Here is a 139,608-nt window from a genome sequence, read left to right as displayed (position 1 = left end):
CAAAAAATTATAGTTTGTGAAAAAAGAAAAAGAAATTTGTTCTATTATATTCACTTCCAGTTTATCCTAGCTATGGTAATATGGGATGTTGTAAATGCTAAATTATAAATAAGAAACAGTTTTATGTATTTTTGTCAAATAAGACCATCAACATGTAAATTGAGAAATTTTGTGAAAAGACAATTTTAACACATCAATTACCGATATAAAATGGCATTTGATTTTTTAAAACTGAATACAAAATAGCTTCTCTTCATCAGTAGGAATATGAGCTATAAATGAACAAAATGAATCCTACTTATAAAAACAGGATTTACAATTACACCAGTTAATCGAAGCAATAAAATGATGGGTTGCCATCTTTGTCTGAATAAAGGTATCTGCACAGAATTGAAAGAAACGAGGAAAGTATTTAGAAAACACTATAACAAGATGAAAGATACTCCAAGGCAGAAGCCGTTTTCTTACGCGTAGATTTGTGCAGCCATTAAATGAAATGTACAACTGTTTTTGTACTTATATCATGTGTATTGCATTTTAGCTCATCACAGAACCAAAAACAATTTAGAAGTGAAATGATGTGTACATATTTGTACAGAGCTCTTCTTATTCATGTTCTTTTTTTGTCATGTAAATAGTCTTTAAGTTAACCTCATTTAATAATTTTCAAGGAAATACTCTACATATACCTGAAAATTGGCTAAATCAACATTCATTCCATTGTGAGTCCTGCACGATGTTGGTAATATAACCTGTTGGATATTAAAATTAACACTATCCCAATAAATATTTGTACATATTTTATTTTGACAGTTACTTTACAGTAATTTTAGCTGCGTTTTTATCCGATATGGAATAATTGTCCCATTTCTTTTCGGGATCGTATGGCTCCCAGCGACTGGCAGGGAAAATATGTTTGTTTCTCTCGTACCAGCTTCGCAAGCACACTTTACCAGCATGGCTTTCGTCCTTCTCAATCCGAGCGTCACTGACAACACGAATGTCTTCATGGGCATCAAAGTTAAACAGTGGCCCACTTTTCCCTCTGGCCTTCGTGACAATGAAGTCGTAAAACAAGTAGTGGTGAGGAATAATGAGATCTTCCTTGACGTACATCAGCTGGTCGACGGTCACAGATTTGAGATCATTGAACTCTCGTCTGAGTGCCTCTAAACACTTGTGCAGGAACTGCTGGATACTGTTGCCCTTCTTCATGCGAGCCTGTCGCCGGTGGCCAGACCCATCCCAGTAGCTGTATGTGATTTCAATCTCTTCGTTTTTAATACTGGCTTGTCGAGACTCCCACTCCATCTGAATACGTTCCCTGTAATTAACCAATGTCTAATTAGTAAAAAAAAAAAAAAAAAATTTGTTTTGTTAACAACACCACTAGAGCACATTGATTTACTATTGGATGTCAAACGTAGTTATTTTGACAGTCATAGAGAGAAAACCCGCTACATTTTTCCATTAGTAGCAAGGGATCTTTTATATGCACCATCCCAAAGACAGGATAGCATATAGCACATACCACAGCCTTTAACCCTTATCCTGCCGCATTCTTTTTGCTAAATTTAAAGAATTTTCACCTGTTCTACATTTCTAGTAATTTTATTAAAATCCATGGGCATTTTAACATGAAATTACACCCATATATACCATAATGATCCAACTACGTAATGATAGCATTTTGTAGATGGTTATTTTATTTATGTTACCATGGCAACAGCTGCAAATTTCAATATACAATTTTTTCATTAATAATTAAGAAAACATGAATAAAACACTACTATTTTTCTTTTAATTTAAGTGTATGCTGTGATTTATTAAGCATAGTGATTGATTTAAAGAATAAATTAAGCAGACTGCCATTTTTTTCAGAATAATAGGGTGCAATGCACATACTGTCATCAACGCCTTTTAGTAAATTATGAACAATGTCCAACATTAACTATTATACATTTTTAGTAATATTATTAAAATCAGTTGACATTTCAGCATGAAATTACACACATATATACTAAGAATATCCATCTACGTAACGCTAACATTTTATAGTCAGTTATATTATTTATGTTACCATGGCAACAGTTGCAAATTTCAATATACCATATTTTCATTAATAATTATGAAAACTTTAATTAAAAATTAATATTTTTCTTTTAATTTAAGTCTATGCTGTGATTTATTAACCATACTGCTTGATGTAAAGAAAAAATTAAGTTGACAACCGCGTTTTTTCTGAAAAATAGGGTCAGATGCGCATTCGGCTATCAACACATTTTGGTAAATTATGAACATAATTTCCAACATTAACTATTATACATTTCTGGTAATATTATTAAAATCAGTTGACATTTCAGCATGAAATTATACACATATATATACTAAGAATATCCACCTACATAACACTAACATTTTATAGTCAGTTATATTATTTGTTACCATGGCAACAGCTGCAACTTTCAATATACCATTTTTTATTAATAATTATGAAAACTTTAATTTAAAATTAATATTTTGCTTTTAATTTAAGTCTATGGTGTGATCTATTAACCATACTACTAGATTTAGAAAAAGAATTAAGTAGACAGCCAATTTTGTTTTTGAATAATAGGGTCAAATGCACATACTACCATCAACGCATATTTGTAACTTGTGGACATTGTGTCCAACATTACATAGACACTAAAAATATGTATACTATCTCTATTACTCCCCCCCCCCCCCCCCCGGTCCCTGCTTGAGCAGATTAAAAAACCAAAACCAAATTCAATACATATCCCCTATAAAGTTCGCTCTCCAGATGCCCCTACCTAAAATCCCAGCACACATGCCTGATTTTTTAAAAATTGTCATCCACCATACAAACATAATTACAAAACATTCACTGCTTATATACGCTAACTTATTCATAAAAAGCCATGCACACACACACAATCCTTGGATCCGCGACTGGTACAGTATAGTACATGCTTTAATCTATTTCAATAATAAAACAAAAAACCGGTGGCGCCACATAATTATGTGTGACACGCAACGAGAATGTTTTGTGATTGGTTATTGAAAATAATGTAGGTCAAGGTATTCCCCAGACTAGTTCAGAAGATATTCTTAACCTATCGTTTGTAATTCATTTTTAAAAAATGAAAACAAATATATATCCACTCAGTAGTGATTAATACCAATGTGAATGTAATATGTCATGTTAAAAAGCAAAAAGGAAAAACTGGCAGAAAAACAACACACAACAAAACAACGACGAACACCGAGCACATGTACGTATTCGATCATATAGTCGACGTAACTGTTCAAGCAAACATACACGTAGCTAGTTAGAATATCGTCTGCTGTAGTATAAGTAACCACGTTGTAATTATTAATGAAAACAGTTAGCAGCACATGCAAGCAATGTATACTACTGCTGTCAAATTGTATGGCGGGAAATGTGCTGTCACATAACCTGTTGTTTATAAATAGAAATAGGGAAATGGCGCTTTTCGATGACTGTTTATGCCATCGGATTACAACTATTTGATTGTGTTTGCAACTTTTTTTAGGCATTAAAAGTGATACTTGTTCTATTTTAATGCAACTGTCATAATGTAGTTCATATATAATAGTATATTATGACAACTTTGTAGAGATAAAAGAAACCACTACCAAAAAACAAGAAACAATAACAAACAATAGCACGCGCCATTTGACGGGTATTTTTTGTTTTAAAAAAAAACATAAGATGTACAACAATTTAGCAAATATTTGGATATGTCATTCTAAGACTATTTATTGACATTTTCTTACTTTGTTTTTGACAAAAATGTCAACAATTAATTTAGAAAACGATTTTTAAATGAAAATAATGCAAAGTGACGTCATTGTGATGACGCTTGGCGTGTATACACGTAAACGGCAGGAAACGGGTTAATATACCTAATTAATCAAATGCAAGTGTTATTAAACAGAAAAGATATCTACAATAATATATTACAGATGAATTTACTTTCTCCAAGTAAAAAATTTTTAATTTGTAAAATGTAAGAGCTATTAAATAAATATTTATAATAGTAAACTGAAGCAGAATGTGTTATTTGTAACTAAACAAAATTGTTTTATTAATACTACCTCGTATAATTTTATCAGATAAAAAAACAAAACATTTCCAACAATAAGAGAGCAAATGTTGATGTTGCTCTTTCTATTGCCCAACAGTTTAATTAGGAAACTGTGATCATGTCAGTAAAAAGAGTAAGCATTCTGAAATTACTGCTAAAGCAAAACATGTCCCCTATCGGCCCAACAAATTTTCATATCTCCTAAATTCAACAGCCATAACTCTGTAAAAAATGGGTAAATCCCCATGAAAACTTCATCTGTAACAGTATGTGATAAACCTATATAAAACATTTCATCTCAATATCTTCAGGCATTGCAGAACAAATGTCCGGAAAACTAATTTTCATATCTCCTGAGTTCAAGGGCAATAACTGTGAAAAGTGAGTAAATCTCCATGAAAGTCAATCCTGATTTGTAACAGTCTTAAATATTTTATATAACAACACACTCAACACATTTTATTGACGGTTATATGGTGTCGGTCATATGGTTACGGACCACACAGATGTTGCGAGAGAAAACCTGTCACCACTTCATAGGTCACTCTTTTTGATTAGCAGCAAGGGATCTTTTATATGCACCATCCCACAGACAGGATAGAACATACCATGGCCTTTGTTACACCAATTGTGGAGCACTGGCTGGAACAAGAAATAGCCCACAGGGCCCACCAATGGGAATCGATCCTAGATCAATAGCGCATCAGGCAAGCACTGTACCACTGAGCTACGTCCTGCCCGATTTGTAACAGAAAATGATAAAGCTATACACAAAATTTCAGCTCAATATATCACGGCATTGTGGGAAAAAACATACAGAAACTATATGTGGGACAGACGGACAGAGATGAAACCTACATTCCCCTCTGGCATATGTTGTTTTACTATGTGACACTACCTCAAACGATTCTCTTCTTCATCACGATCTCTGTCTGGCAAAAAACTTGTGTCCACCTCAGGGTTCATACCTAGAAAAGAAAACAAATAGTGCAATAAGCACGAGAGCAAAATATTTCACGGTGACCATATGCACACTGCAAACCTACTTTCTTATAGCTCAGGATGTAAGTATGGAATTCAGCTCTAGCAGAATGGTTGAATAAATGAACACTTTGAAATCCTGGCTTTGCAGTAAAACATTCATTTAAAAAAAAAAAAAAAATAATAATAAAACTAAACTAACTGCTTGTATATATTTCCTCATAGGCAAGAGGTGATAATATTCTATCAAATTGTGACTTGCAGCCAAAAAAAGAGAGTAAAACATTGCTTGTGTAATAAGCAACTTTGGACTAATAAACTACAAACCAAATCTTTTTTTCTTTTTCTGTAGTCTGTTGGCTAGTTGTATTCTCCAGTCTTCCTCTTCATCACTGGACAGTTTCTCGTCGGATCCTTCTGTTGGTTTAGTGTCAGATCCTTCTGTCGGTATACTGTCAGATCCTTCTGTCGGTTTACTGTCAGATCCTTCTGTCTGTTTACTGTCAGATCCTTCTGTCAGTTTACTGTTCTGTGTGGCACTCTCTTCTATCACAAGTTCTTTTTTCTCTCCAGTAGTCTCCTTCACTTCCGTGTTGATGTCATCGTCATCATCATCATCTTCTTCACTATCCTCGACATCTTCTTCCAGGTCAAATGACAGCATCGTAATCTAAACAAAAGCACTGCAGTTGAAAATGTCATTCCTGCCACTTTATAGCCATAAGATAATTAAATGAATAATGTGGACTAAACTACAAATGACCTTAACTTCAGACAAAATGATCAAAACGTTGCTTGGTGAGTTTTCTACATGAGGTGTGATAAGATTATTGCCCATACCAGCCAGTGATGTACAACTACCAGCCTTCCCCTTCTATCTTAAAGTGTATTTTAAAAGCCCATTCAAGGCCCTTGCTACTGGTTAAAAAGAGCTTATGTGGCCAAAGTGGATTTTACTTATTCAGCAACTTCTGACATCATCATGGACTTCTATGGTTGCAGAATTACTTATCCTAGAAAGAATGTTACTTTCCATTGTAGGCTATGGAAGGAAAGAAGGAAATGTTTTATTTAACGACGCACTCAACACATTTTATTTACAGTTATATGGCATCAGACATATGTTTAAGAACCTCACAGGTACCTGAGATAGGAAACCTGCTGTTGTCACTTCATGGGCTACTCTTTTCGATTAGCAGCAAGGGATCTTTTATATGCACCATCCCACAGACAGGATAGTACATACCAGCCTTTGTTACACCAGTTGTGGAGCACTGGATGGAACGAGAAATAGCCCAATGGGTCCAACGACAGAGATCGATTCTAGACGGACCACGCATCAAGTGAACGATTTACCACTGGGCTACGTCCCGCCCCTGTAGGCTATGGCGTCACTACAGTATATGCCATAGTAAAATCATAGCCTACAAAAGTTTTACAATTTCATAGCACTAAGATAGCTTCAAAAATATATGGGCCCTGAATCCAAAACTAGGGTATATGTGTTTTAAACATACATGTAAGTGTATCCATTACTTTTTCACTTTTAAAGATTAGACTGAGGTTTTGCCTCTGCTATAATTAAAGGGACATTCCCGAGTTTGCTGCATTGTAAGATGTTACCGAAAAATAAAATATTTCTACGATTAAACTTACATATTAAATATATTTTCTTGTTTAGAATATCAGTGTCTGTAGATTCAATGTGTTTCTGGACGTCTTAATATTTGTAAGAAGCCCAAACTGGATTTTGTCTTCAAATAATTTTGTACGTACGAACAAATATAGTTTAAGAAATAAAATGAAATTAACCTAGTACAAATATTAGAACGATCAGAAACACGTTTAATATACAGCCACTAATATTTTATGCAGAACAGTATAATTGATATATATTTACAATCGTTAAAAAGTGTGTTAGTCGATAACATCTTAGAAATTGCAGCAAACTCAGGAATGTTCCTTTAAATATTAAGTTTAAATTAAAACTATGAATTTAAAACTATGATAAACCCAATAACTAACTTTTCTCTGTTCTTTTCTTTTTTTGTCTTCCTTCTGTTGTTCCATGAGTCTTGCTTCTGCATTCTTTTTTGCCAGTTGCTTCTCTCTCTCCTTTACAACACTCTCCTGTTTTGCTCGCATCTCTGTCAGTGTAACCAAGCCTAGCAACAGAAAACAGGTCAGCATAAGAAATATTACTTTTAAAGCAAAAAACAACAACAACCTACCAATAACAAAACAACTGTCCATACAATTTCTGCTCAAATGTGTTTTTTTAAAAATGCAGAATGAATGAAAAATATATTTCAACCTATTTTTTAATATACTCTTCAAAAAAAGAAACGCAAAAGGGTACAAATGGGTTATAACTCCGATTTTATGTTTCCTACCGGTTCATGCTTTGTGAATACAAGGTCATTGCATGTCCCAAACACATTCCCACGGTTACATTCGATAAAACGCAGCTACTGTACAATAAAGTTCCAAAATGTGAATATTCGCAAAACGCAGCCACGTGCAAACTATGTCACCACTGCACGTGCGTTGTCTGCACGTGCAACATGAACACCGACAGTATAAAAGTGCAGGGTGTTCGCTTGCCTGGCCTCTGTATCTGGCCGGCAGTTGACAATCCAGGACATGCCACGTCTCAGTGAACCGCAGAGAAACAATGCCATCGGCCGACTAGACGCAGGCGAATCCAGAACGGCCGTTGCCAGGGCATTCCATGTGTCCCCAAGCACCATCTCCAGACTGTGGGACCGTTACCAGCAACATGGATCAACACGTGACCTCCCTAGATCCGGTCGACCACGGGTCACTACCCCCGGGCAGGACCGCTACATCCGGGTACGCCACCTTCGGGAACGATTGACTACTGCCACCTCCACAGCCGCAGCAATACCAGGTTTGCGCAGGATATCCGACCAGACCGTACGGAACCGCCTACGTGAGGTAGGAATTCGTGCCAGACGTCCAGTTCGAGGTGTCATCTTAACACCACAACACACGTCGACTCCGACTGCAGTGGTGCCAGATTCATCGACAATGGCCTCAACTGCGATGGAGACAGGTGTGGTTCAGTGACGAGTCCCGATTTCTGCTCCGACGTCATGATAGAAGATGTCGCGTGTATAGGCGTCGTGGTGAACGTTATGCGGAAAAAACTGCGTGCAGGAAGTGGACAGATTCGGCGGGGGTAGTGTCATGGTGTGGGCAGCCATCTCACACACTGGCAGAACTGACCTGGTCCACGTGCAGGGCAACCTGAATGCACAGGGCTACATTGACCAGATCCTCCGGCCACACATCGTTCCAGTTATGGCCAACGCCAACGCAGTGTTCCAACATGACAACGCCAGGCCTCACACAGCACGTCTCACAACGGCTTTCCTACAGAACAACAACATTAATGTCCTTCCTTGGCCATCGATATCACCGGATTTGAACCCAACTGAGCATCTATGGGACGAGTTGGACCGACGCCTCCGACAGCGACAACCACAGCCCCAGACTCTGCCCGAGCTGGCAGCAGCCTTGCAGGCCGAGTGGGCCACCATCCCCCGGGACGTCATCCGTACTCTGGTTGCTTCAATGGGCAGGCGGTGCCAGGCAGTTGTCAACACACGCGGAGGCCACACCCGGTATTGACTCCAGATGACCTTGACCTTGGTGGTGTGTCCTATCACTTACTCACAATGGACTATAGTGAATTGTGAACAATCCTGCAACATTTGGTAATTATCGGACTCACCATTCAATAATTAAATCAATTCTCCAAATGTTACGACAATGTGGTTTTGCGTTTCTTCTTTTGAAGAGTATATATATGTTCATCCAGTACTGAAAATACTTAAAATAGTGAAAAAGACCAATTTCAAACTTCATTAAAAAAAAATTCAGATCCTTCTGTCCAAATTTACCTTTTTTCAACCTTTATCAAGACCTGGAAAATTAACTTGTCATGCTGTTGGTTAATGGTAAAGTTGTTAGCATTTTTTGCATGGGGTCACAGGCCTTAATCTTGCCGGCGAAATTAGCGTTTTCTTCACCGAAAGTCGACTCAAATCGCCGAGTTATTAGCAGTAGTGAGAAGTCAAAGTCGCCATAATATTTTGGACCTATAATCAGATTTCAAAAACGAAATCATACAACAGATGTCAAGATCCAAACTTGTTAAGTTGTTTATTGTCATAGCTCACTTGGCACCTTGTCGCCGTATTATATATCGGACAGTGTTTCCTCGACTCACTCGAGTAATTGCGAACCTGCCTATTAACAGGAAATGGTTTCTGTGCATGCGCATTGTAATGACCAATTGATATGATTAAATAATGTTTTACCGTGTTCAATTTATTTTCAAAATCAACCAAGAAATGTTAAAGGGACACACCCTAGTTACGGCTAGTTGTTAACCATTATGGCGTTGTTTTTCGCTATTAAACCCATTTTTTCACAAATAAAATTGCACTTTACTTACCGTTTATTATTTAGAATATACATTTCCATTCACCTGAAGTATTGTTTGGTAATCCTGGTGTTTGTAATACCACAAAATGCATTTTTCGTATTTCTGAAAAACGGACGCACTTTTGAGAAAAAAACGTTGAGCAGACAAGGTCTAATCTATTTTTAGACGGGATATTTCCATTTCAATGTCACAGACGTTGGTATACCACGTGGCCGTTATCATTTTGGTTCGGTTTGTTTTCTCGTGCACGGTTCGCGCAATCAACATCCGATTTGTTGGTCATTTGTGAGATTTTTCTTCACAGTTCGTGAACATTTTCAGTAACAATAAAGTTCAGACAAGTAAGTATCTCAATACAAAACGTTACAAACCCTTAAAAGCAATAATTTTGCTAAGTCCTACGATATCTGGAGAGGGGATACAACCAGGACAGAACAGTTGGAACATGTCCAGGAGAGGTGAAAAGAACGCACCCCAAGTCTGTGAAATTTGTCGTAACGTAGGCGGTAGACCGGTCAAAACCCCCTCCGGTCAAAACTCCCTCGGTCAAAACCCCCTCAGTCAAAAACCCCTCCAGTCAAAACCCCCTTATTTAGGAAATAATTATAAGAAATGACAAAATAATTAATACCCAAAATATTTATTCACACTTGCATATTATAACATTTGATTGCATAGACTTTTGTATAAGTCATAATCCATTAGATCGCATTTAGATCTATTTCCATCTGATGCAGTGTCCGATGCCTTTGAGAGTATCCTCCATTGACTTAGAACCATCTCGGCGGGCTGTGCACAAATTCAAGAGCTTAGACTGCAATTTGACTGTTTTAGGGCGAACATGTTTTGCTGGGGGCTCACCCCTGTTGTCTCGCAGTAACAGTGTGGATGCCATTGCGTGGTCTTTTCGCAGACTGTCTATGGCACGCCAGATGGTTGGGTGAGCATGTCCGATAAGCTTGGCAAAGGCATTATTCCAGCCTTCACACACGTTGTTGGTTCGAGATCCATTAATTAGTGTGATGTCATGGACATTCCAGAGTTCTGGAGAAAATGTTGGAGGCGATCGACGCATCCTGATGGGTGGAACAATGCCGTTTGGTTGTGTTGGTAGCTGGATACGGCGAAACTGACCAGAGACGTATGTGTTATCGAAGTAGTCGATTAGTGGTTCAAGTCCTTCTGGTGTGTTTTCCCTCAAGTATTGGATACCGGACACAACATCACCTGTTGGCAAAAATGCCAAACCATCCAACATGCCACAGAAAAGTTTTACGTCACTGTTCTCCCGATACAAATGTACAAGTCCCAGACTCTGAATCCTCAATGATTAAGTCTTGAAGTGATTGTGGATTTTTAGGAAGATGCTTGGCACGCTCCCGACGTAGTGTACGTTTCACAACTTCTGGGTTGCCTAGAGCAGTATGAATATCAGTTGTAGCAGTTGCTGTAGTATCCACGACTATCTGAGTTGGCATACCCCGCGATGTACCACTTACGTTCTTCATGGTGTTTTTCAGCCTACTAGCTGCAACAGAGTCGGGATTGGGATCATGAGTGTGTTGGACAGTGTGTATCACTGTCTGGATCTCAATATCTGTGATCACTGCTCCTTTGCAAGAAAAGGAAGCCCTGTTGGAGCATTCCCATCGCACTGTAGACTTAGACTTGTTCTTTTTGGTATACATATATCCTTCATGCAGAAGCTTTTGACCACCCTTGTGATTTTGTATCACTTCCATGGTTGTTCACAGAATGAATGATTAATAGACCAGACCCTAACCATTTTCTTGTAGCATCCCATGTGACATTTGCTGCATGTACTCTACTTTCATGTTCAAAAATAACTGCTCAATCATTAATCCCATCAATAGCTAAGATCCCTTCAATAGCTAAGATCACATAAGTAACAGAGATTGCTAATTACTATCAAATTCTTTCATTATATTATTTAAAAGATTTCTCAAGGCTTCCCAATTACATTAATCCCTGCAGCAGCTAGCCAAGATCAAGCTGTTGTTGTTGTTGTTGTTGCTAATTACTATCATGTTCTTTCCTTATATTGCAAATTACTATCAAGTTCTTTCATTATACTATTATATTATATAAGTAGTTTTCCTAGGCTTCCCAATTACATCTATCTCTAAGATCAAACATTTTGTAAAAACTACAATTCTAAGTCTATGAGTAGCTTCACTGAAAGCCTAAAGTCTATGTAGTGTAACATACACTAAATAACAACATAAATAAATATATTTCAGATAATTATTCAAAAGAGATTAAAACAATTATTCATCTATGTTAATATTATACCAACTTTACCACTATAAATACCAAACAATAATAATAAGAGGGGGTTTTGACCGTCTGACTATTTATTGCAGGGGGTTTAGACTGGAGGGGGTTTTGACCGAGGGGGTTTTGACCGAGGGGGTTTTGACCGAAGGGGGTTTTCACCTGGATTCACGTAGGCATTGTTGTGCTTCGAGCGACATCTACCGGTGACATCAGAATACAAACTTTCAAAATGATTTCAAGCAATTGGGACATGGGGATTCCCATGGTATTTATCGATATAAAACCTGCTTTTTCACTCCATTTGATAAAAACGTGATCTAAATGTGTTACAGGTTTGTAGATTAACCAAATTATAATTTATTTTCGCTGGATGGAACTAGGGTGTGCGGCTTTAATACTCATGCCACTTTCTGCTGTGAAGAGATTAAATACATGTCGTTGTGTAATGTTGACATTCTTCAAATACACACGTAACCGGGACATTGTTTCTAAGTGAAGCGTGTCGCACAGTGTGCTGTGACAAGTCAAGCGTTGTTAATACTCGGCAATGTTCACTTCAGTAATGCCAGAAGATACTAATTAATACTTAATTTTAGCATAAAGGCACATTATCAACTACTTAATAATATCACATTTTTTAATGAAATATATAACTGTTCTGCTTTAAAAACTTTATTACCAGAAGTAGTATTTGAGGGATGCAGTCGATTCGTCCACTGGACAATTCGTCCACAGATGATTCGTCCACTGAAAATTCGTCCACTGAGGAACTCGAGACGATTCGTCCACTACACAAAATCAGTTCCGGACGATTCGTCCACTGGGTTTTTATTTCCCCAGTACATTTCGTCCATGGCCTAAATAATGTGTACTACATGTACGTGGGGGCTAAATAAATTATTAGATATATTTTACCCCGATTTTTTTTTTGCTGTCATAAATTTACAAAGGTGAAAATAAATGATATTGCATTAGATTATGCTTGGTAGATGTTTTTGTAACAATGCTCTGCAGACATAATTATTTGGTGTTTCTATTTATTTGGTTATTATTTGTTTCTATAATGTACGCCTTTCTTTTAAACTTTTATTTCGATTCACTCAGGCTGTCAAACGACAGCATATAAGGACATATTTTACAATAGTTATTTACAGTGCCAAGATGACAACAGGAGTTCTTCATAGAATATATACAGACATAATTCAAAATAGCTATATACACATGTCGTAGGATGTTTTTAGTACAATATGCCCAGTAAAAATAATCTTTAGCCCTTCCCTTTCAACTTGTTTGGTTTCTGTTTGCTTTACCAATTAAGTGTACAGGTGTACTCTATTGTGATATTGTGATATCGTGAAGTAATTAGCAATGCCGGCTCATTACTGCTTAAGCTTGTTTCACCAAGTTGGATCCAGTAGCGTCTAAAACAACACGCCTTATTTCAAAGCGGCACCGCTAACTACCTGTATGGACGGAATGAATGAATGAATGAATGAATGAATGAATGAATGTTTAACGACACCCCAGCACGAAAAATACATCGGCTATTGGGTGTCAAACTATGGCAATGCAAACAAATAAGGTGATGATCAACATCAATATAAAAATTCAAGATTTAAGTAAAAACACTGTAAAGAATTGTGCAAAAATACAAATATCACAGATAGATACTGACTTTTACTCAAAATTTCAATGTGTGCTGTATTGGCCATTCTCAAAGAGAATGTTACACCCCTGTACCACAGTGAGGTTACAGCACGCTCAGGGGTGTATGGACGGAGGGGTAATAAAGTCTTCCGACGCGGAGGCTTGCATTACCTATTTACCACATCGTGTACGAGCGATAATCCGCATGATAATGAATACAAACAGTTAATAAAAACTGGATAGTAATGTTGAATTCTAACTCTATTTTACTTTTTTGGTTATAGTATACCACAAAATAATGTTAAGAAACGATTACAATGTCAAAGAAATAACTATTAATATGTTTGAAAAAAATGCAGTCGAGTGGACGAATTGTCCGAGGTGAGTGGACGAATCGTCCGGTGGACGAATTGTCTGTGGACGAATTGTCTGTGGACGAATTGTCCAGTGGACGAACCGTCTGGAAAGCGTATTTGATATCTAAATATTATGATCAGAACCGAGTGTAAAATTCTGAATCTTTCCGACTGAACGTGGAAATTGGCGAAACATTACGAAATGTACTGATAAATGTTCATTTTGTTTATTTTTATCAAACTTCGCCCCTTTCTTCTGGGAAGGGAGAAGTAACTTCTCCTACTTTTTCAATTCTAGATTAGGGCCTGGGGTTGTGAACACTTAAAATTGTAATTGCTAGTCAATGAATGTACGTATACTAAACAAATATATAGATATAATCTGTTTAATTTTCTAAACAATAAGATTGTAATAAAATTAAACCAAACAAACTTATGGTGTTACAAACAGATAGAAGATTACCAATTGTGTTGGACTTGAGGGTCTGTTCAATGGCATCGTAGTGAGCAGCAAACTTATTACTGATAGCCCCAATCTTCAACTCTTCTTCAATCTTTTTCTTCTTTGCTTCTATCTCTTCTTGCTCCTTCTGTCTCTTCTTTATGAGGTTTATTGCTCTGCCCGCTTCAGAGGCAGCTCCTTTGTAAGTTGCCATATTTCAAAACCTGAATGAATATTTAAACAAGAGCACCGGTGAGGTACATGATAATATTTGTTGATATGCCCATCAGGCTTCCATGTATATCGCCTCGGGTTAATGAGTTGCTGAGGTTATATAAACATCAATCTTAAATGTTGAGAAAATTATTACTCTTTTAAGTTTAAAAAGATAATTTTAAGTAAATAAAAAAATTACTGGAAAGATATCAGACTGTTACTACCTCCCCCACACCATTATATAGAAGAACCTCACCCTAACTCTAAACGGTATGGCGATAAGGAGTAACGGTAGGATTTTTGCCAAATATAGCATAAAACAATTGCCATTAAATGTTATATATTTAATATGCACAAAGCCAAAATGTCCTGTCTTACAATTAATTTAGTGGATTCAGTTTAGTTTATTGTGGTCGTTTGCGGTATTTGATTCAATCAAGATTGCTAATTTCTTTGCGACCGGACCCCTAAAGGCTAAAGTTAACACTTTTTCAACAATATTAATGATTGTACATAAATTTTAAATATTATATAGTGTCAGGCTGAAAAAGCACTTACGATTAATAAACGTCTTTTTCACACAATGAAATGAATTTTGCCTAACGTAGTAGAAACGAATAGTTCATCACATTTACTATAAGGGCTGAATAAATATCAATATGTGCCGAAATGGACTGATGTTTACTAGTGTTTAACATTAAAATGGATTAATCGTTCGTTATTTTTAATTTGATATTAATTTTGGTTAGCACATTTTGTTCCCCAAAATTACAAATGTTAGTTTTATTGTGACATAAGTTTACTTAGACATTTATATAAATTATGCATCGAATTAGTAAGCTTAGTCAAAAGTGTATTTTGATTCATAGCCTAACGGTTTTTAGTGAGACCTGTGGTCTAGTTCTACTCAGAGACCTCTGAACCAGTAAATTGGTAAAATTATTGATTTTAATATTTATTTTTGATGTAGCCGCATAATAGTTTCAGCAGAAAGTATCTTTATCTAGAGTCCAAACATTTTTGTTTCTAAATAATGCTTCTACTTCGTTCTAGACGGTAATTAACTGGTCCCCTCATAAGAGTCTGTGTTGATCGAGAACAAAATTTAGCGTCATAGATACAAAATGGCTTCGCTGTCAACGAGATTGAACTCGAAAGCAAAAGAACTGCCTGATATCACGTTAAATCTAGAAAGTTTACAGTTTGAAAGTGCATTAACATCTGAACAAAAGAAACTTTTATACCTGAGAGTGAGATCGCATGCCATTTCCGTCACGTTATGCGCGCAAGCCTCATTTTTTATTGACGTTTACAACGAAGGAAGGTTTGTAGGCAACATTAAATGCAATCTAATTAAAATTATCTCCACTATTGCATGTGGATCTAACACCAGCCAGTTGGAGCTCATGTCCACCAATCAAAACCTTACTTGCAGAATCCTGCCAGTGATTTAAAAATAATTTGAAAACATTCCGAATTATCCTGAGGGTATACGACATGTTTCGTTAGCCCGAGTACTCTGACTGTAAGAGAGCTAGACGGACATTTGGACATAAACACGGTCTCATTACAGTCAGAGACCAACCTATTTCTTTTTTTGGCAATTCCTGACTACCAAACGGTAGGCAACGAGTCCCGCTCTAATACCACAACAATCCTATGTTTGACGTCAAATACCTTTACATCAATCATTTTCGAGTTAAGTGATACAAAAAAATCCACATATTAATCACTAATACACTTACTACAGAAAGAAACCCGACAGCACCCACATTCAGCTACGCTTCGTGACACTCCGTCGCAACAATTACAAAGCTCGGCGATCTATTTCGAGACTGGGCGATTCCGCCTTGTGCAGCAGTTACAGGGGTCGTCTCATAAGAGGAGGCAGTACGTAGCACATACTTTTGCCATATCCTGTCGATAACACCCCAAATGTATCCTTCAAATTCAAAATGGAATCAATAATGTGTAATTGTTTTGGTTTAATGACGTAATGAAATCCAAATTCATCCAAAACGGCATTAGCCAACTCTTCCATGTTGTAACTTTGCTTGATATGAGACGGCCCCTGTAACTGCTGCACAAGGCGGAATCGCCCAGTGCGCGATCACGTGGTCTACGTCTCGAAATAGATCGCTGAGCTTTGCAATTGTTGCGACGGAGTGTCACGAAGCGTAGCTGAATGTGGGTGCTGTCGGGTTTCTTTCTGTAGTAAGTGTATTAGTGATTAATATGTGGATTTTTTTGTATCACTTAACTCGAAAATGATTGATGTAAAGGTATTTGACGTCAAACATAGGATTGTTGTGGTATTAGAGCGGGACTCGTTGCCTACCGTTTGGTAGTCAGGAATTGCCAAAAAAAGACATAGGTTGGTCTCTGACTGTAATGAGAGCGTGTTTATGTCCAAATGTCCGTCTAGCTCTCTTACAGTCAGAGTACTCAGGCTAATGTTTCGTGTGAATTACGAATTTTATAAAATAAATAATTTGTAATGTAAAACAGAAGACTGATTTAGTTAGGTTTTTTTTATATAAATAAATAAATAATTTTTAATGTACAATTGAAGACTGATGACCCGGAGTCCGGCGATTTCGCCACCGGTCGATCTCGCCCAGGTGATCTCACCACGGGCGAGATAGCCGTAAATTCCATATACTGCTGGGCGAAATCGCCATACTCTATATACATATAAGCAGACGGGAATGTCACTGTTTATTACAATAAATTGGTTATTATAATAATATTTAATTAATGTTTTGGGTTTGATACTGTTCTTTATTCCCAAGCTTTTGTTTTTTCTGTCATTGCTTTTGTTCAGTTTACTCCATATCAGCAAGGTTGGGCGAGATCGCCGACGTTTTGTGTTCCATTTCATTGTACACTTACTTATTGTTTGAGAACATATTAATGTAACAAATTAATAAAATTCAAACTGAAACTCCATCTGTCTGTTTTCTGTATTCCATACTGTTTACAACAAAGTTGGCCCGACTGACAGTACTTTAAGCTTATTATTATTCAGTGCATGTTTTGGGTTTGATATTGGTTTCTCAAAAAGTTGGGCGTGGTCGCCGACATGTTTGTGTGTTCCATTTTATAGTACACTTATATATTTGAGAACATGTTAATGTTACAAATTAATAAAATATGTCAAACTAAAAGCTTGTGTATGTTTTCTTTTTTCGATATGTTCTTTACATCTACGGTTTTATAGAACTGATCACATTAAATTACCAGTAACAGAAAACTAACGAGATAAGATAAAAGGACATATCACATAGGCCTACATCATAGTTCCCTACGTCAAGCTTAATTGTTTAGAACATTTATTAAGCAGAAATAGCGACAGTCCCTTCAATTTACATACACTATTGTACATACACCCCAAAGTAGCCTAAGTCTGGACAAAACTACGGCGATTTCGCCCAGCTTCAACCAGCAGGGGCCTTACGGCGATATACAGCGATTTCGCCCAGCTTCGATCGGCAGAATACAAACACTAGCTAACACTTTAACAGGCAAAGACAGAAAAAATGGACAGATCACATTTGATTTGAACATTGTTCGTATCATTTCATGCAGTAAATGATAGTAATATAAACATTTTAAATAATAAAATTCCTCTTTAGATATATATAGTACGGCAATTTCGCCCAGCAGTATATGGAATTCCGGGCGAGATCAACCGGTGGCGAGATCGCCCTACTTCGATAACCCACCCCATACGTATTGGTATGGTTCGCTGTACTGCGGCCACTAAAATAGACTCGCCCAATATTTCTAGAATTTGTATGCTCCCAAATAACGTTATAAAAGGCGAAGTGTGATTGGTCAATATTTAAATTATTATTTACAGACGAAATGTTACCTGGACATTGGGGACTACGCAGTGTTGTTAGTTTTAAATCACTGGCAGGATTCTGCAAGTACGGTTTTGATTGGTGGACATGAGCTCCAACTGGCTGGTATTAGATCCACATGTAATAGTGGAGCTAATTTTAATTAGATTGCATTAAATGTTCCGTAACTATCATAATCAGGGCTTCAAGATTATCGTAGCCCCACTCCCATGGCTAGTGATATTCAGTGTTCGGCTAGTAAATAATTACTATAACTAGCCCGACAGCTATTGGAAAAAAAACTTTGCAAATTTACATATTTTGTAAATATGAATATCCTTCCCCCTCTTTCCACCCTAATCTAAAGATTTTTAAGTTCAATCTCCCTCTTTTGGTGGCATATCGGATTATTACTATTAGTAAAATTGTATTTATTTAAAGTAGGGCTAGTGAATATTTAATTATGGCTAGTACATTTTTAAAATCACTAATCCCATGGCTAGTGGATTTTTATAAAATTCTAGAAGCCCTGTCATAATGATTTACGGTCAACGACCGTCACTTTTCACACCCTTGTTTTGGCTTCGTACACAGTAAATAAAACATATCCAACAGTAATTTTTTTATATGATATATTTGACAAAAGGTACTTTTTATTTCTTTCATCTTTTGAAACTTAAAATTAATATTTTATCCAGAATTATGAAAAATAACAAAATACCAACCTGTAAAAAACGTCCGCTTGTTATAGAAATTTGACAGGGGTCACGGTCAGTAGACCAGTTTTTATTTTAATGTGGCGAAGCATTGTAATAATATAGCTAATTTTGAATTTGAATGACATCACTATTCCAATCACATCACTTTGAATCGCCTTACAATAACCATACACTGGGTACATGACGTTTCTGTTTTAAGAATGCTGGAAAAATTCCAGTGCAAACTTGCATTTTGAAAATTGTTTGTTTGAACATTACTAATGCATCTGAGTGTGTTTGAAAAAAATCTTATGATTAAAAAATTGTACCGTTATGAAATATGGATTTCAAGTGAAATTACAGTAAGATATGCTATATTTATTGTACACGAACCCAAAGCAAGGGTGCGAAAAGTGACTGTCGTCGACCTTAGTTACTATCCTCCACCAGGCGTTTTTGTTTTAAATATATTTTAGGATTGAAGATAGTTTAACGAAAACATGGAATGTTCGACTACCACATGATGGTGGCACATGGTAGACAAAGATTCCCGCTCTAGCCTAATACCAATTATTTTTTTAAATCTATACAGTAGTCTGTACCATCCTCCTAAAAAAATAAAAATAGAAAAAATAAAAAGTTTAGTTTGGACATAAGAAGAAGAGTAAAAGTGTTTTGAAAATAAAATGTTTTAAAAACTATTTTGGTGTGCAATTTAGAAACCATTTGCCTCATAAATAAATAACTTGTAGTAAATTCCATAGTAGTTATGAAAAAATGCATTCCCTGGCTGTAGAAAGGACTGAATGTTTGAAGCTAAATATCTTTACACATGCACTTGCCAACCCAAATAGTACAGGAAAATTTTTTTAAGTTTACACTTGAAGTGAAACCTCCCATATTTATCATCCAAAATCAAACGTACAAGATGAGTGTGACTTCACCTTTGACTATTATATTTATCGGTGCTCTTTAAATTGAGTTTTATTACACCAGACTGAAAAATAGACAGAGATGGCTCCTGTCAGTCACAGTTTTATGGTTTTGAAAGTATCCACTTAGTAATCTGCACTTTCATGCAATTTGTCATAAATGTAATACAATAAACATTGTTTTCTGCAAATGTTTATCTAGCTAATATCTCAGACTCTGTGATAGGACTGTACATATTCAATAAATGTCATATTCAAGGTATATTACTACAATGTTTTGATGATAAAATTTGTATATTTGTGAAAAACAAAAGATACAGAGATAAAAAAGAGAGAGAGAAGATATTAGCCTGCTCTATATGAAAAGAACACTGACCGTTATAGTGGTAAAAATCAGATGTGGTTAGTAATCAGTTTTCTCCAACCAATCAATAGCTGAATAATAGTCAATTGCCAAAGGTAATATAAATTCGTAGTGTAATGAAAACCAAACTACCAATTTAATGCCCAGAAAGGATCTATTTTTCCGGGTCTAGTTTTGACTGCTCAAGGACATGTTTACGTAGTGTGTTTACTATTAATTATAATACCAGTTTTCAGTGTATACATTTTTTTAAATATAAATTTTTAATTTCAGACAGTTAGCTATACAGTTAAAGAACCGACAAAAAAGAAAAGCTCGGATTTTAAAGGATCTATGTGAACGGGATCCCCTGTTTATTGGTGTCCTTGGATGTGGCCATGTTGGGAGTCAGATAGTGCACTGTCTTCTGACATATGGGCGTGTGGAACCAGATGAATTGGCAATTTCAACACGGCGACCAGAGACATTGGGTACTATACCTTTAGATAATAAAGAATGTGCATTGGTAGTTTTATGCTGTTTGTCACTATTAGGCAAAGCAGGTGGCAGTGTTCAGAGTGTATAGTCCCACAAAAACCACTCTATGTAATAAATATATAAGGAAGTCAAAACATCTTATAATTTAAAACATGACACAAAAACCAATGAAATGTACTACATTATGGCTTGTTGTCGTGGTATATTAAACATTTCAGACATTCATTAATTCAAGCAATACAAGTAATGGAATATTTTTTCAAGCAAATCATTTTATTGTAAAACTAAATATTACCTGATAATTTAACGATATTGATAAAATTGATTCCTACAAAAGTTAACTTGTATGGGGTTTTCTTTAGGGGTTTTTTGTAGCCATTTCAGACTTGACCAAAATATTTATTACCACTTGTGAGATAGCAGGATTACTTTTAACATCTTTTGCTCTCTTTTTTTTTTGACAGAATACTTTCAAAACAAAGGTGTGGAGTGTTATTTTAACAATGTGAAACTGGTGTCTTCGGTGCATATTCTCTTTATTTGTGTCCTGCCGTCGCAGCTTCCAGGAGTTGCTGAAGAAATAAAGGACCACTTGTCACCATCTACTGTTGTCTACTGCACCGCTAGTAGCATACCACTGAAGAAACTGAAACAGATGCTCCAGACGACAAACATCTTACAGCCCGATTTCTACTGGGAGACTGGAAATAACAGCAACAAGGACTATGACTATAATATGAAAGTCGGCACTGCCTTGAAGAACAGAGATATTGTGGAGCAAACAAATCCATTTACAAATAAAGTGGAAGGTACTGGTGTTGCAAATTCATAGGTTTCAAAGAATCTATTTTACAGAGTTGATATGAGTCGTGGAAATCTTGGAAAATGGAATTTTCAAATGTTATTTTTTAGGACTGGAATGTCATAGAATTTATAATTTTGGGTCATGAGATGTTAAGGAAAATTGGTTGATACTGAATTAATACTTAATTGTTTCAAATTTTAAATAAAAACTAAAAGATACTGGCAATCCTTTAAAATCCTTCTCATGAGTTCCCCATCAGAGAGCTCCTACTATGTTTCAACTTATTTTGTTAGCTCCTCCAAATCTGAGTCCTGTTGAACTAAGACAAGTGCTTGTGTCTTGTGGCCATCTGTGCCACACACCTGCCATTTTCCATCATCTGTTGCTGTAGGCCTAGTTTGACCTCTACAGAGTGTTCATTTGTTACTTCTGACATTGTTAAATACCTTATTTTTCATTTCATCTCAACTTATTTTCGTGCTAATGTCCAATTAAGATTCAAGCACGATGTCCTGGGTATACACCTCAGCTATCTCAACTGTCAATCCAGGACAGAGGATTAGTGGTTAGTTGTTAGTGGTTATTAGTGAGAGAGAAGTTAGTGTAGTTGCCTTACACCTACCCATTGAGTCGTTTAACTCTCTCTGGGTGGGATGTGAACTCAGTACCTACCAGCCTTATGTCCAATAGTTTAACCACTACACCACCAAGGCCAGTAACCACTTTAGGTGATTCACTACAGTATATGTTTAGGGTGTATATTACCAAATCAAATCTGATGGACGACAATAGTAACATATGTGGCTAAAACTCCTACTTGCAGCGTACATGTGTATCAATCAACATAAACGCCACAAATGTAAATACTACCACCCCTTGCCCTTACACTGAATCAGAAAATATTGGGAGTCGGACTGCTCATTTCTGAGATAATGTGTAGCGTCTATGACTACCCTAATTCCGCACAAAATTTGAGTACTTTTTTTTTTACAACCAACACACTCACATTTATCACCAATCGCAGGAGTTGTGGTGTTCACTTTATAAAAAATTTGGTGCACCTCAAACTTTAACCCAGCCGGAGGTTATTTCGTTTACTACTACCTTAAGATTTTAAGCTATCCCATTGGCTGTTGGGATATTCAGACCAGTCTGTTGTAATTTGGGAAATTTTAATTAGTTTGAGGTCAGGTTAAGTATTCATGAAAAAAAGAAAAAGATCCAACTGTTTTACATTTTGAAATTTTACCTGAACAAATTATTTTGAAATATTGTTTATTTCAGATTTAGTTATTGTACCTGCAAAACACTTTGGTGAAGCCCTTCTCCACGGCTTCTTAAACATGTTATCAGACAGTGGCCTCACTGTCGAAGAGAGTCTGGACATATTACACTGCGCCATGTTTTGTGAGACAGAAAAACAGACGGTCAAAGACAGACTTAAGATGGAGGACTTTTTCTGTGGCAAAATTGACCAGCAGGAGTAAGCAGAAAAAAAAGAGTTTATAATAGCATAACAGGAACACAGTTTCTATACTTTACGGAGATGATCTGCATTATTTCTAATTTAAAGTTTGCATTAACGATACCACTAGAGCACATTGATTGATCAAACATCGACTGTTAGATGTCAAACATTTGGTAATTTTGATATGTTGACTTCGAGAGAATACCCGCTACATTTTTCCATTAGTAGCAATTTAAGGGATCTTTTATAAGCACCATTCCACAGGCAGGATAGCACATACCATGGCCTATGACATACAGTTCTAATTTGGTAGTAGTAATTGCTTATAGAGAATCATTTACAAATTGTTGTATGAGTGTTATATGAGTATACATTTAGCAACTTTTCTGTGTCATATAGTTTTGTAGAAAAACACTTTTTTTATTATTCGTTTGTTGTGCTGAGACATAATATGGTGGAATAACAGGTTACAATTTGGTTATGAAATACTTATAACTGATATCATTCAATCTAATTTAATCTTACATAACTGATAGTTTGAAATAAATTTTCTTTTTAGAAAATAAAAGACACTCTTATTAAAATTTATTTTATATTTTAAATCAAATTATTCTTTGTATTTTTCAGGAAATTTCCAAAATTTAGCCTGTTTGAAATTTTGGAAAATGGCTCGCCTTTGTCACCTAGAATAAAACAAAGTCCAGAACTTCAGGAGTCATTTTCAAAGCGATACTGGGAAGTGTTTGAACAATATATCAGCTTGAATGCATACAACAAAGTTAAATAATCTATTCAAACAGCTAACTTGTTTAATGTGATTGGACAGAGAAATGGAACAAAGTAGCTTTGACTTCAGCATTTGTCAGACTTGTATCCCAAATTATATTTTACACTTTGTTAAAAGAGATAACTTAATTGATATAATCTCTTGTTGAAGACTGTGATACCATGTTTTGTTAAATATATATATTTGGTAATATTTGTGGTTGGTTTTTGGTTCGAGTTCTGAGAGATATTTTTAATTAACCAATGAATAAAAAGCACTAATATTTTAAAGAAAACCCCCCCACACAAATGACTGATTCTGGTGAAAAAGAACACTGAAGAAACAAGTGAAAAGATGGATGTGACCCAGGTGGAGAGTGTTGGGGGCCTTTTAATGTACTTTTGAATACCGTGGGTGCCCTTTTTGGAATGTTCACCGCCTCCCTGAATACTTTACTTATTTTTTAATGTTGCACACCCTCCTTAGAAAAATCCTGTATCTTTCCCTGAAAGATTTATTTATCCTCGAGTTGAACTTGACTTGTAGATGTGTATACATAAAGTCACAATCTCACCCATCCACAATTTGACATACCTTATTAATGTAGAAAACAGCTGGAGGATTAATCAGATAGTGTATTTAATTTATCAGCAGTATGCAGTGGTTGCAAATACTGTGCAAAAACAGAATATCATTTTGCAATATCATATTGTTGAAGTATTTTCCCCAAGTAAAATTATAGTATAGGTAAGAGTTTAATTAAACAACATGCAGTCTAGGCTCCATCAAATTCACTGAGAAGAACAGTATGCATATGCTACATTTGCTATTGTCATAAACCATTTTCCAGACATAGAACTGTTTATAGTCCTTCCCACAGGGAGCGCCATTTTCTTCCTATGGTATTTGCACTACAAGTTATTTATTTTTGAGCCACTTATTTTCTAAATTACACAAAAAAAATATTGAGTGGTTTTGGGGTGTTTGTTTTGCTAAAACACTTTTACTTTTCTTGTTACATTAAATCAAACTGAAATTATTTACACAAAAAAATGTTCATGGAGGCTGGGATGTATTAGATTGAGGTCTATTTTAGTGAGATGCTAGTAGTAGAAGACATCTTTGGCATATATGGTTTGCTCACCACAAGCTGATGGTGGTTACAGTTCTCAATCTTAGTATTATAATATCCTCTGACACTGACTGGGTTAATAACACAACAAATATAACCTGGCAATTACAAAAGTGATAGTAATTATTTGATTTCACTATTACCATATCTTAATAGTATTCATTGCATTTGTTATTTGTCATTCTGATGACCTTCAAAAGCTTAGAACTAGTATTTTTCCATGCCGATAACTAAAATGATAGAAAATGAGGGGGGTGGGGTGGAGCTAGAGCTAAAATGTATATGTTTGTAAGATTGAGAGTAAAGGAAAGGAATTTTTTTTAACAACACCTCAGCACATTTTAAACTTGAGGTATTTGAAATGAATGAATGGTTGTTTAACAACATTCCAGCTTAAAAACACATTGACTATTGGGTATCAAAGTTAAATATATGAAACATCAGGATAAAAATACTGCATTTACAATAAAACCGGGTGGGATCTAGCTCAGTCAGTAGAGCCCTCCGCTGAGATGCCTGCATTGTACGATCAAACCACTTCAGCTTAAAAACACATTGACTATTGGGTATCAAAGTTAAATATATGAAACATCAGGATAAAAATACTGCATTTACAATAAAAACGGGTGGGATCTAGCTCAGTCAGTAGAGCCCTCCGCTGAGATGCCTGCATTGTACGATCAAACCAATTCAGTGGACCCATTCGCTGATTTTTAAAAACAGATTTCCCCATTTGGTAATTTGATTTATAATCTTAGAGACGAAACCTGCTACATTTTACCATTTGTAGCATGGGATCTTTCATATGCACCATCTAACAGACATGATGGTACATACCAATGCCTTTGATATACCAGTTGTGATACACTGGCTGAACGAGAAATAGCCTAGTGGGCCACCGACAGTGATTAAATTCAAGACTGCCTGCACATCAGGGAAGTGTTTTACCACTGGGCTATGCCCCACCCCTAATTGGATAGAGATGCTGGGATGTCATTTCTGTATTTATTTTATTTCAGCTTTTCTTGCTATAAAATAATTTTCACAAAATCAACAATTTGATCCAAAATGCCGAAGAAATACCAATATTAACTTTTGGTGGTATTTCAGCTATATATATAAAGATTGTTTCAGCGTTTATTTCCAAAAGAGTATCATGTATACTCCTGCAATAGGCAAGGAACGGTTGTTTGAGGACACAGTATTTAAATTATGACTATTTGATAACCGACGTATGATTATTGTGATACTTGGTTGAGAGGGGGGAGTGGGGAGAGTCTGCTGTCACATTACAAGCTACTCCAGGAAGGAAGCCAGTACATACCACGACCGTTGTTGTACCAGTTGTGGCAGCACTTGTTGGGTTGGGGGGAAACCTATGTCCCTCGAGGCTCAATCAAGCAAATGTAGAGATAACCATACATGTTATAAAATTATTGCATGTTAGGCCTATAGCATAATTTATACAGCAGTTCCTGGACAATTGTTATTATAGAAATAAATTAATGTTTAACAACATAAAATCATTAATTGAAACACCAATTTTGGGCTATTTACAATTAAAACTAATAGTGTGTTACGAAGTGGAATGCACCTTTAATTTTGGCCCGTTTTTCATGCAACAGTATATACATAGTTGTTTCCCCTGAAGAAATATTTTATTGAAAAAGGTATAATACTGTGAACCCGGAAGTATCAACGTGAAAAATGAAAGACGATCTGTCAGTCTTGTTAGCATCATTTGCTGTTTACTCAAACTTTTATGCGATAATAACAATTGTCTTATCTTTTGTGGCAATGACAATATTCATTTTAAGGTATAGTGACACTTCATCAGTAGTCTTGTGATTACTTCGTTTATGGGGCGGGACGTAGTTCATCAAGATAAACTCGAATGTAAGTGCACATTTGTGACATTACATTCGAGTTTATCTTGATCAACTAGGGTGGGACGTAGCCCAGTGCCAGTGGTAAGGCACTCGCTTGATCACGCTCGGTCGGTTTGGGATCGATCCCCGTCGGTGGGCCCATTGGGCTATATCTCGTTTCAGCCAGTGCACCAAGACTAACATTTCAAAGGCCATGGTGTGTGCTATACTGTGTAGGATGGTGCATATAACATATCCCTTGCTACTATGGTCGACGACAGTCACTTTTCGCACCCTTGTTTGGCTCCGTACACAATAAATAAAACATATCCAATGGTAATTTTTTCATATGATATATTTGATAAAAGATACATTTAAAACTTAAACTCAATATTGTGTCCTGAATTATGAAAAATAAAAACATACCCACCTGTAAACAGCGTTGTTATCTTGTCATAGAATTTTGATGGGTCAAGGTTAGTCGACCAGTTTTTATTTTAATGTAATGAAGCATTTTAATAATATATCTAATTTTAAATTTGAATGACATCAGTATTCCAATTACATCACTTTGCATCTCCTTACAATAACCATAAACTGAGTACATGACATTTTCGTTTTCAGAATGCTGGAAAATTTCCAATGCAAAATTGCTTTTTATTATTATTATTTTTTTTTAACATTACTAAGGCACCTGAATGTGTTTGAATCCATTCAGCTGATTGGGTTTTTTTTTCGTTCCAACCAGTGCACCACAACTGGACAAAGGCTGTGGTATGTGCTTTCCTGTCTGTGGAAAAGTGCATATAAAAGATCCCTTTCTGCATTAGAAAAAATGTTGCGGGTTTCCTCTGATGACTACGAGTCAGAATTACCAAATGTTTGACATCCAATAGCCGATGATCAATCAATGTGCTCCAGCGGTGTCATTAAACAAAACAAACTTTCTGAATGTGTTTGAAGAAAATCTTGTGATTAAAAAATTGTAATTGTTATGAAATATGTACTGCCAAAACCCTCTTTTTTTTTTCCAATAGTAAAAACGGACACATGCTTTGGACCGTAAAGCAGTGGTTGCAAAACAAGGCGTTGTATGCAACGTTTACTACCCTCATTTCCGACGTCTATTTTCACTACAGTTGCTTAGACTCTGAATGTATAGCTCGGCTTCTATGGGTTAATTTCTTCAGGAAAACTTTGAGTTTCCCACGAATACAGCGTCCATTACTGCTTATTGCCTTTGAGCACACTTAGACCCAGTGATTTTCCACGATCGCGGAAAACGGATGGAATTCCCATTGTGAAACGGAATTTACAAGTGGAAACGGAATTACGATTTTCCACGAAGTTAAAAAAATCAATACTATTTTACTATTGCCACACGCTGTAAAACTGCGCAGTACTATTGGCAAACGCTAGACTGGAATATGCGCTTCACAGTAAACCAAATGGTTACATCAAATATTTCGCGAACGTTAGTGAAACGTTTGCTGTCTGAACTTTCCCAGGAGTAAGTTTAGCCAGCGGTTTGTCTCTAACGCTTGTCTTGGAAGACAGATTTTATATGCTACACATTAAACGGAATGACCATTTCCGATTTCGGGAACCAGCATTCAAAATATGTTTGCAAACGTTGAGCAAAAAATGGCTGGCTGAACGTTGCAATGTTACTTTATTTCCACTGTTTCATGCACATACTTCAGTTTGCAGACAACGTTAGACTGTCAAAGAGATGATAAAATAAATGTTTACGTTTTGTGAACCCTAAGCCCCGTTGAATAAAGCAGTGCACTTAATTGTTGGACAATCATGCTTTATGTAGTTATTATAATTGTAGCCTTTGCTCCTGATGTGATTTTCCGCCACTAATATGTAGGCTTACTTTGATTTAATGACAAATAGCGACACATGTCGACGCCAGTCAATTTTCTGACCCTTTAATTTGTCACAACTGGTTTAGTTCAATTGTTAATTACATATTGTAGTCTGAAACAGAAATGAAATGGAATTTACAAAAACATGAAACGGAAAATAGCTTTTTTTAAAATGGAAAACCACCGAGTCATACTTGTTCTATTTTTGGGCCAACAATTTCACCAACTATATGCAATACAAGTGGACTACATTGCACACTTCTGTGGTAACAGACTCCGACCCATAGCCCCCCCCCCCCCCCCCCCCTCCACGTGCCCCCATTACTGAGTGTCTGTAGCTCTCAATAAACCCCCAACTCCTACGCTGTCAGTTCCAACGTCTACTAAAACTTCGTTTTGCACCTGCTGTAAAGAATGACAGAAGTGGGACCGGCAAACGTAAGTTTTTAAAAATAATATTGGTCTCGGAGATTGAGAATCGATCCCAGACAGGATTTTTTTTTTTTTCCCCCACCCCTGCATTATATTTCATTAAAGTACTGATCAGCTGCAACATTTAAAACGGGCAGCTTCAGTATTGAGAGAGTTAGCAGCATTAAAAAGGATACCTATAGCAAGAGCTGCAGAGCAAGGGACTGGAAAGGTCTTGGCACACCACCCACTTTTCCCTGTTCAGAAGGCTTGAAATGTTGTATTTTAACACCTGAAATTACAAATTTTCTCAGTCACTCATTCTTATGATTTAATAAATTTTGCATCTGTTTCTGTATGCATGCTTTGATTGTTCTGATATCAAAATAAAATCAGATGTTGGTATTTTAAAATTGTCATTATTGGGAAGACACTGTCAGTGTTCAGATGTTAAAGAAACCTAACATCAGTGTTTATTTGAATGAACTGGGTTTTTGTAGGTGTTCACTATTAAACAGTCATGTTACCTTCCTTCATGAGTACAGCATCTCTGGGTGTGTACTTCCCTACACATATTGATGAACTAGTAATTTGACTTGGTGAGTATTAAATTGTATGTATTAACTATCCACAATGTAAGTTATTCATCATGCTTATTGATTATATTTCAGATTAAATAATGGTTTCCAGTTTCAAACCAGTCGAGAGAACACCAATCAGGATATGATGGTGGAGCAGCCAATTATTTATCAGTCAAACCCATTTTGCATTACTCTCAGTGAAGTATCACCGTCCAGTTTGAAAGGTTGGTTAAAAGTAATTTTGTCATATTATATGTTGATCAGTATTAATATAGTGTGACAAAATGTTCTAATTAACAACATAATAAATATGTTGAAAAATAGAATTAATAAATTATTAATACATTTATGTTTATGTGGAATGTAAACTGAAGTAAAAGTAACATCTTGTAATGGGGCCTGTATTTAACTATTGGTTGTGTAGCCAGATTTCAAGCCAATGATGAACATATTAATATATACAAGATGTTTACAATTAACTCACTTTTTCTCACTACAAAAATTAAAAAATTTGTGGCAGTATGCCAATCTTATAAAACATTTTAAAAATTGTGAATAATTTCATAATTAAAAACAGCTAACATCAGATTACGTTCTGACATTCTCATTTGACAGCACAAAATCATCTCAATCCCAGTAAAAATTCTATTAATAATTTGTTTGAGTTTTGATTAACAATGACATGTTTTTATTTGACTGTCCAACAAACATGGTCTATGTTCTGTATTAATTTGCAGATGGTTTAGCCATTTATCTTTCATCACTCTGCTCTGGAAACCTGACTGTGTTTTGGGGTCCGAAGATTGAAGCAGTTTTTACCGCCATGGCTCAAGATTCGGACACATTTCTTACAGATCTAGAACAGGGCAAATATTTACAGGACAAATGTTTATATGCTGAACATGTTAAAAGGTAAATGCATAAATGTGGTATTGATAAATTTATGAAAATCTGTATCAATATATAATATTTTTAATTTTAAGATTAAATTGTGTATTAAATTACTGTAACTATGTTAGATGATAAATAATATAATTTAATATCTTAAAACAGGCAGGATCATATGTTTTGTTATATCAACAAGGAAATGTTTTATTTAACGATGCACTCAACACATTTTATTTACGGTTATATGGCGTTGGAACTTAACAAATGATGTCGGATCTTTGTGTTGCTGGAAAACTATAGTTACCGGTAATCAAATTTAAACCTACTTGTCATGAGATAGAAACTCTCCACATTTATCAGAAATTGTGGATTTTACCACTACCCTAAAAATGTTCCTTTTCTTTGATGGAAAGGTCACAGTAACTGTCTACTTTTGAACACTACAAAGTTTTGAGAATGTTTTGTCCATGTTAGGCATTTTGCCAGCAATTAATTTGCGGGTAGGCATTAAAAACAAAACAGACTATAAGTGCCCCTACTGGGTGGTTATAACTTTGAAATGTTTGAAATTGGATCAATCTAAAAATTAAAAATATATATCCATTAATTTCCAAGATTTTAGGGTACGTAATTTTACCCTGTGACATAATGCAACATAAATTGCAAAATGTATACTATCCATAATTAAATCTACTAAATTACAAATGTTAGTTTGTTGCAATGAAGTACAACACCTGTAGTTTTTACTGTTTGTTGCAATGAAGTACAACACCTGTAGTTTTTACTGTTTGTTGCAATGAAGTACAATACCTGTAGTTTTTACAACCAATATGTATATTATTTGTTAATTCAGGTTGGAACCTGACAGTAACCAGGAGATCCACATTGCCTGTCCTTCAGAGGTAGAAGAAAGTCACTTAGGACAAACACCACGTAAACAATACTCGTGTATTCTGATAGCAGCCCTGCCCAGCAGCACGCAGTACCATGGCAGTGAGATAGTGAGAAATAAACATTTTCATTTATTAGATGTTATGTCAGTGCTCGCACTAAAATAGATTTTTTTGTTTTAGCCAGTTTTCACATATGTAGAGTATTTTCTCGAATATTGTTCAAAAGTGACTAATATTTAAAGAAATCTATATTTGCCAAATACTGAATATTGTAGCAACTTTGTATAAAAATTAGCAATTGGCTAATTAGGTAGAGGCACTGATTTTCTGCGATTGCAGAGTAATGGACAGAATCAAGGAAACACCTATCTGAAACAAAATTCCTGAATTTTTCCCAAAACATTATTAATAGTTTATTTAATTGATTACAGTTGATTTTGCAAAGTCAGTTTGAAACAGAAATTGTCAACACTGACATCAACCAGTACTAACCAGAATACTGATAACTTTGTGTGTTACACTAAATGTTTAATAAGCTTAGCACATTATGTTTTACAAGTCATGTTTTGTTCGCATGTTTTCACCAGTTTAAAAGTGAAAACCAAAGATTTCTAGCTCAAATTCTACCAGTAAAAGAGTAATATATATTATTTGTTGATTAATATTTGCTGTATTTCCAAGCTTGCAAAGGAATGTGATATTTGCATGTTGTAAACCAGGCTTTGTTGAAAATAATTAATACAAGACTTAGACTAAGTTAGTAAAGTTGTTTGTAGAATGATCGGTTGTAATTATTTTCCGGATAGTTTCTACCAAAACGTTGAATTATTAAACTTGGTACCATGGTGTGTTAACAAAATAGATTGTTTCAACTGTTTTCTTTACTTCAAATTAATAAAATGACAGTTTGTTAGTTATAAATATTGAATCAGTAAATGTCATTTATTGTTTAAAATCATTTGTATTATTATGAGAAATTTTTTTAGCATTCCCTCATTCGTAAAAAGCCAACTGCAAAATGGGGATTCCCCTTTTACTGTTTTAAAACATTATCACATACAATTTCTAAGCATGTGTGTGTGTGTCTCTGTATGCATGTGTGTGTGTGTGTGTGTTATTGGAATAAAAAAGGAATATGTAAAATAGTGAAACGGAAAAAACCCAGATTGTATAAAATACTGAAATGGAAAAGGGGAAAATCTGAAGCGGAAAATCGGTGCCTCTAATTTGGCAATGATCAAAGTAAGCTCTGATTATGCTAAAGGGACTATTCTGAGTTGTTAGCCGAATAAAATATTTTTACATTATTAAATTTACAATATAAATATCTCTATAATCGATAGCTTTCTGTACACGGTAATGTTCTTTAGTATCTCAATGTTGGTTTTTGTCTAAATTAATTACATACTGTAACTTACAAATTTAATAATTTAAAATAATTCAGCCAAAGATCATTTTAAATGTATTTATCGGTATAATGCTTTATATTTAAAACATGTTCAGGTGAGGTAGTGTTTTAAAAAACTTAAAAAAAAAGCAAGATGTGTGTTTAGTTTGTTGGGGAAACAAACATAAGTTTTGTTACTGGTATGGCTGAAAATACAGGATAGTCCATTTGCGATTGTGCATGTCAGTAAAGTAAACTTATGTTACTGATTCAAATATGATTGGTAAAGTTGATAAATGTGTATCCAAGGATATGGTAAATTTACTTCCATTACTCAGCATTGATATATTTGTTTTCAGATAGCTACTTTATCAATAGTTCATTTAAAGGATTCTCTGCTCAGCATGGAATCACAGGTCCTCAACCAGTTTATCAAGACAGCAGATGGCAAAGTTTATAGTGTGAGGGTAAGTTCTCAAAGAATAAATCACATGATTTGGGCTTTTAAGTACAACACATGCACCAGGACATATATCAGATTAAATGTTTTCTGTTACTGTATCACAGTTAAATGATTCAGGCCTGGTATTTCCTAGAATAGTATAAATAAATTAATTTATGCAAAAATGTTCAATGTTTTCTGGTAATGTATTACAGTAAAACCTGTCTAAACCGGATCATGGTGGTGATCAAATATTTATCTGATTTAGACAGGATCCGGTGTTTAGAGGGTCGTGTTTTAGAATTTGGAAAATTCAGGATCATGAAACTTGGCTGGATTAGACAGGATTCCAGTTGGTTCAGGGTCTGGTTTAGACAGGTTTCACTGTATTTGTTTAAAATGAAATTCTTCAATGTATACACTGTTACGGTTACAATGTCATTTGCGAGTCAGGAGAGAGCAAACTGCATTAAAAAAAGTTATGTTAAAAGACAAATATTACAGTTTTTATGGATTCTTTGAATATTGTGCAAGTATTAAATGAGTTGCATGGATTCATTTTATGTGGGTACTGTTACAATGTGTATGCATTTTTCCAATCAAAAGTACTTATTTTCACTGTTCCATTCCTTTAACAAAACTTATTTCAACCAAAATTATTGTCACTGTTCCATTGCAATGTAACTGTCTAAATTATATTTCTTTTCCCCCCCCCCCCCAGCCTATATATTTAGCAACAAATCAGGACAATTCTTCAGATAGTAACTTGAATACAACCAGATCCAGAAATCACAAGAAGAATACTGATACAGACACTGATGAACAGATGCATTCAAGAAATTCTTCAACTAATGCTTTATCAGAAGAAACTTCCGAGATGACGGCCACTAATTTCCACACGACTACCCCTGATAATGTTACAAATATACCAGCTGAGCTTACACTGGAACATTTAAAAAATGATTCGAGAGGTGAAAACTCAGCCAATGTCAGTGACACTTCCAGTGTTGAAGAATCAAGTGATGTTAATAACGCCTCCGATGTAGAAGAACTGGATACAATGTTAGATAGTTCAGAAGAAGAGGATGGGAATGTATTCAATTTCCCAGAATGCATTGTTTGTCAGATCCGACCTCAGTCTCGTGCCTTGTTGCCATGTCGACATGCTTGTGTTTGTCATGTGTGTTTGAAACAGTTGACCCGGTGTCCCATGTGTCGGGCGTACATCGAGTCGTATTTCAGACTGTTCCACAGTGTTGATGACGATATGGAGGAAAGTGAGACCCCGGTACCAGCAGACTTTGGGTCATGGTTAGTTCATCTTAACACAAGACTTAACGAATATCTAGGTTTTACGTAATTACACGTGTACAACCTACTGGACTTAATTTATTGTAATTTATGGACAGTTTTGTATCAGCAGACTTTGGGTCATGGTTAGCTCATCTTAACACAAGACAATATTATATAATTACATGTGTACAACCTACTGGACTTAATTAATTTATTGTTAATAAATGGACATTTTGTGATGAAGAAACTTATACCATCAATAAAGTCAAACTGATATATAGTTGGGTTTGTTTTGGCATGTAATCACAGTAACTTTGTGTAATCACAGAAAAATACAGTAACCTATGAAATCCAGTCATCTCAATTTAAAAAAAAAAGAGATTTTGCTCCATAATAAAAGAATAAATTTTATTTAAAAATACACACGACTTTGTTTAAATAATATTTGTTACTATTATCAGATGGGATTGATCAACAGACAAAGCCTATATAAAAACAATCTTGTCCGATAGGTTTAAGAATGCTATCGAACAATTTTGGATTTAGTGGCGAGAAAAAAACGGTTTTTATGTTGTTAAATTTGGATTGTCAAATAATGTTGATATTTACATGATTTAACCTTGCTAAGTCGGTCTGGCCCTCTCTTTTGTGACGAGGATTCGCAGTCAAACCCCCCTACTCGAGCAAATATTCTTTTTTTAATTTTAATTTTTAATATTTAATGATAAATGGTTCACCATAAGCCTAAACGACCACTTCCTCTTAAAATCACGACTACGGGCCTGGATAAATGGTTCACCAGAACCCTAAACGACCACTTCCTCTTAAAATCACGACTACGGGCCTGGATAAATGGTTCACCACAAGCCTAAACGACCACTTCCTCTTAAAATCACGACTACGGGCCTGGATAAATGGTTCACCACAAGCCTAAACGACCACTTCCTCTTAAAATCACGACTACGGGCCTGGATAAATGGTTCACCACAAGCCTAAACGACCACTTCCTCTTAAAATCACGACTACGGGCCTGGATAAATGGTTCACCAGAACCCTAAACGACCACTTCCTCTTAAAATCACGACTACGGGCCTGGATAAATGGTTCACCAGAACCCTAAACGACCACTTCCTCTTAAAATCACGACTACGGGCCTGGATAAATGGTTCACCACAACCCTAAACGACCACTTCCTCTTAAAATCACGACTACGGGCCTGGATAAATGGTTCACCAGAACCCTAAACGACCACTTCCTCTTAAAATCACGACTACGGGCCTGGATAAATGGTTCACCACAAGCCTAAACGACCACTTCCTCTTAAAATCACGACTACGGGCCTGGATAAATGGTTCACCACAAGCCTAAACGACCACTTCCTCTTAAAATCACGACTACGGGCCTGGATAAATGGTTCACCACAACCCTAAACGACCACTTCCTCTTAAAATCACGACTACGGGCCTGGATAAATGGTTCACCAGAACCCTAAACGACCACTTCCTCTTAAAATCACGACTACGGGCCTGGATAAATGGTTCACCACAACCCTAAACGACCACTTCCTCTTAAAATCACGACTACGGGCCTGGATAAATGGTTCACCAGAACCCTAAACGACCACTTCCTCTTAAAATCACGACTACGGGCCTGGATAAATGGTTCACCACAACCCTAAACGACCACTTCCTCTTAAAATCACGACTACGGGCCTGGATAAATGGTTCACCACAAGCCTAAACGACCACTTCCTCTTAAAATCACGACTACGGGCCTGGATAAATGGTTCACCACAACCCTAAACGACCACTTCCTCTTAAAATCACGACTACGGGCCTGGATAAATGGTTCACCACAAGCCTAAACGACCACTTCCTCTTAAAATCACGACTACGGGCCTGGATAAATGGTTCACCACAAGCCTAAACGACCACTTCCTCTTAAAATCACGACTACGGGCCTGGATAAATGGTTCACCACAAGCCTAAACGACCACTTCCTCTTAAAATCACGACTACGGGCCTGGATAAATGGTTCACCAGAACCCTAAACGACCACTTCCTCTTAAAATCACGACTACGGGCCTGGATAAATGGTTCACCACAACCCTAAACGACCACTTCCTCTTAAAATCACGACTACGGGCCTGGATAAATGGTTCACCACAACCCTAAACGACCACTTCCTCTTAAAATCACGACTACGGGCCTGGATAAATGGTTCACCAGAACCCTAAACGACCACTTCCTCTTAAAATCACGACTACGGGCCTGGATAAATGGTTCACCACAACCCTAAACGACCACTTCCTCTTAAAATCACGACTACGGGCCTGGATAAATGGTTCACCAGAACCCTAAACGACCACTTCCTCTTAAAATCACGACTACGGGCCTGGATAAATGGTTCACCACAACCCTAAACGACCACTTCCTCTTAAAATCACGACTACGGGCCTGGATAAATGGTTCACCACAAGCCTAAACGACCACTTCCTCTTAAAATCACGACTACGGGCCTGGATAAATGGTTCACCACAACCCTAAACGACCACTTCCTCTTAAAATCACGACTACGGGCCTGGATAAATGGTTCACCACAAGCCTAAACGACCACTTCCTCTTAAAATCACGACTACGGGCCTGGATAAATGGTTCACCACAAGCCTAAACGACCACTTCCTCTTAAAATCACGACTACGGGCCTGGATAAATGGTTCACCACAAGCCTAAACGACCACTTCCTCTTAAAATCACGACTACGGGCCTGGATAAATGGTTCACCACAAGCCTAAACGACCACTTCCTCTTAAAATCACGACTACGGGCCTGGATAAATGGTTCACCACAAGCCTAAACGACCACTTCCTCTTAAAATCACGACTACGGGCCTGGATAAATGGTTCACCACAAGCCTAAACGACCACTTCCTCTTAAAATCACGACTACGGGCCTGGATAAATGGTTCACCACAACCCTAAACGACCACTTCCTCTTAAAATCACGACTACGGGCCTGGATAAATGGTTCACCAGAACCCTAAACGACCACTTCCTCTTAAAATCACGACTACGGGCCTGGATAAATGGTTCACCACAAGCCTAAACGACCACTTCCTCTTAAAATCACGACTACGGGCCTGGATAAATGGTTCACCAGAACCCTAAACGACCACTTCCTCTTAAAATCACGACTACGGGCCTGGATAAATGGTTCACCACAACCCTAAACGACCACTTCCTCTTAAAATCACGACTACGGGCCTGGATAAATGGTTCACCACAAGCCTAAACGACCACTTCCTCTTAAAATCACGACTACGGGCCTGGATAAATGGTTCACCAGAACCCTAAACGACCACTTCCTCTTAAAATCACGACTACGGGCCTGGATAAATGGTTCACCACAAGCCTAAACGACCACTTCCTCTTAAAATCACGACTACGGGCCTGGATAAATGGTTCACCACAACCCTAAACGACCACTTCCTCTTAAAATCACGACTACGGGCCTGGATAAATGGTTCACCACAACCCTAAACGACCACTTCCTCTTAAAATCACGACTACGGGCCTGGATAAATGGTTCACCAGAACCCTAAACGACCACTTCCTCTTAAAATCACGACTACGGGCCTGGATAAATGGTTCACCACAACCCTAAACGACCACTTCCTCTTAAAATCACGACTACGGGCCTGGATAAATGGTTCACCAGAACCCTAAACGACCACTTCCTCTTAAAATCACGACTACGGGCCTGGATAAATGGTTCACCACAACCCTAAACGACCACTTCCTCTTAAAATCACGACTACGGGCCTGGATAAATGGTTCACCAGAACCCTAAACGACCACTTCCTCTTAAAATCACGACTACGGGCCTGGATAAATGGTTCACCACAACCCTAAACGACCACTTCCTCTTAAAATCACGACTACGGGCCTGGATAAATGGTTCACCACAACCCTAAACGACCACTTCCTCTTAAAATCACGACTACGGGCCTGGATAAATGGTTCACCAGAACCCTAAACGACCACTTCCTCTTAAAATCACGACTACGGGCCTGGATAAATGGTTCACCACAACCCTAAACGACCACTTCCTCTTAAAATCACGACTACGGGCCTGGATAAATGGTTCACCAGAACCCTAAACGACCACTTCCTCTTAAAATCACGACTACGGGCCTGGATAAATGGTTCACCAGAACCCTAAACGACCACTTCCTCTTAAAATCACGACTACGGGCCTGGATAAATGGTTCACCAGAACCCTAAACGACCACTTCCTCTTAAAATCACGACTACGGGCCTGGATAAATGGTTCACCAGAACCCTAAACGACCACTTCCTCTTAAAATCACGACTACGGGCCTGGATAAATGGTTCACCAGAACCCTAAACGACCACTTCCTCTTAAAATCACGACTACGGGCCTGGATAAATGGTTCACCAGAACCCTAAACGACCACTTCCTCTTAAAATCACGACTACGGGCCTGGATAAATGGTTCACCACAAGCCTAAACGACCACTTCCTCTTAAAATCACGACTACGGGCCTGGATAAATGGTTCACCAGAACCCTAAACGACCACTTCCTCTTAAAATCACGACTACGGGCCTGGATAAATGGTTCACCAGAACCCTAAACGACCACTTCCTCTTAAAATCACGACTACGGGCCTGGATAAATGGTTCACCACAACCCTAAACGACCACTTCCTCTTAAAATCACGACTACGGGCCTGGATAAATGGTTCACCAGAACCCTAAACGACCACTTCCTCTTAAAATCACGACTACGGGCCTGGATAAATGGTTCACCACAACCCTAAACGACCACTTCCTCTTAAAATCACGACTACGGGCCTGGATAAATGGTTCACCAGAACCCTAAACGACCACTTCCTCTTAAAATCACGACTACGGGCCTGGATAAATGGTTCACCACAAGCCTAAACGACCACTTCCTCTTAAAATCACGACTACGGGCCTGGATAAATGGTTCACCAGAACCCTAAACGACCACTTCCTCTTAAAATCACGACTACGGGCCTGGATAAATGGTTCACCACAAGCCTAAACGACCACTTCCTCTTAAAATCACGACTACGGGCCTGGATAAATGGTTCACCACAACCCTAAACGACCACTTCCTCTTAAAATCACGACTACGGGCCTGGATAAATGGTTCACCACAAGCCTAAACGACCACTTCCTCTTAAAATCACGACTACGGGCCTGGATAAATGGTTCACCACAAGCCTAAACGACCACTTCCTCTTAAAATCACGACTACGGGCCTGGATAAATGGTTCACCAGAACCCTAAACGACCACTTCCTCTTAAAATCACGACTACGGGCCTGGATAAATGGTTCACCACAACCCTAAACGACCACTTCCTCTTAAAATCACGACTACGGGCCTGGATAAATGGTTCACCAGAACCCTAAACGACCACTTCCTCTTAAAATCACGACTACGGGCCTGGATAAATGGTTCACCACAACCCTAAACGACCACTTCCTCTTAAAATCACGACTACGGGCCTGGATAAATGGTTCACCAGAACCCTAAACGACCACTTCCTCTTAAAATCACGACTACGGGCCTGGATAAATGGTTCACCAGAACCCTAAACGACCACTTCCTCTTAAAATCACGACTACGGGCCTGGATAAATGGTTCACCAGAACCCTAAACGACCACTTCCTCTTAAAATCACGACTACGGGCCTGGATAAATGGTTCACCACAACCCTAAACGACCACTTCCTCTTAAAATCACGACTACGGGCCTGGATAAATGGTTCACCACAACCCTAAACGACCACTTCCTCTTAAAATCACGACTACGGGCCTGGATAAATGGTTCACCAGAACCCTAAACGACCACTTCCTCTTAAAATCACGACTACGGGCCTGGATAAATGGTTCACCACAAGCCTAAACGACCACTTCCTCTTAAAATCACGACTACGGGCCTGGATAAATGGTTCACCAGAACCCTAAACGACCACTTCCTCTTAAAATCACGACTACGGGCCTGGATAAATGGTTCACCAGAACCCTAAACGACCACTTCCTCTTAAAATCACGACTACGGGCCTGGATAAATGGTTCACCACAAGCCTAAACGACCACTTCCTCTTAAAATCACGACTACGGGCCTGGATAAATGGTTCACCAGAACCCTAAACGACCACTTCCTCTTAAAATCACGACTACGGGCCTGGATAAATGGTTCACCACAAGCCTAAACGACCACTTCCTCTTAAAATCACGACTACGGGCCTGGATAAATGGTTCACCACAACCCTAAACGACCACTTCCTCTTAAAATCACGACTACGGGCCTGGATAAATGGTTCACCAGAACCCTAAACGACCACTTCCTCTTAAAATCACGACTACGGGCCTGGATAAATGGTTCACCACAACCCTAAACGACCACTTCCTCTTAAAATCACGACTACGGGCCTGGATAAATGGTTCACCAGAACCCTAAACGACCACTTCCTCTTAAAATCACGACTACGGGCCTGGATAAATGGTTCACCAGAACCCTAAACGACCACTTCCTCTTAAAATCACGACTACGGGCCTGGATAAATGGTTCACCAGAACCCTAAACGACCACTTCCTCTTAAAATCACGACTACGGGCCTGGATAAATGGTTCACCACAACCCTAAACGACCACTTCCTCTTAAAATCACGACTACGGGCCTGGATAAATGGTTCACCAGAACCCTAAACGACCACTTCCTCTTAAAATCACGACTACGGGCCTGGATAAATGGTTCACCACAAGCCTAAACGACCACTTCCTCTTAAAATCACGACTACGGGCCTGGATAAATGGTTCACCAGAACCCTAAACGACCACTTCCTCTTAAAATCACGACTACGGGCCTGGATAAATGGTTCACCACAACCCTAAACGACCACTTCCTCTTAAAATCACGACTACGGGCCTGGATAAATGGTTCACCAGAACCCTAAACGACCACTTCCTCTTAAAATCACGACTACGGGCCTGGATAAATGGTTCACCAGAACCCTAAACGACCACTTCCTCTTAAAATCCTACGGGCCTAAACGACCACTTCCTCTTAAAATCACGACTACGGGCCTGGATAAATGGTTCACCAGAACCCTAAACGACCACTTCCTCTTAAAATCACGACTACGGGCCTGGATAAATGGTTCACCAGAACCCTAAACGACCACTTCCTCTTAAAATCACGACTACGGGCCTGGATAAATGGTTCACCACAAGCCTAAACGACCACTTCCTCTTAAAATCACGACTACGGGCCTGGATAAATGGTTCACCAGAACCCTAAACGACCACTTCCTCTTAAAATCACGACTACGGGCCTGGATAAATGGTTCACCAGAACCCTAAACGACCACTTCCTCTTAAAATCACGACTACGGGCCTGGATAAATGGTTCACCACAACCCTAAACGACCACTTCCTCTTAAAATCACGACTACGGGCCTGGATAAATGGTTCACCAGAACCCTAAACGACCACTTCCTCTTAAAATCACGACTACGGGCCTGGATAAATGGTTCACCACAAGCCTAAACGACCACTTCCTCTTAAAATCACGACTACGGGCCTGGATAAATGGTTCACCACAACCCTAAACGACCACTTCCTCTTAAAATCACGACTACGGGCCTGGATAAATGGTTCACCACAACCCTAAACGACCACTTCCTCTTAAAATCACGACTACGGGCCTGGATAAATGGTTCACCACAACCCTAAACGACCACTTCCTCTTAAAATCACGACTACGGGCCTGGATAAATGGTTCACCACAAGCCTAAACGACCACTTCCTCTTAAAATCACGACTACGGGCCTGGATAAATGGTTCACCAGAACCCTAAACGACCACTTCCTCTTAAAATCACGACTACGGGCCTGGATAAATGGTTCACCACAACCCTAAACGACCACTTCCTCTTAAAATCACGACTACGGGCCTGGATAAATGGTTCACCACAACCCTAAACGACCACTTCCTCTTAAAATCACGACTACGGGCCTGGATAAATGGTTCACCAGAACCCTAAACGACCACTTCCTCTTAAAATCACGACTACGGGCCTGGATAAATGGTTCACCAGAACCCTAAACGACCACTTCCTCTTAAAATCACGACTACGGGCCTGGATAAATGGTTCACCACAAGCCTAAACGACCACTTCCTCTTAAAATCACGACTACGGGCCTGGATAAATGGTTCACCAGAACCCTAAACGACCACTTCCTCTTAAAATCACGACTACGGGCCTGGATAAATGGTTCACCACAAGCCTAAACGACCACTTCCTCTTAAAATCACGACTACGGGCCTGGATAAATGGTTCACCACAAGCCTAAACGACCACTTCCTCTTAAAATCACGACTACGGGCCTGGATAAATGGTTCACCAGAACCCTAAACGACCACTTCCTCTTAAAATCACGACTACGGGCCTGGATAAATGGTTCACCACAAGCCTAAACGACCACTTCCTCTTAAAATCACGACTACGGGCCTGGATAAATGGTTCACCAGAACCCTAAACGACCACTTCCTCTTAAAATCACGACTACGGGCCTGGATAAATGGTTCACCACAAGCCTAAACGACCACTTCCTCTTAAAATCACGACTACGGGCCTGGATAAATGGTTCACCAGAACCCTAAACGACCACTTCCTCTTAAAATCACGACTACGGGCCTGGATAAATGGTTCACCAGAACCCTAAACGACCACTTCCTCTTAAAATCACGACTACGGGCCTGGATAAATGGTTCACCACAACCCTAAACGACCACTTCCTCTTAAAATCACGACTACGGGCCTGGATAAATGGTTCACCACAACCCTAAACGACCACTTCCTCTTAAAATCACGACTACGGGCCTGGATAAATGGTTCACCACAAGCCTAAACGACCACTTCCTCTTAAAATCACGACTACGGGCCTGGATAAATGGTTCACCAGAACCCTAAACGACCACTTCCTCTTAAAATCACGACTACGGGCCTGGATAAATGGTTCACCACAACCCTAAACGACCACTTCCTCTTAAAATCACGACTACGGGCCTGGATAAATGGTTCACCACAACCCTAAACGACCACTTCCTCTTAAAATCACGACTACGGGCCTGGATAAATGGTTCACCACAAGCCTAAACGACCACTTCCTCTTAAAATCACGACTACGGGCCTGGATAAATGGTTCACCAGAACCCTAAACGACCACTTCCTCTTAAAATCACGACTACGGGCCTGGATAAATGGTTCACCACAACCCTAAACGACCACTTCCTCTTAAAATCACGACTACGGGCCTGGATAAATGGTTCACCAGAACCCTAAACGACCACTTCCTCTTAAAATCACGACTACGGGCCTGGATAAATGGTTCACCACAAGCCTAAACGACCACTTCCTCTTAAAATCACGACTACGGGCCTGGATAAATGGTTCACCAGAAAGCCCTAAACGACCACTTCCTCTTAAAATCACGACTACGGGCCTGGATAAATGGTTCACCACAACCCTAAACGACCACTTCCTCTTAAAATCACGACTACGGGCCTGGATAAATGGTTCACCACAAGCCTAAACGACCACTTCCTCTTAAAATCACGACTACGGGCCTGGATAAATGGTTCACCAGAACCCTAAACGACCACTTCCTCTTAAAATCACGACTACGGGCCTGGATAAATGGTTCACCACAAGCCTAAACGACCACTTCCTCTTAAAATCACGACTACGGGCCTGGATAAATGGTTCACCACAAGCCTAAACGACCACTTCCTCTTAAAATCACGACTACGGGCCTGGATAAATGGTTCACCAGAACCCTAAACGACCACTTCCTCTTAAAATCACGACTACGGGCCTGGATAAATGGTTCACCACAAGCCTAAACGACCACTTCCTCTTAAAATCACGACTACGGGCCTGGATAAATGGTTCACCACAAGCCTAAACGACCACTTCCTCTTAAAATCACGACTACGGGCCTGGATAAATGGTTCACCACAAGCCTAAACGACCACTTCCTCTTAAAATCACGACTACGGGCCTGGATAAATGGTTCACCAGAACCCTAAACGACCACTTCCTCTTAAAATCACGACTACGGGCCTGGATAAATGGTTCACCACAAGACCTAAACGACCACTTCCTCTTAAAATCACGACTACGGGCCTGGATAAATGGTTCACCACAAACGACCACTAAACGACCACTTCCTCTTAAAATCACGACTACGGGCCTGGATAAATGGTTCACCACGACTACGGGCTTGGAACCCTAAACGACCACTTCCTCTTAAAATCACGACTACGGGCCTGGATAAATGGTTCACCAGAACCCTAAACGACCACTTCCTCTTAAAATCACGACTACGGGCCTGGATAAATGGTTCACCACAAGCCTAAACGACCACTTCCGTTTCAATCAGCTGAAGACTGGCCCAGAAGTGGAAGACCTCACATAGCAACTACAGCACAAGATTGCTACATCCGGGTTCTGCACTTGTGTCACCGAACTGCCACAGCAACAAACACTGCTGGACGCATACCTGGTTTGAGAAGGGTGTCTGCACAAACCATTCGGAACCGACTTTGAGAAGCTGGTTTACGGGCTAGTAGACCGTATGTTGGCCCTGTCCTACGACGTCAACATTGACATTTCCATGTTCGCTGGTGCACAAATGTCACGTTTCCTTCTACAGCGACGTGATGGACGACATGTTTACAGACGTCGCAGTGAACGTTTTGCCAATATCTGCGTCGCCCAAGTTGACAGATTTGGTAGAGGGAGTATCATGATGTGGGGAGCCATCTCATACACCAGCAGAAGTGAACTTGTGTTCGTATAAGGCAACCCGACAGCTGTACGCTACCGTGATGAAATTCTTTGCCGTCGCATGCTTCCCATTTTGGATCAACAGAGAGAGCTCTTTCAGCAGGACAATGCCAGGCTGCACACGGCACGTGTAACAATGGATTTCTTACAGAATGAGAACATTAATGTGCTGCCATGGCAATCAAGATCACCAGATCTCAACCCCATTGAACATCTATGGGACGAACTGGACAGACGTGTACGCCAGCATCACCCGCAGCCTCAGACGCTTCCGCAACTGTCACGTGACCTGCAGGAAGAATGGGCTAGAATTCCACGTGCCCGGATTCAGAGACTCATTCGGTCTATACCAAGGAGATTTCGCGCAGTGATTGCTGCTGCTGGTGGCCACACAAAGTATTGATTTCAGTGTCCTCGTGTGACGCTGTTTGGTGTCATTCCATAGCAAGAACAATGTAACATACTCATGTCAAATTTGACTGTGATACGATCATAAATAACGAAATTATGCCACTTTGTATTAAAGAGATAATTCCATGAATATTTCACCTATGAGTTTCTTTTTGGACGAGTATATTTTCAGCCATTACTGGCTGTTTTACCATTAATTTATATAGTTATCAAAAGTTATAATTCTCTGCAAAACCAAGTGATGTTAATGTCTCTATTGACACGAATATGTTGAATTTGGTTTGGTTTGGTTGTTTGGGTTTTTTTTAATTACTCTCCACATATTGTTTACTGCTATTGAATATCATGCTAAGTGCAACATTTGGTCAGTTAGCTGCTCTTAATTAGCAGCAAGTAAACATTTTGTATGTACTTTCCTAGCCAGGAAGGCATCTACCACATTTGATATACCAGTTGCACACAGAAGGGCCGAAGTTGCAAAACCTGTTTTTGTCTTACACATATATTAACAATGCTTTGACAGCTGCATTTAATAAAAACATGCTTTGAAAATTGACCTTGGTTGCCTCTTGTCAAATCTATTGACAGGAACTGATCCTCCAACATATTACCTCTCAAACAGTCTCTCTTGCTACTTTGCTACATCCCACTGCAAACCACAAACACTTGCCTTAATGCTTTTACATCAATTTGTATTAAACTGAAACTAGTTTTTCTTACAAGCTGACGGGTAAAAGGAAATATTTATGATTATTCAACTTCATCTGTTGATGGATTTCCACCACAGTGCTAGAGATGCCCCAAACAGCAACAATAAACTATAAAAACAGAAAACGCATTTTGCTGTACCGTTTATTTCCATGTTATGATCACAAAATTGAAAAATTGAGCAAGCTTCTATCAATAAGATTTATATAGTGGAAACATTCAATTATGTCGTTTCAAATGCCGTTCTCATCGCAATGAAAAGAAAAATCTTACAATTCATTAAAACTTGGTATATCTTGTTCAGGAACCACATGGAGTTGCAGTGGTTACCCGATTCTAAACTTTACTTATTTTTCTCCATTTTACTTTTAAAATTTTAACAACTAAAATAAAAGACAGTCTATCGGAACTTTAAAAACATAATGTAGTTTTAAAATTTTAATTAAATTGATACCATTTTCAACAACAATAAAATGAAACATTTGGGGTTAGAACTATTACAATATAAACTGTATAAATAATTAAGTCTTTTTTTTAAGTATGCATAAACTTAAAAAGATAATTTAAAGAATCATTTGATCCTAGCACAGGGGGTACAAGGCAAACTTGTTACAAATAGTGGACTCATAAAATGACTTCTGTGCATAAGTAACGAGTTGCATGGTGAACATACTGGACGGAGAAGTGTAATCATATTAAGCACATTAATAACAAAGTGATGTAATAATTCACACAACAAGCTGCATAAAAATAATTATCAACAAATTTCTGAAGTACATCTGAAGTATTCCTGGACTTTTGTAACTGATACAACCCCCAAAAGGTTGTTTATTATTCCAATTTTATGAACATTTTTAAAAGTATGATATTCAGACAGTATTGTTACAACTGTTTGTAATATTTTAACAGATCTTTTGTACATTTACATTTTGAAATGGTTTTAACATGGTAAGAAAATACAATCCTAGAAAGCAGTCTCTAAATCATTAAATGGTGGCAATTTCAGCAGCAGTATATTAAATAACTGCACACAAAACATTGTAAAGTGCATTTATCTTTATTTTAAAAAAATATTTTATTATGAGAATATTATCAATCAAGCTCAGTTTAAGAATAATTAAAAATGCCATGAATATTAAGCTATAGCAATAGTTAAAAAATCGTAAACCTATGAGAGTTAGTTTTATGCAACCAGTGTAGAGTTCACTCTCCTAGACTAATAAATGGCTATATTATATGTTCAAGTAGTTGATAACAGCTGTACAAAAATAACTGCAAAGATTTTAAAATACTATGGACGGATAAAACCTTTGGTAAAATGAGATGTATTTCAGCATTTTGACAAATGATAATAAATACAACTTATCTACAAAAACTAATATACAATACATTAGAGTCCATTCTTTAACACTGTACATATGGATTAGGCATGGACAGACATAAGAACAGATAGCACTTGCACTAACTCCAATATAATATTATATATACAACTGTCAACTATATATATATATATATATATATATATGCGCATCACACAACTAGATTAAAGCAAAGTGCTGCATTCATAATACGGTGACCAGTCTGAACTAATTTAGACCAGTTTTTCTATGTGAAAATAAACTGCACCAATTTCAAATAAAACTAAACAAGTCAAAGATTAAAATTATGCATGCTTAAAAGAAATACAATTTTCTAAATTTAATATTTATTTTAAAAAATCAATAAATCAATGCCCCCACCCCAATTTAAAAATTATTTTTTGGGGTAAATGCATGTACACATGGTGGGTAGGTTACAAAATTCTAACATCCTACCATTTTTTATAATCACCAGTGTGCTTAAAAATAACTTTGTAACTACATCACAAAGATTGTTTTAAGTTTATAAATCACAAAATGTACTTAACTTGTTTTATAAAAAGGATTAAATCAACTAAACCAATATGGCTTGCATGCTAAGTTTAGCCTCAACCGTGCCAATCTCCCTTTATGAAGGAAAATTCCAAAATACAAAATTGAGACAATTTAAGTACAAAGTAGTATTTTTGGCACCATCAACGTCTGTTCAACCCTCATCAGTACTTACAGACAGGTCTGACAATGGTTCTGTAGTCTTGTATGTATGGTAATAGGTCAAAGAAACACTAATTAAATTTGTTTTGCAGATTTTATGGAAGAATTCAGTACAAAAACAAATTATACATTTTCAGCAAACTTTCAAATAAAACAAATTTTAACATTTGTCTTGAACCTAGATTACATATTACTTTTTGAAGTATCAAGTGAGGTTTTCATCTAAGAATTGATAATTCCCACTAAGCTGATTGTTTACTCTATTGTGTGTTATACTGCATAAATAAGTGCGGGTATACAATAATGAAAACCAATATTAGTTAAAAAGGTACAAAAACACACCCATATTTGCCTTTATGTGATTGTTAAGTGCTTTGCTGTCTTTTTTTTTTTTTTTTTATAATTTTTTTAATCTGTAGAATTATGGATGCTAAGTGGATTGTGAAAAAGGCAACAATTTAACAAATATTCCAGTTATAAAAAAAACCCAAATACAATATATCTGATGTTCCTCCATAACAGTAAGATGTTCACAAAGTATACAACAATCAATGAACTATACTGTCGTGCTCTTCAAAAACATTTACAGTAAGTAGGCTATGTGACATGGTCAAAATATAAAAATAACACATAAATGCACACATAAAATATATATGCCACGTCATAGGATCCAACAAATATTATCTTTCAGGTGTATATTAATAAAACTACATTTTACTGAATTAAAATTTTACTTAAGTGGCAAAGATTTTTTCTTTTTTTTAAATGCTACAAGGCACACATTAAAAGTCCACAGTTCTTATATGCATACACGACAACAAAGTAGATATAGTCTTTATTATTTTAACTTCACAATAACCCTATACGCAATAGTTGTTCCATAAAAACTACTGTGGTGAGATATGTAGGTACAGAACTATGTTAAAACATGGATTTAAAAATGTACAAGTCATTCACGTTTAAGTATTACATATGTACCAGTTGTAGATTATGAGCTATAAATAGTGAGAAATGACTGAATGCAAAGTGTATCAGTTATGTATCCAGAGATGCAGAGTTTAGGTTATTTACAAAGGTGGGTTTTTTTTTTCAAAAACCAACAATTGCTTGTAAATCAGCCATCAGTATTTTTTGTTTAAAATCTTACAATATTGTCTTGACACCGATACTGGACGGACATGTACCGGTTTCAAAAAGTAGATATACTGACAAGGGAAAAAAAAATGTTATGTTAATAAAAAGTAAAAATATGTAATTTAAAAAATAATAAAATAAATGAATCAGTTATTTTTATTTCAATAACATGATGAATTTACGAAAACAAAAAACCCAACCTGTTTAAACCAATGTGCATAAATACAATGATAGTTAATGGTAAAGGAGGATACTAAAGACAGGACCCCTATGTTGTGGTAATAGTGCTGTGAATTAAATGTAAAAGCTACATGCATATTAATACCTCACTGTGCCTGAGGGTTCAAGTCAAAACCTAATAGAACCACACACATTTTTAATCCCCGTAACACCCAACTTGGGACACGTCTGAATTTTAAGTGGATGTCAGCATGTATCGAAGGTGAGATCTGTATATTAGAAAAACCTTGTGTTGCAAATGTAAACTGTATGATTATGGACAGCCTATGAATATGAGATTAGCTCCCTTTACAGATTAGCTTAAAAAACGTAAACAAAGATCGGAAAAGGAATAAGAGTCAATAAAATAATTATTAAATGAGATGAAGGCACGCCTACCAAAATAATCCTGTGCTGTGAGTTAGGCTCACCTTGTCAACTAGCAAATGAACATGAGCAATATATATATATACACACACTTAAAAGTGGAGAGCGAAGATGTCGGTGAAAATGAAAACTTTCAAAATATATGTATTGTATGTCAAAATATACTATTATAAGTTTATTTAACATGTGAATTTCACCTTAAAACAACAGTTATACATCAAACGAGTTAACAAGTTTGCCAGTGTCGGACATTATAACATATATTCAGTGTTTACACTAGCAATCGGTTACATCAATATATAAATAAATAAATTTTCCACTCATATCTATACAATTGTACATGTACGAAGTTATCAGCACACCTATTCAGTAATATATACACAACAGCAACCTTTACATCCATATGTACTATAAACACTCCCGATGGGACTATTTCATGATTAATTACAATCCAAAGCAAATAAGCAAAGCCATGTAATTAATCTATGTGAGCTTAAATGACTAACACACACATACGCTATAAATAATACCAATGAATAATAAATAAGATCTCCTTTGACCTGGGCTGACAGCCTCATCTCCTGTAGGGATGCGTGCCCACTGCATTGTGCTTGAATGTTATTTGAAGATGAGTCGGAGAACATTTATACAGTGACAATTAACTAGCTGTCTTCCAATGACAACATATACACGCCCACTGTAACAAGTAGCAATGGGATGTATTGGTATCATGTTGTAATAACTTTAAGTGGATAGCAGTCTTGCCAATACAGTAATATGAACATGTGAAAAACAAAATCCAACTTGAATGATGTACATGAAACGGTGTCACTGTGATCACAGCATTGCAATGACGTAGATAACAATATCACAGATATGCATTCATAATGTCTAAAAAAAAGACAACAATAGACAATGGCTTTGTGTACATAAGAGACAAAACAAGCAAAACATGAATTATCTTAACACCTGAGCTTTCTTTTGCCCGTAAAAAAGATAAATGATAAAGTAACAAGACGGAACATTTGGTAATAAAAATGTAGATATTATTTTCCACCGAAGATATTTCAAGAGACATAGTTTAAAGGTTTCAATACAGTATTATATCTCAGATGTACTTCCATTAGAAGTCAATGTGGTATAAACCTGTGTTGAACAGATTGTAAGCGATACTGTAGCTAAATTAAATGTCACCTCTAGCAAATAATCTCCAGTTTATACTCGCCACATATCACTGCTTGTAGATTTCAAAACATTCACACTCCTTTCTTCCAATTACCTTACTTTAACCCTCCTAGTAAAGTGTACATTTCAATATTGGTAAATGTTTTTTTCATTCTTCATTAGAACATCAACAGTCTTGAGTTAGTAGATCATGTAACTATAGTTATCATTGGAATGATGGAGTGAAAACAAATATGATGCTATGAATTTTAAATATATCTGTTGTCTCCATGTGTTTCTAAAATTGTAAATGGTTCATGATACACACTTAAAGTTTATGACACATACAGACATTAAAATTTAATCAGTTCAAGGTACAGCAATTTAGAACCAATATTTGTTGTTTGGTTTTACCACCACAGCAGTGTTATTACATTTGTCCTTGTGTGTGTGTAAATCAAATAAGAAATTTTTAATTAATGCGTCCTTTACATCAGATGTTGATAAATTACGGGTTATACTCAAACCTATGATAAATAAAAGCCACAGTGCATTTAGCATCTAATGAATCTGCTACCGACAAGCAAGGTACACAAGATGTATGTAGTGTTAACGCCTTTCTATGTAATCTTGCAACAGCTGGAGTTGTCTCGTTGTGACTCCAGGAACAGAGTTTGCCTTGTCGAGAAGAGCCGGGCCCATGTGTTTGTGCAGGACGTTCACAAGAGCCGCTATGGAGTTGTGAAGATCTCCGCTGTTGTTCGCTGTTCCAAGCAGGTGCCACAGTAACGGCAACACGTGCAGTACAATCTGCTTCGGTTTCTTCTGATACACACAGTCCACCAAGTCTGAAACAAAATAGTGTATCATTAGACCCGTTATTGATATCTTTAACACTTTGCTGCAACCCCACACAAGGGCCATTTCAGAATCGATCACACTAGGTGGGTGGGAGGGACAGCCGTTTCAGAATCGATCACACTAGGTGGGTGGGAGGCACAGCAAATACAGGCCCTTGGATTTCACGGAAATTATCGTTTCCAGTACGTGGCGGTAAAATCACAGAACCAAAATTTTATTTTCCTATAATTATTATATCTAGTACGACTATTCAACGAAAATACTAATATATATATATATATATATATGCAATTATTAAAAAAAAAAAAGTTTCCGATGGGTTCCCATGATCACAAGGCACGGAACCGAAAAGGTGTTTCCCATGAAATTTGAAATCCTATGGCCTGCAGTTCTTATTCAGGCCTCTAAAAATTGCGACATCAATCAATTCATTTGTGCATCACTTGTGCAAATCTAGGGTGTTTTTTTTTTTTAAGTTCATGCATTAAATTTAGGACACTATTTACAATCATGATGGGTTATGAAAAAATTGAAATGGCTTACCCAAATTTATTTTGATTAACAGTTTACATAAATGTTCAATTCTCCCAAGCCTGTTAATTTATGTTTGCTGGGTCTTTAACATCTTTCACCCAATATATAAACAATTTAAAGAACACTTCATTTAGTGGTGGGTATATTTATATAAACAAAATTGCCTCCACCTAACTGATCAGTTCTAATTCCTAACAGCTTATTATTAATTCTTAATAAAACATATCTGGTACTAATATGTTACAAAACAATAAATGAAAAAAAATCAGGGTCGAAAATGTGTGTGACTTGAGGAACTTTTACAAAAAAATGTTTAATATTTAGTCTAACACTCAAACAATAGCCATTAATCAGCTATTTTAATGTTTGTAATCACAAGATAAAATAATAGCCTAATCTCAAAAAAGAATATCAACAATCATCTAGATTTGCAAAACCGTTCCTTCACTTACATGCAACCTTTAACACCATGTCGGACTTGCTGCGAGCATTGGCATTCAGAGCTTGATTCGAAAAAGGATTAATAAGGAGGACAGGATCTAAAGAAGAAATAAAAATACTGTTTTGCAATTCCATTACGGAGATATTAAAATACTGCTGTACAAAAATAAAGAAGACAGAATTTTATATATATATATATATCATCACTGAAGCAGATAGTGAACCAATTTCAACACCAGTTTAACAAACAAAACAGGAAAGATAACATTAAAAATAAGTCATATAATGTAAATTTCCTAATGAATTAAGTTTTATATGAAATGCTCAATTTGGCAGTCAGAATTCAGTAACAACTATTCTTAAAATTCCAATTAAAAAAAAAACTGGAACAGAAGCCCTACAATGGTTAGTGAAAATATCTCCACCATTGTTCTCAGAGCACTGCATAAATTGCATATACACTACACTGGGTACACGTGCCTGTACTAACATCCGCCACCTTTGATTCTACTGACACCACCTGAAGGTTGGCAATTGTCAGATTCAACTAAGCAACATCAACTCGGAAACAACAATGCACCTTTTATCAATTTTCCTACTTGAATAAATACACTATTTGAAATATAACAGAAAATAGCAGTGGCATGTTTTAAAATGTTAATGTTCTGAATCACAATCCAAATATGACATTTTATTTATTTAACCCCCCTCTCCGATTTAATCTCCTGAATCTAGACACATAATCAAAACCTACTAGAAACAAAAGAGAGAACTTACAATAACCTATTAACAGCATCTTTAATGTCTTATGATATTCTTACCCAAATATTCAATTAATGTTTGAAGGATATCGCTTGCCAGGTTGTAGATGTCGGTGTTTTTCGACGACAGGTTTGGTACAACATGACTGACCACCAGGCTGATGACAGCGCCGAGATAATCCTTCAGTAGGGGGATGATGCCCTGCATCACCTCCAGGGCATGGCGATTTACCTTGCTGTTCGCATCCTGCAGTCGTGGGAGAAATCGGTCAAAGATCTGCAACAAAACAAGCAATAAACACACAAATGACATTTAATTTGACCACACTGTAACATCAACTTGAAACAATGAAGGAAGGAAGAAACACCACCTCAGCCAAACAGGGATACATGATGAGATTTCTGCTTCCTTGGGGTACCAGGTTCAGGAAAGTGTTTCACTGACGGAGAGCCCATCCACAGGTTGGATGGTGTCCCCTGCATAATACAACAAAACTTTGTTATCTTCATGTTGTAGGGACCAAACCAACAACTGTGAGATATTGGTGGTTCAAAATAAACATAGCAATTGCTGGTGAAAATCAGGCTATAGAACAATTTTTGACCTCAGGGTATCCTGTGTTCTTGACATTTACCAAAATAACAATTTAACTATACTTTCTTGTAATTCAAATAAAAAATTTCCCCTGCTTACAATTTATTATTTCCCCAGATGTTTCATGTCTTGCCACACTCAATATTTTATTTTCCCATTTATTTTATTTTATTTACAATATTTTTCCTACTTGTACAACAATGATTTCCAATATCCACAATCTAAAATTTCTGTCTGCTTGAAATGTACTAGTTAGTTAGATATGTTTTTCCACATACTATATATTATTTTCCTGTTTATTTTATTACATTTGCCATGTTTTCCCTACCTTTACAATGTGGTTTCCAACATCACCAGGATTGGACTGACAAATGTCCTGTAAATCTGAGATCCCTTGATCACGCTCTTTCCAGTCTGTTGCCGACATCTTGGCCATTATCTGCTTGATCTCTTCCATTGTATTTTCATCAGTTCGATTCATAGGTCGACGTTTTGGCACCGGAGTAGTTGTGACACTTTCAACGGAACTAAATAGATAAAGTTTTTAAAATCTGACGATCATGAATGTTGTAACATAATAATGAATGTATAGTGTCAGTAATATATAGTGTTTAACTTAGTTTGAAGACACTGCAAAATCAGTACTCTAAAGGGAAAGGTTTTCAATGAATGAATGAATGAATGTTTAACCACACTCCCATAGCTGCCAACATTTAAAAACGGGAAAGAGTAATCATTTTCGCGTGAATTGTGACCCGTCGTATAAACCCTTTTGCTGTGTAAAATATCCAGATATTTGTTTATGAATTGTTTTATCGCTGGCCTCAACAATGTCCTGGTGTTTCTTCGTTTTGATGTGCCTTTGGCAATCATTTTTCCTGCCATGGGCAACAGAAAAATCAACACGACTAAGTGCAAAATGCAGTAGTATTACTAACAGAACTGGCCTTCAAAACAGGCCACTCATTGCTGTAGTCCTGTTTATACTTCTGTACTACTTTTGGCTTTTTCTGAGCTTTGCACAGTTCATATGGCTCTGATCGTTTGCGTTTTTTCGACATCTTTACAAAATGGCGTCGTTTCACAAGCTACGTCTATTCCGAAGGGTGTTGCGCGCGCAAAAAAAACTTCTGTACGCATTTGCGGCTAGTTGGGCGAGTCCAATTTATGTGATTCGTAGGGGTGGTAGGTTATTAAAAAAAAAAAACCCCAAAAACTGGAAAACGCGGATTTGCCGTAATCTTTCACATTACGGGCGTAATGGCGTAATAAGAGATGGAAAATCGTAATGATTCCGCATAAATCGTAATGGTTGGCAGCCCTGCACTCCAGCACAAATATACACATCGGCTATTGGGTGTCACAAATGGTAAGTATATGAAAGGTTTTCAATGAATACAACAACAGATTATGTTTATCCAAGTTTACATATATTTGTCTCGAAAGATGGTAACTGGCCAGGGGTGGGGAAAAGCCCGTTTCTCCCGGTCTGGGACCGATTCTCGATCTCTGAGACCGAATTTATTTTTTAAAAACGTGTTTGACGGTCCCACTTTTGTCATTCTTGTCGGTCCGAACCACCTGTCCATTTCTATTATTGGAACAAATTCTTATCCGTCAAGTGGACCCGCCTGCCCAGACATCGGTATCTCATGCATGATTTAAAATAATAAATAAATAGTGGTCAGTATAGCTTGTGTTTCAGACGTCTGTGATTTTAAAGTCTCCCTAAGTATATATCGTCAGTCACTGAAGTTGGACCTACAGTAGTGTCAATCCACAGCCACTAGGCTAGACATTAATTTTGTCAAAGTTGCTGAGCCAGTCAAGAGATAAAACAGACGTTAACAATAACACCATTCTTGGTGAGAGAGCCATCAAGGTATTACACTCCAATTAAAACAAAGGACCCAGAGTTTGCAACTGGTTACAATCAACACCTGTCAACACCTATGTATGGAGCTTTGTCGGGTCGAGTGTCCCTGTCGGAAGCAAGAGACTTTTGTGCAATACAAACTGCTTGAAATAGCATAAAATATACTGAAATAATCAATAAATGTATTTATTGTTGACTGTTCAATGTAGTCTATCCAATAATTATAAAGGATTTTAAAATTAACAAAAGGTTTCCACTTTCTTGTTAACAAGTGGGAGTAAGCAGAACAGCTACATGTACTGGTTATCTCAAGAGCCAGTAGAGGTCAGATTTCATCCAATCAGTGATGACGTTATTAATATCTTTGTCTAAACATGTGCTAGCTCAGGCTGTCAAACGCTTCAACGGTGCGATCTTTTATGAATTTTCAGGACACAGTACTGAATACTCGTACTTTTTATACATATATGGGATTTAAATTCATAACTTTTATTCCTTTTTTATATTATTTATTCTATTATGTAAAATATACACAATTTGTGGGTTTTTTTTCCCCCACTGATGTGATAAAAAAATGTTCTTTTTTTATTCCTTTCTTTTTTCCCCCTCTCACCCCCCCCCCCCCCCCCCCCCTCCCCGTTAATGAAGACATCAAGCGGGACCGATTGACAATTTTATTTTCCCCCCACCCCTGTAACTGACATATGATTCTGAAGCGATAAAATATGAACACAACTAATACCAACTGTATAAAGAAAACTACTCTACATATTGTCATGATAGCTTTCATAAAGATGCACAATCTGGCTATTATTAATTTTATATAAAGAAACACTCTTAGTTTGGATAACTACTTATTTTTATTTAGAAATAAATATGATAAAACAGCAGATATTATTTTGGTATTTGGAGATTGTACAATGACTATTTTCAGTTTTATCAGCTGTACAATCTATTTAATGATACCAGACTAAATTATTAGTATTAGAATGTGCTCAGTTAACAAAACAGAACCTCTGTTGGAATTCTTGTGCAGTTGTATGAAATCAACTCATCAATCACTCAAAACTAGTTTTAAACCAAAATACACAAACTGGCCACTATCACCTGATGTTTGACAATTTTAGCTTCCATCTAAGGTGATCACTAATTTACCTGTTGAATTTTACCTCTTTAAACAGTAAATCTAATTTAGAATAATTGTTTCAAATTACATTATTATGCATACTTACTAGTTAAAACACAAGTGCAATGATGTATTTTATCTTATATGCTCTTACATTTAAAACAATTACCTTATTCAAACCCTAGGTATTCAGAGTTATGTCCTATCAATAATTTGCATTCCATTTTCTCCATCCATCTTGGTTTGTTTTTGTTTTTTGCTTTCACAAGTGTTTCATTTTATGAACTCGTTTGCCTTTGAAGATGGACATTACATTCCTCAAGTTGTTTGTGTATTTATTTTGGAGAAAGTGTTTTCTCCCGAGTTTGTGGTTTTAATTCAGTACACATGTAACTGCTTTATTCTTTTTTTTGTAAACCAATTCTAACCCCCCCCCCCCCCCCGCAAAAGTTTTATAGAAAAATTGAGTGTTTAGTTCTGGCTGTTGTTTTGTTTATTAGTTGGGTTATTTGCTAGTTCTGGGGGCAGTGCAAAGTGGAATATACTACACAATTAGGTAAGTTTTAATCAACAAACCCTTTCAGTCATATAGGTCATGTGGTGACATATCAATACCATATGCTATACATGTATATGTGTATATGTGTATATATATATATATATATATATATATATATATACTGACACAATGAAAACGCAAAACAGATATTTTTCAATATTTTGTTGTGATTAATGAAAAATATATTTATTGGACTTAAAATAACAATTTATGAGAGGAAGCCGTTGATTGGTACTTTTGTCTGTGTTTTAATCTTGGTTTTGTTCTCGTTACACATACAATAGCAGAAACACACAAAATGGTGTGAAATGTGTTCACTACATGCTCAATCATGCTGCATGCAATGCACGTGAAATGCCAGTATGTGGACACATAAAAGTCACGTACGGGTGTCATATTCCTCGTCCACATTAAGAATGCCACGACTCGGAGAAGAACAAAGGGAGCGAGCGTTGGGCATGGTTCAAGGGGGGACTTCGCATAGCCAAATTGCTAGGACCTTCAGAGTCCATCCATCAACTATTGGATGACTTATTGAACATTATCAACAGACCGGAGTGTCCGTGATCGACCTCGACCTGGTCAACGTCCCGTTACGACCCCACGCCAAGATTGGCAGATTCGACGACACCACCTCCATGACCGGTTCAGAACTGCGACGATGACAGCAAGCAACACGATAGGATGTCATGGAAGGCCTATCCATCCGATGACGGTCATCCGTCGTCTCAGAACGGCTGGACTCAGATGCAGATGCCTGTACAAAGGTAACATCATGACACCACGACATCGTGTGGCGAGATTACGGTTTGCTCTCCAGAATGGTAATCATCCACCTTTTACCGGAGCTGTTTTCTCAAATTTCTGTCTCCTTTGCACGGGTGTACAGGAGACTCCATCAATGGTATGCTGACGGATGTGTGAGGGAATGTGATCGGTTTGGTGGCTGTTGTCTGATGGTATGGGGGGCAATGAACTGTGATTTCAGGAGTGATCTCATCATTGTCCATGATGCCTTACAGCCCAGCGTTATGTTGACGTTATTCTAAGACCAGTTCTCCAGACACTTTTGCGCCGTCACCAAAGACCAGGAGGTCCCCTTCAGTTTAAACAAGACAATGCCTGTCCACATACTGCAAGAATTACCCAGGCATTCCTGCAACAAGCCGGTATCACCGTTATGAACTGGCCCGGCGTTTCACCGGATTTGAACCCAATTGAACACATGTGAGATGAGTTAGGACATTGTGTACGTCACCGCCAGCCACCACCGCGTAACGTCGCTGAGCTATCACAGGCGTTGCAGGAGGAGTGGAGGAACATTCCTGTGGCTTATTTGAGATGTTTGTGCCAATCTTTTCCCCATCGTCTTCAAGCATGCTCACGGGCCAATGGTGGACACACCAGATACTGACCTTGATATGGGGGGTTGAACTTTTCGATTCGAATGCAACTCGATTACTGATGATAACTGGCCATGTTTCCATGTGAATGTATCTCATGAATACCAGTCATTAATGTCATATTACATTATCCATCAATTCATTAAGTTTGTCGTTATTTGCAATGAAAAGTTTTTTTTGCGTTTTCATTGTGTCAATATATATATATATAGTGTGTGGATTAGCCATTCATATTCACAGTACAGTGGGTCATACATAGGCTGGCCATTTGACCAGATGTTATGTAAGGAGCACAGTGTAGTTATTACAATTCCACATCAACGAAGGTGAGTTAATGTGCAGCCTTCTGTAATATTTACACTGCCTCACCTCACGGCTAGGTCTAAACAGGACGAGCTTCGTTCAGGAACCGGGGCATCAAGGCGATATTTGCCAATTCTACTATACCTGCTTGCTGATCCACCACGCACAGAGGAGCCAGCTCGACTGCCCTGTCCCGATTTCCGAGACCTTGCCGACGAGGTTTCATTTGGCACATCCCCAAGACCCTGTGAAAATCATAAATGTAAAGTCTTCAATGAATTCAGATAACATTCAGTTGTAAGGTTTTGGGGTACAAAGCAGGAGACAAAATGATATATTACAATTATAACAAGAAAAAAATCTTTTTTTAAATTTGTTTTCAGTGTTAATAAAAAAAACCTATGCAGTATATCAACTGGATATCAATTTTTAATAAACACTTATCAGAATAGTTTTCAAAAGATGTAAATAATGTGTTTTCCCCACAAATCTACCAAAATGACTATTTTATTTTAACAGAATGGTACACACAGGCACACACAAAAAAGAGGAATTTACATCAAATTTGTAGTTGTAATTTCTGTTGTAATATTAAGACATGGTTTTAAAAAATTAAGCCTACTCCAAATGCAAAACTTAAAAGTTTACATGCCATTAAAGCAATAAAATAACCATTAAAAAATAAACCACATCATGTAAAATATATTACGTTTAACACCAACCAGAATTCCACTAACACCTACCTTTTGTCTGAGATTTTCAACGACATCTTGCACATGTCTGAGTGTATTAGATGGTAAATGTTTGGTGAGCATCTTATCAAAGTCAGGATGACGCATTAACAGAGATAGCATTTTCCGACCATAATATCTGAAACGTACATTAATGAATAATAAAAAATGTCAGCTCTACAAAAAAACAATTTCAAGGCTATAGCACCAAACTTAGGGAATCATCCATTTAAACCAGTCGAAGAGCTTGAGCAATGCAGAGCTATTTACACTCCATATTAATTCCTTTTGGAATAGAAATATTTAGACAAACATGATACTTAAACAATTACACAAAACAGTCATCCTGATTACTTGTTTACTCTTATAATAATCTTTCTTCTTTTTTCTTTCTGTCTTTCTTTCTTTCTTTTTATCCCACTGTTCCCTTTCCTTTCTCTTCTTTGAATTCCGTCTCAATCATGCAACTCCTATCTTTTAACGTCTTTCGCTGTCCACCTCCACATCCCAGTCCTTGTATCTCCAACCATGACAGGTGCTTGTCTCTGTGGCTATCTATGCCACACACCTGCCATTCTTCATCAGCTTTTAGCTCTGGGCTTAGTCTGACCACTTCGGGGAGTGTTCAGTAGTTACTGCTGGCATTGTAACCATCTACTATACAACTCTACTACCGGCAGTCATTAGTGCCGTTGGTCAGACCAGCTTTATTAGCTGCAGAGGACGAGGATGCTAGGTGGATGTAGGGAGATACACAGACACTGCACCCGTGGAGGAAGTTGAGATAGGTATACATAAGTGTGGACAGCTCAGAAGACAAGAGTCATTGGAAACTGACAGAAAGGGTTGAAACAGATTGAAATTGTGGGAGAAATTAGAAAGTTTTTTTTATATTAAGATAATGAGAATGATAGGCAGAGGATGACAGATAAGAAAGATTAACAGTGTTTCCTCCAGGATTTTTGTTCAGAGGGTTGGCAAAATAGTTTGACGTTAACTGAGCCCCCAAAGGGTGCGAAAATGCTAGGAGAGTTCGGGGGCATGCTCCCCAGTAAAAATATTTTTGATTTCCAGTTGTTTTTAGATGCATTATGGAATACAGGTGGGTGTCATGTACACTTATAGAAGGAAATATTTTAAGATAGATTTTAATAATAATGTTTATTATTATTAAATATTTGCATAATGTCAAAACAATAATTTGAAAAAGAAGTACAAAAGTATTAGACTAAACAGATAATACATATTACTGAATTACTGATTGTAACATGTATTATCTGTTATCTATTTATCTAAAAGTAAAACCCAGGTCTTCTAGAATTTTTAAAAAATTGGTGATTTTAAAAATTAATTATCCATGATTGAATATTCATTAGCCCTACTTCTGTATATATATCAGGGGTTCTAGAATTTAAAAAAAAGAAGACTTCCCATACTGACCAGTGGATAAAAAAATTACTGGTCATGATAAAAAATTCACCAGCTAAATTGTAATCACTCAGTGACTGATAAAACAAATAAAAGAAAGTAAATATTTTTTTTATATATGAATTAAATTATATGTAGGTACATTTTTAAATTCATCTTATGATGCACTTAAAATAATTTCTTTCAAGTCTTGCAAATTTAATTATGTAATGTTTAATTATAATTTAAAAAACAACATCACAAAAACAGACCAAACAAAAAAACCATTTGGAAGTTCGTAAAACAATATGGTTATGTGCAACCTTTAAAAAAAAACCCCTGGTCTGATGAGACTGGTCACCGTTTATTTTGTTACGCCTGCACTGCAGAGTAACAACTAGCATTTGCATTTTTTTTTAAATATATAATATCGGCGAATTAATCACAGAAGTGAACTCGTCCCTTTTTTTTAAATGGTTACAATTTTTACGGTCCCGGTAAAGAAATTCACGGGGTCAGTGCGGGGTCCTTCCGGCCCCTAGGGGAAACACTGGATTAATGAAAGTGTGAGCCAGCTTTGACGGGATTTGAACCACTGTCGTCAGCTTGACTGTCCAGCAGTTTATCCACTGGACCACGAAGCTCATCTTATAATATATCACTTCAGTCTTGATTCACATCCCATGTAAAATTACACATTAAACATTTATTTTTCTCAGCTTATGTATAATAGTTTGGTTAACACTAAATGAAACTGTCAGGATGCCATTTAAACTACAGAGCACACTACCTCAGCAAACATTTTGTTTTGAAACTTTTAATTATTGACACTTGAAAATCAATTTGATACCCTCATGTTTTTTGCATTGCTGTTGTAAAACGTTGTATTATAAGTCTAATTTCTAGAACTGAATTGGTGCTTATAAAACTTTTAGTATAGACTAAAAGACTATTGCATAGCGATCTCTGAAACCTGAATAGTGAACTGTGACATGATACTGAACAAAAAATTCCATGTTCCTTTAAGGTCAAAATAGATATAATTTATACACTTAAAGTGATCCATGTTAAGAATACATTCCAAATAGGACTGAACAACTGTACCTTGTGTCTTGCGAGCCATCACTAACGAACTGAGCAACAGTGGGTATAATACGATCCGTAATGTCTTTGATTCCACTCAGTATTTTACCAGGTCCCATCCTCTCCACCAAGACTGCCAGATACTGGGCAGTCACCTTCCGCACAGCGGTGCTTTTGTGTCTACAACAACAACACTTGAAATGAAATAACCACAAACAAAACAATCGTGAAAACTATGTCTGAACCAAATTGTTTACAATTACGATAAATTACTCTCCTACCTTTAATTACCGTTAGATTTCCCAAACATTTTGTCCAGACACAAATCATGAAAAAAATCATTACAGTGACAGATAAGACATACGAGACTGTAACCACGTCACAAAATATTGACTTCAATGAGATCACATAGGGCCAAATACATACAGTTTTATGCAGTCTTACCATTTTGCTTGTTTATAGAATACTCTTCAAGAGGGGTGGATCGATATGACGTAATCTAACAATGTCAGCAAATGCACTAAGGTATAATGCACTCATCATGAAGAGTATTCCATACACAAGCAAAATGCCAGACAGCAGAAAACTGCATGTAATTTTCCCTACGCGATCTCAGCGAAGTCAATATCAATGACATCGTTCAGTCTTGTATGTGGGATCTGTGTCACTATAATGGTTTTTTCATAATTTGTGTCGAGAAAACAATTGGGGGAAATCTAATGGTAATTAAAGGTAGGACAGTAATTTATCGTAGTTGTTAACAATTTGATTTGGACTTTAAATATATATACATATAAAAAAAAAGAGGATATAATAAGAATATTTGATTAATGAATAATACATTTTCTGAGTGTTTTATAAAGGCAATTTTAGAATTAATTATTGAAAATGGCTTGTTTAATCACAGGGCAGCATGGGGCTGATTAAGACAAGATGGCACTAGACTATTGAGGTATGGTGCTGCACCATGCTAAAACAAGCTAAGAAAAACACTAGAGCATGATACTGCTACGAACTGTTCATGCAGACGTTTTGTGAAAGCACAGAAACTGGTAATGGTAACTTACGAGGCTCCTCCAGAAATCAGTGCCACCAAGGCTCTTTGGGGATTTGCATTATCAACCATGCACATCAAAGCCGTTTCAACATCTGCTCGAATGAAAGCGTTAGTTTCACAAGACTTGGCCAAAAGACCCCTTGCTGCCATATCAAGATCCTGCAATGGAAAATAATGTGGGAATTACTATAATACTACAAGAAATGACATGATCCATTTTCAATCCAAGACATTTATATTAAAAATAGCTTCGGTTCATTTTTAAAATTAAAAATAAATAAATAATTAATGTCATTGTGTAACCATTTAACATCAAAAGATATAAATACATGTATGTGCAAACTGGGATAAATATGAACACTCAGTTACCTTGGCCTACTAAACGGTGAGCATGCATTTTAACAATTAATCTACGGTGAAATGCTTTTGATGACAATAATATTTAACTGAAGCTAAATAATAAGCACTAAAACAAAATGTTAAACAAAACTCTTTTGTTAAAAAACATTTCAAGACTCACTAAGGAAAAATATTAATTGACAATCTGTAAAATGTGTATTTAAAAAGAAAGAAATAAAATGCACTCAACACATTTTAATTACGGTTATATGGCGTTAGACATATGGTTAAGGACCACACATATATTGAGAGGAAACCCGCTGTCGCCACTTTATGGGCTACTCTTTTCAATTAGCAGCAAGGGATCCTTTGTATGCACCATCCCAGACAGGATAGTACATACCACAGCCTTTGATATACCAGTCATGGTGCACTGGCTGTGACAAGAAATAGCCCAATGCCAGACAGACCGTGCATCGAGCGAACGCTGTACCATGAGCTACATCCTGCCCCATTTAAAAAGAAGCAAGACACTTTCAAGATTGGTCATATGATTCTAAAGTTCATTATGTTTCCACTTGTAACAGTGAGTAACACATGGTCAAGTAATACTCACAGGCTCCATGCTTTTCTTGAGATACAGGAACATGTCTCCAAGACCCAATATGGCTGCTCTTGATACTTGAGATCGAAGATTCTTCACCTGTAAAAATAAATTGTGTCATTAAAGATTCGTTCATTCATTTGATGAAAATCAGGAAAGTAACATTAAAAAATATTATTCAGGCCAGAGTTGTATTTTGGTTCAAGTCAGGGGTTTTGTTTTTGGTTGCAGGTTTTTTGTTGTTGTTTTTTTGTGTGGGGATTTTTTTTTTTTTTTTAAGGAAAGTAACATTCACATTGTACCTTCTATGACTTCCACTACAGGAAAGACAACAATGAGTGAATTGTTACATCATTTAAAACAAGCAGCAAGACTGCATGTAGCTGTGAATTGTTACCTCATTTAAAACAAGCAGCAAGACTGCATGTAGCTGTGAATTGAGTGTCTCTGGGTGAAACCTCATCAGACGGCGCAGCAAAATTATTGCGCTTATCTTCATCTCCCTATAACAAACAGAACAGACACATCAGCATTTTACACCAACATACTAGTAGTACCAAACATTTAACAGATTTGGGTTTTTTTTAAAAGTAGAATTCCACTAATTAGCAGAAATGTCACATACTTCAAGTACCAATAAAACTTCAGTTTATTCATGATCAAAAAGAGTTTACAAAGTCTGATGCAATCAAGGTACAACAACAAAATATTCCATTCTTACAAGCAGTGTATAGCTTTGAAATATAATCTCTAGATAAGATAGTGTTGATCATAATAAAGTTATTTATTTCATTACCTTCATAAATATTAAAAGTTAAAGTTTGTTTTGTTTAACGACACCACTAGAGCACATTGATTTATTAATCATCGGCTATACGATGTCAAACATTTGATGATTCTGACAGGTAGTCATCAGAGGAAACCTGCTAGATTTTTTCCTAATGCAGCATGGTATCTTTTATATGCACGTTCCCAGAGACAAGATAGCACATACTATGGCCTTTGATATACCAATCATGGTGCACTGGTTGGAACAAGAAAAAAACCATTCAGTTGAATGGATCCACCGAGGTGCTTCATAAATATATTCTTCTTGATAGATATCGAATACTTTTGAGGTTAACCAAACAAAACAAATCATTTTAAAAAATAATTCAGCAGTTCTAAAGAAATTAGGTATATCTGTTTAGAAATTGTCCAAACATATTCCAAACAATGACATTCATTGCTTCTTTGTCCTGCCTAGTGTGTCTGCTTAATTTTATATATATATATATTTTTTATTATTTTTATGCATGGTTGGTTTTAGCATTCTTAATTTGGTGCATGATGGATGTAAAAGATTTTTCAAGTATTAGGAGAATAAACTACAATATGACACCATACAGGTTTAAAGTTTGTTTTGTTGAATGACACCACTAGAGTACATTGATTAATTAATCATCGGCTACTGGATGACAAAACATTTGGTCATTCTGACACATGGTGATCAGACGAAACCTGTTACATTTTCCCATTAGCAGCAAGGGATCTTTTATATGCACTTTCCCACAGACAGGAAAGCATATACCATGGCCTTTGACCAGTTGTGGTGCACCGGTTGGAATTAGAAAAAAACCCAATCAGTTAAATGGGTCCACCGAGGATGTTCGATCCTGCGATCAGGCAAGCATTCAACTGAGTAACTACAGGATGACTTATTTAGCATCTACAAACTGCTGAAATCTTTGACAACAAAAGATCATTAGTAGTCGCAGATGTGTTCATCAGCAAAGTTAAGTGCAATACTCACCAATCTTCATTAGTGATTTTCTTCTGCGCCTCTCTGAGGGCGCCGTCAGGATCCTTGAATGGCTGCCAGTCAGCTGGGTTGTCATCAACGGGTGACTGAGCTGCTGCTGACATCGGAAGACTTGATACGGGTTCATTGCTACTGTAATACAAATAAGAAAATAGGTATCAATTCAACTGTTTGGAGTTTTATGACTTCACTGAGAGGAAAAAGCATTAATTTTGTCACCAAAAAGCATTAATTTTGTCACATATCATAAAATGCACATTAATTACAATTATGATATATCACAGTACACAATTAAGACAGCAACACTGTCCACTGCTATGTAAATATATAATAATAAGAGAAATTCTGACACAATTTTGTTACCTTGACAGCAAAGAAAATGAACAGCATATTGACTTAATGACTGAAACATCCATGTCACTTTAGTGGTGTGTAGAACCAGCCAATCCTATACTGTATTCCACAAGCATGTGCATTCAAGCACAGCAAGACTGGTTGCTATTGTCTCTACATCAATATATCACACACCTGAGGTAATCAAGTGTAAGAACTGGCTTTAATGAATGGACATGCCATACAGACTGGCAGGTACTGGGTTCACATCCCAGCACCTGCTTCAACACTACTAGCCACATGATGTGCCATCAGCTATGTGAACCAACCAGTGCTCAATGTATGACATATAAAATTCTGTAGTATGTGCTATGTGCTATCCTGTTAACAGAAAAAATAATATGAAAGACCCCTCAGTGCTAATCAATTAATTTCTCCAATATTGACATTGAAACTCTTCTCTAAGACCAACCCATTAACCTTCTTTCTTGAACCTTTACTGGATACATGCACTGAAAATAATCACAATGTTACCATAACCAATCACACTTCTCAATGGACATGGAAAGCTATATATTTATTACCCCATTGGGATCCATCTCAATGGTGTGTAGTAGGACTGGTCACCAACATAGGTTGACTGGCCACGGTATGTCCCATTCCAAACAGTGCTTCCTAGTGGAATGAAATCAATCACTGGACATAGTGATGGAGGTCAACCATACAACCCACCACACTGCTTGAAAACACCTAGGGGTTAATATGGAGTTTAACAGCAGCAAGCATTGATAATGTTAGTTACGTTTTGATCTTGTTTCTTGGCGTCACAGCTGGTGGCATCGGCTTAGGTGCATTTCCCTTGGACACACTTGAAAGGTTCGAGCTTGAATTCGATCCAGATATGGTCAGACCTGAAATTTAAGAGAATTTTAAAAAACAATTTATCACTGTCATGCTAAATAATGTCAAAATAGTTTACAGGACAGTAGTGGATTACCATGAGTTATTCATCGAAGAGTAAGGACAAAACAAGTTTTGAATGGTGATAAAATCTTGAATTCCAGAAAAGAAAGAGAAGATTATTCAATTCAAAACTTGTTACGACAATACAAAGTTTGTGATAACACTTGTGAATCTTACTCTCCAATCCCTTACTGCATGATAATGTTAGTGAATCTTACTCTCTAAACCCATACTGTCGGATAAATGTTTGTGAATCTTACTCTGCAATCCCATACTGTCAGATAATGTTAGTGAATCTTACTCTGCAATCCCATACTGTCGGAAGTTTGTGAATCTTACTCTCCAATCCCATACTGTCTGATGTTTGTGAATCTTACCCTCCAATCCCATACTGTCGGATAATGTTTGGGAATCTTACTCTCCAAACCCATACTGTCAGATGTTTGTGAATCTTACTCTCCAATCCCATACTGTCGGATAATGTTTGTGAATCTTACTTTTCAAAGGAAGGAAATAATCTAACGACGCACTCAACACATTTTATTTACGTTATATGGAGTCGGACATATGGTTAAGGACTACACAGATATTGAGGGAGGAAACCCGCTGTCACCACTTCATGGTCTACTCTTTTAGATTAGTAGCAAGGGATCTTTTATATGTACCATCCCATATACAGGATAGCACATACCACAGCCTTTGATATACCAGTCATGGTGTACTGGCTGGAGCTAGAAATAGCCCAATGGGCCCACTGATGGAGATCTATCCCAAACCAACAATGCATCAAGCGAATGCTTTACCACTGGGTTACGTCTCCTCCCCCCCCAATCTCTTCAATACCATACCATCAGATAATGTTTGTGAATCTTACTCTCCAATCCCATACTGCCGGAGCTACTGAGTCGTCTCAGCTTCTCCTGCTGTCTCTCCTTCTCTCGTTTCAACTTCTCCTCATGCTCCTGCCGTTTTCTTTCCTTCTCTGCACGCCGGCGCTCCTCCTCCTCCTCCTTCTGTTTCTGTTTCTGAGCAATTCTTTCTTTCAGAGTCTTTGTAAATGTCGAGTTCATGTCCTTATAAAAACAACAATTGGAATTAGTGGTCTGTCTACTGGTAACAGAATACTACTAATTTAATACATAAAACAAGTCTGTTTTGCATCAGAAGCAGTGTGTTCACAAATGGTCATAATTACTTAATTTGCTTTTGAAAACTGATCTACATATGTATGTACAGCATCTATATAATTCAACTTTCAAAATAGTCATCAACTCAATTGTGACAAAAAGTGAATAACAAACAGCTATTTTTGAACCAAATAACAAGAAGGTTAATTTAATAACAAATTTAAGTACCTCCCCTACATCATCTTCAGCGCCAAGAATGTCGTTGTATGGATCAGAATTCTGCTTCACTCTAACACCTATGACACCTGAGGGTACAGCCTTCACATCATTCCTGTTGTGTGGCCGACCAACCTTGCCAACACCAAACCCATTGTTTATAGCATTGTCTGACGAGTTGGATTGAGTATCGAACATACCTAAATGAAAAACAAGCTACACGTTAACACCGGGAATAAAATTCTTTCTTTAATACCAAAACAATTTAAATCATATATTACAATTATATTACTTACAAGCTTTTCTTGAATGTCAGTTTAAAAAAAAGTTAGTTTCAAGTCTCTAGTGAAATAAAGACAACAGAGTAACATAAATATTTAAAGTATATATTCAGACATCATCCATAATTATAGTGATAGCAGATCAATGAATATATTTAATCATACAATCAAGTGCTAGTTATACCTGCTAATAACAAAACACTAGACAATATTTAATTGCACATAGCTCAGGATATAATGTTATTATAAAACCATTCATATATAATTACAAACTTCCCACTGTGATACAACTTACTTGAATATACATCACCAGTGTTTCTGCCAGAAAGCAATTTTTGTAAATGGCGCTATGGAATTGAATGCAACAACAGTCAACAGAGGATATGGGAGGCCTTCCCAAGAAAGAAAATGGGTTACGTCTAGTGTTAGGGTGAAGAAAATCATACAGTAATGATAAGAGTAATTAATTTTGTCGAAAGGTTAACTTTAAAAAATAAAATCTGCTCAAAATTTGGGAGTATGGCGCCATACCCATTTTACCCTCTGGCAGAAACCCTGATCACTTAAAAAACTTAATGTTATCCTTCGATAAACCTCGGAAGATGACATCATTACATAAAACAGGTCAAGGAAAGGATGTTAGAAACTGATTTTTGTGTATTTTAACTAAATAGAAGTGTTGCTTGTAATTATAAAAATTATTTGTAATTGTTTTTAAGTTGTGAATTATTCAGTGCTCTACGCTCATTTTTATACCTTACTCTTCTTTGACTAATGGACCAAAACATTTTGCTTGCCAAGTTTAAAATTTTACTCACCAAGATTAAAATGTTACTAGCGGCACTACTCTTTTTGTATCATCTATGCATGTGTTGTAACCATCATAACATTATACATGACTTATGCTGCTGGATTAAATGAATAATTTGAAACAACTAAATTTAGTTTTTATCCAATCATAAATTTTAAATGAGGACCATTTCAGAATTGATCGTACGAGGGAGGTATGAGGTATTTAGTTTATGCTTTAAAAAATCAAATTGTTTTAAAGACGTTGCCGGAAAGTAAATCTTGACAAACAACCTCTCCCCCATAACATTTGTAATGCATCCCATGGTCCACCATAGAGCGTTACATAATTGTTGAAATGCCCACTGTGTAATGCATTGTTTAATAATCAAGCCTCCATTTTGCACATTTGATTACAATGTGGATAGTATGAATGGTGAGTGAGCAACCTTTAGTTGATTTTGTACCTGTATTCTTCAATCGAATGCAACCACTAGTAATGTACCATAGTGAATCGGTTATGTATAGTACAATACAGTATTCAGAACTTCTTTAGTCGGCCGATTACATACATGATCCAGAAATCGATATCAACTGAGATATTCCAAATGGTTGTGTGCATTAAAATAATACACCAATCGAAGTATCTGATTGTTTTCACAATTATTGGATTGCACTAAAATCAGCGATGATTTCCATATGGTACCGAAAATTAATATGGAATTCACAATGATCAATCAGACAATTTTGTAAATAACTAAATGTTCTGACTGCACAATGATATCAACAAATTTCATTAGTTTTCGCTGCTAGGAGACTGAATGCACATGCCAATAATATAATAAATGTTATAATAAATTCAATCAGTCAACATTGTGGTCACAACGTGGAGCACTGATTCATCAATAATTTCACACAAAAACAACCCAATAAAAAAAATACAGTAACTGTTGTAGTATTATTCTTTTTTTTCAAATATGTTTAACTTTTCTTCTTTTTTTTGTGAGAATAAAAATGTTTTAAATGGTACTGATCTTACTGATTAACTACATGGGTACAATGCAGTTGCCTTACGTTTCCGATTTTTTTTTTTTTTTTTAAAGAAAAAGATAAATAAATTAATTTATTCAATGTTTTAAATTTCAGCTGGAATTTATTAATATAATACATTCAAACAATCAGATTAAATTTTCATAATTGAATAAAGAGATGAAATTAAAAATGTATCACTGGCAACAATATTTAAATGCTAGCCAACACTAATATTCTGTTAATATTATGAATACTACATACATTTATAATGCAAAGAGTGTCACATTTTGGCATCTGGCAACCCGACTATGAAGTTTTCACACAAATAAAATGTGATCCCCTTGAACACCAAGATCAAATGCTGCTCTATTTTACAAGCATCAAAGACCTACCCTTTCCGACAAGTGCAATATTGTCTTGACTGGGCACTTTGTCGTCATCAATCTCAATGGTGCCATACCCATACGGAGAGGAAACACCGAGAGGAGAAACCGTAGAGCCTGGAATAACAGTGATCAACCAAGCTCCAAACAGTGCATCACATGCAAAGCCAACACCCATCCAGGTGGTTACGTTAATTAATAACAATCAATACAGAGTAATACAACTTCAAAATAAATCACTTGAAAACATTACATTTCCATTTAAAAAAAAAAAAAAATTCATTAAGTTTTTTAATCTGCATAAACATGCTTTCAAACACTGTTACTGTTATTAAATTAATGCTCAACAGATCAACAAAATGTAAATAATTATTTAGTTCACCGATAGAAAATAACCACCTGGTCAAGTTTTACAAATATGCAAACAGAGGAAAAAAATTAAATGCAACACATATTAAACAAATTAAGAAGAAAACACTGGATGTCACAAGAAATTAAAATATGTTCCTCACAAAAAGGTTCAGCTTTTTAAAAGTTGGAAGCTTGCACTCTGCATGGGCCACTTCATATATTTATATTGCTTACTGTTGGATTTCCACTACTTAATTTCTATTTTTAAAAAGCACCACATAAAGCTATTAAATGTTTTAAGCAGCAATAAAAATACAAAATGTCTTTCCTTTCAAAATGTTTTTTGAAACCATAAATAATCCTTTATCAGTATCGGATTGAATTGTAAGGATTTTACACAAACAAGTTCTAAATAAAATATTACTAATAACTTGTGACAAACAGCAAAGAAATATTCATTAGTTACTTAAAATTTAATGTATAACTTGTGTTTATTTGTGACAGTTTGGTCAGCAGAGACTTCACTATTAAAAAACACAGACAACTAAAAAACAATCCCTCTGACCACATTAACACCGAGTACATTTGAGTACTTTTTTCTCTTTTGAAAATGTTCTTATTTTATGTTATTTTGTTTAAACTATTAAATAACAATACAGCCATGTCCTTTATCCAAGCTTTTCTACACTGTCAAAGTAAAACAAATATTGCCATAAAATGTTTTACATTACCTTTTGTGTAGATTTACTGTCAGCCTGTGGACTGATCAAATAGATCCATCAAGATAAATTATTTCAAAAAACACCTACACTTCACCCAAGAAAAAAGTAGTGAATGGGTTTGTTTGAAACCAAATGAAGAGCACAGTCAACACTCATTTCAATGACCAACTATATTTCATAATACAATGATGCTAGTGTCTTTTGACGATTTTAATTCCTTGTATATGTCATTATTTTTCTTAGTTTATGTACTGAACATTTTCAGCAGTAAATAAGACAAAGGTTGAAAGTGCTTCTATACACAATATCGGTTCAAGTCCATTCTTCTTATGTTAGAGAACATAATAGTTAAATAATACTTTAAGATGGACGCTGTCCTTTTGTGAAGATTTTTTATAGCCAATATAGTATTCAGCAAACAATTCTGCTGCTAACATCAGCTATATCAATAGAAACAGCACAACCCCATTGTCTTATACGGCAAACTATTAACACATTGCAGTGTTCAGCAAATTTGGCTTGGCAACAGTTTAATGGATACAGTTACTGACAATACATTCAACATCTGACACCAGAATTGGTGGCATAGTAGCTATTTCATGAGCTTTATCGTGGGTTGGTGCTTCAACTAGCATGACACAGCGATGTGTTAAACCACAACACCAAAATTTTTTTCCCTAACATCTAGTAATGTTTATCCTCGAAAGACACACAGAAGAGATGAAATGTGTGCGAAGCAGAAAAACAAACTGAAATAATAAGATTTAACAAGCTTGTAGTTTGAACCTGACTGCTCTTGGTACAAGCCATTAACTATCTACAACTGATGTTTTGAAGTGGGACTTTTTTTTCATAGCGAGCCAATAGGTTTGGCCTAGTTAATATGTTTATCATTAAACATAGTAACAATGACAAATGTACATCTACTAAAACATTGCTTTAATCACATTTATGTTTATGTTTTCAAAATGTTAGTCATTTAAAAGAAAGTTGACTGCACAATGTCCCAAATGTAGCACACAGTGGAGGGTTGACATATCAAACTTCAAAACGTGAAATGATAGTGGGTACATCAGAAAAAAAAGCCTTACACTAAAGATCAAGTCAGAATAAATATCTAAATTAATAATTTACTCTTCAAATAATAAAACAAAAGTACTTTTAAAAATTGTTAAAAAAAGCCAGACAACACAACAATGAGTTTTAAAAATAAAATAAAATGAAATACTAATTTTCATTATAATAAAAAATTTTTTTTAACAATATTAATAAATTTCAACCTATTTTTTCACAGGCTGATTTAGTACATAATTTCTTAATGTTGTCCAACATATATTGAAAAATGGCAGGGTTTTTTAAAAAGTTTTTTTCTGACTTACCCAGTAACATAAGCAACAACAATTCTTGTTATTTTCAACACATCACGTCAAGTGGTGAGTGGACACACATTAACAATATAAAAATAAGAAAACACAAACCTTTGGTGACCCTTTTTCTGTCTTTAGTTTTCATGACAGAATTGAGCTGAGTGGTTGACCGATCACTCAGGGTAGTAGTGGTTGAAGAATCATCACTGTAACCCTTGCCCACGATCTGTACATCGGAGGTCTTGTTCTCGCGAAAGGTGGCACCACTCAACGGATTGTAGTTCTGAGTGGTATTACCTTTCTCATCCATCTCAAAACTGTCTTTCTTTTTGATGGAGCCATTTCGTGCAAGCTTCGGTCTCGCCTCAAACGGCGATTCAATTTTTTTGCTGAAAAAACAAGACGATTACAAATAAAACAAAAATAATGATAAAAATAAAATGTAAAACTTAAGCAAAAAAAAAAAAAAAGAGTTGATGTTTAATTATATATTATTGGTCGAGTGGTCGGTTGCTTGGTTGATTAAAATCTCATAATGGTCTAACAAAAATAATATGAATGGAAAAAAACAGTTACCACCAACTATTCTTGAACATGATTAATAATTGTTCAAGAATCACTTTTTTTAAAATTCTGAAATACGAGTATCATACCCCTTCTTCTTGTTGACTTCGCCATCCCTCTTCGAGTAGCTACTGAACACTCCACTTTCTTCAAAATTGTCAGATAGAGGTGGAGATGATGACATACTCTGGCGGCTACTTTGCTTTTCCAATTTTTCAAAGATTTTCTCCGCTTTCTTTTTTGAGGCACTGTGTCGTATTTTCCGCAATGAGTTAAGCATCTAAAATGGTTATATTGATACATTAAAAGAGAAAACTAAACTAATAACGATTACATACAATAAAGTGAAGAGCAGTAAACTGGTGCTAGTTCGGTTCATTTTGGCAGATTTAATAGTCATTGTAACACACAAACTGTTTATTAAAATGTTTTAACACTTCCATTGAAAATTAGTTATAAAAATAAATATAATAATTGAACTACATTGTTGTTTTTTCAATCAATTTTAAACAATGTATTGATACTAAGATTATAATATTGGAATGCGACCTATGTTGCATGCAGTGAAGGACACAATTACCAAACTTAGTCTAACACAAGTAACACACTTGTTTAATGTTTCTTTTCTTTACTCCATAAAACAATAAATCAATCTCTTTCATGTGGTTATCATAAGTACTATTCAGTATAATAATTTGTTTATTTCCAACCAGAATCAGACTTATTTTACTGTAGTTTTTATTTGTTCATCAACTTAAAAACCCTTCCAAGTACTTGCCTCATCCTGACTGTCATCGCGACTGCCTTCCACCGAGGCAGAGTACGCACTGTCAGCATCGTCATCTCGTGGGTACGACGGTGATGACGATGTTGATATGGGAGGGACTTTGGGTGTGAGTCGCCGGGTTGCTGACCCTCGGGCTAGAGTTGGCTTCAAGTTTATTGGTGTTTCATCTTCATCTAAAGATCACAGCAGAACAAATGTTTAAGTATAATATTACAAAATGTATGACTTGATGTCACTATAAGCTCCAAACTATGCAGATAGAAAGAGGTTGTCTGTAAGGTAAAATAAATCAATGTAGATGCTTATAAAACTACAGAGTATGGATTAAAGGCTAAAACAAAGCTAAAGTAAGTTTTTAGACTCAGTGTCATAGCAACAGACCTGCCTATCCCTAGATGTCCTATTTGTTAGTTCTGGTAAATAAAACTACATATATTTCCAAAATTAGGGAAACTGGTTGGACTAATGACACTTTCAACTTTGTTTCTTCTTTTTTTATCATAATTAAAAAAAAAAAATTCATTGCATATAAATTTGTTGGGGTTTTGTTTCTTTTTTTTTGTATTGGTGTATTTGGGCTTAAAGCTGTATAAAATATGCCAAAGTTATGCATGGGTAAGTAGATCTGAAGCAATATCATTTAATATGAATTAAATGTGATGTTAAAATTAAAAGTTATAAGTCCGACTTCACAGTTATGTAAATTCCAGATCAGAACTGCAGTAAGCAAGGTCAAAAGTCTGATGATGGGGAAGACAAGACAATCCAAATGTTTTTATCACTTTATTTTTGGAAAATTTAAGCATTACCATGATTTATATAACAAATATTCTAAGAGTATTTGACTACAAAAACTTGCATATCATTTCTTAATTTTTAAATTGCATTGTAATTTCAAGAAGTTTCTTAACAAATTATCATCAATCTCCTTTTAGACAGGGGGGGATGACGTTAACTGTTGTAACAACTTTCAAGGCAAACCAACTGTAGTAAAATGCTACTTTTCACATTAGCAAAAAATATAGAGACAGACACACACAAAAAAAATCTATTTACATACTAACACACAAAATTGCCAAGTGTCAGTACATTTCTTTTTCTGCTTAAGCAGGTTGCCTTTAAAATGATAAAACAATTATTGAGAGTTCATGAATAAATGAACACTGACGGCCGAGTGAATGACTTACACTTGTCAATCAATACGCTGCTCAATAGAGATGTTTTTATTGACGTCTGTTTACCACACACTGGAGAAAGTAAAACGAACCATGTGTGAAGTTATCTTTTGTAGAATAAACACAGTCCATTATAGTACACGCTAATCAGACCAGGCTGAACACTGTGAAACACTTCTGTCATGGACACTGGTTCTGACCTGGGTCAATTCGTATTTCCAAGACGGGATGGGGAATAAGGGTGGACATATATGTGTTAAGTTGACTACTTCTTTCATGGACACTGGTTCTGACATGGGTCAATTCATATTTCCAAGACTGGGTGGGGTGGAGGAGTTTTGTTTAACGACACCACTAGAGCACATTGATTAATTAATCATCAGTTATTGGATGTCAAATATTTGGTAATTCTAACACGTAGTCATCAGAGAAAATCCGCTATATTTTTCCTAATGCAGAAAGGGATCTTTTATATGCACTTTCCCACAGACAGGAAAGCAAATACCACGACCTTTGACCAGTTGTGGTGCACTGGTTGGAATACGAAAAATCCCAATATGTTGAATGGATCGGGTGAACATATATTTGTTAAGTTGACTACTTCTGTCATGGACACTGGTTCTGACCTTGGTAAATTTTTATTTCCAAGACGGGGTGGGGAATATGGGTGGATACATTATATATGTGTTAACTTAGTTGACCATCTTAAATTAAATACTGGGTATCAAAACATGCAAATATTTTAACTTTAAGAAGTTTCCATGAATAAAACTTTGAATGATAATTGTGTAATTATCAATGAAAAAGTGTTTTTATCATGTTAATAAAATATTGATGAAATGTCGAGAAAAGGTATGCAATTTAGAGATATACTTTATTTGACCATATGAAAAACAATACATTACAATACAGATCCATGCATCAAAGGAGCCATACAACAATTATGTCATGCAGTCAGACATTTTTGTAACTCACAATCTCTTATTTATATACCAATCTCTAAAATTAAGCAACAAATATATTACTCCTCGATCACCAATTAATGATTATTATTATTATTATTATTTTTTTTTTTTTTTTTTTTTTTTTTTAATAATGTACGATAGTCGTCAGACTTGCTGCATTGCTGCATGAAAGTAAAACTCTGTAACAGTAACAGACAAACTGGCCACGACTGCCTAGCTGCATTTACTTTGTATGACTACAATGGAGACATTGTTTTTAACACAGTACAGAACCAAACATTCCCTATCAGCACTCGGTAATGTTTTGTAATGTAACCATCCCATTTAATGTCTTACGTAAGTTCTGCATTATACCACACAGGGGTACATGTAACCACAAGATATAAACATATTGTCTGTTTTAACAACAGTTATGTTTGTACATTGTAGTTTAGCCAATAAATGTATGTAACAATGCACAGAACACGAAAAAGGCATCATTAAATTGGTATTACACAACAGAACAAATAACATTATGACTGCATGCAAGGAAAACTTGAGTACATGTCTAAAGGTATAAAAAATTTTTTTATTACATAACAGTCATCCAAATAAATAACCACATGTGGTACAAATAAAATGATCTATTAAAACTGGGTGTAAGATGACATGTTCTTTGTACTTCGGCTGGTACACAAGGTTAACAGTAGATTTATTGCATTTTCTTATGTAATAAAGTATAATCAGGGCTTCTAGAATTTTTATAAAATCCACTAGCCATGGGATCAGTGATTTAAAACATTTACTAGACACGATTAAAAATTCACTAGCCCTAATTCTACTATTCTACCAAAGTTAATATAATTTTACTAAATAATAGTAATAATCAAATACAATGTATGTCATCTGAAGAGGGAGAGAGCTTAAAAACACTAACATTAGGGGTACTGGCAGGATATTCATATTTACAAAGTAGACATAACTTCAATATTTTAACCAAAAAAAATTAAAAATCACTAGCCGTTGGGCATGGCAATAGTAGTTATTTACTAGCCAAACATTGAAAATCACTAGCCATGGGAGTGGGTCTACCATAATCTAGAAGCCCTGGTATAAGAATAAACAAAAATACAAAATGCAATCATGAATGTCTGCTGTTAAGTTTCACTACAGTATTACTTACCTGTGAGAGAGATTTATGTTTTAATACAACTGTATATTATCTAATAAAGTAAAATGTTCTACAACAAAACTTTCAAATAAACATTTAATAAATAATGTATAGCTGGGTACTTTTCTCCAAAGTAAAACATACATTTTTAGCAAACAGTTACATGAAAGTCAAAAATTAAATGTTTCTTAAATTAACAGATTTTTATTACGATTTAGAAGACTAAACATAAAAGGTTATTTAACAATGCTTGTTTGGTTTTGGGTTTTTTTTCTTTTAAATATAAATAATAAGCTAAACATTCTGTAATATGGTCATTTCATTAGATGCCATCAGTTATGTAATATTTTCATTTTATTAAATACTGCTATACAAAACTAGAGTTTTAATAAGCAACATGAACCCTGTAGACAAAAATGTAAGTGCAATATATGACTTTTATCCTGCAACCACCGTTTCTACTGACAGAATATGATGATGGATAAAGCAAAGTCATATCCGTATAGTAGCAGGTTATGACTTTTGATGTCACTTATGTGACGTCACATGCATAGCTACATTACAAAATCACTCATTTGACCTCTAGGTCATCATCGTACAATGTGGTTGAAATAACAGAAATAATGTTTATGGTCTGCAGGATAAAGATAATAACTAGTTAATAACATTGAATATCTGCTTTATCCTGTTCTGGCTGAATGAGAAATTCCACTTGCCAGAGCCTCGCAGAATTTCCCATTCTTACCGTCACAGGATAAAGCAGATATCTGACGTCATTAACTAGTTATTCTCTATATATTAAAGACAACATCTAGAAGAGTGACAATACACACTAAGACAGATAAAGAACAGATTATTGCATACCTTTCTTAGCATCTTCCCCGGTATTGGCTGACCCTATGTCAGCTGTCAAGAAAAACACACACGTGTTGGTTAGTTTATTAGACACTCAATGCAGAAAATTAAATATACTGGTAAAGGAAAAAACTAATTTCAATAATCATAAATGGAATTCCCCAAGAATCTATTATCTTCCCAATTCTATTCAATATCTTCATTAATGATCAGATACTATTAAAACTTTAAAAAAAGAAGAGTAAATAATCATAAATTGTCAACATTTGTAGATGACTTATTAAAAATTAAAGCTGGATCTCAAATTTTACTTGGCAAATCTGGTCAGAAAATATGCAAGCAGTCTCAATTAGCAAAATGGTCAAAATGGTGTAAATTGACAATCAGGCACACTTTTTCTATCAGCTTTTACCAGACCAGTTTAATAATGAAATATATTTAATGAATTCCACTTTTATTCGTATTTGGCAAGTTGGCAATGGACAGGTTAAAGCCTATTCACTGTTCCCATATTAGAGAATTAAATAACTATGACTTAAAATGGAAAGTTAAATTATGTTAAACCATAACCATTTGTATGTTTTCTAACCACTTCCTATAACATTAAAACAGACATTACCACAAATATCCTACAGGTAAATAAATCAAATTCTTTTGAGTTCTACTTTATTAAAAAGTCACATTTAAGGCACACATTATTTACAGCAGCAATAAATACTGCAATGTTGTTTTGTAAGCACAATAAATGCTCAAATTCTACAAAGCAACCCCTACAATAATCAGCAATGCTCAATGCTGCACAGAGATTGCAGTGGTGTTTTTATAGATCTATATTCTATTCAAAAATCACCTGACATGTGAATAACTAAATATTGCATATCCATATGACTTACAAGCAACAAAAATCATCTGACATCTGAACAAAACTGATGTTACAAGCACTGCATGCAATTACAAAATATATATTAATAAAAATAAATAACTATACATGCATGGCCACACATCCATAACACTTGTATGAAGAACTTTCCCACTGATTTTTTTTTATGGAATGCATGACTGTCACAAGTGCATTTCTCCAGTAAATATATATACTCTTCAAAAGAAGAAACGCAAAACCACATTGTCGTAACATTTGGAGAATTGATTTAGTTATTGAATGGCGAGTCCGATAATTACCAAATGTTGCAGGATTGTTCACAATTCACTCTAGTCCATTGTGAGTAAGTGATAGGACACACCACCAAGGTCAAGGTCATCTGGAGTCAATACCGGGTGTGGCCTCCGCGTGTGTTGACAACTGCCTGGCACCGCCTGCCCATTGAAGCAACCAGAGTACGGATGACGTCCCGGGGGATGGTGGCCCACTCGGCCTGCAAGGCTGCTGCCAGCTCGGGCAGGGTCTGGGGCTGTGGTTGTCGCTGTCGGAGGCGTCGGTCCAACTCGTCCCATAGATGCTCAATTGGGTTCAAATCCGGTGATATCGATGGCCAAGGAAGGACATTAATGTTGTTGTTCTGTAGGAAAGCCGTTGTGAGACGTGCTGTGTGAGGCCTGGCGTTGTCATGTTGGAACACTGCGTTGGCGTTGGCCATAACTGGAACGATGTGTGGCCGGAGGATCTGGTCAATGTAGCCCTGTGCATTCAGGTTGCCCTGCACGTGGACTAGGTCAGTTCTGCCAATGTGTGAGATGGCTGCCCACACCATGACACTACCCCCGCCGAATCTGTCCACTTCCTGCACGCAGTTTGCCGCATAACGTTCACCACGACGCCTATACACGCGACATCTTCCATCATGACGTCGGAGCAGAAATCGGGACTCGTCACTGAACCACACCTGTCTCCATCGCAGTTGAGGCCATTGTCGATGAATCTGGCACCACTGCAGTCGGAGTCGACGGTGTTGTGGTGTTAAGATGACACCTCGAACTGGACGTCTGGCACGAATTCCTACCTCACGTAGGCGGTTCCGTACAGTCTGGTCGGATATCCTGCGCAAACCTGGTATTGCTGCGGCTGTGGAGGTGGCAGTAGTCAATCGTTCCCGAAGGTGGCGTACCCGGATGTAGCGGTCCTGCCCGGGGGTAGTGACCTGTGGTCGACCGGATCTAGGGAGGTCACGTGTTGATCCATGTTGCTGGTAACGGTCCCACAGTCTGGAGATGGTGCTTGGGGACACATGGAATGCCCTGGCAACGGCCGTTCTGGATTCGCCTGCGTCTAGTCGGCCAATGGCATTGTTTCTCTGCGGTTCACTGAGACGTGGCATGTCCTGGATTGTCAACTGTCGGCCAGATACAGAGGCCAGGCAAGCGAACACCCTGCACTTTTATACTGTCGGTGTTCATGTTGCACGTGCAGACAACGCACGTGCAGTGGTGACATGGTTTGCACGTGGCTGCGTTTTTGCGAATATTCACATTTTGAAACTTTATTTTACAGTAGCTGCGTTTTATCGAATGTAACCGTGGGAATGTGTTTGGGACATGCAATGACCTTATATTCACAAAGCATGAACCGGTAGGAAACATAAAATCGGAGTTATAACCCATTTGTACCCTTTTGCGTTTCTTTTTTTGAAGAGTATATATACCCTGGTATGTTCTGTAGAGTCCTTTACTCGTTGATGTTCTAAATAAGAGAGAACACCATCTCGAAATTTTAATATTATATAAAAGTGTTGATCTTATAAAGAATTCTCAACTTCATAATGAAGTTTTAAAAGGTCAAGGCTGACTTATCTAAAAAGTATGGTCACTAGATATTATTAAACAAATGGATTGTTGTTAGTATACAGCTGACTAAACTAAAAGTCCATTATTCTGACCGTCACTTATAAAAATCAACAATCAATTATGTGCTGTTGAAATCACTTTAAAACTAAATTTAATGTGAATTTCTCATTTTCATGCAGTATAACCATTTCCTTGCTTCCTAAATTTTGGTGTAAACATATTTTATACCAATGTCTGCTTATACTTTTCTAATTTAAAATTCAGGAAAAGGGTATGTTTTTTGTGCTCTACCCTTATTGACATAACATGCCATTGCATACAGACCCCCCTCCCCCAGCCCCCACCCCCAATAAGCTCAGAGATAGCCACTTAGAAATTGGTTACAATTTAAAGTAAAGTAACACATCTAGACATGAATAAAAAATGAGGAGAGTGATTAATTACTTCCCTAACTTACGTTATGGGGAGCCAATTTAAGATATTTCCATATTGATACCACATGCACATAAATCCACATGCTAAAGGGAGCTAAAAATTCTTCTTGGAATAGTCTCAGGATGGATATGAAAGCAAGCGAGATGTCTCAACTTAAAGGGACAGACCCTAGGTTCAGCCCATGAAAATGCACACTAAGTTTGGTTAATCTACAAACTTGTAACACATTTGGATAAAATTACAATTGAGTGAAACCTGAGTCTGTGACTTTGAAATGGTGAAATATCCTCTAAAAATAGACTAAAACTCGACTCCATAACTGTTACTTCTCAGATGCACGTACGTTTTTAAAAATATGAGAAATGCATTTTGTGATATTAAAAACACCAGGATGACCAAAAACACTTAGAATGTATGAAAATGAATAATCTAAACAATGAAAATCTAAGTAAAGTATGATTTTAGTTATGAAAAACGGCTCTAATAGTAATAAAAACTAGGGTATGTCCCTTTAAATTTCAAGGTTTGAAGTAATCTTTTGTTGATATGACACAGAATGACCCATGAACAAAACAATTAATAGCAAGCTTTAACCTGACGTTAACCAACTGTTGACTATGTCAAGCATTGAAAACATCTTTCTGTTACATGTAACTTGCATGCAAGCCCAACATTATATCCACTTTCACAGAACATTTTATGGTTTTGTTTTGTCTGTTTTGTTTGAAGACACCACTAGAGCACACTGATTTATTAATCATCGCTTATTGGATGTCAAACATTTGGTAATTTTGATATTGTCTTAAAAACAAAACCTGCTACATTATTCCATTAGTAGCAAGGAATCTTTTATATGCACCATCCCAGACAGGACAGCACATACCACAGCCTTTAATACACCAATTGTGGTGCACTGGCTGGAACAAGATAATATTTTATGGTGTAGCATGCTTCCTTATATTAGAAACATGCAAGATTAATGATTTTTGCATTTCTAGAATCATTAGATATAACAAAATTAACCACAAAGAGTATTTTATGCAATATACAAATAGTTGGATAAGTTTATCACTTATGACATTTAAAAAACCTAACAATATCAGCATTTCAAACAATGATGATGAATATTCATTTTTAAATACCACAAACTGAGCAACGACATAAAACTCTCATGCACCATATCGTTTGATAGATTGGTCAATGGTTGAACATTATTTTTCCATAAAACATATTGATTTGGTTAATCTGTAAATCAATGTCAAAGAAAGGAACAGAGTATGGTTTTACAATCAAGTCCTGAGATCAAAGAAGTTCAACCAAAGGATCAAATAGTGTTGATGCACTGAAAGATATAGATGGCAAAAAACAACAACTCATTTCAAAATGTTGGGATGTTCTAAATATTACAACACATGGGGTTGGGGAGGCATTATTTTCTATCTTTCCCCAATATATGCATTATATAACAGAGGGGTGGGAATTGGTGAACTGTAAAAAAAAAAAGAGGAAATTTAGAGGGGTCTGGGGGCAAGGACAATTAAAATGCGAGGAAACACAATGTTCCATGAGAGGAAAACCATCGATCTGAGGAGAATTCCCACCCCTGATAACATTATTACATTTAGATCCACCTGCCATAAAATAATAATATGGGTGAAATATCCCTTTTTGATTAATATCAGGGAACATTTTGTTTTCAAAATCTTGATTAGCGATATTTCTAGTCAATTGAATATTGATCAGCAACTACTGTTTAATGTTTTTAAAATTGTGTAGCAATCTCTGAAACTTGTGTAGCAAATCAAGACACGATACTGAAAAACGTCTCTTAATATCTACAAGAACTTCTCTGTTTTCTTTTTCCTTCAATGTTACTGACCATTGTGCTGTGCTATCCAATACATATATATATATATATATATATATATATATATATATTATATATATCAGTGTTCGAGATTAAAAAATTAGGACAGTATCCCAGTTGGATACTAACATTTAAAAATCTGGTATCCCACCTGAGAATTTAGTATTCCACTTAAATGAAATTCATAAATATCATCGTAACAAACTTGGACAACACTGTTATCGATCCCAGTCTATTGCAACGCCGCAATTGCAATTGCGGAATTCGTGAAATTTGCAATCAAATGGAATCTATTTTTGAATAATACTAACATAAATTAATATTTAGCAGTAATTTATAAGTGATTCTGACGTTATTAATGATAAACCTACTTGTATTAATTTTCTGCAGACGTGGAATCAATACCACAAATAAAATTTGAAGGGAGGAAACATCCAACAAAAACGACTTAGCGGTTCCCAATCTATTGCTACACCGCTATTGCTCCAGTATAGCATTAGACTGGGTATGAGTTGGGGGAGATATTGTTATGGTATAGCATTAGACTGGGTATGAGTTGGGGGAGATATTGTTATGGTATAGCATTAGACTGGGTACGAGCTCCAAAATACTGTTACTTAACTTCACCAGTAAATGACGACTTTCATTGTTTAGCGGGGAAAAAAAGCAGGATTAAAAAAAAACCCCAACATTATATGGTATCCCAGTGGGATACTGGGTTCTTGAAGTCTGGTATCCAAAATTAAATTCTGGTATCCCTGGGATATCGGGATACCATTAATCTCGAACACTGATATATATATCAATAATTTAACAAATGAAAGACAGCAGGCCAAAAGAAATGTGGCCTGCAAAGAACAAATATTCCCTGCCAGAAATAAGACAGCATGGGGTGAGTGGAGAGTTTGGGAACTCTTGAGATGTATTTTTTAAGCATTATAAAATTAAAATAAAACAGAATCACAAGCTCAGCCTCAGCTACCTAGAATATGTTATGATCGTACATATATCTATCTGTCTCTTGAAAAATTACCTGCAACTTTAGGGTAACTTTAGCAGGTGAATTTTTGTTTCACCTGAACTTGGCAAAAGGTCTAAAAAATGAATAGCTTTTTAGTTTATTCGGGTCTCTATTTTCAGCCCCGTTATTACATATATAAATTTTTTGACTTCATACAATGTATAACTAATAGTAACATATTTATTTCTGACTGTAATGTATAAAAGTATGACAGTATGTACACAATATAGTTTGTTACTTACATTAAACTTTCACAGATCACTTTTCAATTATTAAAGTAAAAAATTGCATTAAACCAACAATTTTATATTTATTAATGAGATACTGTTGGTTAAATGTTGAGTCAGTGCTGCTCTGTGTGATTTATATGTCCACAAGTACATTAGTAGTTCTGATCAACTGACGAATATAATCCAAACAAAATGCCCACCAATTAATCAACATACAATTAATTTGAGAAAAAAAAATCAGTTTCAATTTCGAGATTGTCAAAACACGTTCACGTGTCGGTTGGTTGATAGTGCGTGTTACAGAATGGAACAATCTGCAATTGCTAATAATTACACATGCATTTTCACACAGAAAATGATTCCAATGATAAACAAAAAAAACCTATAATAGTAAAAACTGGCACTAATGGCCATGCAACACAAGTGAGATCAATATACTTATTTATAAATAATGAGATCAGTGGCACCCCTTACATTACTTGCAAGTCGAATAAAGGGAAAATGTTGTGGAAACTGATTCTTTATTCAAGGTACAAACTGTGGCAAAATGACATAAAGCTAAAGCCACTGCCTGCATGTTGTGAGATTATATGCTTGTATTATACCAGGCAACAACATTTAAATGGATTAAAATACAAAATGATTCAATGTTCCAGTATGCCGAGTTCACCAACTTCAAATCATTGGCAAGTTGTGAATAATTAAGATCTTGACAATAAAAATGTATTGCAACAACAATGGTAGTAGCCAGATGAATTTTTAATGCAGTTCTTAGCAATCCCGGACTCTCCATTAAAGCCAGCTAGCCACCCAAGTAGCACGTAGAGGATGGAAGATCAAAAGACTGGATACAAGAAGACAACATTGCGATTGATTACAAGCTCAACATTGTGGTTACACAGAACTGGTTGTTTGTTGATTACCATAACAACCAGATGCTTCCAACCTAGCGATGGAGGAAGACAATGGGATGTTCACAGTGCCAATATACGAATGAATAATCATTGACATTAAGCATTTATGGGTAAATATTTAGGAAACTAAAGAATGAGGCAGGATGGGCGACACCTTTCACTAAACATATCGACCATATCGAATGAACTCGAGAGTAGAAAGAAAACCCATGGTTACAGTTTTCCTTTGTTTCATTCAAGTCGTTCAATCAGCGTTATGTCCTGGTAGCCTGCTAGTCGTGTTCCTCATCAAGTGAAGCACAACAACAGGTTCAACAATAAATAAAAACAGCGACAAATACTAAAGAAGTTAAGCCAGGTACACTGCATTGTCTACAGTAAACTCAAACAAACAAAAATCAATTAAGTAAATGAATGAGCCATACAGCGTGTATGTACTAGATTCCAGATAAAAGCTTTTTAAGACAGCTTTTCTGCTAGTTAAATACACTGGTTGTGTGCAATAATCTAACCTATGCTAACACACCAGTTTTCACCAATACTGGAGTTAGCAAACTTTGCACATTGTTAATATCTGATACTTGGTATTACAGACATTACCATTGCTCTGTGTCTAGTACATTAATAGTCTTCTCCATGAGCAAAATCAAGGCAAGCTGAAGATCACTCTACCAGACTAACAATCACATGAAGTTTCAAATGAAATTCATTAAAAAAAAATTGCAGCTCTCACAAAACTATCCAAACAGAAGTAGGAGTAACTACTTGTCTTTCCTGGCGAAGACTGTTTACATATCTATATCTGTCTATATATATATATATATATATAGTATGTGTTAACTCGTCTTTTTTTTTTTTTTTTGGGGGGGGGGGTGGGGGGGGGGGGGGGGTGTAAATAAATAACCCAACTGCAAACAATGCCAGGAACTAATTTGCTTTACTTCCTTGCACAGTATACAATTAATCGATGTCCAGTATAGACAGTCCCTGCAATCGAGCTATAAGCACAGGACAAGGTAGATGAATCTTAAGATAAACAGCCATGAAAATAGATTATATCACCATCATCAATAATTTAAATCACACAAGTCCACAGAACATGTAATCAGACTTGAAGCCATTCATCATTTTTTGCTCATCATGAATAATTCTTTCAAGAAAGAAAAAAATGGGATTCATCAAATTGAAATATTCAATGATAATTATATTACCATCAGTTTTTAATTTATCTCATTTGACATATTTTAAAATAATGCAGACATCCTAAAGGAATATGTAAAAATTCTGTACAATGTAGGTATTATATAGCCACTATAACCATGTTCTTAAACAAGTACTGTATATTAGCCGACTTTTGAAGTCTAGAAATACTTTCCAAAAGAAGAAGAGTCGGCTTATACATGGAGGCAACAAATTGGAGTATAAAATTCCGATGGAAAATACTCCCGACTGTGACTTATAAATTTTGATCAGACCCTTAGCCTTTCACAGATTATGTAACAATAATTTGTGCACAGTATAAATAAAACACCCCATCATGCAATATTATACAGTTTTTTGTTCTGGAATGCATTATAAGTTTGATGAATAATAATAAAAAATTACTTGTTTTATTGTCATTTCAATAGTAAAAACGTATTCTTTCCAACTGTCCGCCATCTTTGTTTGACCTGTGCTGGGACCAGTCTTTCATATAGCAAATTTAAGATACAAAACGGTGTTTTTTCTTGAAACAAGTATTATATTTCTAATATTATTGTTTTGTTGGGAGGGTGCATTAAACTGTAAAGTAATGCCATAAATAAATTAAACTCATTATTAACATCACCGACTGAAAAAACATAACATGAATTTCAGGACAATAATTACTCCCACTATTGTCACATGACCATACCATACACAGTGAACAGCTGCAGTCACGGACCGCATGATCTTTTGTTTCTGTGTGTGTGTGGTGGGGGATTAAATGTGCCTCAATGATTTTACTTTTTGCTGTCCAGTGAATAAATTAATTACTTGTGTGCAGTGATATGTTGTTACAGCTTGAATTATTTATTTTTCTGTTATGCTTTATCAGTTCTAAATTAATTTTAGATGTTAGCATTGCTGCATTGACTGCAATCACGATTACCGTTTTTGTAATAATTAAAGGAAAAATAAATATAATGAACATGAAAAACACAAGTCTATTTGTTGACAGTATTATTGAAATCGATATAACATAAAAGGTGGAAAAAAGATGACTTCGGCTTATACACAAAGCCGATGATTTTGTACTGGATATTTAGGGTCAAACTAAGAGGTCGTCTTATCCAAGGAGTCGGCTAATACACGGCAATATACGGTAACAAACAAAAATGAGGTGTCAATAACTTGCAAAAGTTAAAGGATGCTATTAAGATTTATATTTTTAAAATGTAAATAAATATATATACCTGTAGTGAACATTATTAGTTTTATATTATTGTAAAGAATTATAAGACTATCAAGAGGCACAAAAATAAAAGCACAACTGGTTTGTTAGTAAACGTGATTGCAAATGAAATCAAAGTGACTGTTAGTCATTCAAGTGTTAGTACATTATAAAGACAGGTAACCATAAGATGTGAATAGGACTTTTTCACAATGAACTAACCTGAAATAGGGTCCAAGAAAGGCCGTGGAGTAGTTTTGTGATCTGGCCTATGGAATCCATTTTCTTTGATATCTGTAAATGTTACCGACATACACAGATATAAGAAATAATCAGCAGAATAATTAGTTACTTGCTAGAAATACAATGCCAATCATTTTTTAAAATGATTTTCCCACTAAAGGTGCCAAGAAATCAGAGATGAACTGACAATCCAAGTAAGCTATCTTTAACTTTAGTTCTTATACTTAAGTATATTTTATCTGTTCAACAAAATGTCTTTTGTTTGTCTTAACCTACACCCTATTCTAAAGTTTGTTTAGTTTAACAACACCACTAGAGCACACTGATTAATTAATCATTGGCTATTGGATATCAAATATTTGGTCATTCTAACAGTCATCAGAGGAAACCTGCTACATTTTTCCTAATGTAGCAAGGGATCTTTTACATGCACTTTCACATAGACAGAAAAGCACATACCACAGCCTTTGACCAGTTGTGGTGCACTGGTTGGAACAAGAAAAAGCCCAATCAGTTGAATGGATGCACTGAGGTTTTTCGATCCTGCGACACAAGCACCTAAGTGAGCACTCAACCAACTGAGCTAAATCCCGCCCCACATCCTATTCAAATGCTTACAACTGTTTTCGATCAGACTGTACAATGTTAATTTCAGTCTTTTCCATCTACCAATTCAAAACTTGTCAACAAGTGCTGCAGCAGTTACATGTAGGTTAAATGTATGTCAAAAATCCATAACATGATTTGTATTAAAAGGTCTCTGCAATCAAGAATAAATTAATTAATGTTTAATGACACCTCAACATAATTTTATTTTTATTAATGTTGGTTTGTTTTTGTATTTTTTTATTATTATTTTTTGACTAGCTCTGGTTAGAATCGAAATGATTCCACCACATTTCATCTTCCTAATATCTTTCTGTCTGCACTCCTCCACAATGTGGCACCCCATTGATGGACATTAAGGTTGAGGATTCCCATCTAAGTCTGGCAATCAGAAAACGTGTTCTCTCAAGCATTGTTTTGAGGCTAATATTCCCAATGAATACACAATTAGCTCCAAAGCAATTATTTGAAAAGCTTTTTTTTCTTCTTTTTTTTTGCATGCATGCATGGTTTAAATGAAGCACAAAACAATGTGTTTATTTAAATCATCCATATATTTGGAAAAGAATTTGTAGCAGATTCATCCGATTTAACAAATGACCAACTCAGAAAGAGACCTGATTTGTTATTTCACTCACTCAAAAACTGGTTTTAATATACAAGACAAATATAACATTCATTGTCACAACTATTTAACTAAAGATGGTACACAACTAATGTAGAAAATGGTGATTGCCCATTGCTTAAGTCCACCTTTATTGGCTAAATTATGCCTTAAAGGGCGACTCAAACATTTACAAATTAGTGGGTTAGGTGACAATTTTTATTCAAATTACAAAAGGAAATGCAATATAACAGTCAATAAAGGTATTTTTAAAGTGTCTCCCTAATTTGGAATTTTCACTTTCACAAGGCAGCTAGTGTAAATATAGTTAGCGCCCAAGGCATACCCGTAATAAAATACATGAGCAGTCCACTATTTTTTAAGTGGTGATACCCGTAATGAAATTAAAGGTTTTTAAGTGTTTCTTATTTGATACACCTGACATTAACAAAACATCATACCATTAAGGCTCTATGGCTATATGACCATGACCATGTGGTGTATTTAAAAACCAAATGTATCAGTACTGTACATCATGCACCAAGTTGTTACTATTATGTACATATATTTGTGGCACATATTTCTGGCACCAGGGCACTGAAACTGGGAAGTATTATGCTACATGAATCTTCCATTAACATTGTGCATAAAAAAGATCAATTCATTACAATCTATTGTTATTTAACACAATCAATGTGTAGTTTTGAGTAATGACACCTTCACATATATTAGATCTTAGAACTGCTTTACGTAACAACTTTCATTATATAATCCTACTCAGCTATGGCCATCATAATTTTCAAGTTTCAATCTTGAAAGAGTAATCCTGGAAAATTAATAATAAAATACAAAGTCCAAATAATCTGTGATCATTTCAAGCCCCAATCTCTTACAACTATCATGACTTATCTATGGTAGCAAAAAACCCAGAAGAAATATTGACAGTTGAGTACCATTCAGAAAAAAACAAAGTAAAAATCATCAATGTAGCTAATAATAAAGTCACTCCATGTAGGCAGTCCAAAGAAAATTAAGCAATAAAGTACTTGTCTTCCACATGCCTGTCTTTTAATGGTTATTTGTAGATCAGAGTTGTTATGCATGAACATATGTTTTATTTACCCATATTAGTTCAGTCATTGTACAGCTGTCATGTCAGTTCAAAGATTAGTAACCAGATACATCACTGCAGTGGTCTTCCAAATCAACAACAACTGAACATGCATGACAAGCAATTGAACTGGGGTCGCCATAACTTAGCCCAGGTCCTCGTAACTTAACCACTTGATACAAATACAGGATCTGTTTACCTGTAGCTAAAATATTCAAAATAGTCACAGATATATGCTCCCCCATTAGCCCTGCTTATTACAAGGTAACAGTTTGTCAAAACATGAACCTTATCTCGGCTCAGAACTGAATACAAACCACCAACCTCTAGACTTCCAACAGAAATGATAAACTGTTCCCACATATCTGTATTATTATAATGTAACATGACTGTGACCGCAAATATCAAAGTGATGGAAACACTTTATTGTGCCTATCACTCACATGAATCAGTAAATTGTAAAATTAATCATATATAGTCAAGGGTTTATTCAAGATTTTTCAACAAGGGCTCATGTATGTTGGGATTGGGAAAAGGTGTGTTATTTAATTGGTGATAAACCTCTGATAATATATGCCAAAATTAAAATATGAGAAATTAATTAATTTTTATCTTCATTTCAGATGAATGTAGCTTAATTCATGCACAAAAAACATTTTCTTTTTTCTTTTACCAAATTCAGCCATCAAATATTGATGAGTTTAATGTTTTCTGAAGTCTATGTGATTAATAGTATACTCTGCATGGAAATAATACATAAATACACATGTAGCAAAAATGTCAAACAATGTGATTGTGTTTTATCATTAATCATACTCAAGGTATATGCATGCAGAGATTTCTGTCTTGCAGTTCCTTTTAACATCACATAAATCACTGTTTATTACTATTGATCACTGCAATAGAAACAGTATGTTGAAGGGCATTTTTAAAATGTTTGTGTTTTATGTGTGCTTGTGTGCGCACACACACACACACACATGTAGCAGCAAACATTTTAAATGTATTTTTTAAAATGCATCTTACAGATAATTACAGACATGTGCATTCTTTAAGATCAGTGGTCATTTTATTTTGAGAAATTCCACATAAGACCATCTCTATCAACTTCCTGGAACAAATGAGACAATTTTTACAAATATTTTTATAAATAATTTGATAGGTGTGTGATTCATGTGTTATTACAATGTATATATTTATATAAAGACTGACATTAAACATTAGGAAAACTGGCAGCTAAATATCACAAAGCAAATGACTTTAAATGACTTTAAATAACTTAGAAGAAATAACCTAGTGTGTTGACTTAAAACTTATGTCAATATTCTGATCTCATGGGGGTTACACAGAGGTATAACATCATAAATAACGCACAAATAGGTAGTAAATCATCCCAACATGATAAAACCTATCCAAACCAGTACCGAATAACACACTCTGTTAAGCAGACGTTTCTATACACATTGTTGTTTATTAATAATTAAGCTTATCCAAATACATACGCAAACCCTGCAGTTAATATTTTTAAAAAGCTATACTGATTATTGATCATGTCTGCTTACAAAACAAACAGAAATGACTATGAACGTAATGACGATGCTTTCAACACCTCACTGTGTAAAATACACTTGTATGTTGCTACAAGACAGACACTCGTGGTGTCAAGATCTTGTGCAGGGAGTAAGGAATGTGCCATAAATTATCCTGAGTAGCAAACTGCATTACATTATAAATCAGTTGGATATAGGTAATCTAGATAACGTACTGATCTTTAACATGGCATAAAAGTACCAAATATATAAATGTTTGCAGAACAGTTTTATGTTACAGTCTGAACCTTAGTATATATATATATTAATAATTAAATCAACAAACATATTATAACTATATTCAATGTATTAATAATTAAAGCAACAAAAATGTCTAAAAAAAATTTTTTTAGTAAAGGTATAATTAAGTAACTGGTTGAGAATACTGAGAGACTATTTGTTAAAGAGACCTCATTTAAACAAATAACCCAGGTAATAATGAAATACTGACTAATAAGGGGCGGGACGTAGCCCAGTGGTAAAGAGCTCACTTGATGCATGGTCGGTTTAGGATCAATCCCCATAGTGGGCCCATTGGGCTATTTTTCGTTCCAGCCAGTACACCACAAATGATATATCAAAGGCCGTGGGATGGTGCATATAAAAGATCTCTTGCTCCTAATAGAAAAATGTACCGTGTTTTTTTCTCTAAGACTATTTGTAAAAATTACCAAATGTTTGACATCCAATAGCCAATGATTAATAAATCAATGTACTCTAGTGGTTTTGTTAAATGTTTTACTGACTAATATTTATCCATAATATACTTTAAAACATAAATACATACCAAGTAACAGTTGTATTTTAATTTACACATTACTATTACTTTATGGTTTAATTCAACAAGATAATGAATAAAAATTATTTAGGTGAAAAATTAGAATCCACCAATGAATCACAAGAACTAGCTAAAGTCTGAATGACATTATTAACAACTATGACAAATTATTATCCTACCTTTGATTACCTTTAGATTTCCCAAACATTTTGTCCAGACTGAAAAACCCATTGCAGTGACATAGATTCTAAATACTCAATGTAATCTCCTAGGACAAAAAGCATGTAGGCTGTCATTTTTCTTTTTCATGGAATATTTTCAAAGGGGAATGGAAGGATGTGACACAATCTAATAATGTTATGACATGTGTTATGGTATATGCAATCATCATGATGTCATATTAATTACGTCACATACTTGAGGCTTCCACCCTTCTTGAAGAATATTCCATAAAAAGCAAAACGGCAGATGGCAAAAATTACATGCTTTTCGTCCTAGGAGATCTCAGTGAAGTTGATATACGTGACATGGTTACATCTAGTTTATGGAATATATATAAATGTAATGTTTTTTTTCACGATTTCTGTCTGAACAAAATGTAGGGCAAATCTAACAATAATTAAAGGTAGGAGAGTAATATATCATAGTTGTTCGAACTTTAGGTTTGAAATGAATAGTAGACTTGGCAATTTAAGATTCTATTAAGTCTGACCCTCTGATTATATGGGCCAATTATTTATTATAGGTGAATGTCAGCCACATGTGCATGGTTAAGTGAATTAATTAAGAGTAACACAATACACCAAGTGTATATCTATAGACATTATTACGCGAGTTTGAGTGCTACATGTATACGATTCAGTTAACAAAGTCACACATTCAAATTAATTCAAAAGGCTTGGAAAAGATTAAATTACAGATTGGAGAATAGCAATAATGACAATTTGTTGTCAAGAATTTTGACTCCAACGATGCATACCGGTATGTCAATTCAAAATTGTCCAAAAGTTACACATAGACATATAAGGAATGAACAAAAGATTATGAGATATATTATATTAAGAGATAATTAAATGACAAATATTTTTATGAAACTCACTTAAATGAAGAATGTTTTTACAAAACTCACAATATATAAATGGAGATACCCGAAAATGAACTAGATCCCCTTATATGATTGATATAAACCACTGGTATATACATTAAGTTATAAATGACTGAAACATAAAAGGACAGGGCTCCATTTTATGAAGCAATCTTAGAGCTAAGATCACCTAAGTGCATAAGGTAGCTATACATTTAAGGTGATCTTAGCACTAAGATCCAGACATCTTGTGGACTCAATGACTTTGTAATCTTTGAGCACTGTTCAAATCTAATTACAAAATTCAAAAAATTTATCCAAAAGCAATGCATGTACAAACTTTAAAAAATATAAACATTCATTACCAGAAATTGTTAAATAAATAACAAGTAAATAATACAATTTCAATTGTGGAGACAACAGTTGTTGAAACATAATGAAAAATAAGCAATGCTAATTGTCCTGGGTGATTAAAACCTCAAACTCATAAATAAAATTTTCAAAAGCTTCATGAGTATTAAAACAATAGACAAAATCAAAAAAGGTTTCCCAATCTATCATAAAATGTTGTTGTATTATGGAAATTTTGTCAAGTACATGACTACACGTATATATCTTAAACCAAAGTAATCAGATAATTCACACATGCCTACACACATGCAAACTGGGATGGGCGGCTATTCTGTACATACACAAAACCTAAGAATGGAGATTAAAAACTGCACAGAGCTCTGTTAAATGCAAATTCTATTTGGATTATCAACTTCTTTATGTCATGTGCCAAATGCCTCAAGTCATTTAACATAAAAAGAGTTAATCTTAACTTAATTCACAAAGTATTGAATGAAAACAACATAATTTATTTATACTGGCCTGTACAATTAAAAATATATCTATATATCAATACACACAGGTGTTACATAGGTTTTATATTTACCTGAATCGCTGGAGCAACTTGCTCCCATCAGTTGCAGGATTATCATCCCATGCTATTCATCCCTAATCTCTTGCCCATCCTAATGTGGCACGTATCTATTGAATTACTATATGACAAATTAAAGCAGTTGGCATGAACAACTGTCACTTATATATACACCGATATTGATTAGTGATTGCGGTCTAAAAACATCAGGTCATGTGACCTACATGTAGATCAATCACACGCAAGGTAGTATGCCAAGTGTCTTCCCCTTATATCCAAGGAGTTCGGGGTCCTAACAACACACAAACACAAATCATCTGAAGGCTATCAAAAGCAAGTGCTAGGATAAAATACTGGTCAAATATTAGCCATTTGGGAACATGACCCAAATGCAAACATATGATAGTATGCGGCAATACAGCGTGGCTATGCTTGCAAACAGTTATTAAAGAGGAGTGTTAACTAATAACAACCATTTATATGGAAGAAAATATTCAATATTTGTTTTCAAAAATGTATGTAAGTAAGAGGAAATACACTGGATCAAATCAATATGTAACTTATTTCTACAAACTAGACCTCTACACAGTAATAAATATCACATTACTGAATATGCAATATTTAAAGCCTATTTGAGAATTACTCCCGAACAGGTTCCCATGACAGTTAGTAAACAGTCTGCAACTCACGTTGCAGTGACAATGGTAACCGTTTATGAATAACAACGGATAATCAATGGCTGACAGATCGGACAGTAATTAACAAATCAACAATACCACCAACCGTGTCAAAAACATTTACAATGTGATCATCAAATTTGTAAAGAATGTACTGACATCACTGTATCGTTAATATGATCGTCATGGTAAATCAAGGCTATTACGTCAAAAGTTTTTTAAAAGCGCAATAAATCCAGATTCTTTTATAGTTTTTTTTTTTTTTTTTTTTTTAATTTGTTATTTTAATACATATCAGAAGAATTTTAAAGATTGCATTTGAAATAACTGCACTGAACTACTAAAGCATCTTGACTTTTGAAGTTAAAAACAATAACTTAAAATATTGTAGCTAAAATAAAACTGCAGTAAAGTACATATAGTGTTCCAAGTCAAAATCTACTTTAAAATATAAACTTTTTAGCACAAATAACTATAATCTTTCTGTTTATTATATATAGTCACTTAAAATGGTGTAAAATTTTGAATAAATTCACAGCATGATTCCGTTGATGGTAAAAATAAATAAAAAAACCCACCCCAATTTGGCCAATAAATAGAATATATCTTGTTGCATATAATTATCTGTTGGTTGATTAACATTTCTAACACTTTAACTGATGAATTTAAGTACTAACATGTACATTAAGTAAAATGAACAGAGCTGACCATATCTTAATACTTAAGGCATATTCGGGTGTTGTTTATGTGCACAACTGCCACACATATATGAGACAATACTCTGGTAGCCTGTTGAATGGGAATGCTGTCAGTATTACAGTGATGTCACTTTTTATCTCTTTACAATAACAATACATTGGGTGCATGATTTCCATCTTCAAAATGCTGGGGGAATTCCAAATCAAAATTGCTATTAAAAATATTTTGTTATGCACCTGATTGTGTATGAAGAAAATCTTATAATTAAAAATAACCAAACAATTTACAGAATATTGATTTGAAATGAGGATGTATGATTTTTCTATGGAGGGGTGCAACATTTCATGTTTATCCAATATAATAGAAAGCACAGAATGTCAAGAGGTATTTTTATATGTCCTATACACCACTGGTTGAATAGAACATACAAACACTATATTAATTCCTAGCTCTCCAATGAAGCATAACAAAGTGAAAATTAAGTAATTTCAAACAACCTGGAATTAACCATATATTACTGTTTCAATTAAGACTTCAAATAGAATGGACATGAAGAAAATCTTTCTACCAAAATTATTTAAGGAAACGAACAGTGTTAAAATTTATGAGAATAAAACATCAATATCAGCCTAGTTACTTGTAATAGTGTCCATTATGTATATACTGAAATGCTCCTGACATGCAAAAATTATAACTTTCCATTTCACTTTCATTTCTTGTAATGTCTTAGATTATTCTACATCTCTTTTCTTTTCCTGCCCAATTATACAAGTTAAAAATAAGTCCAAAATCCCACTTTGTATACACCAAAAAGTCAACAGATCTGTAAACCATATAATAAAAATGTTTATATCGCACTACCTATTGACAGATACACTTCTCACTTAATGTTATCATTAACTTCACCACACTAAAAAAAGTGAAATTTCATTTGAACTGCATTTTTTAAAGGTGTTCTTATGTCAGCATCACAACTGAAAAGTCTTCGACACATCCATCATATTCCAAACTACACTCCGGTCAAGCATGAAGATCCCCAAAAGAAGACCAGTGATCTACCACTCTATTGTTGGAACAGTTCGCATGAGTGTTCAGGTGAAAACCAATCGAACATCTCATTATGAAATAAAGTATCACATGACTAATGGGTTAGATGATTATTATACTTGTTGTTATAATCTATAAATTAGAATAAACTTTTATTATTTATAATCAATTGTAATGCACATCCATTTTAACTTGGGTTATCCTTTTTTCACATAACACAAGATCATATAATATAATACTAGATTTTCACCCATCGTTTTTTTTTTTTTTAAATGGGACATGGTGAATTTGGAGGTTTTTAAAAAATAATTTTAGGACACTGGATATATTGCACATCAAGCAACTTATATGTATGTTCAAATGACTTTTTGTTTGGGGGGGGGGGGGGGGGGGGGAGTAAAGGGGCGGGCCTTTATCCTCAGGGCAGGTGTGGATGAAAATCTAGGATTTATTTTATAGCGGCCTAATTATAAAAGTTTTTTTTTGTTTTTTTTTGTTATGTACATTGTAATTGAGATTTATTAATTTTTGTGTTCCAACAAAGTGCTTTGTTAATACTGGGTAATGGTACTGTAAGAACCATTGTGCAAATAGCAAGCAAAAATAAACAAGTGATCTTTCTTGTAGAGAATCTGAAATCCTATCTGTTTAAAAGATAAAACATTCACTTTTTTTTCTTAAATCTTCAATACGGTATGCATATAATTTGCATGGTCAAAGCCCACTCTTTTTATAAAGAAGAGTAAACCCGATCCACCTTCAAACACCTTTCACTGGTATTTATTTTCAAATAAAACCTTCTGACAAACACATTGCATTTCACTGACAAATGATGACCGTTAGCCTACAGGGGTTATCTCCCCTTAACTGAACAGGGTTTTTTGTGTTTGAGTAAAAGTTTGTTTTATTTAACGACGCCGCTAGAGCACACTGATTTTTTATCTTATCATCGGCTATTGGACGTCAAACATATGGTCATTCTGACACTGTTTTTAGAGGAAACCCGCTGTCGCCACATAGGCTACTCTTTTTACGACAGGCAGCAAGGGATCTTTTATTTGCACTTCCCACAGGCAGGATAGCACAAACCATGGTCTTTGTTGAACCAGTTATGGATCACTGGTCGGTGCAAGTGGTTTACACCTACCCATTGAGCCTTGCGGAGCACTCACTCAGGGTTTGGAGTCGGTATCTGGATTAAAAATCCCATGCCTCGACTGGGATCCGAACCCAGTACCTACCAGCCTGTAGACCGATGGCCTGCCACGACGCCACCGAGGCCGGTTTTTGTGTTTGAGGTATTATACAAACATCAACCATTGTCAACAAAAATAGGGTCACATTTTTCTCTCCTCAACCCTCTCCAAGATTACAGATATATATCATTGCTGTGGCAATGAAATAAACCAAAAATTGGAAATACAGATTAAAAACCAATTTAAATAACTTTTTCAACAGTCTGAAATTTGTGTTGATCAATGCACGTAAATCATACTACATATTCTAAATACCGGTGAAAACATTTTACCAGTACCACAGCAAATTAAAGAAAAGTTTCATGTGTTAAATGTATGTGTTCAGAGAAATATAATAAAAAGGAATGCAATACTTGTTTCAAGTCAACTCAGCTGACTGTTTAATTGGCAGTTATTAATACTCTTAGTTAAGAGAATGAGAAAAGAAACCCTCTCTTACCACAAAGGTCTCTCTCTCTCCCCCCCCCCCCCCCCCCCCCCCCATACACACACACACAAATGAAGTTCATGGAGACTGGATGGTCTAATTTATACACAAATCGAAGGCTGTTGGTTGAATACATTTACTTATGTTGAAAACCAATAAATATATTACAATATAAAATGACAATTAAAAGAATTTATACTGAAGTCGAAGTTTTGGGGGATTGTAATGCCCCCATAGTTTGAAACACTCATGAAAACAATAACATTAATTCACTTTTGCATACTGTGTTATGTCAAAATTAATGAATGTTTAATAGCATCACAACACAACCACAAATATCAGATATTTGTCAAAACAAAGGTATACTAGTATACTGGCATACAGTACACTGAAAGAATGACCAAGTGTCATAACATGTTTGCCCCAAGCTAAACACACAATTTACACTTTACAATGAATATACATGTACACTGTACATTAATGTGTAAACGTGTAGGTTGCTATTCAAAATCAGCTAGAGAAAACTTCCTGCATACCTGTATATACTTTTTTTTATTGTTCACTGCAATGTTTTTAAAAACAACCTACATGCCAACAACTACATAGTTTCTTGTGAATACTAACAAGCAAACAAGTATGCACACACACACTCCTTACAAAGTAAAAAAAAAAGTGTGTATTATAGATAACAGAAACAATCTGCGGCCAAAAAAATTTGAGGATCATCAATTAAGAACTATCATTTGATAGTTTATGGCCAGGTGTTTGCTAGAGGGTTCAGAAAGTAAAATTATGTACCCTAAAATCTTGGAAATTAATGGATATATTTTTATAATTTTTAGACAGATAATAGTAAGAGAACTGTTACAAAAGCACATGAAATGTAGTGTTCAGTTACAAAACATTTCAAACATATAACAACCTAATAGGGGCACTTATGGTCAGTTTTTTATGGTCTGATTATGGAATTATTTATAAAGTATAGGGACTGTAATCTTGGCATTTCACATCCATTACTATATGCATATTTGCCACCTTCAGTGAAACTTTTAGACCCATAAGACAAACATTGTTAAAATAGCAACAGATTCAAAATTGAAAGTTAAAAAAATGTGAAACTAGACAGGAGGGCAATATGTACAATGAGCGTCACATTTGTTTTAATTACAATTTGCTATTTTAACAATATTTCATCTATGGGCCTAAAATTGTCACTGAAGGTAGCAAATATCCATCATAGGTATGAAATATAAGTTACAGTCCCCATCCTTTTTTAAAATTCAATTCAGTAGGGTCATCCTTTTTGGTGTGCTACCCGATACATCAACTGTTACTAACCAATATTGACTTCTGAAACTCTAGTATCACAACAATAATTATTCATTACTTTGAATTGGATGGTAAATTAAATTTTTAACCTGAACTGTAAAAACACAATCCAAAAACAATTATCTTATCAGAAACTGGCCAGAATAAAAATATTTGTAGAATGTCTTTGTACTGTTAGTTTATTATCAAAAGTAAAACTGTACAAATAATTACGTTCAAAGTGGGGTGTATATGCATTATACACGGGTGTACATATCCACTCAGAAAACACAGAATTCTTTTTAGTAAAGGTCTGCTATGTACTAAAATACATTAACAGAACCGTATTAATTGACTGCTCATCAAGTATATTATCCTGCAATCAATAATGGATGCAGTAATGTTTTAAAAGTCCAAACATCTAAGGAGCCATGCTGTAGGTAAACAACGGTCACTAGGCCCTTAAATACAAAGGCATTAATTATCTCATTAACAATGAATAACGTGCTCTGTGATAAGTCTATAAAACTGTGCGATTCTTGCACCTACAGCTCATGAAGCAAACTCAAACCACATCAGTTAGCAAATGCTATTATGCTGGGGGGGAAAAATCTATTAGAATTTTTTTTTTTTTTCTAATGGAGAGACATCACAGTGGTAAACTGGTCACCTGATGTGCAGTCAGTCTAGGATCGATCCCTGTCAGTGGGCATTGAGCTAATTCTCGTTCCAGCCATTGCATCATGATTGGGATATCCTTCTTTTTTTTCTTTTTTTTTTGCTTAACAACACCACTAGAGCACATTGACTTATTAATCATCGGTTACTGTATGTCAAATATTTGGTAATTTTGACATATAGTCATAGGAGGAAACCTGCTACCTTTTTTTCATTAGTAAGCAAGGGATCTTTTATATGCACCATCCCAGACAGGATAGCACATACTACGGCCTTTGGTATACCAGTCGTGGTGCACTGGCTGGAACAAGAGATAGCCCAATGGGCCCACCGTCGGGGACTGATCCCACATCGACCATGCACCAAGCGAGCACTTTACCACTGGGCTACGTCGCACCCTACTGGTATATCATAGGCCGTGACATGTCCTATTACGTCTGTGGGAGTGTGCGTTTAAAAGATTCCTTTCTACTAACGGAAAAATGTAGTGGGTTTCCTCTGTAAGACTATATGTCAGAATTACCAAATGTTTGACTTTCAGTAGTCGATGATTAATAAATCAATGTGCTCTAGTGGTGTCGTTAAAAAAAAAAACTTTAACTTTTAGATTTTTATCACCACATTTCTACCTCCCATGCCATCTTTTTATTCATTATTTGTATCTGAATTATGTGCTGCCTTCTGAAGTTGGACTGATTTTCTATAGCATCCAAACAGTTCCTATCATATGGCAGACTTTTAACCTAACACAGAAACACCACAACTCACCTTGAACTGAAAAAGATGCATCTCCCGATTCAAAGTTTGTGGATTTTGCAGCTGCATTCTGTTGACGTCGTAGCTTGTTCTGGTATATTTGTTTGTAGGAACCTGAAAGCAACAAAGATAATATACCCATATATAATATTAATGAAAGGAAAAGACTACACCACCTCAGATCAACTGCAGCTATTTGATCATTCCAAGATTTATTGCAATAGAGAGACAGGAACCACGGCTCTGCCACATTGGCTACTCCTACTGATAAAGCAGAAAGGGATACCATGGCCTGTCATGTACCAGTCATGATCACTGGTTGGGATGGGAAAAAACCCAGTCCACTGAGGGCAATAGATCCTGTGACTCTTCCACCTCTGATGTGCACTCTAACCACTGAGCTATATTCCCGTCCCTAAATTTAATGTTCTAAATACAGGCAAACGTCCACAACCAAACAACATTTTGCAACATCGTGACATAGTGAAAACAATTTATATGATTGTAACATTACATCATTTTACATATTATTTTAAATGATGAGAATGAAATCTATTTTTTTTAGGACAATACATCATCTCTAATGCAGCACCTCCTTTGGTGCTCACACTGTAAGCCTTGCCATGGAGTTTTTTATTTCTTCAAGGCACTTTTTTTTCATTTTTTTTGCTGTGAACTATATTCAAATTTTTTTCTATGGTATGTGCTTTTGCTGTAGACATTTTCTTAATTTCAGGAGTTGAACGTGACTACATTTTGGTGCACTCCTACCTCCTAATTTATTGTTTCCATTAAAAACCTTGGACACAGAGTGCTATATAGAGAATAACTAATTAATTAATGATGTAGGATTTGGCTTTATCCTGTGAAGGTAAGAATGGGAATTTCTCATTTGGCCTGAACAGCCAATATCCTACGTCATTACTAGTTATTGTCTTTATCCTACAAACCATAAAAATTAAGGGGAAAGCCATTATTTCTGCTAATTCATCTATATTGTAGGATGACCTAGAAGTTAAATGAGCGATTTTGTAATGTGTGATGTCAAAAAGTCACATCCTGCTACTATACGTATATATGACTTTGCTTTATCCGTCATCAAAATCTGTCAATAGAAACAGTGGTTGCAGGATAAATAATAGTAACATCTGACGAAAACTCTCAAGCAGTAAGATACTAACCACTTGCTTCACTGTCGTCTGGAATGTCAATTCCCATCACAGTAGATCGTCGTTTTGGAACTCGTCGGGGGTCAGGGGGCATCTCCGAATCAACGGTCCACGTTGTACGGGCCTTAGTAGGAGAGGCATCATCAATAGCCTGAAACATAGCAAAATAATACACATATAGAACTTCGTAAATCATTAACTTACATTTAATAGTGGTAGAACACTGAAAAATGTCAAAACTATACAATAGCCTGTAATGAATGAACGAACAAACGAATGACACCCCAGTATAAAAATAAACATTTGGCTAGTGGGTGTCACAAAAGGTTATGATAAACAAATGAAAAAGCAAAGCATATCAAGCCATAGGATTTCGAATTTCATGGGAAACACTTTTTGGGTTCCGTTCTCTGAGCTGTTTTTAGGTTCCATGAAAACAAGTTATGGGAACTCATTTCTTATACCGTAATATAATGGATTGTCAAAATGCTATGCAGGTTGGGTAATATGTTCGATCTCTATCACTGACTTTCTGTCAGATTAGTGTAATGTTATATGATGATTATGATGCACCTTTAATTCCACCTGCTGCGGTGACATAGGCTATGTGTAAACATCATTCTGAGGCTTTGTGTCTGTCCTTGAATCAAACTAAATGTGGAGATTCCTCACTGTCGATTATTATATATGTTAATAAGTTTAATGATGACCAGTAGTTCTGAAAATCACCAAGTCCCCAACTGGCCGTTTGCACCATCACCGAGATACTCCGAGTGCAAGATATGTCGATCTGTTTGCATTATGGCCAGTTCTGGGCTGAAAAAGTTGAGTCCGCCCAAGCTACCAATTATCCAACGCACAAACCCGTGGAAAGATACACGTTTTCAAACTCAATATTTTCGACACAGTTGTATCGTACTAAACAACTGCATCGACTTCGACTTTAAAATCGCCACTAAATGGCAATTTTTTAAAGTTTTCAAAGAAACGGATTCAGACTTTTTCTTCTTTGGAGCAGATGCCATGAAGTCAATATTACAATTTTTGGTCGGGTTTGATTTGAGAGTGGTGTCGAACTCTGATTCGGGTTTACTCGAACACTGAGAAGCATGGCGAACACTAAAATCCAAATCGGGTGTCGTGATTGTGTTGAAAACTATCTCCAATAGTTTTATATGAGAGACATTATTATTTGTATATAAATATATGCAGGCCATCGGATTTCACAATCTTACCGGTAGTGTGTTGGCAAAACCACGGAACTGAAGTTTCGTTTCCCATGATTATTATGTCGATTAAATTTTTAAACATATTTATCTATATGTAATATATGTGTGTGTGTGTGTATACACACACACACACACACACACACACACACACACACACACACACACACACACACACACACACACACACACACACACACACACACCTTACATATAGATAAATATTTTTTTTAATTTAATTGACATAATAATCATGGGAAACGAAACTTCAGTTCTGTGGTTTTGCCGACACGCTACCAGTAACGATTGTGAAATCCGATGGCCTGCATATATATATATATATATATATATATATATATATATATATATACATATATACATACACACACAGAAATAAATGCATAACAAACACCCTAGCAAAAAAAATATACCAGATGTTGCGAGTTAAATATAAACAAATAAAAATGGATAATAATTAATACAAATAATAATAAAAAAAGAGAAGCTACAATACATGAATATATTAGTAAATGAATGCATGACTCCACATAAAGAAATTGGTCAGTACTAACCTAATGATACAGAAATAATTTGTCAAAATCACATTTTTAATGTTCCATTATGCTTGTATATATCTAAATCTACTGCAACAACAATTGGGGAACATTCAGTTTTCAAAATCTGGATTAACAACATTTCTGGTCAATTGAAAATTGATTAGAAACTATACTGCTTAATGCTACAAAAATTGTATAGCTATCTCTGGAACTTGTGTAGCAAATTGGGAAGCAATACTTAACAAAATGTTCCCTGACAATGGTCTTCAAAACATCTATTCAGGCTAAATGACATCACCATGCCAACAACCATTACCATATTTTATCCTAACTCAATTACTTGAAAAAGAAGAAGAAGAGTTGGAAACAAAACTCCTGCATGAAGAACTGTTTTCTTTCAATGGTTCGTTTGAAATAAAATAGGCATTATGTAACACAAATGGAACATCTACATGGATATGTATATGGCATGAGTCCAACAATATTACCCAATTCACTGTTATATGACCTGTAACCAATTAAGGCACTGCATATGGTCTTTCAGAAAAAAAAATTCTCATGGGGATTGCAAATCCAAAGCAAAACACGTCCACAACATATTATTCAGCAATGCCATGTGAAAACTGAAATAAAACTGATTAACGTCAGCATTTTTGTTGCCAATTTAAGACTGCGAGTCTCAACGACAAGCTCTGACATGGTATAACGATCTGTTAAAATTTTCAGCAATCATGTTCTGATTATAAGGACAATTATGTTTTAGTCAAACATGTTCTGGTTATGTCCATTAAAAGTAAATGAATATTACTGTGAACAGATACTAGTAATGGCATTTAAAATTTTTAAAATCTGTATTCAGCATTTCACATTTTAGCTTCTGCATTCAGCATTCTGTGTCTGCTAAGGTAAATTTTTAAATTGAAAGTACTGTGATTTATATACAGTACACTGGGGGGGGGGGGGGGGGGGGGGGGAGAGTTTATGTCAGTATGCGGTTTTGGTTTCAAAAATTGAAGTGCCCTGTAATCCCTGTTTACAAATCTTGAGAGCCTGCCAACAATCCAGCGAGTCCTACAGTGTGTCATAATATACACTAGATTTTATGCAAATGGTATACAATCAATCTCATTCTAAAATGTGATGCATTTATAATAGCTGCATGCTAAGCATGTTATCAGTTTTGTTAAATATAATTATTTGTGAAACTTAGCTGTTACTCTATATGTAGTAAATTTTAAAATGATCTGGAATAGGATTAATAAAACTTGCAAATAGTTATTAATGACACATGATAGTACATACCATGGCCTTTGATATACCAGTTGTGGGACACTGGTTGGGACATGGCTGTGGCCACAGAGGAGCTTCGATCCTAAGACCAAAACATCCCAGAAGAGCACTCTATCGACTGAGCTAAACACCGCCATAATTTTATAATTAATGCAAATGATAATTTCCACTGGCAAATGTCAGATTAAAATTTAATGGAGACTTGAATACATGCATTGTTTAAATAAAATGTTTTAACAGTAATTTAAAGTTCCCATTTGTGACACCCAATAGCCGATGTGTATTTTTGTGCTGGGGTGTCGTTAAATATTCATTCATTCATTCATTTTTGTTTAATGATACCACTAGAACACATTGATTTATTAATCATCAGCTATTGAATATCAAACATTTGGTCATTGTTAGAAAGTAGTCCAAGAAAACCCGTTACATTTTTCCATTAGTAGCAAGGGATCTTTTATATGCACCATCCCATAGATAGGATAACACATACCACAGCCTTTGATATAAGTCGTGGTGCACTGGCTGGAACGAGATATAGCTCAATGGGCCCACCGATGGGGATCGATCCCAGACTGACCATGCATCAAGAAAGTACTTTACCACTGGACTGTCCCGCCCCTGGTGTCAAAGTAAGTCAAAAATGTTGTTCAAGTTACCTGGTTACTACATACGGTGTATCAAGAAAGTCTAGAATGTATTTCATTCTCCCAATTTTTTTAAACAAAAACACTATCTACCTAAATTTGGATCAATTGTGTGGTTTGTGTTTTTTAACCACATAAGTATTAGTACTACGGGAACAGTGATATGAATAAATTACAAAGTATCTGTGTGTTTGTGACGGAATGATAATAGAAACTGTGAACTTGATTAACTATGTTGTAAGTACTAATCAAAAGGTTACCGGGTCTGTAATTGATGGCAACTTGTGCATGGGTTACCAAGCAGGCAGTTTATTTTGATGCCTGCATGCATCACAATAACAGCAATTAGTTACAGATATTTTGAGATATTTTCTTAACATGATTCTGCATACTGTGTATGTAGAGTACTCAATAAGATCACAATACAAAAACATTCTAGTAGTCGTTGGCTTTTTTTTTCTTTTTTTCTTTTTTTAAATTTGTTTTTGTGTTTTTTAACCATAATGATACATGTATGGGTTATATATACCATGTACCCCAAAGAATAGCAAGTTAATGTTTACATTACTTAGAAGTAATAAATGAATACATTATTTTCTAGTGCACCTGAATACATACGTGTTAAATGTCATGACTAAGTTTTTGTGTTGATCAGCACTTAACACCCAACCAGGGCTATTTCTATTACAAGACCTGGCATAAAAGGACAGACACACATATTCACCTGATGTATTTAAATATAGTGTGTGTTCTTAGCTAGCCATGAATGCCAACACAAAGATCACATCAGCCCTGAATTACCAACACTATTAAAGAATCACCCCACAAGGTAGCACTCTGAATTGGATACCTTTGAACAACAAATATTCCAGAAATAATTATGCAACAATGAATTAATCAAAATGTCTTCTATTTTTAAACTTTCATAGGCAAACATGTAACTAATGTTTAACACTAATGTTTTCAAAATCTTGATCAGCAACATTTCTAGTCAATTAAAAATTTATTAGCAGTTACTGTTTAATGTTTTAAAATTGTGCAGGGAATCACAATGCGATACTGAACAAAATGTTCTTTGAACATCAGAAAAAAAAAGTTTTTTGGATAGTTTTGGGGGTAGCCTAATTAAGTTTTGTTTGTTTTTGCATTTGTTTTAGGGGGTTTTATTTGTTAATCAGCTATGGATATGTGGGGCAAAGGGGCATGTATTCCACATTTAGTTTGGAAATCTTACTTTTACAAATGCACCATTTTACACACACAAAAAAACTAAACAACCCCAGCAAGGCACTGTTGGTCAAATTCGAGATCCGACCATGTTAACCAGGATAATCATTAACACTTACCTTCCTATGTTTTATGGAAAGTATTATTTTTAAATTAAATCTAAAAACACTTATAATTTTGCAGCATGACAGTAATATTTACACTGGAGCTAGCTGTTTGCTTCCAATTTCATTACGGGGTTCACATTTTACCATGGTACTAAAGGCAACTGTCATGGTTACCTTCCTTCTTGACATTGTGACCCACAATCGAACGTAAGAAAAATGCTGTAGTGCCCTACCTGGTTTGCTATAGTACCCTTGTAATGCATCCCATGCTGGATGTGTATCCGCAACTGAGGAATTTTAAGAAAAATTTTTACAAATTGTAAAAGAATTGATGGCCTGGCACAACAATTTGCAAACGGTTTTTTTTATTAACCAAACATGTTTGCAAACAGTTTTGCATTGGGGTCTCCCCACCCCCCCAACTTGGTACACTAATTTTTGTTATTAACCAATTTTCAAATTCTTTCTTCAAAAGGAAGTGGTATGTAATAAAACAAAATTAAAAGGTTAATTAAAATAAATCAGTATTGATCACTATCACCATGCTAAAATGTATATAATTCTGTATGTCCATTTTAGCTCTACCTACAATTTTTTGGTCTAGATGTTATTGGAGTATCAAATCTTTTGTTATACACATAACATGTATGCCTTCCTCCTTATAAATTATCTAAGGTTTGGATCGAACCCATGTACAGACATTTGAAATAAGTAACAAATTCTCAAATTGAAATCAATGTCTGTGTCCATGTACTCTTGGTATGTCATGTCTCTGTGATATATATCCTGTCAGGCCACTGAAAGACATTTCTGCAGTATTGAATATCTCTTATTTTAGGTGCATTGTTGTATTGTGAAAGACACCAAGATCAATAGTTTTATTTGTGTATTGGCAGCCCTATACACAGCCCTTTTGTTATTAAGTTCCAATAACCTATATGTTCACTGTTTAGCTACATGTACAAGCGAGGTGCAATGAAAAAAATAATAATTTACTTTGGCAAATAAGTAAAAAAAAATAAAGTATGAATGGGGAAAAAACCCACTGCTGATATATATAAGATATTTTAGATGAGCTGTTTTGTGGGACATCTATTGCTCTATACCAACAAAGGAAAACATTTGTGTTGGTAAATGTACAACGTTATGTATGGTGGTTATATGTATAGATAAGAGACAATAACTAGTTAATGATGTAGGATACTGACTTTAACCTGAGTTTCAGCATTAGGATTGAACAAGATATACAACCACAATATATGTATGTACAAATTATAACAAAAATAGTGGCAAAGTAGTCAAGCCATCGACCTTAAGGCTGGTAGGTGCTGCATGAGTTCGCACCCCAGTACAGGCTTTAACCTAGAGTTAATTTTTAATAGCTTAATGAGGTATAACATGTCATTACTACAACTTTTTTTGCACTAACCTTTAACAACTAAAATTAACTGCCCAAGGCCCCATTCCACGCAGCGATCTTAGTTCTACTATCGCCATAAAGACCTACCATTGCGACCTTAATTTTTTTTTACGATTGCCAGTCCGTTCCATGACGCAGCATAGTTTACTATTGTCATAAATTACTGTGAAAATTTTCACTAACGTAGATGTCAAATGGCAGTTTGATGATGATTTGATCATTTTCTAAGAAGGATACTAACTTTTTGTGTAAAAATGGATCTAATATATACCAAATACCTTTTATGAAACTTGGCATTCGATGAAAAACACTGTATGCCATACGACCTTCACACAAAAATACAGGAGATAAGTCTCACATCTTATACATTTGGCAATTATTCCTTAGTAAATAAATTGACAAAGTTACTTCGTGGATGTCCGATACCAGCAAATACATCCAAGACGTTCTGAAAAGTCAGTAACCAATTTATTATTTAACTAAAGAAAGAAAGAAAGAAATGTTTTATTTAACGATGCACTCAACATATTTTATTTACGGTTATATGGCGTCAGACATATGGTTAAGGACCACACAGATTTTGAGAGGAAACCCGCTATCGCCACTTCATGGGCTACTCTTTCCGATTAGCAGCAAGGGATCTTTTATTTGTGCTTCCCACAGGCAGGATAGCACAAACCTTGGCCTTTGTTGAACCAGTTATGGAACACTGGTCGGTGCAAGTGGTTTACACCTACCCATTGAGCCTTGCAGAGCACCCATTCAGGGTTTGGAGTCGGTATCTGGATTTAAAATCCCATGCCTCAACTCGGATCCGAACCCAGTACCTACCAGTCTGTTGACCAATGGCCTAACCACAACGCCACTGAGGCCGGTTCATTATTTAACTAATGCACACTTCTTCGCAATGAAGATTTTAATCATTAAAGGGGAACTTACTACTACTTGGTCAGTTTAGGATCGATCCCCTATGGTGGCCTAATGTGGCACTGGCTAGAACAACAAATAGCCCAACCAGTATATAAAAAACTGTGGTATGTGCTATCCTGTCTGTGAGATGGTGCATATAAAAGATCCCTTGCTACTAATGGAAAAATGTACCTGGTTTCATCTTTAAGACTATATATATCAGAATTACCAAATGTTTGACATCCAATAGCCAATGATTAATAAATCAATGACAATGTGCTCAAAATAAACTTTTACCCTCCGTCCGCTCAAGCAAAAACCCTGGTAGTGAATATATGTATATATACAGGTTCTTTCTGACCAGTAAGGTTAGTCTGCAAAATTGCTGGCCAATCCAGTAACACATTGAACACACTGATTAGACCATGTACACACCTATGCACACAATATGACAGTTTTTTTTGTGCTAATAAATGAATGTTGTTTGTACTCTTAGGGACAGATATGAATGATTATAGAATGGTTTGTAAATAGACTAGCTGCCAATACCTTCTGAAGGATTATTACTACACAATCCCCAGAGAGCAATATCATTTCAGGGGCAATGATGCTTTACATCTACTTCCATAAATAAACTGACCACACAGGCCAATGAGTGCTTTGAATAATCCATAAATAGTGCAATAAAAATTTATTTTATGCAGAGATGGCAAATGTACAGGAAGAAAATATACAGTTACATGTACATGACCATGAAGAATTCTCAGACTTTCTTTTGATGGCACTCAATTAGATGGGACACTTACTAGACAAGTACAACAGATTCACATTATCTTGATCTTCACTGCATGAAGAATGATTCAGTGATTGCATAATTAATTCACCATAAAAAACTGAATAAGTAACAAGCTTTTGAACTGACTTCATCAATCGAACAGTAAGAGATAAAAACATTGTTTAGACCACTAGATCACACTGATATATTAATCATAAAATGTTGGCTGTCAATTTAAACATTTGGCAATCCAGTCTTAAAGAAAACCTGCTACACTTATCCATTAGCATAATAGTAATAGGGACAGATTGATGTACATACCAACATGTGGATACATTTTTATGACATTTTTATTACTAATTATTTATGCCTTTTCCATTAACTACCACAAATATATTACAATGTCTACAAAACTTCAATTTTCCCCCAACACATTAGTTTATTACTATATTTAAGATGGTCATAAACAAACTAATACGTACTCTCCCAAAACGGAAACACAAAAGTAGATTTTGTTTCCACTGGAAAGGTGAATTTAATGGCTGAACGGAAAACAGCAGAATGTTCACATCACATAAATATTCGCAGATGACAGTTGTCGATAATGTGACATTTAAAAAGTTAAAAGTTCAGTCATACTGGTATGGAGTTGAAATTAAAATAGTAAATACATGTATGTTCAAACAATTTAATTTTGCAATATGTTTGCTGAAATTCTAAGTGATCAAATAAAATATTTCAGGAAATGTTAACCTTCTGACTACTGCAGGTGAGATATCTCACCCAATCTCACACCAGACGACATACTGTACACTGTATACAGTGCATTCCCCAATTCATATTTCCAACCGTTTTGAACACAACACTCACCCAAAACAATTATATAATAGTAAACGGAACACAACTCAGTTTCCTGTATCTTTAGTTTTTGTTTTTTTCAATGGAAAATACCTTGAAATTTTGAGTTTTAAACGTGGTTTTCAACAAGTATTTTCGCTTGACAACAATGGTGACACATCGTGGTCATTTTCAGGTAACGATAGCTGATTGTGACAGTTAAACTGATAATAAATTTGATTGTTTTACCAACAACAAAAGTTACCAAATATTGGGATATGAATCGTAGTTAGGTTTTTTTTATAAACATTCTGGTCAGGAAACCACTGTTATTGGGAATAATGGACATAAATACTGGACAGCTGGCCACAAATGGCCGTAAGTAAACGCGGTAAGTGAGCGGTCATCATGTCATGTTTCTACTTTTGGTAACAGTGAACTTGATCTTCAACACAGAGGCGAAACATGAACTTGTTCAAGATGTCATGATCCTATTCCTATACTTGAGGTGGAGAAATAAGGCAAAAGAGTGGTGATGTCACGGTAACAGTGACCTTGATTTTCAACACAGAGGTGAAATGCAAACTCGTTCAACATATGATCCTATTTCTGTATTTGAAGTTTCATGAAATTTTTTAAAGCATGCAGTGATGTCGTATTTCTAATTGTGGTAACAGTGACCGTGACCTTTTACACAGATAAGCAAAACACGACCTTGTTTAAGATAACACTGTCCTATTCCTACATGTATATATGAAGTTGCATGAAAATCGGATGAGAAATGAACTTGCTACAGCAGTGACATCATTTCTAATTTTAGTAATCGTGTCCAGATATTTCATCAAGAAAGGCTAAGTTTGAAATAAATAGTGGTGACGTCATTGTGTCACATACATACTTGACAGGATAGACAGACCACGGCCTTTGTTACACCAGTTGTGGAGCACTGGCTGGAATGAGACATAGCCCAATTGGCCCACCGACGGGAATCGATTCTATCGGCTATTGGGTGTCAAACTAAGGCAGGGTTTAAGCTGTCGTTTGCCAAATCGGCAAATGCGAATTAATATTGAATTTGGCACAAATATTTCATTATCAAATCACCAAAAAGCTAATTCAAAAATCCTATTTCATTATCGTCCGCTATTTGTTATTGTGGAGTATTTGTTAATACATTAAAATGCATACAGGTCGGAAATAACTTTACAAGTTGGAAATAACAACTGTGAAGTAAATGCGAACACAGTATTAGTCTCGCTATTTGTTATTGTGGAGTATTTGTTAAAGCCACACACCCTAGTTCCATCCAGCGAAAATAAATTATAATTTGGTTAATCTACAAACCTGTAACACACTTAGATCACGTTTTTATCAAATGGAGTGAAAAAGCAGGTTTTATATCGATAAATACCATGGGAATCCCCATGTCCCAATTGCTTGAAATAATTTTGAAAGTTAGTATTCTGATGTCACCGGTCGATGTCGCTCGAAGCACAACAATGCCTACGTCACGACAAATTTCACAGAGTGCGCACAGACTTGGGGTGCGTTCTTTTCACCTCTCCTGGACATGTTCCAACTGTTCTGTCCTGGTTGTATCCCCTCTCCAGATATCATAAGACTTAGCAAAATTATTGGTTTTAAGGGTTTGTAATGTTTTGTATTGAGACACTTACTTGTCTGAACTTTACTGTTACTAAAAATGTTCACGAACTGTGAAGAAAAATCTCACAAATGAACAACAACAAATCTGATGTTGATTGCGCGAACCGTGCACGAGAAAACAAACCGAACCAAAATGATAACGGTCACGTGGTATACCAACATCTGTGACGTTTACACAGGAAGATTCCCTCTAAAAATAGATTGGACCTCGCTTGCTTAACTGTTTTTTCTCGATAGCACGTCTTGTGAAAAAATGCAAAAAATGCATTTCATGGTTTTACAAACATCAGGAGTACCAAAAAGCACTTCAGGTGAATGGAAATGTGTATTCTAAATAATAAAATGTAAGTAAAGTGCAATTTTATTTGTGAAAAATGGGGTTGAATAGCGAAAAACAACGCTGTAATGGTTAACAAATAACTAACTAGGGTGTGTCCCTTTAATACATTAAAACGCATACAGGTCGGAAATAACTTTACAAGTTGGAAATAACAACTGTGAAGTAAACGCGAACGCAGCATTAGTCTCTCTATTTGTTATTGTGGAGTATTTGTTAATACGTACATTAAAACGCATACAGGTCGGAAATAACTTTACAAATTGGAAATAACAACTGCATGTGAAGTAAACGCGAACGCAAAATTAGTCTCTCTATTTGTTATTTGTACATCTACTTTGCACATGCTTGTTTTTGAGTCACTTCCGTTGGATTCCATAACCGGCTTTATTTTTGTCAATCGGAATAGCTTGCTCCTTTTCGTTTCCTCCATGTGGCCGATGTCACGTGATTTCTAGCGTGCGGAAAAAGCCGACATGTCTCTCGATTGACTGTTCATGGAATACCACTTACCAGGTATATCATATAGGATCGTTAAAATGCTGATTAAACTGGTGAACTCTTATGTTTATTTTTGCTGAATATGTAACAATGTACTGTCATTACAACTCCTAGCAACAGCAATAAACTGGGTGCAGTAAGCCTCGGCAGACGATTGCGATTTAGTTGCATGTAATATTTTTGATTGTTGCACATATATAATTAGCAATTTTATCAATGCTTTCAAATGGCACAAGTTAAAATACATATATTAATGTGTTGTCATTGATGTCATATATATATATATATTTATATTTATAGCTCTACAAACAAATGTGCAAGACAAAACATCGACGCTTGGGGTATAGTCGTAACAATGTGAACGACTCCTTAAAGAACAAAGTTAGTTTGTTTTAAAACGGGGCAGAACTGATGGATACATTAAAGTAATTACTGGGTGTGGACACCCATATTCATTTAGAAATTATGGGTTAGAAATAAATTACTTTACAAAGAGCCTTAATTTTGTCATAATTTTTTTGGCGAATTGAAACCTAAATTTGGCTACAGATTTTTGGGTCAAATTAGCCAAATTGCTAATGTTTTAAGTCCAGCTTAAACCCTGCTAAGGTAACTGCAAACATGAAGTGATAAACATATAAAACTGGACCTCGGATGCCTATACTTGTAACTGTAGCTAGGAGTCATCCTAGCAGCTGGAAATGTTAGATCACACAAATGTGTGCATACTATAATGTCATCTTGTCTGGGTGTGGTCACAGTTATTGTCCAGGCCAGAGGTGATCCTGTGTAAAAACTGTTTGCTGGGTGCAATTTACCGTGTTGTTGAATGACAAGGTAAATTGTGCTACAGCATGTATAGGCATTCCAATGCAAAATGTGCATTGAAGTTACTAGGATGTCAATAGTTGCATTATCATAAAAAAATATCACTATTAATGTTAGATGTGCTTTGTGGGTGTTATTTTAATTTATTTACTTTTTTATTGAGCTGGTGCAACTCATCTTGGTGTACTTTTCAGCATGCAAATGCTAATTTCATGTTAAAGTGCTTCTTTTTCTTCTTTTTTTTGTTTGTTCCTTTAAAGTGTTTTAAAAGCATATTTTGATTAATACAGCATTGGAAATGGTCTCACAACTGTTTTTGTATGTTATTATATGTTTTATAGTAACCTCACTCATGCGATAGCAATAAATAAATAACTGAAAATCGGAAGGTGCATTTTTAGTGGAGTTCAGTTACATATACATGTACATGCCAATGTCTTTTTGCTTCAGGTTCAACACCACCTTTCACTTTCGCATTAATGTCAATACAATTTCTATGTTGAAAAAATAGTACAATGTCAAAAGTGCTGTCAGTGCTATTTTTAGGAAGTGCATTTGGTTTTTAACTTCCATGCAAAATAAATCAGCATACCACTTGCACAGCTGTTGTCATTTAGTACTAAGAATGACATGCTACTCCAAACCAATGGGTTATTTAAAACAAAGGTTGACATATTTGTAATAATCAAAGAAAGATTTGAAAAGGCGTATCAGTATTTTATATTATTTCCTAAAATGGACCATATATTAAACTTGTACAACAAGTAATTGCATGACAAATGGTGGTGTGGTGCCTTCAATAGTATCATTTTTTGGACCATTCTCTCTTCTGAACACACATAAAATTCTGTCATGGTGCACCTCCTTTGGTAAACTGTCAAACACAAAATGTACACCATTTAATCATCACTATTTTTAAGCAAACTGTACAGCAAGGCAAATAAACCTGCTGTATCTAGATCAATTCAGATCACCAGGACTGATTTTAACTGTAGCAACCTGATTCGTGACTTGGCTAAGATGAAGTGTCACTTAAAGCAGACAAAATGCTATATATATAAAAACACCCTAGCAAAACAAATCAGCAGCAAAGAAAAATGTGTTCAATCATATGATCATTAGGTGTCAAAAAAATGGTAATGGCAATATTTTATATGAAAAACAAAAAAGAAGAAACCCACTCATAATTTCTATGCAAGGCTTTCTTTTTTTCATATTACAAGTAATGTTCTTTTATATTCAGGATAACATGACATGCCATGTACATGATCGTTTATCCATATATTCAGTTATCTACATTGTTATGTACATGTATGTATCTAGTGGAAGGTTCCCAAATGTGTACACAAATCTGTAAATTTATTACTGAAAAGAGTTTGATGTATCAACAGTATTTGTAGTAATAATAGTTTCACTTCTATTTCATAGACCAGGTTTGGACACACACACACACACACACACACACACACATAAACGTTCAGTTAAAGTAAACATATTCCAATTTCATCAATTAAAAAAACTAAATTAAAATCAAAATTTTAAAAACTTCTGCATCAAGCACAAAATACGACTGAATGTTCAAAGTATATAAGTAAGCAATATATTATTAATGTTGTTTCTTTCGTTTCTCCACACAGACTGGTAAATTAAATGCTTTCAGACTGACTGAGCAACAACATGGCAATTGTTTATGTCTCTAACTGCAGATTAATCCATAATAAACAAGTTCTCCCCGCAGAATCCAACCATTCTTTTTACATTAGCATAATAAAATGGGACGCCAGCATGCATTAACATGACATTTTTCTTATTGGGTTAGCCCGATCAGCTGCTTTATGCACGTACTTTGTATAAGTCAATAACGCTGTCAATGGTGAAACGTTATTGTTGATTTCTTAGGACCTGTGTGTTTATAGCAATAATCACCTGGTATTGGAAAAGTCTGAATAACACCTTGTAGACAAGATTGATTGTAACGGTGTCATGCACTTGATTTACAAGTCCATTTAGAACATGAAAATATAACTTACAAAAATGTATTTATTTTCCTTCATTTTCTCTCTGTTCCAACAACTATGTACTTAAAACATTTTGAAGACTTAGATAATTAAATGTTAATATTACATTCAAAGTTTTTATCTCCAGCACACAGTAATAATAGCTTGCATGTAATCATAAAAATTGCCAAACAAGAAATATAGCATGAGACCTACATGTACCTAAACTGGATCTCTGTTAAAACTAGTTACGGTATTGTACCGGAAACTTTCGCCTACGTCTCGGTTACCATTACGGGATATGGATGCCGTTTCGTTCAAATAAAGTTGTAGTTGTATACATATTGAAGTTTCTTCACGACTGACACGCGTCAGGCACCATAAAGATGTCTTATGTATTGGTAAGCCCTTAAAATTCGCAATGTACAATATCGTCTGGCTATTCTTATCTCGTGACTACCATGTTGGTTGTAAGTAGTTTTCTCCGCTATTTTCTTCGGAGCACCACAGAAACTTTGTCGAGTAATATATATTTGTTTTTTTACATACATAAAATTATTTTTTAACTTTTGGTATTTTAAAACCGTATACTGTCCGAGATGAGCTCATGAGGAATATTTGGTGATCACTAATGGTAATACAGTGCTAATAATAACAATAAATTGATTAATTAAAGTCCAAGACTACACTACTAGCACAAAGTTAATATTATTTACAGTTCTTCATCTCAGATCTGAGATAAGACACTACAATAATGCACAAAATACACACTAATATTAATGACATTCTACCACTACACTACTAGCAAATGGCCAGCACTGTAAGTACTTTAAAAACAACTACGGTCGATGACGGTCACTTTTCGCACCCTTATTTTGGCTTTGTACACAATAAATATCCTACAGTAATGTCACTTGAAATCCATATTTCGTAAATAGTACGGTTTTTTTAATCATAAGATTTTCTTCAGAGTGAAGTGCAATAGTAATGTTAAAAAAAATAATAATAAAAAATTCTATAGCAAAAAATACATTTCGTCAAATATACCATAAAACTAAAATTACTCTAGTAGATAATATATTTTCATGTATGGATATTTCACATTCTCACGAGATTCTCGTATTATCTGTCATGGCTGTCGAAGAACGCTTTTAGTCGTGATAATTGTTAATCTGCATTGTATTAATTATATTTGCAACAACAATTAATTTAATATATATCAACGATATCGAGTAAGTGTTTCCAACAAAGTGTGAATGTTTTTTTTTACAGAACACTGAAGTTTGTTTTTGCTACACATGGGGTGTATGCCTCATCTCGTAGCGCTGAACAGAAGACTGTGTCGATGTCAGCGCTACGTTATCGTATCTATGTTAAAACCAGCTAAAATCTTTCTGACAATCCAAATATTTTTCATTATATGTATTCAATGTATTAAAACTCTGAATAAAACAAAACCTGTCCATCCAAGAAACTGGATAGATTTTCTGAGCTAAAATGTTTAATTCCTAATCAATTAACTTGCAAAAAAACATGACTTCTCCATCTGAACAACTGCTACAATGCCAACCAAATATTCGAAGACCAGACATTTCTGCAGTCTCTTCAATTTATCATCCATTAAAGGCTTTTGTACAAGATATCGGCGACACTATAATTTGCTTTATCTCCTGCGATATCTCCGCAGGAGATATTGCTTCTTATAATCTTGATTGGTCAAATTTTAATCACAAGACAATGTTTTGTTATGTCACTGTGTTTGTTTCAGCGCTAAACCTACCATTAGTGACGTCACGTCACTGCCGTTCTGCTAGTTAACAAGTCTACCACTGACATTCAACCCACATTACTGACATTGTTTACAACAGTCGCAAATGAAAAGAATGATAATGGATGATAAAAAGAATATACACACACACACACACACCCGAGTGTCTTGTGATATCATAATTTATCAGCACGAGTTGATAAAAGTATGAAATCCGAGGCTTGCAAACCTGGCAATTAATAAAGTGGCTACATTTAAGTATTATAAAAATAAAAAAATTTTTTTTAACAAAAATGACAGAAAACTGAATGTTCCACAGCATAAATAAATGTCATGTAAAAAACTAAAAATACTGTGGCTGATCGCCATGGTTGAATTATTTTGCCAGATTAATTAAGAATACATTTTGTAATGCTAATTATTAATTGAATCACATAAATAGGAATTAAAATTTTAAATTGTACACGAGTTCTTAAACCATTTATTACAACCTTCATCAGTAGTCAATAACACATTAGTTATCACTCACCGATGACAAACAAGTGATTGACAGATAAAATATTTGCTAATCTCCAACCTAATACTCATGTCAGGCTTTTTTTCATTTGTTGCCCCCACCAAAAGACATATTTCCATAACTTTCCATGACCCTACTTAAAATTTAAAAATATCTGAGGCCTAAAAAATAACATATGTAAATTACACATGACCCACATGTATGAACCCCATTAATGTTCTTATGCTTTGTGGTGAACAATCTGTTAGGGGCCGGTAAATAGCAGTTACTTAAATCTTTAGATGTTGTACCATGAGGTGGACCCCCAGCAACCCTGCTTCTGGATCTGTTCTTGTCACAATATCAAATCACACTAAAAATTTAGACTTTCATTTATACATTAAAAAAAACATAAAAGAAAAGTCTCTTTTACTCCAATAAATACTTCAAAGTAGAAGGTTTTTGGCAATTCTTTCCATGGAATTTTTTTAACTAATGTTTCATACTCCACCAGACATGGCCATTTTTATTACGGTCTCCTTCAAAAGTTGGGGCGAGGCATAGCCCAGTGGTACAGCGCTCGCTTGATGCATGGTCGGTTTCGGATCGATCCCCGTCAGTGGGCCCGTTGCGATATTTCTCGCTCCAGCCAGTGCACCACGACTGGTACATCAAAGGCCGTGGTATGTGCTATCCTGTATATGGGATGTGCATATAAAAGATCCCTTGCTGCTAATCGAAAAGAATAGCCCATGAAGTGATGACAGCGGGTTTCCTCTCTCAATATTTGTGTGGTCCTTAACCATATGTCTGACGCCATATAACCGTAAATAAAATGTGTTGAGTGTCGTTAAATAAAACATTTCCTTCCTTCAAAAGTTACAGAACTGTAATACATACACGTAGCCCTTGAAATATGCGGCAACAATCAGCAATGTCATCGCAAAAGCTATTTGGTTGATTTTTTTAAATGTTGCCATTCAGTGTAATTCAACTTGTTCTGGTACAGAAGCAAACAAAATTGAAATTTCATGAAAACAAGGCTACACAAATGATACATAGGAAGTTGGATCGCATTGCATACAACAAATTTGCTTTTGGTGCTGACAATCAAATTAATATATTGCTGCTGACACCCTAACCCCTTCAAGTAGCTGTCATCATCTGGCCTTGAATTTGGCAAATAAGAGGACAAGGCCATTTGGCCTCAACCAATTGAGATTTTGTGAGGGCATTATGGTCAAAAGGCAAGGCAACAAGGCAACCTTCAACACATGTATTAATATTTATAACACAACAGCACCCATTCAAATAAATAAGTGTGAACAATTTTATGTTTTTGTAATAAAACAACTTTTGGTTAGTCACGTTTGTATATGACCAATTACTATAATGCAAAATAAGGCACAGTCAGTTTGGCTGTAAGATTCAGTTTACGTTTCAGGTCACTGGAGCATGTGGCTAGGGCACTGTGGCAAATTGCTGCACGACTGCCATTAAATTCGACCCTGCATCTTCCAAAGCTTAATAATTACTTATCTTGTTTATTTACTCTTTAGACAATCTTTACATTTTAATGAATTAATGTTTAATGACACCCCAGCACAAAAATACACATTGGCTATTGGATGTCAAACATAGGCACCCCCTCCTGGTTCCAACAGGCCTGTTTACGTATCAGTGAAATCTCCAAAATATTATTAATTTTTTATTATTATTTTTATAAAATATATATAATGTCCAGTTTTTAAACATAAATATAAGACATTTAACAGTGTTTGAATTAATCATGAAGCAATTAAAAACATCATCGTTACACTTGAATACGACATATTATTTATTTGAACAAGTGAAAATACTGGCAGAAAAGTAAATTTCTAATTTTAGATGTACTTTTTCAGTGGACAAGTGGAAAATTCTGCTTATTTCTATCGCTGTTTAACTATTAGTATATTTTGTTTGACATGGCCTGTAATCATATCCTGTATGTCATTGTATTTTACAGTATGGTAATTTGGCTGTTACTGCCGTTGAATAATTCTCCCGTTGGTTGTACCCACCATGCCATGGTTTCATCAATGTTTGTTGCTAATATGGCAGTGACCAATAACATTTTCATCAATATTACTACAATGTTCATTGTAAATGTGACACGGTGCATGTATCTTTTTTTAATTGTCCGTTGATTTTACTTCCACATATTACAGTATTGTTGTCCGACAGTAACAGACCGGGTGTGTGTGTGTGTGTGTGTGTGTGTGTGTGTGTGTGTGTGTGTGTGTGTGTGTGTGTGTGTGTGTGTGTGTGTGTGTGTGTGTGTGTGTGTTCCAAAATGTTTATCAAAGTGTATTCAAAAACATATATGGTGGCAACAAAAGGCTTCATTATTAACATGATTAGCTGTCATTATAAACCTACAGCTCATTACAGCTAGGTTTTAACACTGGGTGATGATGTTCACAGAAAATACACGTAGTTACTGACAGGATGCTACCTTGAGGCACACCCATCTCTTAGGAGTGAGAATACGATATAGTGGATCCTAATCTTATTTTAAATATTCTGCCTTTTAAACATTTTGAAACAAAACCAAGAAGTTGACCTCTTAAGTCAAGCTGATGCCATAGAGGTCTTTTAATATCACATACTTCCAAGTGGTATTGTAAGCCTTCTCCAAATCAAAATTGACTGACGGGGAATATTTTGTTCAGTATATCGCGATTCAGAGATTGTTACACAATTTTAAAACATTAAAAAATAGTGGCTAAAAATGTCAATAATCAAGATTTTTAAAAAGTGTTGATAGTTTCCCTGCAAAAAATTTCAAGTCTTAACAAAATGATCAACCGTTCTATGTATGCATTTGAATCCACATGCTCCGCAAGGCTCAATGGGTAGGTGTAAACCACTTGCACCGACCAGTGATCCATAACTGGTTCAACAAAGGCCATGGTTTGTGCTATCCTGCCTGTGGGAAGCGCAAATAAAAGATCCCTTGCTGCTAATCGGAAAGAGTAGCCCATGTAGTGGTGACAGTGGGTTTCCTCTCAAAATCTGTGTGGTCCTTAACCATACGTCTGACGCCATATAACCGTAAATAAAAATGTGTTGAGTGTGTCGTTAAATAAAACATTTCTTTCTTTCTGAATCCACATTGCATATTATTCATAAATTTTTGGGACTCAAAATATGAAACAAATATACACTTGATCATTCCATGGTTTTACACAACTTTATTTGTTGGATCCTTACCAGGCTTGGGAGTAGGAATAATAATTGCTTTCCTCAAATCAGAATGAAAGTCACCAGAAAACCATATTTTATTAAAGATGTTTTAAAATAACCAATAGTTACACATGCAACTTGATTTGTGTGATTCTTACCAGGTTTAGGAATAGGAATAATAATTGTTTTCCTCAAATCAGAATGAAAGTCACTAGAAAACCAATTTTATTAAAAATGTTTAAAAATAACCAATAGTGATGATTGAGTTATGTGTTTTAATAAATGATAATGTATTTCATCTGGTTCTAGTGAAGTATCATGGGCTCTACATAGAGCGTCCTGCAACTCTTCCACAGAGAAGGGTCGGTGGTATAGAGCAGCATTCTCCGATGAAAAGTTAATAGGTTACTTTTCACCTTTATTTCTAAAAGATATAAAATTAGCTTTGCTGATCGATATATTGAAAGTCAAAGCAGAGTTAAATGTGAAAAGTTATCTGCCAACACATTTTTTTTTTTACACACCACAAACATTTAACACAGAGACAAAGACATTTTTTGTATTTGGACATTACAAACAGGGCTCGAAACTCACCAAAAAAAAAGGCGGCCCCAAAAATAGTAACGGATGCTGGCAAATTATGGTAAGAGAACCACGAGCAAAGATTTTAATGTGGAATACAAATATTAATAGTGGCTTAAATGTTACAGCTCTAAAGAAGATCGCCCACATAATAATATATAACGCCATTATTTTTTAAATATTTAAGTCGACCAAACGGGACATTGGTCGCATTTGGCAACCTGGCCACAGGCTGTTTTGAGCCCTGTACAAACATGGAGGATGATGAGACGAATGGTGAAACCGCAGTATTTCCATTTCAGTATGGGACTACTTGACAGATCCATGCTCCACACTTGCTGTCAGATGAGCAATCTCGGTATCACCCGAGCCCAGAGTATACTGAACCTGCAGTGTATGCATGCCGGGTAATGATCTCCCATGTGGGGTCATACACTTGGGAGACACACCCATAATCGTACCCGTGAAGTGGGTGAAACTCGGGTGTGTGAACGTAGCGGTGTACTCATTCTGGATTGGAACTGGTACTGGCATGAAAAATGTCCCATTGAGACATGATATCTGTTCCATTGACAGACAAATGATGAACAGTGTTACTGGTTTCTTTCCCTTAGATTTTGAGGATCATATTCCAGACAGAATTTATTTAAGTTTCAGAATTCAACTTGAGACGCAATTTCTTCAAAATGATTTCTTACTGTTTGATCTCTCTATGAGCATCCTAGCAATGGGATTGGCATTCAGGTTATGCCTGATAGGTTCCTGTTTAACCCGCTTAAGGACCCTGTTTCATTCTTTGTACATGCATATCTGTAAATGTCATGAAACCATGGTTTACTGAAACATTTCAGTAAAGCACTGCCAAAGTCTTAGAAATAGTTTCTTCTGCACTGCCTTTCAAAATGGAAGTGCACAAAGCATAGGATTGTCAGCATCGGTCTTGGCAAATTGTTGCAGATGAGTGCTGCAGAGTTGCTGAAAGCGATCCCAATTTGCCTTTCCCCAGCTTCCACCTCTGGACCTTTTCAATAGATAGTAACTAGTCCATCATTCTCCAAAATAATTTTAAAGTGTTCACTACCAAAAGGGTCTGGACCTACTCTCCAGAAGAAATTTACTAACAATGATTAAAAATTCACTGGCCCTACTTTACTTTAAAGTAAATACAATTTTACTAATAGTAATAATCAGATATGTCACGTAAAGAGGGAGATAGAGCTTAAAAAGACTAAGGAGTGGGGCCAGGATATTTGTATTTACAAAATATACTTAAATACAGTATTTGACGACATTTTTTTCACTAGCCATCGGGCATGGTAATAGTAGATATTTACTAGCCCAACACTGAATATCACTAGCCACGGGAGTGGGGCTACCATAATCTAGAAGCCCTGATTAAACTTTAAAAATTACAGAAACCCAGTTATTTTGTAACAAAATAATTATTACATAAAATTATTTTGCCAAATTAAAATACAATTTGCTAACTGTTTCTAAAATTCGCAATTGGCAAGTACACTCATATCACCTTAGTCTGCGCGGCACAAAAGTCTGTGCATGTTAATTACATTACATTACATCTTAAAACAAGTGTTGGGGTATGTTTGTAAACAAATAAACAATGTTAATTTAATTAACAAAACTGTTGTTAAAACAAACACATCTTGATTGTGAATATATGTATAAAACTGGTTGGTAACAATTTTATTGAAAAACTCTGAATTATTGCATTAAAAGTATACTTTAGCCAGCCTCGATCAATGTGTTTTTGTATCACCTGTCAACATGTGTCTGTCAACGCTGTAATGATCAACCTTGTATATCAACTTACACAAGTTTACATAGAAGCTTCAATACATACCTTATTGTAATTTATGAATCCATAAATGAAATGAATGTCTTATCTTAACATAAACATCCAAGCATACTTTGAATTTCCCGCCAAGTGACACAATGCAAAATGGCTGCACACAAACTTTGAAGATTGTACTTACAGCATATGGCCTATTTTAGCTACAATCTGTTTCAAAAGTATCATTGATTGTCCTATATGTCTAACAAACACTATTTGTGCTCATTTACACAGTTAATAACAGACAACTTTTGTTGAATAATGATAAAAAAAAATATGACATTGGCTTTTTTATATTGTCATTTTAAGGAGTATGGAATACCATTTATATTTATCTCATTTGCACAATCTAAATGTTTCTGAAACAGACTATAACAGGAAGTATTTGTTGTTTAGAACTTATAAAATGTTGGGTCGATTATTTGTTGCGGTTTTATGTAAACATTAGCAGCAGAAGTGGTTGTTTTATTGTTTGCTGTGCAGACTTATGTGCCGTCATGCAGGCCAGTAAATTCAGGGGGTCCCTCTGAAAATGCACTCATTACTTGAGTTTAAAAAAACATTAAAATTAAAATAACTAAAGAAATATTTTAACTTTAAAATGTAACACAAATGCTTAGGTGCGCAGACTTAGGTGCCACCAGTGTGTACCAGAGCTAGCCCTGGACATTTATCATTAAATAAAACTAAGTCATTTTTGAAAATTAAGTCTTCAAATTATTTACCTCTAATGTTTACATCCTCACATCCACACAAAGTATGTTGAGCATTAAAATCTTCCATAATAACAAGCATTCTGAGAGTACTGCTAAATCATACATGTCCCCTAACAGGCACAACAAACTGTGATATCTCCTAAATTCAATGGCCATAACTGTGAAAATTGAGTAAATCACTATAGAAGTTAAACTTAATCTGTAACAGAACATGATAAAGCTATACATAAAATTTTAGCTCAATATATATCAAGGCATTGTGAAAAAAACATCCTGAAAATTATGTGGTACAGACAGATGGAGATGAAATCTATGGCAGCTATTTCTTCATTTTTTAGCTTTTATTTTTATGAAATGTCATGCTTAAGGATATATTTACTTTGAACAGCAGATCATATATACAGGCCCTAATCTAGAATTGAAAAATTAGGAGAAGTGACTTCTTCCTTCCGAGAATAAAAGGGAGAAGTTTGATAACAATAAGCAAAGTGAACATTTATTGGTACATTTCATAATGTTTTGCCAGTTTCTTGCATAATATCTGAAAAATTCTGAAGTTTACACTCGGTTCTAGTTGTAATATTTACATATAAAATACTACTTCCGGTAATATAATTTAAACAAAACAGTTGTATGTTTTAATAAAATTGTGATATTATTAAATAGTTGATACTGTGCCGTTATGTTAAAATTAAAGTATTACTTAGTATTTTCTGGAAATGAATGTGGCCAAGGGTTAAGAACTCTTGACTGGTCATGCCATACAGTGCGACACGAGTCTCTTTGAGAAAAAAATAGCCCGGTTTACGGATGTATGATATATCTGAAGAATGTCAACATTATAGACTATGACATGTATTTAATCTCTTCACAACAGAAACTAGCATGAGTATTAACATTTGTTGGTTGATTTTGATAATAAATTGAACAAGGTAAATTTAAAACATATTACAGTGCATATAAACCATTTCCCGTTAATAGGTCGGTTCACGTTACTCGAGGATACAGATTACAGTCTGGCGCCAAAGTAAAAACACTGGCCAACATACAGCGACAAGGTGCCAAGTGAGCTATGACAATAAACTGGGTCTTGACGTCTGTTGTGTGATTTCGTTTTTGAAATCGGATTAGGTCCAGAATATTACAGCAACTTCGACTTCTTACTACTGCTAATAACTTGTCGACTTTAGGCAAAAAAAAACTGTTTGTAGTATGCAATCTTTTTAATTGCTGTCACAAGGACGTAGTAAAATTAAGTTTTCAACGGCACTTGATTGTCACTGCAAAATTATCTGAATTTCAAGGACTGGATACAGGCATTGAAATAAACAGTGTCTGGTAAGCCATTTACAATTACAGGTCACCACAAAATACAGGTCTGATAACACATTCATCAAGTTTAAAATTAACATTATTACTACTATAAAATCCCATAGCAGATACACTAATACAATGTATTAATATCACTGTTCATATTGTACTTATGCATCAATGTATATTTAATAAAAATCACCATTGATCACAAGTTCTGGGGTGTAGTTTTTGTTTAAATAAGATTTTGTGGAGAATGATGTACCATTCTCAATTTTTGACATATATAATATATACCTCCCGGCAACTTGAAGAACCATTTTCGACTTAACCTTCTGAGTACTGCAGGCGAGATATCTCACCCGACGTCATGTTAGTCGATATACTGTACACTGTATACAGTGCATTCCCCAATTCATATTTCCCGCCATTTTGCACACGACACTCACCGGAAATATAATTAAAGACAAAATTATTATTTTTCAAAATGGTGGCTTTTGTTTTGATTTTTTTCAATTGAAAATACCTTGAAATTTTGAGTTCAAAAAGTTGTTTTCAGTAAGTATTTTCGCTTGACAACAATGGCGGCACGTCGCGGTCATTTTCAGGGATCAATAGCTGATTGTGACAGCTAATTTGATAATAAATTTGATCGTTTTACCAACAACGAAAATTACCAAATATTGCAATATGAATCGTAGTTCGGGTTTTAAAACAAATTCTGGTCAGAAAACCACTGATATAGGGAATAATGGACATAAATACTGGACAGCTGGCCACAAATGCCCGTAAGTAAACGCAACTTTTTAGATTTTTTGCCTAATTTTAATCACCATTAGCCGATCTAAAATTATAAAAATTACAAAAAAAAGACACGAAAATAATACTTACCGATTCATATATGAACTTTATTTCATGTATTTATAAAACATTTAAGTGAATATATGCGAGTAAAAATTATCAACGTGGTTTTTGTTAAAAATTAATCTAGTAGTCTAAAGGTTAATTCGATACCTGCAATATTTAGTTAAAATGGAAGAAAGGAAGGAAATAGTTTGTTTAACGACGCACTCAACACACTTTTTATGGTTATATGGCGTCGGACATATGGTTAAAGACCATACAGATATTGAGGGAGGAAACCCGCTGTCACCACTTCATGGGCTACTCTTTTCGATTAGCAGCAAGGGATGTTTTATATGCACCATCCTACAGACAAGATTGTACATACCACGGCCTTTGTTACACCAGTTGTGGAGCACTGGCTGGAATGAGAAATAGCCCAATGGGTCCACTGACGGGGATCAACCCTAGACCGACTGTGCATTGAGCGAACACTTTACCACTGGGCTACGTCCCGCCCTAGTCAAAATGAAGCTATGAATTATTGTTACACACATGAAAAACCATATTGTGACAACAAAGAAAATTAAATAAATAGTTTTTATGACATCAACAAAATTTTACCAAATTTACAATGTTTCAGTTTCAGGAAACACTTCAAAAAAAATTAATATTTCAAAAAAAGCAATACAGACCGAGTCATACATCCACCTCACAACAAATCAGCTGTAAACTTTTAATGGTATTCATACCCTTTGATGTGATTAAAAAAACAACAACAAAAAAACAAACAAACAACAACTATATCCTCCAATTTTGGTATCTTGCTGACCTCATTAATAAGTCTCCACTGCTAATAAATGTCAATCATTAAGTCCTGGACAACAATCTCATTGTGGGCTCCAAAAATCATACAATTAATAAATGGTCTCAAATTAAAGCTGAATTATTGTAAAAGTGTGGAAACTAAATATTTACCGAACTTTTACCTCTGGTTGGTCCGATTGACATGACCTGATGCTAATTGTATAATGAAATGTGACCCAATCACAATGATCATTAATAGATTAAATTAGTCTGTGATCAGTATTTATTTTTTCCAATGAGATCTGAAATGGTTGGTTTACACGAATATAAATCATTATGCTTTTATCCATGTTAATCTCAAGTTTTCAATTAACTGTTGAAGAAAGTCAATACTTTACTTGTAAGTCCAATAAGTTATGGTATCAAATTTCCAAATTACCTTCAAGAAATACTCCCTATTTTAACATTAACTTCTAAAATCTAAAAAAAAAAAAAAAAGAAGATGCAAAGACTGCTTCCCATTCCAACGAAATGAATTTTGAGTCTTGCAACATATTTATGTATTTTTATCTAGTATTTGCTAGAAAGTACTACCAAATGGACCATATAAAGCCAAATAAATATTTAAATATAAAACCCAATAATAGCAAATGATGAAATAGTTATTACTAATATGAAAAGGAAAGAAGGAGGTGTGTGTGTGTGTGGGGGGGGGGGGGGGGGTTGAAATCAAGGACTAAAATGTAAAGTGAAAATATACTAAGTACTGAAACTGGTGAAAGAAATTGAAGATTGACAAATTTATGGATGAACAAACATAGGATTCAGGATTAGCCTGTATGCTGAATGAATGATGAAGAAATGACACTTAAATCCTAACCTGGATAGGAGCTGATCCAGGCATTGTGGAATAGGCACTGTTCCACTCATCTTTCTCTTCCTCCCAAGGAAATTTATTTCGACCTCTTCCAGCACTCATGAATCGTCTGGGAACAGGTGTTGGAGTTTCCGGTGCAGATGGGGTATTTCTTGCCGAACTGTTTACAGATTCCAGTTCCATATGAGGGTCAGTTCGACTTGACCTTGCTGAACCTGTGCCACTGACAGACAGAATCCATTCGACATCAGCTCCCTGTGTCAGAGTGGATGACCGCTGAGTTGCTGAAGATGGAATGGGTGTGGCATACTCCACCAGGCCATCAGTGTTCAGTCTGGGCAACTGTTTGCGTGCTAGTCGTGCCTGTACAGCAGCCATAAGCCCTTCTCCATCAGAGCTTAACTCAACCTGGTCAACAACCTGCACCAAAGGCTGCAGATGGCCAGAACCCATTGCCTGGGCAAGGACGGAAAAGCATTCCAACGCAGCTTGACGTACTTGGCGCTTGCTGTCTGTCAGGCATGGACCAATGAATTGACAAATGGCTGCTAGATCAAACTCGTAACTAGGAAATGTTAACAGCGATGCGATGATGATATTTATAGTTTCTTGCCGAACGCGCGAGTTTTTGTGATGAAGATGCTCCGCTATCACAGCTAATACTGGCTTGGCAGAGTAGCTCTGCATCATTTTGATAGCAACCATCATAACTGCTTGGCGTATAACAATTTTATTGTCATACATTCTTTTGGCAAGGGCCGAGATCAAAGGTCGTAGGAACTGTTTCACATTTTGTCCTAGTTTCTCAACTAATGAACATAAGATTTCCAATGTCACTGTTGGAATTTTAAAGTTTGGATCATCTAACAGATTGTTCAAAAAGCTAATAAAAGCAAGCATGTGCGGCATCAAGTATGTGTTTAATTCTGCATTATTCAATTCTTTCATGATTCGCTTTAGATCTTCGACAGCCTGTGCCCGTGTTCTGAAATTTTCTTGATCATTTATGTGGTTCATTACATGACTAGGTACAATACCAAATTCATAGCTGTCCGTCTCTCTACCATTTGCAAATCCACCGACACTGGAAAATTCATTTCTGTTATAAGGATTTCCAGCTCCTGAATAAAACTCATTTCTAGGAAATGACGTGTTTGATTCTTTTCTTGAATATGATGCATGCACGTTGTTTCTTGGGGTATTAGAATTTGAGTTTGTGTTTGAAACCGATCTTGGGGTCTCAATCACTATCGTGTCGGAGATATCTGCAAGCTGCAAATAATATTTTCTTAATGGTGCCGACAACTTTTGAATATAGTTTCTGAATTTTTTTTCCCCAACAAGTTCTTCTATCTTGCGCAGGGTAAAAAGGGATGAATCTTGTAGATTGTCTTCAGCAGATGTGTCAAATAATTTTTTGCAAAGAGATTGAATGATGTCATAGAAATTCTCATGTGCAAATTCTTTTGTCAAGATCACTGGTAATGCTGAAATGGTTTCTTTCATAACTTTTGTATCCTCATTTTCAAGTCCAATCTTTACAATTGACTGTATCAAAGCTGGTACATTCTGAGTGTATTTTAGATATAAATGTAGGGTTTGGATGACCGCTCGTTTGACACAAATTTTTGGATCTCCTATGTTTGGAATTAACTTCCAAACAACCAACGTCATGCATTCGTCCAGATCGTCCTCTGCACGAGGTATTACTTCGTTGAGCAGCTGAATGCATTTTAAACGAATATCCCAGTTGGAATCCGACAATGCATGTGTTAAACCTTTAAAAATTGAACATGGGTCATCGAAGGGCAAACGTCCACTTGTTCTTTTAACGGTAATAATCAACTGTTCTAAAGTATCGAACCTATTTTGTGAGCTATTATCATATAATCGATCAAGAACTTCATCTTCTTCCATATTCCAATGTCCAGAACTACTCGATTTCAGGATCGCAGCTTCGTGGACAGGAAACTTGGCAACTTGAATTCTAGCCATTAACTACGATCACATGCAAATCTAAGTAAAATGTGCTCTGCTACCTTGGTCCTCTGCTTTGTTGGCATATTCCCCTTTTGTAATAAGGGATGTGATTAGTAATCAAACCATATCTATGACTGTAAAATGTGACATCTTCTAATCGCTGAAATGTCATAAAATGGCCGACACTCTCCACAACAACAAAACTGTGGTCATCACGTGACTCGCAAAATATCGCAACCTTTTTCACTTCCGGTACATAACCGCTCGGTCTGGGATCGTTCAACAATTACGTAATGCAAGTAACGCTTTTAACGTGTATTATTAATGTATGCATAGCCTATTCCATAACCACCATTATGTCTTACGTAATTATTATAATAAAATCGTAGTCGTTTTAATTATTCTTGATTTAATTAAATAGTATTTTTGATTTCAAAACACTTTTCCATTTCTTAAATTATAAATTCAAGTAAGCATTATAACAGAGCTAGTCCTGACAGTAACACACGTGTACCATGTACAAGCATTTTTATTTATTTATTTATTCCAGTTTGTTTTCACGTAAAAACAACAACAACAAATAAGTGTTTCGAAAACAACAAAAATGTTATGGATAGGCCTATTTTACGTGTAATTTGTTAAAACGTTGGTCAATATATTACCACGGCGTTGAAGGGACATAGAACAAAATTATTTAAAGCGTGCCCACGAGTTATTAAAGCGTGAGCACGAGTTATTAAGGCGTGCACATGAGTTATTAAAGATTACGCCCAAGCTTTGACGCCATTGAGAAATGGACAAACTTGGAGAGTTCCTGTTAAAAGATCGCGGCAGCACGATTTGATTGTATTCTTTTCTCCGAAAGAGTGAAAGGTCTCTCAATAATCACTTCAAATGGCGAACCGAAAGTACAATGCCATGATTTTTAGCATATGTCATATCTACATAGTTGAAACCGAGACTGAAGTATCCTCGAATGAGAACGCATCTTTTTTCCATATCATCCACCCTCTGTACCTGCTGGAATATTCAACCGCTCATCTTTTTAATACTGTACGTGCATGTTTACCAAAAATGCGTACAATACTAACTTTAATCACAACTTGTGCGCACGCTTTAATAACTCGTGCGTACGCTTTAATAACTCGTGCGCACGATTTAATATCTCGTGCGCACGCTTTAATAAGTCGTGCGCACGTTTCAGTAGGCTAACTCGTGCGCACATTTTAAATTTTAAATCTTTGTGTGTCCCTTCAACGCCGTGGTAATATATATGTCGCAATACAACAGTAGGCCTAAGTGCACATTATTGTACATACAGCCAAACTGGACAAAAATTGGAGGGGAGGAGGGTATTTTAGATATTTTTTTTATCATTGTCTGTATTATCAATGTGTTTTTGATCGTCCTAGGATTTGTACATAGTTTTTAAATTCTAAATAAATAATTTTAATAAATATTTTTTATTTATTTTATTTTAGTACGAATGAATTTATTAGGAGGTAAAATCCAGTTTGGACTACTATACACATTAGGTAGACCGTACACACACACACACACACACACACCACCAGCCCACTTCCCACGCCCTGCGACCCGCGAATGACACTTTTTTGAAAACATTTTACAATGACTATCTTTTACAATATTAACACCAGGTCGTTTTTATATATATCATCACTGTGCTATGATGATGATGGTAATAAAGATGATGGTGATGAGAAAAAAGAATGATGATAAAAGATGATGATGATGATGATGATCTTCATTTAGTGGCACAGAACAACGAAGTCATATAGAAAGGAAACAAATATATCTGCTTAATGACACCTAGGAACTTTTTACATTATGGTAACCAGTATTTTGAGGGCTTTGGTCTAGATCTATGTACAGTGAAGGGAAAAACCTCGCTGCCGATAGCAACAAGAGATCATTTATATGTTTACGGTTCATTCCTATGGAGACGACAGCACATTCCACGGCTTTTTGTACACCAGTCATGGGACGACAAAATACAATGGGTCCACTGAGGGCCATGTCAATTATTCGATTATAAGTAGCCTACTCTCCAAGAATTTCGGACCAGGCCTCCCCTTCCCCACCTTCAAACTGTGTAACTCATGACGGGAAAGGGTATGTGACGGAGATCGATCCCAGACCGAATGTGCACCAAGCGAGCACAGAAGGCTCGTGTTCATATGTAAGCCTATAAAAGTATTTTGTGAAGAGTAGTGTGTGAGGGGGTATTTTGTCTTATTACGATCTGTGGATAATGAATGAAGTTTTCGTTGTCAGATTTGCCACTAGCTAAACTATTTGCAGGCCCGTAGGAACGATATCTGTAGTGGAGCAGGGGCAATTTCATGCGAGGGGGTCACAGTTCCTAATGCGTGTGTGTTGTGGTGGTGGGGTGGGGGTGGGAGTGGAGGTGGGCACAACCTATATTTTTACCTTTACCGCAAGTTTACGGGTCTGATTTGCCAGAATGTTAAAATGTTCAGCGCCAATGTAAAAGTGTGTGATGGTGGAAAGATTAGTTTCTCTTGGTAGAGACATTAGACCTAATTTGTTCTTTCCCGTCCCAAACAATACCCGACAAAGACTATGTCATTTACTATCATGTCTTTGGGAAAGTGCATTTGTGATTTTATAGCCTTGAAAACCCCCGACCTTAAAACAATTTTAGCAATTGAAAACGTATGCCATGCGTGCAGTTGATACACTCGTAGAAAAGTATACTTATGTACACGTAAAAGGCGTATAATTAATTCTATATAGCAATAAAATATTTAAGTTGTAATAAAAACTAACACTTGAAAGTTTAGTATTGTAGATTACACTGTGCATACAATAAACAGCATAATAATGTTACTTTGTTACAATAAATGTTTATAAAGATAAATATTGACACAGTGCTATATAATACACGTAGTCTATTTGATGACATAAATAATTCGAGTTTATTAGTACTAAACAGAAGACACTTTAATGGCTCTTTACACGTGTACTAAGGGCGGGTCGTAGTCCAGTGGTAAAGCGCTTGCCTCAGGGATGCGGTCTAGGATTGATCCCCGTCGATGGAATCATTACTCTCTCTCTCGTTCCTGTGACCGTCGGTGCTCCACAAGTGGTGTATCAAAGATCGCGGTATGTATTACCCAGTCTGTGGGATGGTGAATATAAAAGAATCCCTTGCTGCTAATCGAAAATAGCCAATGGAGTGTCGGAAGCAGGTTTCCCCTATTTATGAGATCCGTAACCATATATGTCTTAATGCGCACTCATTTCCCTTTGGCTTAATCCTATGGGACATTCCAAATTACATAGCACCATACCACCCCCGCATGTTACCGACTACGGTTGGACTGCTGGTGCTCCCTTGCACCTGCCAGTGCAGGTGGTCCCTCCTTGACCCACCCCAACCCTTTCCTGTCCTGGACGGAGGAACCGGCTGAGGCTGGTACTTGTGCCCAGGACAGGCATGCGCTACAACAGCTTGCTATGAGTAAAGTTTGTTTTATTTAACGACGCCGCTAGAGTACATTGATTTTTTATCTTATCATCGGCTATTGGACGTCAAACATATGGTCATTCTGACACTGTTTTTAGAGGAAATCCGCTGTCGCCACATAGGCTATTCTTTTTACGACAGGCAGCAAGGGATCTTTTATTTGCGCTTCCCACAGGCAGGATAGCACAAACCATGGCCTTTGTTGAACCAGTTATGGATCACTGGTCGGTGCAAGTGGTTTACACCTACCCATTGAGCCTTGCGGAGCACTCACTCAGGGTTTGGAGTCGGTATCTGGATTAAAAATCCCATGCCTCGACTGGGATCCGAACCCAGTACCTACCAGCCTGTAGACCGATGGCCTGCCATGACGCCACCGAGGCCGGTAGCTTGCTACGAATGCGCACGTTAAACAATTTCCCAATTCCCCAATATATGTCTTACTCCATTATAACCGTAAATATAGGCCTACAGATGTGTTGAGAACGTCGTTAAAATATGCAAACAAATTGTCAAGAAATAAAAGGTCTACTATTAATGTGGTATATCTCAGTTTTTTTCCTGGGTACCACTTTAATAGTTGGATCATTCATTTAAAGTTGTGTAATTTCAATCCACGCATCTGTGAAATTTTGAAGTTATTCAAAACTCTTTTTCAGCCTACTCCTGCAAGGACCTATTGTTGATACTATCATCCTAAGCAGCTATTATTTTAATGACTTTTTTCTTTTCTTATTTCATATTTTTGATGTCTGGTTCATTAATTTACAGGCACTTTTGTTATCTTTGAATCAATAAGCATGTTAAATTGGGGTAAAAATAAAAATCACTTTATTACCGAGTCTGGCCATGGAGTGTATAATGTGAAGTTATGAAAAGTGATAAACCAACGAGCAGTCGTTTTTAATTTGATTAGTACTACTTTGGGAGACTATAGGTGGCATTTTGACTGTTGATATTTTGCCTACATTGAGGCCAACCTACAGATCATGGTTGAAAGGTTGGGACGGAATGCTCCAAAATTATATTTTTTGTTTTTCTCTCTGAATATTTTTTAAAATGACAATAAGATGTCAGGATTGTAGCTAGCAGGATGAAATATGATAATTTGTTAGTTCCATTCTTATGTGTCAAAGTCAAAATAAAATTCAGGATGTAGCCTAGTGATAAAGCGCTCGCCTGATGCAGTCGGTCCAAGATCAATCCCTGTTAGTGGAACCAAAGGCCTATTTCTCTTTACAGCCAGTACACCACGACTGGTATACCAAAGGTGGTGGTATGTGCTATGCTGTCTGTGGGATGGTGGACATGAAAAAATCCCTTGCTACTATGGAAAACTGTAGCGGGCTTCCTCTCTAAGACTATATGTCAAAATTACAAAATGTTTGACATCAATGTGATCCAGTAGTGTCTGAACAAAACAAATTTCAAGTCAGATATACACAGGTACTTCAGTCCAGCCCCCCCCCCCCCCCCCCCCCCCCCACCATTTTCCACTAGTATATAGCCGTTTGGGTCTTATAACAGCACAATGAGAATTGACAATATTTAATTTTATTATATACATATGGGTGGTGTCTATTGTTTATTTTTTCTGACACCACTTACACCGGTGTAGGCTACCAGGCGTATCTGGGGTGGTGACGGGACACAATGGGCGTTAACACCATCCAGTAATGACACTATAGATACAAATATTTTAATAATTTTCATCGTCAACATCTAAAGAGAACAGCGATCAATACTAAAACCGTATCTAGCAAACTCGTTCAAACAAAATGTTTACGACCCTCATATAAAATATCGTCTGCTATCATTTATGGAACAGCCCTAGTGTACTTTATAGTACATACTTAAACAAATAGTAAACAAATGCCATGGATATACTAGTGTATTAAAATAGCTAATGGCGTGAATATTTTATTATCATCATCTAGAGTCAATTGAAAACAAACATGACATGCTTGACAGCTTTATTATGAGGTATTAAATAATAAACGTATGTCAGCATTTATTAAATGCTGCAAATGACACAGATATGATAGATGTGCGTGGGCATAGCACTGACAATCAAGTGTGTGGGATTGTTATCAGTTAGGTGGACTACACCCAATTCTCAAAGGACACTGCCATTCCATATCGGTCTTTATTCATAAATATTCTGTTCTTATAGAGATCAGATTCTGGAACAAAATCAATCAATAATAACCACACAAAAAACCATACCAACCCACCCCCCACCCCCCCAAAAAGGAGAGAAAAACCTACATCCCCCACCAAACAGGCAATAGTTTTGACAATATGTTGGATACTTATGTATTGAGAATATACAACTTTATAGAACAATGAAGTAGTTGATCTAAACAGTATGAGGCCGTTCAACAGTTGCCCAATGTTCTAGTGAGGAGAGCAAATATGGGACACATAATTTTACAAAACGATATGGAGTAAGGAGTGTATATGTTTAATCTAGTTATGTAACCATGGCTTATTAGTCCCCTACAGGTCCAACCAGAGACGACAATAGGTTTCATCTCAGTCCGTCTGTC

At 35.8% G+C, this 139,608-nt stretch overlaps 4 protein-coding genes across 9 annotated transcripts; 2 read left to right on the top strand and 2 right to left on the bottom strand.

The window, feature by feature from the left end:
* Positions 1-785: 785 nt before the first annotated feature.
* LOC121371518 (protein FAM50 homolog) lies at positions 786-15,198 on the bottom strand. The gene is made up of 6 exons (XM_041497465.1): positions 15,088-15,198; positions 14,335-14,537; positions 7,122-7,261; positions 5,424-5,766; positions 5,014-5,083; positions 786-1,324 (listed from the first exon to the last, which is right to left on the bottom strand). The coding sequence occupies exons 2-6, from the start codon at positions 14,525-14,527 to the stop codon at positions 814-816; spliced, it is 1,257 nt and encodes a 418-aa protein (XP_041353399.1). The 5' UTR covers positions 14,528-14,537; positions 15,088-15,198; the 3' UTR covers positions 786-813.
* A 440-nt stretch (positions 15,199-15,638) lies between these two features.
* LOC121371519 (NADP-dependent oxidoreductase domain-containing protein 1-like) lies at positions 15,639-24,095 on the top strand. Its single transcript, XM_041497466.1, has 5 exons — positions 15,639-15,853; positions 20,642-20,838; positions 21,310-21,654; positions 22,935-23,133; positions 23,746-24,095. Exons 1-5 carry the CDS (start codon positions 15,654-15,656, stop codon positions 23,903-23,905), a joined length of 1,101 nt encoding a protein of 366 aa, XP_041353400.1. The 5' UTR covers positions 15,639-15,653; the 3' UTR covers positions 23,906-24,095.
* An 833-nt stretch (positions 24,096-24,928) lies between these two features.
* LOC121371517 lies at positions 24,929-35,065 on the top strand. Of its 2 annotated transcripts, none has more exons than XM_041497464.1 (6): positions 24,929-26,833; positions 29,841-29,974; positions 30,488-30,662; positions 31,492-31,639; positions 33,278-33,385; positions 34,141-34,305. In XM_041497464.1, exons 1-6 carry the CDS (start codon positions 26,724-26,726, stop codon positions 34,165-34,167), a joined length of 702 nt encoding a protein of 233 aa, XP_041353398.1. In that variant the 5' UTR covers positions 24,929-26,723; the 3' UTR covers positions 34,168-34,305. The 2 variants fall into 2 exon arrangements, with proteins under 2 accessions (XP_041353398.1, XP_041353397.1); XM_041497463.1 differs by having other exon boundaries at positions 24,942-26,833; positions 34,082-35,065.
* Positions 35,066-46,808: 11,743 nt separating this feature from the next.
* On the bottom strand, positions 46,809-133,724 carry LOC121371516 (TOG array regulator of axonemal microtubules protein 1-like). Of its 5 annotated transcripts, XM_041497457.1 has the most exons (23): positions 131,572-133,724; positions 104,781-104,919; positions 103,612-103,713; positions 90,037-90,108; positions 80,205-80,246; positions 76,042-76,223; positions 75,353-75,543; positions 74,811-75,088; positions 72,269-72,376; positions 69,787-69,974; positions 69,306-69,504; positions 68,271-68,379; positions 67,127-67,267; positions 65,732-65,837; positions 65,347-65,433; positions 64,402-64,550; positions 63,356-63,514; positions 60,857-60,983; positions 60,258-60,358; positions 55,175-55,373; positions 54,312-54,528; positions 53,502-53,588; positions 46,809-52,502 (listed from the first exon to the last, which is right to left on the bottom strand). In XM_041497457.1, the coding sequence occupies exons 1-23, from the start codon at positions 133,561-133,563 to the stop codon at positions 52,264-52,266; spliced, it is 5,214 nt and encodes a 1,737-aa protein (XP_041353391.1). In that variant the 5' UTR covers positions 133,564-133,724; the 3' UTR covers positions 46,809-52,263. The 5 variants fall into 5 exon arrangements, with proteins under 5 accessions (XP_041353391.1, XP_041353395.1, XP_041353393.1 ...); XM_041497461.1 differs by lacking the exon at positions 72,269-72,376; XM_041497459.1 differs by lacking the exon at positions 80,205-80,246.
* Between the last annotated feature and the right edge of the window lie 5,884 nt (positions 133,725-139,608).

The sequence above is a fragment of the Gigantopelta aegis genome, chromosome 4 (genome assembly GCF_016097555.1).
Source record: "Gigantopelta aegis isolate Gae_Host chromosome 4, Gae_host_genome, whole genome shotgun sequence".
NCBI lineage: Eukaryota > Metazoa > Mollusca > Gastropoda > Neomphalida > Peltospiridae > Gigantopelta > Gigantopelta aegis.
This window is presented reverse-complemented; position numbering and strand designations above follow the sequence as displayed.

Excerpts from the sequence above, each read along its gene's own strand:
- LOC121371518 (XM_041497465.1), bottom strand. The coding sequence starts at position 14,527 with ATGGCAACTTACAAAGGAGCTGCCTCTGAAGCGGGCAGAGCAATAAAC. Across the intron at positions 7,262-14,334 it reads CCTCAAGTCCAACACAATTG|GCTTGGTTACACTGACAGAG; the intron begins GTAATCTTCTAT and ends TTCTGTTGCTAG. Across the intron at positions 5,084-5,423 it reads GAAAAAGAAAAAAAGATTTG|GTATGAACCCTGAGGTGGAC; the intron begins GTTTGTAGTTTA and ends TTTCTTTTCTAG.
- LOC121371519 (XM_041497466.1), top strand. The coding sequence starts at position 15,654 with ATGGCTTCGCTGTCAACGAGATTGAACTCGAAAGCAAAAGAACTGCCT. Across the intron at positions 21,655-22,934 it reads ATTTACAAATAAAGTGGAAG|ATTTAGTTATTGTACCTGCA; the intron begins GTACTGGTGTTG and ends TGTTTATTTCAG. Across the intron at positions 23,134-23,745 it reads GGCAAAATTGACCAGCAGGA|GAAATTTCCAAAATTTAGCC; the intron begins GTAAGCAGAAAA and ends TGTATTTTTCAG.
- LOC121371517 (XM_041497463.1), top strand. The coding sequence starts at position 26,724 with ATGAAAGACGATCTGTCAGTCTTGTTAGCATCATTTGCTGTTTACTCA. Across the intron at positions 29,975-30,487 it reads ATCACCGTCCAGTTTGAAAG|ATGGTTTAGCCATTTATCTT; the intron begins GTTGGTTAAAAG and ends ATTAATTTGCAG. Across the intron at positions 33,386-34,081 it reads GCAAAGTTTATAGTGTGAGG|CCTATATATTTAGCAACAAA; the intron begins GTAAGTTCTCAA and ends CCCCCCCCCCAG.
- LOC121371516 (XM_041497457.1), bottom strand. The coding sequence starts at position 133,563 with ATGGCTAGAATTCAAGTTGCCAAGTTTCCTGTCCACGAAGCTGCGATC. Across the intron at positions 75,544-76,041 it reads GCGATGACAGTCAGGATGAG|ATGCTTAACTCATTGCGGAA; the intron begins GCAAGTACTTGG and ends TAACCATTTTAG. Across the intron at positions 63,515-64,401 it reads CTGATTTCTGGAGGAGCCTC|ACACAAAAGCACCGCTGTGC; the intron begins GTAAGTTACCAT and ends TTGTTGTTGTAG.